General features: G+C 36.7%; 5 protein-coding genes across 5 annotated transcripts in view; 3 read left to right on the top strand and 2 right to left on the bottom strand.

The window, feature by feature from the left end:
• The window catches only part of LOC129277307 (protein cab-1-like), a 48,975-nt gene extending 43,079 nt beyond the window's left edge, over positions 1-5,896 (top strand). The window contains exon 9 of the mRNA XM_064109997.1: positions 465-5,896. Within this exon, the coding sequence (XP_063966067.1) occupies positions 465-554 (90 nt within the window). The 3' untranslated portion in view covers positions 555-5,896. The remainder of the gene's footprint in view (positions 1-464) is intronic.
• A 10,074-nt stretch (positions 5,897-15,970) lies between these two features.
• On the bottom strand, positions 15,971-31,311 carry LOC129277321 (uncharacterized). Its single transcript, XM_054913516.2, has 4 exons — positions 30,988-31,311; positions 20,674-23,285; positions 20,214-20,354; positions 15,971-19,765 (listed from the first exon to the last, which is right to left on the bottom strand). Exons 1-4 carry the CDS (start codon positions 31,064-31,066, stop codon positions 19,586-19,588), a joined length of 3,012 nt encoding a protein of 1,003 aa, XP_054769491.2. The 5' UTR covers positions 31,067-31,311; the 3' UTR covers positions 15,971-19,585.
• Positions 31,312-53,824: 22,513 nt separating this feature from the next.
• LOC129277304 (allograft inflammatory factor 1-like) lies at positions 53,825-67,793 on the top strand. Its single transcript, XM_064109996.1, has 6 exons — positions 53,825-54,136; positions 58,129-58,254; positions 62,106-62,172; positions 62,844-62,885; positions 64,155-64,317; positions 66,085-67,793. Exons 1-6 carry the CDS (start codon positions 53,825-53,827, stop codon positions 66,167-66,169), a joined length of 795 nt encoding a protein of 264 aa, XP_063966066.1. The 3' UTR covers positions 66,170-67,793.
• A 13,601-nt stretch (positions 67,794-81,394) lies between these two features.
• LOC129278372 (serum paraoxonase/arylesterase 1-like) lies at positions 81,395-87,717 on the bottom strand. Its single transcript, XM_054914561.2, has 8 exons — positions 87,458-87,717; positions 86,709-86,779; positions 86,373-86,428; positions 85,326-85,494; positions 84,219-84,342; positions 82,791-82,991; positions 82,388-82,472; positions 81,395-81,955 (listed from the first exon to the last, which is right to left on the bottom strand). Exons 1-8 carry the CDS (start codon positions 87,520-87,522, stop codon positions 81,650-81,652), a joined length of 1,077 nt encoding a protein of 358 aa, XP_054770536.2. The 5' UTR covers positions 87,523-87,717; the 3' UTR covers positions 81,395-81,649.
• A 3,407-nt stretch (positions 87,718-91,124) lies between these two features.
• On the top strand, positions 91,125-138,309 carry LOC129277784 (uncharacterized). Its single transcript, XM_064110702.1, has 33 exons — positions 91,125-91,254; positions 93,744-93,956; positions 97,043-97,093; positions 97,556-97,629; positions 100,150-100,271; positions 101,172-101,284; positions 101,680-101,892; positions 103,772-103,813; positions 104,555-104,616; positions 105,310-105,431; positions 106,916-107,028; positions 110,992-111,204; positions 111,760-111,792; positions 112,761-112,813; positions 115,327-115,451; positions 116,146-116,252; positions 121,801-122,013; positions 123,344-123,382; positions 123,797-123,864; positions 124,354-124,475; positions 125,645-125,769; positions 126,358-126,570; positions 127,325-127,357; positions 127,696-127,754; positions 128,275-128,417; positions 129,512-129,630; positions 130,033-130,242; positions 131,748-131,780; positions 132,787-132,882; positions 134,921-134,986; positions 135,891-135,989; positions 136,572-136,601; positions 137,200-138,309. Exons 1-33 carry the CDS (start codon positions 91,164-91,166, stop codon positions 137,415-137,417), a joined length of 3,633 nt encoding a protein of 1,210 aa, XP_063966772.1. The 5' UTR covers positions 91,125-91,163; the 3' UTR covers positions 137,418-138,309.
• The last annotated feature ends 1,968 nt before the right edge of the window (positions 138,310-140,277 follow it).

The raw sequence follows: 140,277 nt of genomic DNA, 5'->3' as shown, positions 1-140,277 counted from the left end.
TAACCCTTTGACTCCTGAATTCTGTAATACCCATAGGATTTGTACAGAATGGCTCGGTTCCAGTTGGCATTGTGTTAACCCTTTGAATAAAATCCTGAATGATTGTACAGGAACTTTGGGTTAACCCTTTGACTATTGAATTCTGTAATACCCATAGGCTCTGTACAGTAACTGGCTGGTTCCAGTGGGTAATGGTTAAGCTATTGACTACTGAATCATGTAATCCCCGTAGGCTTTACAGAAACCACCCGGTTCCAGTAGGCAATGGGTTAATTTGTTTGAATACTCAATTTGGTAATACCCATAGGCTCTGTACAGGAAATGCCTGGTTCCAGTGAGCAATGGGTTAACCTTTTGACTACTGAAATCTGTAATACCCATAGGCTTTGTACAGGGATCACCCAGTTCAAATAGGCAATGAGTTAACTCGACATTCTCCGATTCTTTTTTTCTTCTCTTCCAAGACCGGTGAGATGCAGGTGAAGAATCCTCTGTTTGCGGAAGACGCTTACCCAAAGCAAGGAGGAGACGCTGACGGAGAGGAGAAGCAGTAATGATCGCATTGCTGAGGAACTTCAGGACCCTAATGATTGCGACCGATGTCAGATCAATCTCAACTATGGCAAGCCAGCCAGCCAATCGTCGGCAGCAGATCTCTCATGTTAGAACGTGTACACACCCATCCTTGCATCATCCGATTGTGTGTAATGTGGACAGCTCATTCACCTTTGAGATGATAAATCATGGCTTCTTTGGCCTTCCGTGCTTGAGATTGAATTGAATCAATCGCAACTCATTTTGAAAGAGGGTCTTTATACATCATTGCAGTGGCATAGCTAGGCAATAGAATCACGGAGGGATTGGGGTGGGTGGCCGAGGGGAAGGGGGGGGGGGTAAACTTGAGGGATGGAGTGGTTGGTGTTCAAGACATAAAAGAAAAATTCTTCCTGTTCCTCAGAATCAACTTGTAAAGAACTGAGGTTCCTCTGTCAATTTAAGGTTTCAATTGTTTTTAAAAATGGACGGAAAATCAAGCAAGATACCAAACACTTGTATTCACTCCACAGTGTATGCAAGGTGCTGATTTTCATAAAGACGTCATTCAGTCTTAATTTGACAATGTAAACAATCATGATTGTTTGGGGTCTTGAGGTGACTATCGTCTGCCCTTGGACTATACAAATAAAAAAGGAAATATTAATTATTTTCTTTTGTAGTCAGATGAGCTATGGTAAGGTACCTTATCAAATGTCAAAGCCGCATCTTTCCCCGCAAGCGGCTTTTCACTGGAAATCATCACAGTCACCACAGACAAAACAATGAGGACTGGGGGAAAGCTGCAATGGAAAGACACATAGGATCTTTTAAGCAGGATTCCTGCTTAAAGATGCTGCACAGACTTCTGACAATTCGCCTAACTGGATAACAAAATCTCTTCTTAGCCTGCGATGTATTTTTGAATTATGGTTTTATTTTCATTTTGTTTTAAGGGACTGTTTTGGGCTCTTGATGTAATTATGCTGTGTAGTGTTTTTCCTCCCAATTTGTTCTGCTATGCCACTGCAAGTTTCTGCATTTGTATTCAAGTTCCGAGTTACTGTTGTGGAATCTCTGGGTTATGTGCAATTTTGTTTCCAATTCCATGCTCTGCGTTGAGCTGGGCTAAGAAAATATCACCAGAATTTTTTTGTTTTATTTCATAATTATTTCCCTTTTTTGTGCAAGTACGAAGGAGATACGTCATACATTTAAGTGATTTATACTTACAGATAGAATATATACACTGGAATTTGGTGAAGTCTAATTGTTTAAAGAATTTAAATTTGGTCCATATCTATTGGGATCCTATTATACCGATATTGATTTGGAATAATCATTAACATTTAATTTAACCTTTTATTCACTTATGATGCTTAGCTAAAACGGTTGTGTGTTCTGCATCAAAAATTGTGATTATAAAATATATGAGGATTATTATTTTTTAACAGTGCATAGCAAGCTGACTATTTTCATGTTTTGGTATCATCATGAAAGAAGTCATATATATATATCTATATATCCTTAGATATGTAGATGCCGATGATTGTGCAAAGTGCTCAATGCTATATGTATGTATATATATATATATATATATGATACTCAAATAAAGAAAAAAAGGTTCAATCTAACATCCAGAAAAGAAACCATAAAAAAGCCCATTAAGTTTGATTACATAGCATTGAGAAAGGACCAATTTTTTAATGATGAATGCCCAATATTGCTCATTAGTACATAGATGGGGTTCTTATCAATTCACAAACTCGTTGAAATTTCCATGTTTAAAGTTACAGAATATTGTGCTTATTTTGTTCAAATTCATGAAAAAGACCCATTTGGGATCCATAAATGAATATACAAAGATTTTTTTTTATATTCTTTTAGTGATATCAGGGAAATCAGTTGAGCAAGCTGATAATATTTTGTGATTGTTCACTTTTTATGTTAAGAATTCACAATTGCTTGAAAAGACTGAATTTCTTAAATTACACTTTGTGCAGTTGATATATTCCCCAAAATAGAAGGGGAGGCAGAAGCGACATTCTCGTGCCGATATTTGTTTTTTTTCTTTGATGTTATTAAGACGTACTTGGATGTAGCAAAGTCATAATTTTCTGCACAGCTAGCTTGCATTAGATGGAGTCTTCAAAATGCAAATACCAAAAGAAGTAGGGCTTTGGAATGCTGCTGCATCTACATGCATAGGCTACGATTTCAGATTTGTGATTTTTGTTTTATCATGTCTTAGCCGCCTGTATACGTGCAATGTATAAGTTCAGTGTTTATGAGTATTTATTTATGTAGAATTCTACAAACAGTGGTTTAATGCTTGTGTTGTATCGTTCATTTTATTTTAGTATGTTCTGTTTTGAACTTCACAAAGCATGCATCTTAAATAGAGTTAGTGCGAAGTTGCATACTTAGATTGACCTGTGTTATGATTACGCACAGTCCATCATTAAGCGTTCTGAAGACAATTATTACATACCAAGACACTATTTTCTCTGCAGTAGCAGTGCATCATATTCAATGAGCAAAACGTGTAATACTGGTTGAACAATTTTGTTTTATTTGTGAAGTTTCTTCGTATTATGTTATGTTCTCTCTTATATCCTAATTAGAAAATGTGAGGTAGGCTATTTATGATACTCGACATTAACCCTTTCACATCTAAATTATGACATTAACATTGGCTTTGTGTAGTGAACACCCAACATTAGTAGTCAAAGGGTTAAGCCATTTTTTAGTTGCCAATTGAAGATTGGAGGCAAGACACAACAATACGACTCAGAACGGCCTTTATTTCGATGACTTGAAACTGTTATAAATGTAAGAAAGGCATTATGTTAATATGATTCATCTCATATCATATGGCAATGAGCTTTATTCATTTGAATTAGTGAATTTAGTGGTGGCATTACATTATATGTATCACTAAATGTTTAGGTTAGGGTATCAAAAGAAGGTCAGTTAACATGTCAGTATTCCATTAACTGATTCATAACCCTATTTCAAGTATTTTCTTCACATTATGTACTTATGAAACACATGAAAATCACTGTAAATCAATGCAAGTTACATCACTTATATTTGAAGCAAGTAATTCCTGTATGAGGCAGTGCATTAAGCAGCAGGATGTGCTTGTTATCCCTTAATTGTACTTAATTGTAGTTCTTATCATTAGTTACCACTACTATTCTGTATTTGAGGAAGATGTAAAGAGAAAAAAAAATGTTGTAAATAAGAAATATTTTGATTAGTGTAGGAAATTTCTTATTTTATTCCTTGTATTTTTTTTATTCCTCTCTCTTTTCCTTTCACTCTCTAACCTCTATCTCCCCTCTCTCTCTCTTCCCCACTCTCCCTTCCCCACTCTCCCTTTCTCTGTCCCCCTCCCCCGTCTCTCTCTCACACACAAACTCTCAATCCATCTTATTATCTTCTCTTCCCCCTCTCTCTCTTCATCTTATTCTCTTTCCCCCTTACTCTCTCACACACATACACTACAACCCCCCTCACGCACACACACACTCTCTTTCTCGCTCTCTCCATCTTATTCTTTACTCTTTACTTCTTCTCCTCCTCTCTTTAGCGTACTTCAATCAACAGATACTCCGATATTACATTAAAAATAAAACAAATGTTCTAGATTCTCGATTTCAGTCTTCGGAACTAAATGTCAAACCGTTTTTTAGCTTTCCGTGATGGAGCTGAAAATATCAGAAGGACCCCTTCAAGATCTGATCTTGAGAAATATCACGTTCTCTCTCCTCTTTGAACTCTGTTGAGCTCGACACCTCCCTTTAACAGATGAGGAAATGTACACCGAGTGATATTTTCGGGCAGTAGGTTATTGTGAATCTCGATACTTGCGTTTAGCAAATGCTGCGTATGAGCGTTCGGAATGAAAAATAGTGTGCTCAGAACTACCCTTCTTGCTGCTGAGATTTGCACATAAATTCTTTATTCTTTTATCTATATCATGATGTGCGAAGATTTGCAGTGTTGAGACAAACAGAAATATATATATAATCAGTGTAACGAGACGGCCATGATTCCATTGTATTCGAACCTGATAAGTTATGAATAATCTCTGTATCTGTTTAATAAAAAAATGTCTCTATTCATCCTTACACCTCTTTACTTTCCTTCCTTAAACTTATTTCTGTATACATATATATATATATCATTGTGAATGTGAATAAATTATGGAGTGATTGTCTATAGTACTAAGATACACATGACAAAATATGATCTTGTAAATATGAAATTGAGATAAGTTATATACAGTTTAGATGCAAATACATTCTAATAGGTGGATGTCTAATCGAGATAAAGATTATTACGGGAATATCATTTTTTTAAATAGATTTTATTTATATTAATAGACGGAGTATATATATGTATATCAATACTAATATTATATATATATAAAACTTCCGAATCTTGATAATGAAATAAGTATTACAAATGCTCCTTATTTTAATTTACAATATATGTGTATCATTCATATTTAATTATAGTGATACGATATGAATTATATTGATGACACATTACCAGTCTCCCTCGATACTTACATTTAATTAATTAACCATATTGTTATAAACAAAAGGTTTACAGTCGTTCCATTAATTTATTTTGTTTTTATTCTTGTTTGTATAAAGTATGGTTATGGAGGACCGTGTACCACATTTTGTATATTGAACAGAATTAATACTCTCAATGACAAAATTTTATATTCTTCATGTATTATGCTAATTTTCTGCATTCACATTTCAGATGTGGAAAGTACAGACGCTAATCACAAGTGAAGATACGGGTTTCCATTTTTGCACGATAATTTTAACAAAGAGCGATTGTCGTTATTATCAAATGCAACATGTGAGCATTCTTTTTTTAATTTATTCATTTTGTTGTGCTTTTTAGCTTCATTCTTTATTGAAGAGACCAAAGTACTTTGTTTTCATGATTCATGTTGAGCTTCAGATACTGTTCTACTCTATCCATGTTCGATCCATTTTTTATTCAGACATGCCCAGTATAAAGTGCTGTAAATTAATATCCTAAAGAGCTTCAAAATATATTTAGAATATGTTGCGGATATGGGAATATATTATACTTATTCTCATCAATATGTGAATATGTGACACCAATGATCGTTGGCTATTTATTTATTAGATTTCAAACATCATTTTGACTTCTGATTCTCCAAGTTTTATTTGTTTTAATTGAACTGTGATACACTTGTGAATAATTTCCAATATATTTGCAGAGTATTTTTGTGAGTAATCAATTTGCATCCACCCTAGTATGTTTTCAAATGCGTGTCAGAATTAAACATAATGATGGTAGTGTACAATTTGTACTTCTTTTGGTGTTTTTCTTTGGATAAGTAGTCCTGTTTACATTTTTTTTTTTCATTGAGCATCAGTCGGTCAATTGTTTTTGTCTTGCCTGCACAGCAGAGTGAGACTATAGGCGCCACTTTTCCGACAGCAACGGCGGCATCAACATCGCATCTTAACCTAAGGTTAAGTTTTTGAAATGACATCATAACTTAAAAAGTATATGAACCTAGTTTTATGAAACTTGGACATAAGGGTAATCAAGTATTACTGAACATCCTGCCTTGGTTTCAGGTCACATGATCAAGGTCATTTGGGGGTATATGTTGAATTGGCATCATAACTAAGACAGTTTATGGATCTTATGGATCTAGTTCATGAAACATAGACATAAGTGTAATCAAGTATAAATGATTGTTTTGCACACATCTTAGATCACATGATTATGGTCAATGAACATAGTATTTTATTATCATATGAATGTTTTCTTTTGTGAATAATAATTCAATAGCTGTTTTCAAAGTCAGCACTGCTGCTATATCGAATCGTGTAATGCAGGCGACACTGCCAGAGGCGTTCCACTTGTTGAGTTATCAATTCTATTTTTTTTTTATTATCTATTGGTTGATTAATCAACTGAATAGTTGACTGGTTTTGCCTTGTTCACACTGTCATGTGATCAATTACGAATGCCACGATTGGCCTCCCGTAACGGATCGCAAGAATTTTTGATTTATTCAAATTTTGTATGTGATCAGTACAATAAGCCAGTTCACGGTTAGCTCATGATCAACTTTTCTCAAATGACCTTTGTGATTTTTCATTCGGATAAGCACTATCATTTTCAAATGTAGATGTTGCGTAAGCTTTACCGGTAGAGTATTCAAATTCTAAGAACAAAAGGCATTGTATAGACCAGGTGACTAGAATAGTACATCAGGGATAAAGTTTGGAAATCTGTTTTATTGTCTGCCTTTGGCACATTTGATTATTGTTTAGGCTACTGTCAAATACCAGTGATTATGAAGGCTCTATTACTCTTCAGCTTGGATGTGATAAAATGAATATTTTGAAAACAATATATGAATAATCATCAAATCACAAATGCCTATGTCAGTGAATTTGAAAGCCACCTTCATGGTTTATCTCAAATTACCTTTTTCTGCTCGTGCGCAGTTTACAACCGTGAACAGGCTTATTGCCACGACTGATCTGATACGATCACTACGATGATTACACGATTAAGATCACTGTTTTAGTCGGTGCGCGAATTGTGAAAGCGGGAACGAGGTATTAGGTGAATGAGTGATTGGTTGATTGCTTAATTGGTTGAGAGATTGTTTGGATTGATAGATCTATTGATTGTTTCATTGATTAGTCTAATGATTGATTGATTGATTTATCTGTTGATTGAAACAAAAAATGTTCACAATGATATGCCGCAATAAAATGAACAAACACACGCAAAACTAAAGTAAACAGTGATTTTTTATTTCTCGAGATTGACATTTTGCTATACATTTGATGACATCATAGCTAATACTTATTTGTTTAATAATCAACTTATATACAGAACTAACATGGTGATACCTTATGTGATTGTTCACCGTGCTTTGTGTACTACTAGCACAAATGAATATATTCCACATACTGATATATTGGCTATATGATATGCAATATCATGATATAGTCCTATACATTTAACTTGCAGTTTCGCTCATTGATAAACAAGGCCTCGTACATCAAAGATTTGCAAGTTTTGAATGGTGATTCTGATTGATTTATAGTGGGAAAGAAGAACACACTGCTCAAACACCGATGTTGATTTAACACCAGCCTGGTATCTATATCGGTCCACACCAGAGAGGTGTTGAAACAACACCGGTTTGGTATTAGGCCAACACCAATTTGGCATTTAAGCAACACCAAATAGTGTAAAACCAATATCGGTTTGATTCTGGTGTTTCAACACCTCTCTGGTCTGGACCGATATAGATACCAGGCTGGTGTTAAATCAACAGCGGTGTTTTTCAGTGCACACATGAACATTGTGAACGTTGTCTAAGTGTAGTGGAATAAATGTAAGTTAATTCTCTTACGTGCGATCATTGTAGCAAACGGACCTGAGAATAATATTCTTGGGGAAAATTTGACAATTTGATTTAAAAAAAAACGTAAACGGCCTTTTTTCTTTTTTTCTTTTATCAATCAGCTAATAAGTAATCACTTTTTTTTTATTTAAATAATAAGACTAGTCATGATTTCCTCAACCAGGGGCGGATCCAGTTTCGCCAATATAGGAGGGGCCCCAATTTTTTTTTCACCCATATTTTCCCCGATCTGCCACTCAAATATTATTTTTGTTTGTTTCTTAGAAGGAGTAGTCCTAACAATCACTTCTTAGCTTTATTCTTTTTAAACAACATAAATATGTAATTATCTCATAAGCCCTATATTTATATATTGCGATCGAGTGCGAAGCGCGAGATTTTTTTTTTTGGGGGGGGAGGGGGGAATTTCATGCATTTTGTCCTGATAATTGAATATTCTGGGCAATGTTTGTGATCCTGAACAAGATGCGTATGTAACCACACTGCGAACGCGAAGCGCTAGGAGATATTTTTTATATACATTCTCGAAAAGGGAACTGTTAAGGACTGTTTGCAATTAGTCATGAAGACGATAATTATTTCAACGTTTAAACAATGCGAGCACAAAATCGCAAGCTAATTTTTTTTTACATTCCGACCTAAAATTAATGACGTTCTAAGCACTTATTTTTTCAAAAATTAATCATGAACGGGATTGGTATAGAATATTAAACAATTGACGCGAGAGCGGAAAAAATTGAGATTTCACACCTAAAAACTGGACACTCTATTTATGTTTTGTAAATCATGAAAAGGATTGGAAATTAGGTATCTCCCTACATTAATGCGAGCGAGAAGCGCGAGCAGAATATTTTTATTTTCTGATCTGAAACTTGATAATTTAAGCACGTTTTGAATAAAAAAAAGGTCTGTATCTGAATAAACATGCGTGTGCGTTTTTAGATTTAGACCTAGAATCCGGACATTCTGAATAAGTTTTAATCATTTCATTTCATTTAATATTTTCCGTTTCACAATGTTGTTCATGATATAATAAACATAACATAGCAAAGTAAAGAATATTACAAGACATAATATCATATATAACATAATTAGGCATATAGTTTGATGAACACAATTAGAAATATCAAGCTGCCTCAGATGATTTTTTTTTCATTTTAGAGTAAAACGGGGGAGGGGGCTTGCCGAAAAGAAGCTAAACTTGTATGAAAGGTAGGCCCCTAAACTTAGTTCAAGTACCTGATTTACACACACACACATACAAAAATAGGTTCATAATGTTAATAGTAATAATTATCTATGTACACTTTGCAAAACTATCATTAACTGAAAAGCGTTAAAAAATAGAATCAGGAAAATCAATAATGCAAGGGCGAAGCGCGAGCTGAATATATTTTAGTATTCCGATCTGGAAAAGGGTCAACTAAAAAATAAGCACTATTTCAAGCACTGTGGATGTAAATAAAGTGGATGTGGGTCGCACTTGATAAATGATGCAAGCAGAAGCACGAGCTAATATTTTCCCCCTTTATTTTGACCTTGGGCGGGGACATTCTAAAGGACATTTTGCCATCATGTGAAAATAATGATTATCTTCCTATTCCTCTTACTAAGCGCAAGATGAAACTTGTCGATGTTCCATTCTGAAAAGTGTACAATTTAGTTTTTAGGAATTCATGAAAATTGTATTATCTTATTTATGAATTTAATAAGCCTATAATGAGAGAGAGAAATCTGTTGATATTAAGGCCTGAACACTGGACTTTGTAAGCACTTTTGTAGGCATTTGGCATATTTTTAACAATGCGAACGCGAAGGCGCGAGCGAAAATTTATTATTTTCCAACTCTTCTTTGAAATCAACAAGGAAATCGCAATGTTTGCGCGTCAACATTGAAATCTTAACCTAAGTATAAGGTTTTTGTAATGACATAACATAGAAAGAATATGGGCCTAGCTCATGAGACTTGGATATAAGGGTTATCAACTATTACTTAACATCATGCCTGAGTTTCAGATCACATGACGAAAGTCAAAGGTCATTTAGGGTCAATGAACTTACACCATGTTGCGGGAATCAACATCGAAATCTTAACCTAAGGTTAAGTTTTTGAAATATCATCATAACTTAGAAAGTATAAAGACCTAGTTCATGAAACTTGGGCCTCATTACTGAACATCCTGCCCGAGTTTCGGGGCACTTTACCAAGGTCAAATGTCATTTACGGTCAATGAACTTTGGCCATATTCGTGGTATTTGATGAATTACCATCGTAACTTTGAAAGTTTATGGATCTAGTTCATAAACTTGGACATAAGAGTAAACAAGTATCACTGAACATACTGTCACATGACCAAGGTCAAAGGTCATTTAAGGTAAATGAATTTTGACCATTTGGGGGATAATTGTTGAATTTCCATCGTAACTATGAAAGTTTATGTATATAGTTCATGAAATGTGGACTTAGGTGTGATCAAGTATCACTGATCATCTTGCACAAGTCTGAAGTCACATGGTCAAATGTCATTTAGGGTCAATGAACGTAGTATGATATTATTACATGAATGGTGTTTTTGTGAATAATTATTTCATAGTCGTTTTCAAAGTCAGCAATGCTGCTTTCGCGTTATGCAGGCGAGACTGCCAGTGGCGCTCCACTCGTTTTAATAATCTCAAAGGTCGTGAATATATTCCCTACATCCGAAACAAAATTGTTTTCATCATATCATGATGTCAATGATATTAGTATTGATATCCGCTGGCTAATAAAAAAACACCTTCTATGATAATAATTAGCGAAATCAGATGTCGTTTTGTATAGTTTACAAGCTTAATGTGGTATTACCGAGAGTGCTCTCTTGAAGGAGGGGGGGGGGGGTGTCGGGGTGCAATATACGAACACTATAATCTTTCATTGACTGTGTGTTACAAATATGTAGTCTTACAACATATCTTTTGAGATAACTATTAGTAATACAGAGAGTAAATGAGCCTATTTCTATTTTGCTACTTGGTAACAATGGTTACGATGTGGTGTATTGAATAGTTAATTAGTGTGTTATCATTGAAGTGGGAATAGAATTTTAGGCTAAATAATTCTTTGTATATGTTTATCTAATATGTATACATTTTAACGCTAAAGAGACTGGGCTATTTTAACACCCCTGAATACGGGGGGGGGGGGGCGAATCAGCCGCCCTCCCCTTATGATCACGGCCGTCGATCGCGTGATCGCGACGAAAATTGGCACGTGCATTGCCCTTGTAATGGTATAATCTACAAAATTGTACCATCAACTTCTTCGAAAATCTCATTTCTAATTAATTCTGCTAATGTATACGTAAAATCAAAAGTTTGCTTTAATTAACTTAGTGAGGCCCCTATTTTTGGTTCACAGACTCTTTATAGGAATCTCAAATTCACGTTAAAAGATATCAATATCATAATTATTTTTGTACGTATTTTTATTGTTTTTTTTTAAATTTCTTATGTATTTCTTTGCTTATTTACTTTTTTTTGACGGCTGATTTATCGCGAGAAATGTCGAGACAATTAAATTAGGGTCAAGACTAGTTATTTATAACACACAGAGCAAAATGCCACGGCACACCTCACGACTGGTCCACGATCCGGTTTTGGAACAAATCGCACTTTTCTCGATATTCTGAAAAAATGAATGAAAATGTATTTTTATTTGAGGTTCAAATGAAAAATACTAATATAACAATTTTGGATTATTGCAAGCCTTTATTTTGGAGTAAAAGCCAAATTAGTTTCAAATCGTAGCTCATCATTCGATTTCGATGACGTCACTATACGACTAGATATTAAATTTGCCGCCTAATCAGGATGATAGCATAGTTACGAATTTGAACATGGGTATTCGTACGATGATTTAGAACATGATACCCAGTTCCCACTGTCACGATTCGCGCCACGATTTAAACATCGTACTTAATCGTGGAGTAATCGTAGTGACCTTATCAGATCGTATCAGATCAGTCGTGGTAATGAATTCATTATTCGCTTTATTTGGTTTCAGTTTTTACACATACCTAGTTCCCACTGTCACGATCCGCACCACGAGTAAAAGAGCATTTTTAATCGTGGAGTAATCGTAGTGACCTTATCAGATCGTATCAGATCAGTCGTGGTAATGAATTCATTATTCGCTGTATTTGGTTTCAGTTTTTACACATACCTAGTTCCCACTGTCACGATCCGCACCACGAGTAAAAGAGCATTTTTAATCGTGGAGTAATCGTAGTGACCTTATCAGATAGTATCAGATCACTCGTGGTAATCATGTTGATCGTATAACTTTTTGAATGGTTCAACAAATTTCGCGATCACTTACGAAAGGCCAATCATGGCTTTTGATCGTAATGGATCGCAGGGGTTTACACACTTTTGGACCGTCTCCCACGAGCCCACAACCACCCCCTCGCCATGTAAATGGTTTCGTACTTGGCTCTCTCAATTATTAAAGGTCAAGTCCTCCCCAGAAAAATAATGATTCGAATAAATAGAGAAAAATCAAACTAGCAAAACGCTAAAATTTTCATCAAAATCAGATGTAAAAAAGAAAGTTTTGCTTATTTTTCAAAAAAGAGTTATATGCACATCTCAGTGACATGCAAATGAGACGATCGATGATGTCTATCACTCACTATTTCTTTAGTTTTTTTTAATTGTTTGAATTATACCATATATCACTTTTTACATGCAGATTTGACTTTAAGGACCAACTTGACTGAACTATATAGTATTAAAACAATGCTAATTCCACATCTTCAGGGAGGAATGAATCTTTGTTTCACTTAACAATGAGGAGGAAATTAGAATATTTCATATGATAAAATACAAAATAAATAGTGAGTGGATGACGTCATCAGTCTCCCATTTATATACCGACGTGCACATAATTGTTTTGTGAAATTAAGCGAAACTTTAAAATGTCATAACTTTCTTATTTTACAACATATTTTGATGAAATTTTCATTGCTATGCTTGTTGGATTTTTCTCTTTTTATTCAAATCAACTTTTTGTTGGGGTTGACTTGTCCTTTAAACTTGAAGAAACAAATCCAGCGAAAAAAATAGCTTTCGGTACTCATCCCACATGGTGAAAGAAATTAGAAGGAGATGCGATTTTACTATTAATCTCTGGCGCAAACTGCTGGGAGGACAAAATATCGCACTTGCCCAGTTTTAGTGTTATGCTTGTTGGATTTTCTTTTTATTCAAATCAACTTATGGTTGGGGTGGACTTGTCCTTGTGGTATGTGCAGCACACCATAAAAGATTCTTCTACTCAGATTTAAAAAAATACATGTACCTTAACGGATGGGCGCTTAATAGAATTTCTTTTCAAAAGTAACTCGATACTTTACCAGAATTACCAGAATTTCAACATTACCAGAATTTTCTACTAAAGACTGACAACAGGCTCATGAAAATGAAAAGTGATCCAAAAATGACTACATACGAATATATTGTAAGATAGTATGTCTTGATTAATCAGATACGAGTCGTGAGATATTCACTTTCTAACCGTGATTCAATGAATTTCAGTCTCTTGCTGCAATGAATGCAATACGCAGGGGCGGATCCAGCCTTCGCCAATAGGGGGGGGGGGCGGAATTTTTTTCAGCCATATTTTCCCCGATCGGCCGCTCGAAGATTTTTTTTTCTTTGAAGGGGGTAGTCCTATAAGTAACTTCTAAGCTTTATTCTATAAATTAACATAAATATATAATATCATAATTCTTATTTTATAATGCGAGCGCGAAGCGCGAGCAAATTTCTTTTTTTGAAATTCTATGTATTTTTCCTAAAATTTGAACATTCTGGGTACAGTTTTTATCCTGAAAAAGATGTGCCTGCAACTGAATAATTACTAAACGCGAAGCGCGAGCAAAATTTTTTGATACGTTTTGAACTGATCGAAAAGGTAGGCCTACCTATTAAAGACTGCTTGCAGTTAGCCATGAAGACGTAACATATTTCAACAATGAAATAATGCGAGTGCGAAGCGCGAGCTGAAAATTTTGACATTTCTACATAAAGAATGGACAATTCTAATCAATTTTTGTAATCATGAACAGGATAGCTATATAACTAAACAATTGATGCGAGCGCGAAGAAATTCGAGGTTTAGACCTAGAACGGGACACTCTATTCATGTTTTGTAAATCATGAAAAGGATGAGTAAGAGGGGATCTCCCTACATTAATAATGCGAGCGCAAAGCGCGAGCAGAAAATGTTTGTATACGTTTTGAACTGATCGAAAGTGCCTTTTAAGGACTGCTTGCACTTAGCCATAAAAACGTTACATATTCAACAATGAAATAATGCGAGCGCGAAGCGCGAGCTGAAAATTTTTGACATTTCTACATAAAGAATGGAAAATTTAATCAATTTTTGTAATCGTGAACAGGATATAGCTATATAACTAAACAATTGATGCGAGCGCAAAGCGCGAGCGGAAAAAATCGAGAGTTAGACCGAGAACAGGACACTCTATTCATGTTTTGTAAATCATGAAAATGAGGAGAAAGAGGGGATCTTCCTACATTCATAATTCGAGCACAAAGGGCGAGCAGAAAATTTTTGATATTGTGATCTGAAACTGATGGATAACTGAATGAACATGCGCGCGCGTTTTATATTTAGACCTAGAATCTAGGCATTATAAATACATCTTTTATCATAAAAATAAAAGCGAGCGCGAAGCGCGAGCTTAAAACATTTAATATTCCGATCTGAAAAAGGGGTCAATTTCTGCTTTATATTTCAAGCACTTTGTGGGAAAATTGTAAGGTGGATATAAATTGCATTTAATAAAAAGCTGATATTTTTCATTATTATTACTTTGAGACATAGGACCGGGACATCCTTAGGACATGTTATCATATGAATATGATGACTATCTTCCTATACCTCTTGCTAAGCGCGAGATTAAATAAAAGGGACAATTTAATTATTAAATTGATATTTTATCTATTAATGCATAATGAGGGCGCGGAATCTGATAATATTATGGACTGAACACTGTACATTTCAAGCACTTTTATTATGAATAGGATGCATCAGTAATCAGTTGATATATTTTCAACCATTAATGCGAGCGCAAATCGCGAGCCGGAATTTTTGATAAACTGTCATGAAAAGGGGATTTTAAGTAGTTTGTTATATAATCAATATAATAATATGGTTTTTCAAACTACTTAACTTCATACCGTCCCATCAATCAAACGGTTCCCTATTGTCTAGTTATCTTTGCAAGGCTGGATGGAGTCCGCCCTTTCTTGTGTATATTGATTAATTATATTTCAGATATATATATTCTGTATTTTGTATAATTTTGTATACTGTTTTGTTAAATTTATATGTGAATCTTTTTACTTTGTACAGACATTTACAATTCAGCCATTGGCTGCCAAGAATGTTTTGATGCCTAATAAAGACCATTATTATTATATTGAGACATACATAACCCGCCAATCAAAATGCAAGCATGGCAGCGCTAGCTGATACGTTTTGACAATCAGACCTGAAAAGGGATATTTTGAAAACTCTTATGGAATACATGAAAATAATAGGTACCTGATAAATGAAAATTCGCGAGCGCGCAGCGCGAGCAGAAAATGTTACTATTCAGACCATAAAATTACACAGTACTTTTAAAAATCAATTTGTAAATCACACAAAATAATTATAGTTCGATTTCTGAGGAGAAATATGTTTTGTATATTGACTTCCAAACTTGATATTTAAGCTCCATGTTGAACAAGATATGTGAATCACTTAACAGGCAATGCGAGCGCGAAGCGCGAGCGAAAATTTTAAATAGTGACATGGCAGATTTTTTTCCCCAAGTCTTCCTCTCATCTTATCTATTCACTCGTCTTCCTCCTCTCCTTTCTTTTCCTTCCTTTTTTCTTTATTTCTTCCCTTTTTTTCTTCTTTTTTTGCTCCGCCAATAGGGGGGGGGGGGGGGGGCGGCCGGGCCCCTCGGCCCCCCTGGATCAGCCTATGCAGTACGTGTCTCTCTATGTAAATCTATTTATAGATGATTGTGATGTATCTCAGTTTTCCCATTGAAGGCAAATGTATTTTTAAAATTCATGACAGTGTTTTTCCGGGTGTTGTATCGATAAAATAATAATTATGTTTCTGTTTATGGTAACTCCCGTAGGAACTCGGCAGGACAGCATTTTGCTGGTAAGCGCAAAGCTGGCACATAACCAATGTTTCGGATGATGCTCAGATCCAACTGGCAAACATTGAATTGGAGAAGGAAAAAAATCAAAGAAAACATTGAATAGGAGAAAATCAAAGAAAACATGGAGAAAGTGAACCTTGAAAGGAAAGAATCTGAGAAAATATTGAAATGGAGAAAATGAGATTGGAGTACCAGTTAAAGTTGAAAGAAATGGAGTAAGCTCATGCAAATACTAATACTATCTCCGCTAAAGATAAATCTCCCCAAGGCTTTGATGTGGCGAAAAACATTCGCCGTGTGCCAAAATTTGATGAAGAGGGAGTTGATACATATTTTGTGTCATTTAACAAAGTGGCCAAGAGACTGAATTGGCCTGAGGAATACTGGACTCTTCTCCCCCAAAGTGTTTTTGTTGGAAAGGCTGCAAAAGTCTATCCTTCGCTCTCTGAAATGCAATCATGTGACTATGCTACAGTGAAAGAAACAATTCTCAATGCATATGAGTTGATACCAGAAGCGTACAGACATAGATTTAGGAACATGCAAAGACAATCAGGCCAGACGTATGTTATATTGGCTAAGGAATAAGAAATGATGTTCGATAAGTGGTACAGATTGCTAAAAGTTGGCAAAGATTTTGTTCACCTTAGGGAAGTTGTCCTCCTAGAAGAATTCAAAAAGAGTCTTCCTCTTGGCATTAAATCTCACTTAGATGACCATAGAGTTACTGAAGTCAGTAAAGCAGCCATAGTAGCTGATGAATTTGAGGTCACACATAAAGGTAGTGGAGACAGGCCTCCTTTAAAGAATTATTGGAAGAAGAAAGGTAAAGGGTCATTTGAATCCCACAATAAACATGGTGAGGGAAAATATGCTAGCCAGGACAAAGACACTAACAAGAATCAGGCTAGTGGGGGCACAGAATCAACCAAAAGGTCTGAGAGTCGTAGTTCCAAAATTTGTACGCATTGTCACAAATCGGGACATTTGAAAGAATCATGTTATAGATAAGAAAGACATGGGTTTTGCCAAGCCAACAAGTGTTCCCTCGATGGAATTTGTCCCATCAGAGCCTATTCAAGATTTTGAGTTTTTCTCTCGTATTTTGCTGGTAGAGTCAAACAGGTTGATAAAAGCTTTAGAAGCTTTTTGTATGATGGTGAAGTATCCCCTTGTTCTGCTGGTGCTGCTGGTATGTCAGTGGTGATCCTAAGGGATACAGGGGCTGCACAGTCCCTGATGGTGCCAGGGGATTTGGCTCTTCCTCCGGAGAGTTCAGAGAATGCCAAAGTCTTAATTCAAGGTATTGGCCAAAATTTCATGTCGGTTCTTTTGCATAAGGTCGACTTAAGGTGCGACCTAGTTAGTGGTCCTGTGACTGTTGGTGTCGTTCCGGAATTACCCATGGAAGGGTTGATTTATTTTTAGGTAACGACTTGGCTGGATATAGAGTTGTTGCATCTCTAGTGGTTTCGGAGAAGCCGGTTGAGGTAGCTGAAACTGAATTGTAGCAGGAAGATTTTCCAGGGATTTTTCCGGATTGTGTTGTTACTAGGTTTTAGACTCGAAGAGCTGAAAAGGATGATGCAGATTCTGCTGATATAGAGGAGATTACTGATGTCTGGTTTGCTAAAAAGTTTTTCAAGGATTTGAATGGGGATAATGTTGAAGGCTCTGTTGCTAACAGTGATAATTTGTTTAGTAAACCCAGAATTGAAAAGCTTGTCACAGAAATCATGTTCTGAGGCTTGTTACAACCGATATTGTCGCACCAACGCATAATGTCGCACAACGCATAGTGTCGCAGATTGCGACATTATGCCAGGAGCGTCCGACGCATAATGTCGCAGTCAACGCATAATGTCGTAGTTTTTCTAACGCATAACGTCACATGTCGCAACGCATAATGTCGTAGCAAATTTCTAACGCATAACGTCACATGTCGCAACGCATAATGTTACAGCGGTATTTTCTTCAGGACTCGAGTTCATACAGATAAGATATAAAATATGCTTTCACTAAGTATTTTGAGACACGAGAAAGAGAATTAAGTGATTTGGAAATCAGGATTACTCTTTGTATAAGCTGGTAGTTTCTTCATCATATCTGATCAGAACTCAGAGTTTCACACCAGACTTTATGTCAGAGCATAGTTTATTTCCAACTGGAATACAACATTCTGTGTAATTATTTGCACGCCATCAATGAATTGTTTGCAGTTACTTTGAGAGAGGAATTATCAGTTCTCATCGAGATCATCAACCTGTTTTAATGAACGTTTTCCAACCCATGTATTGCTGAAATTGACTGTTAATCATCATCAACATCGTCTACACAGACATTTCAACTCGTTACAGTGACTCTTATGATTCATCGTTTTCAACATCAATTTCATCATTGCCAGCATTGTGGACATTAATTAAGGAGCATTTGCCAGCCAACTTGGATATATATATCATTTGCAATATACATTTGTGGACTAATCAGAACTGACACTTCAAGAGATTTAAGATTATTATTTTTGTTTTGTTTAGTGTATGATTGATCTATTTCCTGTAATAAAATAAAGGAAATCAAATTTAAAACTAAAATTTCATTGTTATTTGTTGCAGTATCGTAACAGTAGTTACAGAGGCGGTAAACTACGACTTATTCTCGAGTCTTTGAGACAAATGATAGCTGAGAGATGGGTCTATAGTTGATTAGACAATCAGGATCAAGGGTGCTCTTCTTTAGGATTGGAGAAACAGGTGCAACCCTAAAGCACTCTGTAACTGTAGCTGATGACAAGGATGAATATTGATTAAAGTCAATTCTACGTAGATACTGGATCGAGAGCACAATATTTGCTTTGTGATGATTAGATGATCTTTACTATTTCGGCACTTGACGCTAGCTGAAATTCTGTCCATTGATGCCCAGGAGCTGTTTCAGATATCCTTGTTGAGGAAGCCAGTCCAATTATTGGTTTGCTTATTCTGTGATTTTTTAGTCACGAAAACTTTTCGATATCTGTTACATCCGAGGGTAATGCAGTGGATTTCGATTTGCCAAGAAGATTATCTACAAGTCGAAAAAATTGCCTCTGATCACCATTGCAATAGTCAACCTTTTCTTGATGTAATATTTCTTGGCATAAGACATTATTTTTCTGAGAAGATTACGCTCATTGATGAAACTTTGCCGATCAGTTGATTGTCGATACTTCCTCCAGCGTCTTTCAGCCCTCCTACTGCATTGTTTCTGTTGTCGTATGTCTGAAGTATACTAACGCATTTGCTCGCGGTCAACAATTTTAAATGTCTTAAATGGATCATGAACATCTATTATGTCCTTCATTGCAGACAGGAGATGTGTGCTGTGTTCAGATTTCACTATTCAGGATTGTTTTTTGCTTGCCACTTGTTTTCTGCTCCCCACTGGTGGCACTGCTAACCCTGCATTCTGACGCAGCCTTCTCAAGATTTACGCTTTTCCTTTCTTTGGCACCTTCTACGTCCGTACGGCTGCAGCATTTTATTTTTGCTCGCCACAGTTTCCAAACCTGGTTTGGAGAACAAAAACAAAACGGTCATTTTTTGTAAGTTTACTTTAAACAAAAATTATGAGTTTTAATTGTATCAGTAGGTGGAAGTGTAAGGCTTGTGCTCTTTCTATGTAAGGGTCAACTTTGATGTTAATATTTTGTTAGATTAATCTTGTTAATCTTAATGGCTCTCATGTTTTGGTATAAAATCCCCTTAAAAAGTGCATGTCATTTTTCAAGTTCATTACTTCATTATATTAAGACATATGTCCTAGGAATGTCATGGTCTGCATCAACTGATTGCAAAGTGGTGACTTCCTGAACGTCCGTTGGTCTGGATGGTATTGAACAAAACATATTCTATTGGATGTATTTTACAGAATATTAACTTTGACTAGGTGCCCTTAGCCAACTGGTTTTGTGATAAGTCGTGGAACTTTTTAGAGGAAACAGAATATCCACCTACATTGCCGTTTCCCATGATGGAGACTGAGACACCAAGGCCAGAGAAAGAGTTGACAACGTTGAAAATATACCAGGTAATCGGGGTGTCAGTGAGAGCAGCAACCAGTCCGAGTGTCCACGTTATTCCCAACGTAAAAGAAAGCTGCAATACCATAAAAAAAAAATCACATGATAATGATTACTCATGTTGCAGTCGGATTATAATTATATTTGGTTACAGATTGACCACAGAATTTTGAGTCGGCCCACATTGTGTGTTTATAACAGCCGTACAAGGTGGTGGTTCATAAAGATGGAAACCGTCTTATTGAAATTTGAAACACAAATATTAATCAGTACTTTTGTTTGTTGAAGAGCATTCTTGATGCTTTCAGATAGATCCTTTGAACTATTCACTTTTAAAACATTTGTTCAAATATTTGCTACATTATTTCTACTTTGAATAAAAATCTGTAAGTTACCTTTACAGCTAGCCATGAGAGTGCCCTTGTCTGGATGTTGATGGCTGATTCGGCGACGTTGTCCATTTCGTTCTTCGTCTTACTGATACTGACCATAATCACAATAAAGAGCGCCGTGTTGACCACCATGAAGAATGTGAAGGGTGTTAGAAAGAGATATATGATGGGTTGACCGGGTAAGAGCCAACAGGTGCCGGTGATGCTGTAGATATTTCGCCCTATCAGGAAATGGACCAGGAGACCTATCGTGACAATGACTGCCGGGGACAACCACGCGTACATGGAATAGAAAATGAACTGAACATTGCCTTTGATCCTGAAGACCATTCTTTTAGAGTTGACTCGGAATGTCCGGGTGAGGTCTACGGCCAGAACGTTCGCCCAAAAGAACACACTTAACCACGCGTAGTGAAGGGATACACCAAATAATAGGCAAAGCCATTCAGAGGATGTCGGGAAACTTACCAAAAGAAGAATGTTCGCAAGCAAAAGCGAAACACTCAAACAGGATATGATTTTACCAGGTAGATTTCGAAGTTTCGCAAAGGTACACACAGTGACCAAGGTCGCTAGAAGAGAGATGATGGATATGGCATTACCAATAAGAGTCAAGTATGTCTGACTGTCGAGGGAGTAGTCTTTTATTTGGTTGCCCGTAGTTGTTTCATTATCAAATATAGACTTACAAACCCGAACAAATCTATTCCCGTCTAATGAGAATGCATCAGGCGAAATGACTATGCCACTCGCTTTATGCAGAAGACTTCCGTTGACTGAGTTTTCCCAGTCAAACTCCGAGGAATTAAAGGTTATCTGCTTGCAGAGTAATGGGCTGTTGCAACATTGAAAATCGAATCGGGACCACTCCTTGTCGTTCTGACTGAAGATGGTTAGTTTCCTCGGTATAAACTGGTCGAACATGTTTACGTTTAGGAACAATTCATCGTATTGATCATCCATATAGTAGGTGGTGTCTTTTGCCCATAACACCATAAGGAACAGATCCCCATGAGACTCCTTGCAGGCATCGGAATAGATGTCCAAGGAATCATAGGTTTGCCATTCGATAGAGAGTACCGACATGGTCAGTTCGCTGTCGTAAACCAGAAGACGCATCGCCCTTCGGATCGCAGAAGGCATACTAGTATAGTCCGATGTGTCGTCGGTCGGTTGAAGCTCGAAGGCAACATCGTAGATCTGATGGCTCGAGTTTCTTGTTGATGAAGATACCGATTTCAAACTTTGTATCTCAACATTCAGTTTTTCGCTTGACAGGGTAACACGAAACGTTACCATTATAAGGTTCAACGCTGACTGGTGATCTGAAACAGCACGGACTTTGAGTAACGCTGATCTTGATCTGTTTTTGATGGATTGTTGCGACCATTTCTGTTTCCAGAAGGAGTTATTCGTTGAGCACTGTTCAAAGCTACTACTTTTATTAACATCATTTACACAAACCCCGTCGATGACCAAGGAGTTGCCAGGACAGTGAATTATCCTACATTCTCTGAGAAATGGATCGAACCACTCATTGGTGCCACAAAACAACGAATTATGGGTCGTCGACAATTCCTGGCCTTTGTTATTCAACAAGGCACCATCTTTGGCAGAAAACATGAAAAGCAGCGGGAGAGACAGTGGTCTGATGTTGTAATCTGGTATTGCATTTTCGAAGGAACAGGTTATGTTGATCGATTTTCCAAGGAATTCATCTCCACAGTACGCAGAGTGGACATTCTTGTACCAATTTCCGTTAACAAGTATAGGGTATGTATACGTGTCGCATAACTGATGGCAAGTGCTCTGTGTTGATCCTCCATGTTGCATGCATTCGTTGTCGAACTGCATGCAAGATCGAGGTAGTTGCGTACCTGGAGCCAAGGTTGGGACGATATCGTACTCACAGAGTTTCATCAGTACATCTATTGTATTCAACAAATCCCCTCGATGCAAATGCGCATCACCTATATCGGTCTCACAGTCGAAAGCTATGTTCCACAGGTAGATGTCTTTGTACTGTTTTCCACTGCAGAAGGCGCAGTAGATGTTCCGGTAATGCGTATCATTGGTCACTGCCACAGGCAGTGACGATAAGAAGTCCCAATCCTCCGTCATCTTGCACATCTCCTCCAGCTGGCTGCCAATGTAAGACGGATCCGTGCATCTTTTCTCCAATCTGAAGTATCTGTTAAACCCCACGTGAACACAAGCTTTCGCCTCGGACCTATGGGATCTCCTAAGAGCCATGTCAAAATCTGGATAGTACGACCCGATAACGCTCGGTGGGACCATGAAATCATCAGTCAAAAACTCGTCATCAGGTAATCGAGTCTGATCACCTTCCTCGTCGTGACTCACCGATGAGAATTGCCAGGGGTCAGGTACAGGAGGAATTGGCGGTACCCACCTCGCTCTATGGTGATGATTCGGTGGAAGGAAGCAGAAGTGTTCGTAATCGAGACAACAATCGCCTAAACTAAGACACTCCGAGTCACACTGACAACATCTTGAGTATGGGATCGACGGACCGCAACGATCCTTGCATGAAAACTCAACTCTTGATTCATTCACGCACATGCTGAACAGCTCTTCAAGACCCAAATTGCCATCTAGATGTAAAAAAAAATTAGACAAAATGTAATCGTATTATTAAGATTCAAACTTACATTTTCGTACTATCTTGGAAAATAATTCCATGCTGAATTAAAAAAAAAATTTTTTTGATAAAGATATATATACAGGTTAAACAAACATGAGAACGCTGCCTAATGCATTACCAGGGGGAATTCTCAGTTGTTTTCCACCAGTCACTGGGAGTTTCGGCACGTTAGAGACAATACTCCCTCTTGGTGGTGGGCCAGCAGTGCATAGCACCACCTTCCCTACTGGTAACAGAAAATAAGGAAAGAAAAGAAAAGAAAGGAAGAAAGAAATAAACGACAATAATAAGTTGCTTAATTGCTGGCCACCCTCTTCCTTTGGACATACTTGCTCCAAATCCAAGCAGAACCCTTCTCTGCTGCCTCAGAAGCAGCCCTACAAGCATGCTTATTTTCTCTATTTGAGAAACCCAACTCCCGAAACCACCTAGGCAATGATTTTGCTATGAACCCACGACAACCAACCTCAAAGGAGAAGCAAAACACCTTCCAGCCCTTGCTTGTACACTCTGCCACAAGTTCAGAATATCTTGTGAGCTTGCGCTCAAAGGCATAGTCAAAAGTATCCTCCCAAGGGACGGTCAACTCTCCTAGAACTATTACCTTTGCAGAGTCAGTCCAAAAACAATATCGGGTGGAGATTTGTAAACATCACATACTGTGGGAAACTCCCTTTTCCGTCCAGGTCGACTCTCACCTGCCAATCACGAGCTCAGGACAAGATACTGGGCCTCGTAGACCTTGCCCTTGATCTTGGCCTAGCCCCCTCCTTCACAAAATCAATATGGGGCATACCCCATTTGCAACACCCTTCCCAGAATTATGAGATATCACCCTTTTTGTAACCGCCTCTTCAACAACCTTCAAAACCTGGTTATGCCTCCAAGTATACATCCCACAACACAGGCTAAGTATATGCTGGAGGGTACCTCTCCCTCCACAAGCAATACACTTATCAGGCTCGTTATACCACTTGCTGAGGTTAACAGGCGTAGGCAAGAGATCGTAGGTCGAGCGAACAACGAAGGAGATTCGAAGTGGCTCCATCTGCCATAGTACAGACCATGTCAACATTTTGGTTTCCGCCCCCTCCCACTTCGTCCACGAGCCTTGCTGGGCCTGGCCAACCGCTGTGGCCCATCTCTCCTCCTCCTCAACCTCTCTGATCTCCTGCACGATGAGGTCGCGCCGCTCCCGGGCTGAAGCTGCTGACAACCTCTTGGTAGAAGTCCAGCCCAGGTCCAAACGACCGGTTTGGGCAGCACCAACCATCTCCTTGTGTCTCGACTCAGCCTCTTCCACTGCCTCCCCGATTTCACATCAGGCTGGTAATCTCTAATGACAGGATCGCTAGAATCACGAAGCATCATAAAATATCTTGCTTTCGACACCTTGACTTCTTCAACTAATGACTTGACGGGGATGTTCAGCTTTGACTCACTACTATGGAGAGCAACGTTGGTCAGAGAATTTGGAACACCCAGCCACCTCTTAACATAGACATTGATCTCACGCTCCATGGCTTCGACATACGACAATCCTATCTCATAGACAGTTAATGGCCACATGATGCGTGGCATCAGCCCAAACTGAAGGCAGCACAGTTTAAGTTTGCCTGGGAAGCCACATTTATCAATTGACTCCAGACCTTTCCTGATCTGTTCCTCAGTGTCCTTAATTCTTCCTACATCTTTCAGGTCTTCGGTATACCAACGGCCTAAACTCTTAACCGGCTCCTCCTGGATAGATGGGATCTCTTCCCACACAACAGGAAGTGAAAGTCACTTAGCCTACCTCGTTTCAACACAAGGCTCCTCGACTTCCTCGTCTTGAATTTCATCCTTCCCCAATCCATTAACTCCTCGAGCCTAGCCATAATTTCCTTAGTAGCCTTCGTACTTGGACAGAGAATAGTAAGATCGTCCATAAACGCACGAATTAGAGGTAGTTCCTCTGCACCAGGGAAAGTCACACCACATCCGAATCCTCCAGCAGATCTAGCAAGGACATCCATGACAAGCACAAACAAAATGGGAGAAATCGCACATCCTATTGGAATACCAACTTCCAGACTCTGCCAGTCTGTGGTATACTGCTGAGTAGAGAACCTCATCTTAAAACCTTGGAAATACTGCATCACATACCTGGTTACCCGAGGGGGAATCCACAAGAAATCCATCGCAAACTCTATCAATGCATGCGGAACTGAGCCATACGCGTTGGCAAGATCAAGCCACACAACTGCAAGGTTCCGTCGCAGTTTCTTTGACTGCTGTATGGTCTGCCATATCATACTGGTGTGCTCCAGGCACCCATGGAAACATGAGATACCGGCCTTCTGCACAGAGGTATTAACTAGACCATGATCAACGACAAGGGAAGAAATCCTCCTCGCCAAAATACCAAACAGGACCTTCCCTTCAACTTTAAGCAAGGAGATAGGCCGAAACTGACCCAGTGAAGTGAATCCGGGACAACACCTTGCCTCCAAACTACCTTGAGAAGACGCCACAAGAACTTCCTCAATCTCCCACACTTCTTATACACATTGTAAGGGACACCATTAGGCCCTGGTGCCGAACCTGTCCTTGTCTTCTCCACACAGAAACATTGGGCGAATTCCTTGGTCTAAGACGTTTCTTATAGGCATCAAGATCAACCTGTGGCTCATCATTCTCCTCCCCCCTCTCGGAAAACCTTGAGGGTGTGTTTCGTTCTGTGTTTCTGTAGCAATTTGATACGGGTGCCCAAGAAAAAAAGCCGGTACCCTGAGTAGCTAACCCAAGGCACCTCCAATGTCAGTCTTTCCTGACAGTCCACCAGCCTATTCCTGGTTGCCAGCCAGACTTTCCTGGCAGTCACTGGTACCCAGAAAAACAAGTTAACAATCATGAGAACGCTGCCTCATGCATTACCAGGGGGAATCCTCAGTTGTTTTCCACCAGTCACTGGGAGTTTCGGCCCGTTAGAAACAATACTCCCTCTTGGTGGTGGGCCAGCAGTGCATAGCACCACCTTCCCCACTGGTAACAGAAAAAAGGAAAGAAAAGAAAAGAAAGGAAGAAAGAAATAAACGACAAGAATAAGTTGCTTAATTGCTGGTCACCCTCTTCCTTTGGACATACTTGGTCCAAATCCAAGCAGAACCCTTCTTTGCTGCCTCAGAAGCAGCCCTACAAGCATGCTTGTTCATTCTATTTGAGAGACCCAACTCCCATGTATATAGCTATGCAGTTTATATCAATTAAAATTTATTTTGAATAATACTTGAAATTCAAAATCGAATTTCAAGTATTATTACAACATGGGAATAATTTGTTTCACATTATGCTATTATTTTAATTTGTAAACAAATTGTCGGCATCACTCCTACGTGTTTAGGATCGCATGCTCGATCTGTGATGGAAAACTCGAGCATGCGATCTTAAACACATAGGAGTGATGCCGAAAATTTGTTTACAAATTATAATTTCCTCCTATTTAAGCCTATTTATTTACATTATGTTATTGATTATATAATTATCAAAGAAAAGTACGCTTGGGTTAGCACTGACCAATCTTGAAAAGCTCTCAAAAACGGTTTGTCCAAAGATTCTCACTTAAATGTTGTGTAAATGAAGTAAGCGATAAAACGAACTCGCCGTACATTTCTAATGATTTCTTTGCATTACTGGTTCATGGTACTGATATATGTAAGTAGAATTGTAAGAGCAATTACATTCATTTATTTAGTTATTTCCTCTTTAAGGATATTCATAGCATATAATGATTAAGAATATACCAGAATGTCTCAGTAAAGCTTTGTTAGGCATGCCTACACCTATTTAAAGGCTGAGTAATTTTTGTTATTTCTGAATAGAGATTGCTACACAATAGACTCCTAGTGGCAGTGAAAAGAACAATAGGATTAGCTATGTTGTTTACATTGTTAATTTCACTGAGGTCATTCAAAAGTCTTCTAAAATTAGACTGCTCTAGAAATTGGCAGAATGTTCTTTTTGTAGACAATACTAGAAGCTCTCAGAATAGTGAATAATTTGTATATAAGCTGGCAGTTTCTTCAAGGTCATCATCACATCAGATCAGAACTCAGAGTTTCACATCAGACTTTATGTCAGAGCATAGTTTATTTCCAACTGGAATACAACATTTATCTTCTGTGGAATTATTTGCACGCCATCAATGGACTGTTTGCAGTTACTTTGAGAGGAGAATTCTCAGTTCTCATCGAGATTATCAACCTGTTTTAATGAACGCTTTTTAACCCATGGATTGCTGAAATTGACTGTCATGAACTTCGTCTTTACGGACATTTAAACTCGTTACAGTGACACTCTTTTTTCATCGTGTTTCAACATCAATTTCATCATCGCCAGCATTGTGGACATTAATTTAAGGAACCTTTGCCAGCCAACCTGGATATTTATATCATTTGGAATATAATCAGAACTGACACTTCAAGAGATGTAAGATCATTGTTTGCTTTTTTTTGCTTAGTGATCTATTTCCTGTAATAAAAGAAAAGGAAATCAAATTTAAAACTAAATTTTCATTGTTATTTGTTGCAGTATCGTAACAGTACATTGAAACTTTATAAAAACAACTTTGTTATCGAAATAACTACAGGTTTCTTAAACCCTAGGTGAGCACAACTTTAAATTGTTTGTGTCAGCGGGATTTGAGGAGTGAGGGCAGTGAACATAACAATTATAAACAAAAGTTGATTTCAGACATCTCTAGCATTTTCCTTTAAACTGTTTTTTTTTTTCGTCATTTGATAAGGAGTTTACATTTCTGCATTTCACAAATTTCCAAGCACGACTTAAAGACCCAGACCACAGCTAAACTTGGAATTGACAAATAAGCTCCATAGTTTTTTGCATTTTCAGCGCCTGACAGCTAATTATTTTGCATAATACAGTTCCAAATGTCACGTTTCGCGTCCATGGCGTCAGATTGAAACCAATGTCTTAATCACACTATCGCAGAGGATAAATCGCCAATTCGTCTACTGCCAAGTACGTTCTATCGGAGAGAAAATGGTCTATTTTCATTTAGTCTAATGCCATTCCGTCCATCAACATTTCGTCTAGCAACCACGTGGTCAAATAACCATTTGGTCTAATCATCACTTCATCTAATCACCATTTCGTCTAAGACCATTTCGTCTCATAACCAGTTGGTCTAATATCCATTTCATTTTCTTTCACTTTGCACAATTAACACTTAGTTTAATTATGCTACATGGTATATGGACTAAATGGCTATTGGACCAGCTGGTCATTAGACAAAATGGTGAGTGGACGAATTGGCAGTTAGACCATGTGGATAGTGGACGAACTGATGGTAGACCAAATGATAGTAGACGAGTTGGCAATTGGACGAATTGGCATTAGACGAATTGGAAATAAATCTCGCAGGGTATCGTACTGATTAATTTAGATCGTGTCAGATCAGTCGTTGCAATCGTATTGAACCTATACAAAATGGACTGTTCAAGATTTTTTCGCGATCAGGTGTGAAAGTCCAATCGTGATGTTCGTAGCTGATTGATTGCACAACAGTGGAATGAGGTATTAAAAAACACAAATTAACGGCCGGTTCCGACAATTTGCTTTATCGAGCTTCTCAAAGGCCTGAATTGCGTTACGTACGGGGTTACGTAGCACTGTCTCAGGAGGGTTGCGAGTCCATAGATTTCTAATATAGAAAAGACGGATTATTTTTTGGATTTCCAGATCATATATTTCAATTTCTTTTTCAAATTGTTTTGGAAAATTGCACTGACAGTATTCAGTGCTCAAATGGATGGAAACCGTCAACTCTTCACTAGTTTTGTGTGATTTCTTTAATTGGTTCTTTTTTGGCCTGAATTGCTGTAACAGGAAAAGTTGCAAATAATCTGAATGCAGTAGAATTGGAAAGCTGTGTCACATAAGCGGGCCAGCAAAAAGTAGTCGAAAACTATAGATTTCATCCATTCAAGCTTGCAGGGAAAAATATTTATATCTCTATATGAAATGACGAATAATAAAATGCGAAATCTGAAAAGCAGAAAAAAATAATTCAGTTTTTCTATGTACAGTACAAACCTACGGAATCTCAACGCTTTTAACACAACATGACGTCATGGGCTTGAGACCGGAGAAAAGCACAAGAATGCCTATTATCGAAGCTCGATAAATGGAAAGAATTGTTTTGCAAGGAGAAAAAATTGAGAAAAAAATCAACACAATCTTCTTTAGCTAAAATAATGTGCGCTTAATTTCATCCATATAACTAGCTCACATTTGAGCCCCAGTGGTTTTTTTTTCACAAACTACACATTACATTGCAGAGATTTGAAATATATCCAGATGTACTGTAATTAGGGACCAATCGAATTCTGAATCTCATTTGAATCCTAGAAATCTAATTTAAATCTCGAGAGATTTGAATTCAAATAATATGAGATTTAAAAACGAATCTGTAGGAATCAAAATAAGTCCAGAATTTGATTGGCCCCCTAACCACAGTCCATCGGGATTGATTTATAATCCCTGCAATTTTAGATTTTATTAAAAAATTAGTGGTGCTCACCCAAGCCGAAATTGTTGCCGAATGTCATGTTGTCATTTGCTAAATCAAATCTACACCAATGTGAGAAATCGGGATATTACAAATATTTTCATTATAAAGGATATGTTCTAATATAAGTTTGACCGTTTAATACGAAGTGTATTTAGATCTTTATTCTGCAGAGATGGACGTAAACAGGGAGATAAAATTATAAACTTATCATATTTCCGACATTATTGACATGGTTCGAGGATAAAGCAGATTGAGATATTACGGGTAAACATTGAAGAATTGCAATATTTGATTTCTCACAGGAAAAGCGCGCTCGCAAACTTTTAATGGTGGTGGTGATGATGATGATGGTGATGATGATGATGGTGATGATGGTGATGATGATGGTGATGATGATGATGATGGTGATGATGATGATGATGGTGATGATGATGATGATGATGATGGTGATGATGATGAGGAGGAGGAGGACGAGGATGATGATCGAGAAGATTAACAGAGAAGGAGGAGGAGGAGGAAAAAAAGGACAAAGAAGAAACAGAATTACATGCTAAATGATGAAGATGATTATGATGATGATAATGACAAAATGATAATATGATGGTGATGATGATCGTCGTGCACTGTAAAAACTGTGGTGTTAAAACTGACACCAGTTGGTGTTAATAGAGGACCACACCCCGAGGTGTTAACATTACACCCTAGAGATTGAACATAACACCAAAGAGTGTAAATGTAAAAACCAAAGGTGTTGTAATAACACCTATAGGTGTTAAACTGACACCATCAATTTAACACTGGAGTAAAATAACTGGTGTGGTCCTCTATGTACACCGGTTAACACCACAGTTTTTGCTGTGTGGTGATAGTGAAAATAATAAAGATAAAATAACATTTAATGTTAATTTTTTTGTATCATTTTCATTAGAATTTATCAAAATATCTTAAATAAAAGAACATTCAATCATAATGAGGGACATAATCACAAAACAGCTCTCTCACTCTTCTACACCCTTTTACAGACAGAAAACCAATACAGCATAATAATATCCCAAGAGCAGAAAAGATGAAAGTATCATACCTGGTACATCACAGTTGACTTGAAGGCTTGATGATAAGAAAGCTAAAATAACCAACAATAGATGTGGAGTCTCCATCATGATCTAAAAAAGTCACCATGAAAAATGAAGGAATATTTTCAGAAGAGAGCTCACTTAAATATTATATCAATCATTATGCAGATAATCATGTGAAGGAGATTGGAAATAGCTTTGTAGTAAACATCTCTGATGGCCCTTGTTCGCTATTTTTGCCTGTTCTCATTCAGCATCAAGAGCTACGTAGGGCCTAAAGCAAAGTATATATTTTACATCTGCGAGTCATCAAACATCATGTGCACCAACTCACGGCATAAGATCCTTTTTAACTTATAAGGATTCGTATTTTAATTCAAGCCACGCCCCTTTTAATACAACTTGTTTCGGGGCGACTTCGTAGAAAGACAGTGTGCGCATGCGCCAAGTCAAGTGGATGTCACTTGACGAGAAGAGAGTGGATAATTTCTGTTTTGTTGTAATTATTTGCAACAACGAATTTGATTGGTACACAAAGACACTGCAGCTGACCAATCGCTGGACATAAGGGTGAATCTGTGCACAGTAACACCGGTCACCTTTAAGATTGATCGATTGATTATACACAATAATCAGTGCAATCAATCCAGGGGCGGATCCAAGATTTTCCAAAGGGGGGGGGGCACATTTTTCGGAGGAAAATAAGTTTTGAACAAAGAAGGTAATGATATTTTGTCCCCTTCAACCCAAAAAAGTCATCACTTTCAAAAAGGGGGGAGGGGCACACTTCTGTTTCGATGGCATTTTTACATTACAAATTTTAATTTTGATTCACAAAGGGGGGGGGGCACGGGCCGTAGAAATCAGTCCCAATCCATGATCAATCGGTAAACTTTGTGTAACAGGGCCCTAACGTTAAGAAGTACAAGTTTTTAGGCCTAGATGATTAATCTGTGGGGGTGGTAATAATGAAGACTTCTGAAACGCAAAAAGCTTTACCCTCTGGCATTGATTATAATAGTATACATCCAATTTGCAAGGTGATTTTCTCGAAAACCCCCTTTTTTAATATGCATAGGCCTACTTCTTCAAAACTTGCCAATTTTTCCTTCATACATATACAATGGAATTTAATCTAAATTAGTCTGCCACAAATTGACTTTGTATATCCAAGACATCCCCGCTGTAAAGTATCTCACACTGTGTTCACAGTGTTTAACACCTGCACTGTAAAAAAATATTGGGTAAAATTTTAACCAGCACGAGGGTAATTATGTGTCCAACCAATTTTGGGCAGTATTTTACCCAATGCGGGAAGCGTATTGTCCAGTAAGGTCTAAAATAAGCAGCTATTACTTTAGAATGGGCAAAATTTTCATCACACTGGATATTAAAAAATGCCCAAAAGAAATGCCCAATGTTGGTTGGACACACAATTACCCCCCATGGAGCATTTTTACCCAATATTTTTTAGAGTGTGCACTCTAAAATAAAAGTTAACCCAATATTGGGTAAAATGGGAACATGCATGTTTGTTGGGTGCCAAATATTTTGTAAATTTTACGCAATGTTGCGTTGAAATTTACCCTTCAAACATGCATTTTGCCCAATATTGAGGAAAAAGAAAATAAAAATCGTTTAACCCAGCAATATTGGGTAAATGTTTACTCTCTGTTTTTAGAGTGTGGTGAGATCATATTGATACTGTCAAAATGCTCAAATTAAACACACTGTGTTTTCCATATTTGCATTATACACTCGGTGAAAACACTGTGAACACTTAAACTGTGGAGCTGTACACAATGACAAACAGTGTGTATCGCATCTACATATATAGTCTACAATGTGAACAGGCTGTGAACACACTGTGTAACACTTAAAGCAGTATAATATTCTCGGATTTCTTCATTGATCATTGATCGTTATGATACAAAAATTGTATTGGTCTTCTAAAATGCTTAGGCTGAAGAACTCTGAAATACTATATTAGACATGGAGGGCCGACAGATTTTCAATATTTATATTTTTTTCGTCGAAACGAAATCATTGTTTACATAATTTTCATTCATTTTTTTCTCAAACCAATCTTATTTCTCCTCCGTTTGGTTTCGTTGAGGTATGCAGATACATTACAAGTTAACGTCAATGTTGACTTGTATTTTTTGTCTCAAGTAATATTAGGCCATTTTGCCAAGATTGAAATGAGAAGATATGTAAGTTTTATGCCTGGTTATAGATACGTAAATCTTCAGAAAAATAAATGTGTTCACTTTTCGGCGCTGTAGGCCTATACTAATTTTAAGTTGTGCATTATGGAACCTTTGCTGAGAAAGCAAAAACAATTTCACTAAGCTTCTCGTAATGTTAGGCATGAAAGTTTCGTTCGCCTAGTACGTTTGTGCGCAACTTTATACGAACAGCTTCGTGAAACTGTCCCCAGGAATGATGCCAATTAAGCAAATGAAAGAACACCGAAACCATGGTAACGAGGGTCGATGCCATGCTTAAGGGAACTAATTAAATTTTGAATTGATTTTGCGGGGTATCAGCATCGCTGCGCTGCCAATTAATCCAAACATATTTTATTTTAATTTCTTTTGTATTTCATTAAAGGAGATAGGAAATCGTTATCATCAATGTTTTAATGTGTTGTGCCAGGGGCATACAAGTGAGGTTTGGCGACCCCCCCCCCCAAAAAAAAAATAATAATAATAAATAAAAATGAAATAAAAATTACCTGACCATGAAAACAACAGAAAGACGGGGAGAAAAGGAATGGATAGTGAAACGGGAAGCGTGAAATATGGTGTTTTTTTATTGAATATTATGTCAAAGTCGATATTAGAATTTTATTTCAAAAAGGCCCCCAATATCCCCAACATACGCCAGGCGGTCTGATCAGGGAGTTGGGAGTATATATACTCCCTGATCTGATGTCCAAGTGACTTTTTATTCATGCAAGAGTCTGCATAGTGTGATTAGCTCCGATCTTTTGTTGAGAGTGTGTTTCTTCATGAAAATTGCTCCTCAAGGCAAAGGTTACAGATTCCGCTCTTCCGTTTCGCTACTTTTTTTTTACTACTTCGTAGTCGGTGTTTTTACCTTTTAATTTCTAGATTAATTTAAAAAGTCCCGTTTCGTTCTTGTATCTCTCGTGGTTGAAGGACACGGGTCGTGTGGTCCAGTGGTTAGAGCAGTGGACTCATAATCGCAAGAACGTGAGTTCGAATCCCTACTCCGCCTTTGTCTCCACTTTGATTAAACGGCCCGAGAGTAATATATGTCGTTTATAATGTCAGTCATTATGACTGATCAACCTAGGCGTAAAATATTTCCTATATGGGTAGTTGGTTTTATACCAGCATGGCGTTTACCAGCAAAAAGTTGTCCTGCCGAGCTCCCACGGCAGTTACCATAAAACAGAAACAGATTTCTTCTGTTCGGCGTATCTGTCTTAAAAATCTCCCACCGGTTGTTCCGTAATATTCTTTGCGGCCTAATCGTGACGTCACAGAAGCTTTGTCACACTTTTACTTTCAGGAGGCAGTTTGTCTGCAATAACAGTTAGATCTTTGCGATCCCCGCGATGGGGATCGGATATGCTAGATGATGGCAGTAGGAGTGAAAAACCTTTACAAAACTTGCATTTAGCACTTTAAAACGCGACCCAGCACTTAATGTTGCTGGATTCAGCTTTATACAAGGTTTGATACAATATCGAAAAACGTTTTTACTAGGTCCCACTGGTCGATGGACACAGAACGTTTTCATGAAAGGACCCAGTGGACGATCAAATTATCGGGGGTGGTTCCATCTGTTTTCATCCGCTCCAGAAAAGGACAAAATTATCAAAAATTTTGAGAAAACATAACAGAAAATAACCGACGTTGGTAGTATTTAGCGGGGATGTAAAGGCCTGGTCCCACTGACGGACGCAAAACGTATTCATAACGGATACAGCGGACAAGGAAAATTCCGGGGTGGTTCCATCCGTTTTCATCCGCTCCAGACAATGGACAAAATGGGCGAACAAGGAAATCACAGTGGACGGATGGTCGATGGATATAGAGCGTAAGAAACACGTAAGCAAAGAGTACGCAACGGATACATAACGTTTTCGAACGGATGGCAAGATTCTTTTCAGTATTACATCCTCTATGCATCCGTAAGTGCAGTGGGACCAAGCCTTAAACGGATGTTCATCGGAAGCCTAGCGGATGAAAGGGGTTAGAAGTGGATGGAAGCTCCGAAGGGGTCAATACTTTATATACCATGCAGATGCATACGCTTATATCCTTTCCATTTCCGCGCTACTAACGATGTATAGACGTTCCATGTACGTATACCTCATATTTTCTCCCTCTTCCCGTTGTTCCGCTGCAGTGGACAGTGCACTGGGTCACGTTATGGGGGCACCAGCAAACATTTTGAGTCACTTAATTCGCGCGCTCAATTGCCAAGTATACTAACTTAATAGAGACATGTTAAGGACTGTGCCATTAAACGAATATGTATTTCACTGACCAAAAAGGGACATTATAAGCAAATTTTTGTAATCATGATACGTACCTGTCTCTAAACAAACAATCCGAGCGCGAAGCGCGAGCTGAAATTTGTGTATATATTGACCCCAAACAGTTACATTTTAAGGATTATTTTTTAGGAATTACTGAAGAGCATACATATCTCACCGTAGTCATCTAATGTGAGCACCAAGCGCTTGCATGCGGATTTTGTTTGAATTACACCTAAACACATGAAGCACTTTTTGTAGTCATTGTATTTATGAACATGATACGTATCTTACTAATCAAATATTGCGAGTGCGAAGCGCGAGCTGAGAATTTTGAAATTCCGACCTGAAGGGGACATTCTAAGGCCTGTTTGTAGGAACTCACAAAGACCATACGTATTTCACTAACCAAGTGATGCGAGCGCGAAGCGCGAGCTGAACTTTCTTGATATTCAGTCCAGAATAGTGAACATTTTAAGGACTATTTTTAGGAAATCATGAAGAGCAGACATATCTCACCAATCCACTAAATGCGAATGTAAGCACGCACTGGAAGTGTTTTATATCCAGACCTTAAAAGGGGGCAAATACTCTAAATAGTCACGAAAAAGAAACATTATGTCACCACATAAAACAATAACTCGAAGTGCGAGGAAATATATTTGGTGTATATTGACTTGAAAACGGGACGTTTTAGCACAACATAAATATATATCCCATTAAACAGACAATGCGATCACCATGAATATGATGAACACATAGGCCCTAATCAAATTATGTTTCACAAATTTATGAAAAAAATATTTCTTATGTAATATAATATATGTAACATGACATATATAAAGTCTACAAATAAGCATTTTTATGAGTGCAATGGACATAATTCTTCATGAGGTGAAAGATCATTCATTTCATCTTTCACCGTACGTAACGCGTATGCGATGAGTAACGGATGCATATACTCCATATAGCGTTTTCCAACGGATGGCAACCATAGACTTATATAAACCTAATCTTGATGGCAACATATTTACGCTTTGCATCCGCTTTGCATCCGTAAGGGCATGTGGGACCAAACCTTTCAAGTGTTGATTTAACATTAAATCTTTTTAGAGTGAATGTTGTATTATATTATTTCGTGTTGCATAAATATCCTCTAGTGTAAGAGGGAACACCTTTTGACGAGCTCCTGACTTTCAACATTTTAACATAATAATGACCCCTCTACCAATGTGTTTTTTATGCGGATATTGTATATTTTTTAAGATTCGATAGAAAAAAACATCATGATAGGGCCTATGCGCGGAAGATTTTTGAAAAAAAAAATCAATGTAAACACGTGGCGAGTACCTGACATAAAAGACCCCCCCCCCGGTATGAAACCACTTCTTAAGCATTGAAAGAGACGAATATTTCAGGGTACAACATTTCTATGTCTTTCTCATAAGTAAATAAACAAATTCAAAAGAAAATCGCTTGGAGGATTCCATAACAAATCCCGACACTATAATAACATTACCGGGAGAGGGCGTTAATCTGTCCTCGGAGGAGCTCTCCTGGGTCCCGTCTTAAGCCCCTTTCACAATTGACGTACGACCATTTGCGACCTTTTGGTCGTGCGACAGGCTGCGCAACAGGCATCAATCGCTAGTCATCTCATAAGGTCGCACAGAGGCTTTCACAGTTGCAACAGCTGTCGTACAACAAAAACAAGGCAGTAAACCCCGTTGCACGAGTAAGTCGCATATGCTCTTATTGTGCTCGTGCGACCACGTGCGAGTGTTGCACGAGGGATTGCGAGTGGAACGGTCGCATACATGCGAATGAAACGGTAGTGCAATGATGTAAGCCGTGACCAGTCACGACCACCTCGAGTTCGTGCGACCGTCTACAACGACTGCGAGTGCTCGCAAGGCACCAAGAGATCGATCGTGCAACAGCAAAAAAAAAAACTGTTGCAGGCGGTCGTAAACTGGTCGGAAGTCAATTGTGAAAGGGGCTGAACGGTCGCATACATGCGAATGCAACGGTAGTGGAATGTTGTAAGCCGTAATTTCGATCGGTCTTGCAACAGTCTTATATTATCGCACCCAGTCGCAAGACTGGTCTCTGTAGGTCTCCAGCACATGTGCAAGTGTTGTACGACCTCCAGTCGACTAAATGCGACTATACCGAGTGGTGCTCTCGCACCAAGTCGTACAACGTTGAACAACACTCACACGATGATCGCCCGACCGATGGTACGACCTGTTGCGAGTGAATCAATAGTATTTGATCGCGTTTGGATTTTGAACATGTTCAAAGTTCAGATGCGACCAGTCACGACCACCTCGAGTTCGTGCGACCGTCTACAACGACTGCGAGTGCTCGCAAGACACCAAGGGATCGATCGTGCAACAACAATAAAAAACTGTTGCAGATGGTCGTAAACAGGTCGTACGTCAATTGTGAAAGGGGCTTAACAAAGACTTGCGATTGATCCGATCAATCGCAACTATGGAAAGCCAGCAACGTCAACATGTAAATACGTTATTGTTCAAAATATTTCTAGAAATGACTTATATTCATACATTTACTGTTTCCTTGACAATTCAGTGTGCTCCTTTTAGTTTTCAAAGGACATTTGAGGAAATTTTCAAAAGAAAAAATTATGACATTGATGGATTTCCATATACTTGAGATTGATCGGATCAATCGCAACTCTTTTTAAGACGGGGCCCTGATATGGTCCTCCGGTTCAACTTTCGATTGATAAAAAAGGATGTGACGGAGAAATATTTAAATGTTAGATTTTTTGAATAATAGTCCAATATCGTAAATATCATTGAACCTCTAACAAAGCTTTAAAAAGTCTTCATTGAAAATTATTCCACTGTAGTGACGGTAAAAAATAGTTCGAAACAGAATATTAAAAGAGTTTGTTTAGATAGTTGAGAAATTAAATGTGCCAACTGCTACTGGTGAAAAGAAAAAGGTGCTAAGTAATGAATAATAAAAATAAGATCACAGTATTCTTTCAGTACACCTTTCTCCAAGCAATATTAATATACATGCCTATCGTTTATGATAAAGACATGGGATTAGCTAATATTGAATAGGCCAATTTATTGTACGACTAGAAAATAATGCTGCTAATAAACCTCTTTTTATCCCAACTGCACGTACAGAACTATAAAAAACTATCTTTTTGTTATCAGGGCACACTGATTTTTAACAACCTTCCAATTCATGCCCAAACTTGCCTTTTATTTCAATCTTTCAAAAGACAATGCAAACAACTTAGCCTCACATTAAGACCTTTTAAATAAGAAATGTTATATTATATATATATATATATATATATATATATATATATATATAATATAACATTTCTTATTTATTTATATATTCTTATTATATATATATATATATATATATATATATATATATATATATATATATATATATATATATATATATATATACATACATATACATATATATAAACATACATATACATACATATATATATACATACATATATATATATATATATATATGTATGTATATGTATGTTTATATATATGTATATGTATGTATATATATATATATATATATATATATATATAAATAAGAATATATAAATAAATAAGAAATGTTATATTATATATATATATATATATATATATATATATATATATATATATATATATAAACATATATATATATATATATATATATATACATATATATATATATATATATATATATATATATATATATATATATATATATATATATATATATATATGTGTGTATATATATAATTTAACCCCAAAAATAATGATATAGATTTAAAATATTATCAGTCTGTAAAAATCATTACAAGAAATATCGAGTGTGTTACGTTAAAAGAAAATAAAAGGAGATCGAAATGGGAATAAACTGACCATCTGATCAATAAAAGTGACCACACAATGAATTTCCGGATTCCAAAAAGAACCACTTTAGAAAGTAGCTTTATCCTCGATAAAAAAAGAATGCATTGCTACTTGCTAGAGAAAGTAAAACTACTTATCTTTCAAGAAATTCGTCAGATAAAACTCTGTATTCGAAGAGGAAAATGTAAATTTGTACTTAACACAGGTTGATTTCACACAATATATCAGAGGGGGAAAAAACACACACCTGATTTTGCTTTGAATGTCTTTGTTTCCACTTCAACTGTACATTATAACAACAAATCACAGAGTAATGCGTTATCGAAGCAGAGTATATATAGGTTCATGCACAATATATATATTTAATTTTCAAAACAATAATATTCAGCGATTCAGCAAATCTTTGCATCTTTAGGCCTATAAAGTACCCTTTACGTTTCCTAAATGTTTCTAAAAGATCACTTACAAGGTCAACAGTTTGCAATCTTTGTTTTGTTACCCCTACCCTCTTTAATCCTCCTCAAAGGGGGGGGGGGGGGCGGGCTGTATACCTATCAATAATTCTTTGAGTATCGTTTTCGAAACTGAACTTGTACAAGGAAGATGTGTATATATCTGCTGGAGAATCGAAGACGACGAAGAGGACAATATTGGACCTTGACCAAGATTAATATTTACAATGAGGGACTAAATGTTCAGACTACGTTTTTCTTTGCTTGAACCGCTTTATGAAGTGGGAACCAAATCGTTAATATACAATTTTCAAGAATACGGAAACGAAAGGAATATTCCCCCAGCGATCTTACTTCCGTGTTGCCCTCGCTGAGCAGACGATACGCAGCATGTTGTTAAACTATCGATAGCTGGATGTCGAGACAAGGATTTATACACACAAATCACACACACTGGATGTAAATGAATGCTTTCGAGCATATCAGGGTCATCATCGTATTCAGTTACACATCCAAGCGGGATAGGAATATCGCAAAGTGGTCGTGGTGAGGAAAGAGAGTCAAAATAAGGAACGAATGTCGCCGAAATAGCGCATTGTAATTACATGTACACATCCAGTGTATAACTTAAGTGGTGGAAAAAAGTGTGTGCGCTCGTCACGCCTAAGGATAGAAGATCGCACGTGTTGGTGTATTTGGGTCCATTTGGGTATCAACAAAAGAAGGGGAAAACCGGAATTTGGGTTGAGTATTATAATCATCTCGATAAAAAGCGGTCATTTTGAGGATCAGCTTTGAGGAACAAGGAAGCACATCAACATGCCTCGTACAACTTTTGATCGTTCAAACGTGCAAGGTGAGTGAAATACTGAATTATTTTATACTATTGTTCCCGAATCATATTGCACGCTTTGTGATGACTTCTTCTATTCGAAACAGATAGGAACAAGTGGATAATGACATCTGCAGTCGAATGCGTGGATGTCTACAGGCGTGCACTCAAGGTCAGCAATTCTGATGTGATGTGAATACCATGGACCTACTTTTTACTCCTGATTTTTTTTTTGGTTCTGTGTACCTCATTTAAGTGTATCACATTATAAGGCAGGTGGTATAGGCCCGAGCAATGCTAAAGCCTGGCCTGGCTAAAGACTCTCTATCCATGCTACATTATTTACCATGCTAGCCCCCCCCCCCCCTGACGGGGAAAAAAAATCATGTTTGCGGGATTCTATTCTGAGGGTCACATTGGGTCGTTTCTCTTAGATCATGGCCCTGCATGGGAAACAGGGGTGCTGGGTTACACTAAACAGCACCCCTGGAAAATCAGATTGGTATGCTAAAATTAGAAATTACCTTCATCTTGGAGCGAAACCTTTTTTAATTGTTTATTCTTTTTTATATTTAATTTTCTTTTTTTCCTCCAATACCAGCCACCCCCCCCCCCCCTCCTAAAAAACTATCATTTGTACTTAATGGAAGATTTTTTATTAAACCTCATAAAAGATGGTAGAATAGAGGAGAACTATAGGCTTCCATTAGTCCATGATTATCACATACTCCGGAGATTACCATTTTGTTCTTACTTTAGAACTTCATGATAGTCAAGTATGGCCTATGGTACCCAGTTTAATTCTTTCTATCGTAATGTATCTCATATCCTTGCTTAATAAGTTTACTGAACAGTGTTTACAGCATAGACATCAAGAGGTTCACTTCTTGTACCTACACAGAGCAGTAATATGAGCCCAGTCGCCGTACAACATAGGCCTATAAATATATATATTCACTCAAGATATACCCGCATATCTCATTGTCTGGAGTCACAAGTCACGATCTTTGACACGACACGTATCTCGATATAGCTCGGTTCGTACTTGAGGCATACTATGTACCCACCCCGAGATGTTATTGTATCAACATATCACAATCATTATCTTATGATAAGAATCGGTGAATAAACAACGACCAAAATAGCAACTGATGACAGGGGACGCTTCGAATTGTTTTTTTTTTTTACTTGTACGGAACACATGACCCCCACCCCACTTCATCATCCACCCCTCCCCCGGAGCCCAACCCCCAAGGGTTGTACAATGTAGTAGCATAATAGGACTTGGGTGTATGATGTGAGATCATGCGATTATCATGATCGTTGTCATTTCAGACGATTATAACGTGCATGGGACAATAATCAGTAAATTGGTTTGTGAAATCCCACAGCATGGGATATATTGCACAGCCGCGGATCTAGGATCTTTGACATGTTAAAGGGGTCGCTTTTCGTTCCAAAATTTTGTATCCGCGCCTGTTGCATCATTATGTGAGGTCAGGAACCACCATTATTTACTAGTTTAAAATCATCAATGACACATGGTTTTACCCATTGGATAATTTTGTATGAATAAAAATATGCAATTCAGGGCCTAATCGCAAGAGTATCGGCCTTCACCAGAAGAATATGGATAATTGCTGCCCACACCTTTTCCTCCGTAATATTTCAAGCAAATTAATAATTTGAAATCCGTTATATGTATCGATGTAATCGTTGTATTGTAATCGCACATTGCCTTTGGAAATATCCCATATACATTAAACAGGAAACTGCTTCTCATACTTTCTTCTCTTGCGACAGTCACTGCTCTTTTTTGTTTCCTTGTAATATGTGGCATCATGAACGCAAGATCTGTATAGATACAGTACGAATTCGTAGGTTTATTTCAGAACAATAAACCATATCGATTTCTGCTCAGAATTTCGTCCTCTAAACCTGTGAATAATAGTGATAGAAAAACAAGGACGAGCGTTGGACAATATATTATATTTAGTAGGCCTATTGGATCGTGGTTTAATCAATGCAGTTTCGAAACCAAAAACCTTTCAACCTGATAGAAATACATGATGTAGGTGATAATAAAATATGAATGCTAACGAATATACACTAGGTCGTTATATCTACACTATGTGGTGTTTTTATATAACTTATCCTCTTATTTCCTTAAAGGTTTGGGTTGAAACTCTGAGCTACGTTTTCTTTTCTCAACCTGTTCTTTTTTCATCCATGTTAAAAATATTAACTCCAACTTGAATCAAACTTTAATATTTTTAAATAAGACATTTGTATGCTAGCCTATTCCTTTAACTTACTTTTTCGAAACGAAAATACTTGGCCATAAATTCTGGTTAGATTAATTACATAAATTTGTGTAATGTTTACTAATCAGTCGTATAAGGTAATTTATCACCGAAACTATCTCTTCATTTTATGTATGACGCAAGTTTGATTAAAAATAATAAATGATTAGTTGTTTTGCATTATGGGAGTGTGATCTATTACTGATAATCATACTCATTGTAGGCTAATATAATTTTTGCTATTACCTTATAGAACATGAAAAAAAATTCACCAATTGTATAATAAAAGAGTGTACACCCATCGTCTCAGACACCATGAGACCAAATTTATGAGCGAGGGCACCTGTAGCTATGTGACACTATTGGTTACATAATACGGAAAAGTATTCAGAAAACTTTCGATCATGTTTCATATCTAATTAATGAATTTTGTAATTATTATGATGCTATTATAAAGGCCAAATTATATCTGGTTTACATTTCATTCAATAAAATACAGCTTGTTACACTCTAAATTGTAGGGATGTAAAAGCAATCGAAGTAGAGTGTAATTGAGGACCAATCGAATTCTTGAGTTTGTAGTTTTAAACCTCGAGGGATTTAAATTCAAATCATTTGAGCTTGAAATAAAGCTGTAGGATTCAAACTAAATCCAGAATTCGACTGGTCCCTAAGTACAGTCCAGGTGGATTTATTTTAAATCCCTGCAATTTGGAGTGTAAGGCAACAAAAATGGTACTGTACTTCGTGCATTTTAGCATAATGAATTGAATGTTAGATTTACTAAATTGTTTATTTTCAAACAAGCATTAGGCCCACTGAGAATTATTGCAGCCAATATGTTTGATTACACCAGGAAGTTACCACCTAGGTCCATTATTACAACAAATTTACGAGATAACATATTACAAAACAGATTGATATGAATTCTCCAAACATGAATAACATTAAAAATTGTATAATTACTTATTGCAAACATGGAGAAAATATATTCAACCGGAAATTATCATATACCAAAAAATACATCAGTATCATTAGTACTATATTGCATTTTCATGGTGATTTGTCTGGTTTGAGATACATCATTATGGTCAGCTTCGATGCTATTGAAGCGGAATTAACCGGATTTCCAGTGCAATATTTTTTTCCAGACGACCATGTAAGAATATGCATATCTCATAACTCATAAATTGCTAGGTTAATATCATTAGATATTCGCACGAAAATCGCGACAATAATGAGTACTGTACGCCTATAGCGCGATGTTGATATCAGACCTCAGACGTGATATTTTACATGGTCAATATTTTAGACAAATATAACAATTTTGTTATCGTTTTCAACACGTTTTACCAATCTTACAAAAATCTACTATGACTGTAGTCTTGCATGGTTTTTATTCCATGCCCCGATGTACAGGGAAACCTGTTTTGATCAATATGAATGAAATTCTTCACATGTGTTAACGATTTATTTTAGTGAATATTGTTATTCAAGCGTGTAACTATAAAAGCTTGATTTACAATAGGATTTGGGGGAAATATTTCTCAACAAAAATTGTGATGGAGATTAATTATTTGGGGGAGTTCCCAAACACTTGATAAGTGAGCTACCTGTTCTCGACACGGCACAATGACCCTTTTCATCAAACTGGAAAGGGAAGCAGTGAGAAAAAAATGAACTGTTTGTATATGTTCCATTCTATTATTATAAAACCCCACGTAATTCCCCGTTTCCACTATTCAAAATACAAGTAGTTTTCTCGGCCACTGGAAAAGCATGGAGGTAAAAAAAGGGAAGCACGACCGGGAAAATATGATGGTTTTCTCTTTTATCTATTCTGACAAAAATCCCCAAAGCCTTCCCCTTTCTACTCTGCCATCAGAATAATCTAAAATAACCTAAAATTTGAAAATTACGCAATACGCATGCAGTTCTGTGGACTTTGTTACCTTGTCCTATTGTCATGCCTGTTCATGGGATAATGTTCGAATAGTAGGGAAGGATATTTGCTCCGGCGACAATTGCTCCTGGCTTTATTTCATCTGTGATATAGGGTTAGGGTTGGAGTAGGGTTTTATGTTATAGGTTTTTGGGTAAGGTTAATGATAGGGTTTACTGAAGTTGGTCATTCCATTATAGTGTGTGGAATGTACAGCGGGGCAAATGACATGGAACCGAAGAAACAGTGCCAAATTTGAGGGTTTTTTTTTTTTACTTTGTATTAAATTTTACAAGACGATTGGCGAAAACGTAAAATTTATGTCGGGCCCTGATTGAAACTTTGATCAACAAGTGGGTCTTCACACAAGACTAGCACAAAAACAACTTGCTGTTTCAATTTTGCCTTCAATACACAAGACACGGTAGGCTGCGTATTCAGACCACTCAAGTCAGTGTGTGCACAGCAGACAACGCATGCGCGATGTTCACAGTCAAATACGGGGGGGGGGTGTAGAAAGTTCAAATTTAAATGAGAATTGAGTGACATAAACCTACAACCATTGATTGCCATCAAATAAAAGAAAACTGTTCTGGGTGATTGATAATATCTAACAATATCAATGATGAATGATCATCAATTCAAGTAAATGAACATGTATGAGCTATGACCCCTTTATTTCTTTTGAGCGGGGTATCAACCATTCCATTTACCTCAACCCTTCCCCTTTACCTCAACTCTTTCCCTTTCTTCTCCTTTATAGGTCTTCTTCTTCCTCGGCCCTTATTAAAATCCTCTAGGACCGCCCGACCCTCCCCCTTCTTTCTTATTTTTGTTTGATAGAAATGATTATGATTAGGGCCAGGAGGCAAATTAATTAATACGATTAAAACACGAGTATCTAATAGCCTACAACTCGACCTCGTCCTACCTCAATGGCTTCACCCGCCCTATCTGCGTCATCTGTATTGGATTTGAAGTTCTCTCTCGCAAAAAAATTAAAAAATAAGACACGTGAAAAAAAAACCCGTGATCAAGAAAACATTTACGATTAAAGAAGTTCATATAAGCCATACAATCGGAAGAGCCGTGGTGTAGTGGTTCTGACTCTCGCCTTTTAAACAGACGGTCGTGTGTTCGAATCCTACCGCGGTCTAGCGTCCTTTGGCAAGGCGTTAGTCCACAATTTGCCACTCTCGACCCAGGTGCTAAATGGGTACCCGGTATGATGCGAAAGATATTTTATGTTTGAATTTGCCAGCGCCATAATGAGGCTGCAAGGAATGCTCCCCAGCAGGGAGTGGAAATCGTGCAATTTTAGTGCGGGATTGAAATGAATCCAATGACTGGGGTAATAATATGCTGTAAAGCACTTTAATTCTGGGAAAAGCGATATATAAAAATTTGCTATTATTATTATTAATTCCATTGTCCACAACTTGATGTTCTGTTGGTATATTAAACAACAACCGGACTTCTTCCAGAAATCTAGGGTTATTGTTCTATATTCTATCAAATGGGTCCTCTTCTCATTGTTCACTTCTCTTTCTAATTCAAGACCTTCCGTAGGATATGAGCTGTTCCAAGCAAGCTTGCCTTCTGTATCGTTTCAAAGGACACCTCGACTCCTAGAACAGCCAGAAAGCTTCTGTGTCTTGTTGTCACTGTTCCTAGGGCTCCGATGACTATTGGTACCACCTTCGTCTTCACATTCCATATCCTTCTCAGCTCCAATGCCAGATCGTTATACTTCTGCATCTTTTCCTCCTCTTTACGCCAAGCTCTGCAGTCTCATGGAATCGCAATATCTATGATGAGACATTCCTTATCCTTCTTCTTTAAGAGAACGATGTCTGGTCGTCTAGCTTCAATGACCTTGTCTGTCTGGATATTAAAATCCCATAAGAGTTTTACATCGTCGTTCTCTACTACAGGCTCTGTCCGATGGTCGTACCATTTTTCTGCATGGGGTAAATGGTACTTCTTGGACAGACCCCAATGAACTGCAGCTGCTACTCTGTCGTGCCTTCCTTTGTACTCAGTCTGTGCCATTTTGCTACATTCACTCACCAGATGAGACACCGTTTCGTCTTTGTCATGACACATTCTACATGAGGGAGATATATGCTCCTTTTCAACTATGGCTCTTCGGTAATGTGTTCTAATTGCTTGGTCCTGAGCAGCAACTAGCATACTTTCCGTCTCCTTCTTTAAACTTCCTCGTTTCAGCCACTGCCAACTCTCTGGTCCAGCAAACTCCTCTGTCTGTCTTAAATGCTGTCCGTGCATCACCTTCTCCTTCCATCCTTCCAGTCTCATTTTCATTTGATCAGCCTTCAGCTGTTTCGCTGTCATATCCTTTCCTTTCCTCATCGAGTCTTTGACTGCCGTCATGATAGTATCCATCTGGCCTTCAATATAGCAGTATAGGCTTTGTTCCTCATATCTTACAGTCTCCTCTATTCCAGCCAGACCACGTCCTCCTTTCTCTCTTGGCACATAAAGTCTATCTACATCAGACTTTGGGTGAAACATCCCATGCATAGTTAGCAACTTCCTTGTCTTTCTGTCCAAGTGTTCGAGTTCAAGCTTGTTTCATTCAGCTATGCCAGCAGCATATCTCACTAGGGCTACTGCCCAGGTGTTAACAGCCTTCACCATGTTTCCAGCATTTAGTTTGGATTTTGGATATACTCTGCCTCAATCTTCTTCTTCATTTCTTGATGTTTCAACTGATCTGCCTCTAGTATAGCTACCACCGTCTCCGATTGATCTGATCTCTTCTCCGTTCGGCATTTGGAAGCTGTTGTCATTGGCTGGCGTACCTCTCTTGAGAGTAATCATTGCACATTTATCCAACCCAAACTGCATACCGATGTCTTCGCTGAAGATCCGCACAGTGTTGATGAGAGAGTCCAAAAGTCACTTTGTGTCTTACCAAATAGCTTCAAATCGTCCATGTATAATAGATGGTTGATTTTTGCCTTGCTCTTGAACTCATATCCTAGCCTGGATCTTCTGAGCACCTTAGTTAATGGTGTCATTGCCATCACAAACAGCAATGGAGATAGACTATCTCCCTGAAAGATTCCTGTCTTGATACCAACCTCTCCAAGCACTTCACCATTACTTTCCAACTTAGTTCTCCATCTCGCCATACTTGTAATGAGGAACCTTCTGATATTGTCTGCTACCCCTAACATTTCCATATTATTATTATCATTATCATTATTATTATTATCAATTATTATTCCTCTAAACAGGATCGAGTCCGTATTTTTCTTGAATAACTTTGCTCTAACAAAAAGCACCAAGTAATTTCAAGTGCAGGTAGGAACTTTACACTACTAATGTCCGAGAGTCTTTCTTATCAATCTGGTTGTACCCAAGATAGCTGCCTTCTGAATGTCGTACATCCGAAGGTGAGGAGAGATCTTGGTTATGCAGGCTTCCATTCCCTTCTTCACCATTCCTGAGTGACCAATGATGACTGGTGTGACCTCTGCCTTCACGTTTCACATCTTCTCGATCTCAATCCTTATGTTTTGATACTTGAGCCGTTTGTCTCTTTTAATTATTATTATTATCATTATTATTATCATTATTATTCTCATTATCATTATTTTTATTATTATCACCTAATGCCTCTCTCTCTCTTTCTTTCTCATTCCCCTCTTTTTGTCTATTTTTTATATCAATTTCCCTCTTTTTCCCCTTTCTCCCTTTCTTTGCTTCCCTCTCCCCTTTCTCCCTTTCTTTGTTTCCCTCTCCCCCTTTCTCCCGTCTCTCCAATACACTCTCCCTCTCTCTCTTCTGTTTCTATGGAAACTATAAAACCTTAACCCTTTTCGTATATCCACACTGAAAATAGCCCCCCCCCCCCAAAAAAAAAAAAAAAAAAAATAGAAGAAGAGCAAACCACGACGTGGATAACAATAAGATATCTTCTTATAAATGCATTAGCCCTGTATGGTGATGACACACCATTCCTTGTGTATGAAGCGATCATGAGTCACAATAATCATCATATACATCGCATATTTTCTTCTAACCATCTGTTTGTTTCCAGATGACCACGTTGATCTTGAGTGCGTTTCACAACAGGACATGGTTTCACCGACCCCAAAAGTGCGATCTCTCTGACTGTACATGCAGTCTCCTGTTAACTAAGACATGCATTTATCAATTCAGAATAAATTATAAGAATAAATGCAGTTCATAGTTATTTAATGATTTCTTCTCTTTTTTTTTGGGGGGGGGGGTGGTAGATATTCATACTATATTCCAAAGACGAACGATTTTATTTCTTCAGAGAATGGTCTTTACTCGTTTGATCTATATCAGTATTTTCTTCCCCGCGTTAGATCCATATCTACAACGATGACACTCAAATTGAAAAATATGAAGAAATAAGATGCCTAGTAATTAGATTGTAGATTTAGGTTTTATACATGTCCGTGCCACAATAACAAAATGAAGGCCTACACAAACAAAACATGACAAAATTAAGTCAAATATATTACAAAACAGTATCAGACATAATAGAATGAAAATATAGTTATATATCTTTTGGAAAGGAAGAGAATTTAATATCAATATTAAGATATCGATATTAAGACCATATTCTTTTTTTGAGTGGGATCCTCCATTTTCAAAGATTATATATCATATATTCCTTTGTCTGTATTTTTTATGATAAATGTCTGTTTTAAGTCGATTTAAAGAATTTTGGTATTAATGACATTGACTTGTCATGATTCTATTTGCTTGGTTTATGTTTCGTTGAAAATGAAATTAATGAAAATGAAAAGGAACTGAAAATCCGACACAGTTTCCAAATGAAGCACTCCGCGAAAGACTAAATCTTTTTGTTGGTTGTTACTCTTAAAAGGCAAGGGAGGATATAGATTTTGTTGCCTAAACGCTTCATCTTTTCCAATATCTAACATCACCACCTATGTGTGCAACCCAAGAGATATTAAATTCATATCAATGCAATATATTACAGTTTCACTTCGCTCTCAGTTTCCCATGGGTAAACCGATGTGTCAGATGTATTTTGGCGGGAAATGTTTTCACAGGGTGGCGTTGCGCGTGCTGAGAGCTCCATTGATATATCAATTAGATTTAATTTTCAAAAAGTGGTTCAATTATTATTGTTTTCATAATAGTTTTTTATTCTCTTTAATTCTTATTAATTGTCTTTATTTTTCAATAAGTATTCTCTTTTTTTTAATAATAACAATATGCAACATTTATATTGCCCTATAATAATAAAAAATGCAACATTTATATTGCCCTATAATAATACAATATTGTTAAGAGCTGTATACGATTACCCTGGCTTAAGCATTTGATCGGGTGTTCGAGCTTTCATCAAATGTTTTCCTATTGGGTAACCATTTAATATACTTGGATGGAGAGTGGCAAATGTATATAAACGCCTTGCCAAAGGACACGAGTGCTGCGGTGGGATTCGGAACCCGGATCTCGTGGTTCGAAGTCCGAAGACTTATCCACTGAGCCACAACACCTATGTAATTGTTAATATAACTTTCTCCTAATTGTCCTTCTTTCAACTCCTTTCTTCACCTCTCTGTCTTAAAATTAATCCTTCTTTTTCGCCCCCTCCTTTTGTTTGTTTTCCATCAGATTAGAAACTGAAGCTGTTTTGGAAAATAATATTTTGTAATGATCTTTTTTTTTATTGAAAATCACAGAAAAGAAGACATGCAACATAACATTAATGACAAATTGCAGAACAGAGACTAAAAGCACATAGGCTATACCGTCATGTTTTGTGACCCTCTATTACGAGTACTATTGATGGAACTAAAAATAACCGAATTTTCTTTACCTCACACTTATACACACTGAACATTAATGTAAAAGATACTTCGTGTGAAATGTAGATGTGACATTTTGATACCCCACGGTTCCCAACAGAAGTGTAGTTTCACACACCTCCCCCTTCTACTGCAGAGATCAGGCCAGATTGGAGGGGCACTTGTTTGGGAGATGCATTGCTAGTATTGTATGGAGTATTGTATAGAATGGAGGAGAGGGGGAGGGGGGGGGGCAAATTTGGTATGTTAACTTCGCGTACCAGTGGAGAGAGAGGGGTATACGTATAAACAAAAATATGAAAAGATTGTCATTGTTAATGACCCAGTAAGGAGGAGAAGAGGCAGATATATATATACAAAAGATTGTACTCTTTTTAGTACAAGTTGTAGCAATATAGTAACATTGTTAAGTGGTGATGGTTGTAGTAGTAGTTTTAGTAGTATGATACAGTAGTATAGTAGTTGTTGTAGCAGTATTAGTAGCATTACTATTTTAAGTGGTAGAATTAGAAATAGAAGTTGTAGTAGTGGTAGTAGTAGTATAAGTAGTAGTAGTAGTAGTAATAGTTATAGTAGTAGTCGAAGTAGTAGTAGTAGTTGTAATAGTGGACGAAGGTGCAGTAGTAGTAGTAATAGTAGTAGTAGTAGTAGTAGTAGTAGTAGTAGTAGTAGTAGTAGTAGTAGTAGTAGTAGTAGTAGTAGTAGTGGCGGTGGTGGTAGAAGTTGTAGTAATAGTATAGAAGTAGTAGTATTGGTAGTAGTGTAGGATAGTAGCTCTTTCTTTTTTTTACTGTGAGTTTAGTCTCTTACCCGAATAAACTGTATACAAGTTATAATTTGGGATATACATACTTGATGAGCGTGCTTGTATCTCACTTTTCTTTGGCTGTAATAACTGATATTCAGCCAAAGAAAAGTGAAATAAAACACCCCCTTCATAGACATTGAATTACAAAGTAATTAAATGGGACAGACGTTGTGAAACATTATATTTCAAAATAAACCTATTTATGTTTTCTTCTCACTCTTTTCCTCGTTCTCTTTTTACTATACTCTTGCTATTGATAAGGTACCGGTATGGAACTCAAGTCAGAAGTACATAACTAGATATACTACTATTACTTTTAATTCTACTACTACTACCACTACTACTATTACTACTACTATTACTACTACTACTACTACTATTACTACTACTATTACTACTTCTACTACTACTACTACTACTACTACTACTTCTACTACTTCTACTACTTCTACTTCTACTACTTCTACTACTACTACTACTACTACTACTACTACTACTACTACTACTACTACTACTACTACATTCCATCGCTTGTTTTTCTTTTTCTACTTCTTTTACTAGTAGGCCTATATTTTTACTACCATAGGCCTACTACCACTGTCATTCATTTAACTTCCCTAACCATATACTCATAAATGTATCATATAACTAAGTATTTCCCATGTGTACTAATCGATAGCATGCCTGCATTGTAATTCCCCCTTGTAACACCTGGTTGAAGAGTCTATTACAATGTAGATGGATTCTACGTTGGCGCCATTTTCACACCCGATCCATCATGAAGGACAGTGTTATTATTGAACCCAACGGTGGACGTGAGAAACTACTATCCCATCTCAACAAAGGGCAATATATAAAACTATTTCATCTAAGTGGCACATAGGAATCAGTTGGTCGTGGATGTGGGTAACTGATGAGTTCCATATTTTCGAGAATCACGTGATCGTGATAGTAAGGATGAAAATAAGAGGATTTTATTATGATACACACTTAAAATGTTGGGCAACATACTGTCCACTGTGTTGGGTAATGTATGTTGGTAAAATATACATACTGTATATATTCTGGGCAATTATTATCCAATTGAGCAAATTTATTGCCTAATTATTAGTTTTTATTACCAAATTTGGGCAAATTTTAGCCAATAGTTGCGTGGACAGTAGGTCCTATGTTGCCCAGGGTTGGTTAAAAGTTTGACACTTTTGCCCAACTATTTTAAGAGTGTAATAATTGCGATTAACACAATATTCTGAAGTGATAAATTCACTTTGAGTTTAAGATATCTTGTTACTAAATAAATGAAAATGAATATATAAACAAATGGAAAGTGAGGCGTAATTGATTTATTGTGGACGGGGTTAAGGAATGGAGGAATAAATATAAAATGAGTGATGAGAGGGATGGGGGAGACATATAAATAGAGAGGTAGTGTTGGGGTATGTGGGACGGGATAGAGAATGTATAAGCAGTAAGGTGTGACCATGGAGGTACCTCCATGGTGTGACATTATTGGCCTCGTTGGCAAGAAGACATGATAATACAGATCACTTTGGCTCTCGTTTGAACCTCCAGATAAAGATATAAATCATTTTATATTTACCTGTAATGAAAACCGTCACTCGACCCTCACCTTCCGGCGTTTGATATGAGAAGTTATAAGGTCTGAAGATCTCACGGGCAATGTTCGTTTTGCTTTGATATCCAGGTACTCACTTTCGGTTTATTTTCATTTGGTCCAATGCCAATTCGTCCAATTGTCTACTGTCATTTGGTTTACCATCAGTTCGTCCAATATCCACATGGTCTAATTGCCATTTCGTCCACTCACTATTTCGTCTAATAACCAGTTGGTCCAATAGCAATTTAGTCCATATACCATTTGGTCCAATTAGACTAAGTGTTAATTGGGCAAAATGAATGAAAATTAAACGAATATTAGACCAACTGGTTATGAGACGTAATGGTCATAGACGAACTGGTGATTAGACGAAGTGATAATTGGATCAAATGGTTAATTGGACCAAATGGTTTTTAAACGAAATGTTAATGGACGGAATGGCATTAGACTAAATGAATTTGACCATGTGGTGAGTGGACGAGTTGGCAGTAGACGAATTGGCAATTTACCCTCACTGTCTTGCTACCTACATGTAAATAATATCGTATGGGCACATTTTTTTTATTGGCGTATTTGTGGGTTTAGTCACTGTTTTGGGGAACAACATTTAAATGAGAAATAGGGAAGGAAGAGTAGAAGTAGGAGAAGAAGAAGAAGGAGAAGAAGAACAAGGAGAAGAAGAAGAGGAAGGAGGAGGAGGAGGAGAAGAAGGAGAAGAAGAAGAAGGAGGAGAAGAAGAAGAAGGAGGAGGAGAAGGAGAAGGAGGAGCAGGAGACCAAGAAGAAGAAGGAGGAGGAGGAGGAGAACAAGGAGGAGAACAAGAAGAAGAAGAAGAAGGGAAAAAAAGAAGAAGAGGGAGAAGGAGAAGAGGAAGAAGGTGGAGGAGGGGGTTGAATGCAGACCACAGAGGAGGAGGAGGGGAAGTAGAAAAAGAGGAAATTATATGATATTATAAGAGAATCGTGTATATCTCTTTTTTTATTTAAATTTATATATCGTGATCCTATGCAGTGTACCGTCAGCTTATAAGTCATTTTCTTTAGTCATCCAATCACATTAATGATAGTCGGACTCGGTTATAATATTATATTCACATACCTTTGGATTATTCTCACATTTCACATTGTGAATATTCATAAAATAAATTAAAATGCTATGATTTTGCGATTTTATTTCGATAAAATTGCATTGTTCATGCTCTTGTTGACTTAATAATCACCCAATGATAATCACTTAAGCCTGTATTCCTAACTGGTTTAATTTAAACTCTGGTCTGAAGTTGTGGTGTAGCTATGGAAAGCCAATTGTTACACAAATCACTAACTGTAAAGGTTCGATTTATCAACTCATCTGTCACCCTGATATGTCATAGCTCTCTGGGAATAATAACTGGATTTGTTTTCCTTGCCATTATTGCATGATAAAATAGCGCTGTGAACATTAGAAACGTACGATGTTAACACAATTTTGGCATGTTTGGCTTTCCATAATTCTAGCACAGAGTTCGACCGTGGCCTATAAATTGAAACCGGATTTCAGAATACGACCCTATACATGTATACCTCGGAAAGAACAGCTACAAGGAACCATGGAGGTATCCCACAATGAAGTCCCCTTGCGTTAATGGAGGAACTTAGTTCAGGAAATCTTATTGCTGTAATCCGAGTATTGTCTTGCTTATCTTGGTATGATAATGCAGTATATATCTACCCAGTGTTATACAAGGAAACGATACGATAATCTATTATTGCATTCCCGGAGAATGTCGATTACTGATAACTTGGTTTCGAATGTGCTCAGGACCAAATGTCAATTGGTATAATGTTTCATTTTCATTTCAATTTTGGTTTCTATGTTTAGCGTGGTGAATCACATTTGAAGCCATGGAAAAGAGTACTCTGGGTTTTATTCAAGATCACCTGCTAAAGCTGTGTTATTGATTATTTGAAAAAAGTATTTCTTCCTCTCCTGTACCTCGATTCCCGGTCAACAAGATCATATTTTAAATTTTCAAATAAATGTTTTGTCATTAGAATAGGTAGACGTCAATTCCCATAACCCAGTTTCACATATTCCTTTCTCGATAATGATCAGCATCGACCGGGCATGGTGGCCCAGTGGTAGAGCGTCCGCCTCATGAACGGGAGGTCGTGGGTTCGACCCTCGTCCGAGTCATACCAAAGACGTGTAACAATGGGACCTTCTGCCTTCTCTCTATATAGGCGCTCAGCATTTAGATTGGAGAAGGGTAATAATAACATGTTATGTTATGCAGGGTCCGCTTGTCGAGCAGTTTGCTAAGTGAAGTGGCTACCCTGGGTAAATTATCGAGGGATGATTTGATACAATGACGTACAGATGGGGTGCCTTGGGGGCATCGGCCGCAAAAATTTTCACGACTGAACAAAATAAGAAAATGAAAGAAAAGGAGTGAAGTAGGGTATCATTTGCTGAATGTTATGTCAAAATCCATCACGGAATCATATTTTTTTATGAAAAGGTCAAAAGTTTTGCTAGGTCGCAGCTGTTTATAAATTTTGCCCAACTTCGCCATGTCTGCCCCCTATTATTATTATTTTTTTTTTGGGGGGGGGGGCTCATAATACGCCACATATTCGATATCCAAGTTAGATCAATTTTATTACTTTCTCTTTCTATTCAGTTTCAGAAACAAGTGCATGAATAATACCATTTGATATAGCGTTCGACAACTGAACTGGATATAACATGTACAGTAGGCCTATTATGAACATCCGTATGTTTTCACCTCCGGAATCATAACGGGCGGTTTCTTTATGTTGGGACAATTTCATATTTCATTTATCCTTCCTCATATCATGTAAACGTGACATCAACAACACGTGTGAATAATATTACAGATATTACACATCAACATTCAGGTTTTAGATCATTGTAATGTTAGCTTATGTTGCAAATAGCTATCATAAACCGAGAGAACGGAAATTAGAAACAAATCCATGTGTAGGCATGACTATGGAAAAAAATTGCAAAGACATAATCAATATGTAGATCAGGCATGTTCACCCCTTCATTTTAGTCATGACTACCACCACCACATTATCTATCAGTGAAAGTGCTACATTTTCCTGTTTTTTCCTTGGCACATCCGCTGTCCCGGATTTCCCTCTCGGGGAATATAATCGAATAAGATCTCAGACTGTTCGACAAAAATTTAAAGAGAGTGTTCAAGTTTGTTTTTACTTGAGTTCTATATATTTCATTTTGCTCTGAATAATTTCATCAATAGATAAAGAGATGAAGAATAAAATGAAACAGGGGCGGAACCAGGATTATCCACAAAAAAGGGGGGGGGGGCATTTTGACAGGATAATTTTGACAGGATGGGGATAGGGGAGGGGGAGGTCTTCACTACCAAAGTGAGGTCATTTAGTTCCGTATGCATGACATATTATTTCCCTAGAAATATTTTCGGTGCCTCTGAAGGGGGGGGGGCGTGGACGGGATGTGACCCGACCTGGATCCGCTACTGAAATGAATCAAAGTGAAAACGGAACAAATAAGTATACAACATCATTATTGGCGGATATAGGGGGAAACAGCGACCTGGGCAAGTGCGACATTTTGTCCCTCCCAGCAGTTTGCGCCAGAGATTAATAGTAAAATCGCATCTCCTTCTAATTTCTTTCACCATGTGGGATGAGTACCGAAAGCATTTTTTTTTCGCTGAATTTGTTTTTTCAAGTTTAAAGGACAAGTCCACCCCAACAAAAAGTTGATTTGAATAAAAGAGAAAAATCCAACAAGCATAACAATGAAAATTTCATCAAAATCGGATGTAAAATAAGAAAGTTATGACATTTTTAAGTTTCGCTTATTTTCACAAAACAGTTATATGCACTTTCTGGTCGGTATGCAAATGAGGAGACTGATGACGTCATTCACTCACTATTTCTTTTGTATTTTGTTATATGAAATATGAAACATTCTAATTTTCTCCTCATTGTCAAGGGAAACAACGATTAATTCCTCCCTGAACATGTGGATTTAGCATTGTTTAATACTATATGGTTCAGTCAAGCTGGTCCTTATTGTCGAATATGTAAAAAATGAAATATTGTATAATTCAAACAATAAAAAAAAATAGTGAGTGATGGACATCATCGACTGACCCATTTGCATGTCACTGAGTTGTGCATATTACTGTTTTGTGAAAAATAAGCGAACTTCAAAATGCCATAACTTTATTATTTTTACATCCGATTTTGATGAAATTTTCAGCGTTATGTTTGTTTGATTTTTCTATATTTATTCAAAACAACATTTTTCTTGAGTGGACTTGACCTTTAAAGATAAATACCGATGAGTTAGTACAGAATCCAATCAAAGGACCACTCAGATGTCTGTACGTATGAATATACGTAAAGAAAATGGAAAATATATGAAGTAATACCTTTAAAAAAACCTTAAAAAACTCGTTTGTCATATTAAGAGCATGTTGTTGCAATTTTGCTCTCTTTGTCTCGGAATATGGAGTCATTTATTGCACTGTTTGTCTGGTTTTCTTTCCCTTTTCCTTTCAAGGCCTTTATCAATTTCAAGCTATTTTGTCGATATATGTATATATATATATTTATGCGATATGTTTTATTAATTAAAAAAGATTATCAGGTATAATTATATTTCAATTACAATGTTAGAGTGTCCAGTATATATATGCATATGTTATTAATTAGGTCATTTATATATTGTTACGTTATGCTGAGAAAATATTATTGCACTTGTATATACTTTTGTTATTGGAATGTGGAAATAAATAAATCAAATCAAATTTATACTGTCCATCCATGAGCGAAACGAGCCACGTGGATAATAATAGGATTGGTTAATAAACATGATTCAACATTACTGATTAATAGACACATGTATAAATAAGCAAGGTGTAAGTCTATATAAATACACATTTAATCACAATTTTGTTTTCTATCTTCTCAATTTAGGTGGCAAGGACTGGGGAAAGGCGAAAGAACGACAAGAAGGACTTTTAGATTCAGAAATCGAGGTGAGGATGAACCCGACGGTCTCAATAACGTATATAGAAATGTATTGTCAAGTACCCTTCCAGACAAAGCACAACGAAGAGGCCTTTGTCCAGGGGCGGATCCAGCCTTCGCCAATAGGGGGGGGGGGGGCGGTAAGTTTTTTCAGCCATATTTTCCCCGATCGGCCGCTCGAAGTTGATTTTTGTCTCACCTGCAAAGCAGAGTGAGACTATAGGCGCTGCTTTTCCGACGGCGGCGGCGGCGTCAACACCAAATCTTAACCGAAGGTTAAGTTTTTTAAATGACAGCATAACTTAGAAAATATATGGACCTATAGTTGATGAAACTTGGACATAAGGTTGATCAAGTATTACTGAACATTCTGCCGGAGTTTCAAGTCACATGACCAAGGTCAAAGGTCATTTAGGGTCAAGGAACTTTGGCCAAGTTGGGGGTATCTGTTGAATTACCATCATAACTTTGGAAGTTTATGGATCTGATCCATGAAATTTGGCCATAAGAGTAATCAAGTATCACTTCACATCCTGTGCGAGTTTCAGGTCACATGACTAAGATCAAAGGTCATTTAAGGTCAAGGAACATTGGCCATGTTGGGGGTATTTGTTGAATAACCATCATAACTCTGTAAGTGTATGGATCTATATAGTTCATAAAACATAGACATAAGAGTAATCAAATATCACTGAACATCCCATGCGAGTTTCAGGTCACATGACCAAAGTCAAATGTCATTTTGGAGGTTATTAATAGATTGCTGTAATAACTTTCAAGTTTCAAAGTTTATAGATATAGTTTATAAAATATGGATATAGGGGTAATAAAGTATTACTGACAAGTCTTAGGTCGCATGATCAAGGTCAAGTGTCTTTTATTGTCAATGAACATAGTATTGTATCATCATATGAATGTTTTTTTTGTGAATAATTATTTTATAGTAGTTTTTCAAAGCCAGCACTGCTGCTATATTGAATCGCGCGATGCAGGTGAGACTGCCAGACAGAGGCGCTCCACTTGTTGTTTGTTTCTTTGAAGGGGTAGTCCTAATAGTCACTTCTTTGCTTTATTATTATAAATTAACATAAGTATATGATATAGGCTAATCTCAAGGGCCGTCTGCACCAGCCCGAGTTTTCAAATTAGCGATCTGAACAATCTCGAGATTATTTTTGATGGAGACGCAATTATCGCGCTAGCTCGTAGGATTAATCTCGAGATTGCAATCCCAAGTCAACTTGGGATTATTTGCAAAATAGTGCGCTATTTTACCAATTATCCCGCTAATTCGCAGGTGCAGACGCACTCGGGATTATTTATTCACGGCGTCAGACCATAATGCATCGATGCCTCGCTCGAGCAAGAATCGCTCTTCTTGCGGTAGTGGAGACGGGGTTTCTTGAATCTCGAGATTAATCGCGAAGAGGGCCGATCGGGCTAAAATCTCGAGATTGAGCTAACTCGGGCTGGTGCAGCACCGCCTTCATACGCCTTATTTAAATCGTGCGAGCGCGAAGGGCGAGCTAATTTTTTTTTATGTAGGCTCTATTTTGTTCTAAAAATTGAACATTCTGGGCAGTGGCGTAACAGGCGGGGGGGGGCAGGGGGGCAAGCTGCCCCCCCCCCCTGGCGGAGTTCACCGGGAAAATATTTAAAAAAACGGGAAAAATAAAAAAAGGGAGAAAGAAAGAAAGGGGAAACGAAAGATAAAAGAGGAAAGGGGGAAAGGAAAGGGAAAGGGAAAAGAAAACAAAGAAAAAAAACATAAAAAGGGAAAACGGAAAGAAAACGGGAAAAGGAAGGAAAGAAGAACATGTGAGAAAGAACAATTCGCCCCGATATACAAATACATTAGCATGATTAGTAAGACAGGGAAATAAATTAAAGATGACAAAAAGGCAAACAAAAGCGGGAAAAAGAAGTTAGAATGGAATGAGCCAAAATCTAAATTGGAAAATAAAGAAAAGGGACAAGATAACACAACCGGGCTGCATGCCGAGTATTGAAGATAACGAGCGGGAAGAAAGATGGATGGTATATAGCATTATGTCGTATGAAAGTCTATCATAAACTTGCTAAATCTCCAAAGGCTCTGTCCAAGAGTCAAGACCCCGTGCAGTGGGGACTCTTTATCTGTAACCTTTAAAGGGCTCTATAAGGGGCCCCTATATGGACCCTTCCTGCATTAAGCTTTGCGTTGGAGCAGTAGCGTAAGGGGGGGTCCACAGACAAGGGGAAATGCAAGAAAATAAAGGAGGCAGCGAAATATATATGACATGAAATTTGCATTGATGTAAAAATCTGCCACATAATTAGAATTTCATTTCAAAGGCCATTTTTCTTTCTGGCTCCCTTCGCTCGCTGATGACTTCTTACAAATTTTCCTACATTTGCTATGGTGTGCCCCCTCAAAATATTTGGATGATAACGGTACACAACTGCGTTGAATTTATGTGTTGTGTGAAAGCTATATAAATATACGTGCAATTTGATTAAAATTAGTGACAATCTGTAAGGTTTAAAATGGCTTTGATATCAAGAGGTTCCGGGGCTCCGCCCCGGACCCCACCCATAAAGCACTGTTGTATGGATGAGTTTGGACTATGGCCCTCATAAGTTCTACAACCAAACAAAAAAGGAGGAAGGAAAAAAAAAGAAAAAGTGATTTTTGTTTATCTCGCTCGCTGCTTCTTGCCACAAGCGCCATACTGGGCCCCTCGAGCATATAGAGCTTCGCCCTGATGCGCACAATCATAACAAAAATCCTGTTCACCGTGGCGTACAAAAAAAAGAGAGAGAAAAGGAAAGAGAGAAGGGTGAAATATGATATCTTTTTAACATTATGTCAAAATATATCACAAAATTGGATTTTTGCAATAAAATTCGCTCGCTCGCATTTATATACATTTTTTTGCCCAATACACCATATCGCCCCCTCAATTTTGTTTTCCTTATGACGCCATTGCCTGTTCCATGATATGACCGGGGGAGCGTTTCATCAACATTTTTGTCTGACAAGTTGTCAGATCTGACACCTTTCCTTGATTCTGATTGGCTGGGAGGCACTGTTACTATGGTAATTGTCGGATAAAACAAGACTTGTCGGATAAAACGACTGACAAGTCCTTTCATGAAACACTCCCCGGGAAATTTTTGGCTCTGGCCACCGACCCCTGTTATGCCCCTGATTCTGGGCAATGTTTTTTATCCTGAATTAGAAGCGCGAGCAAAAATTTTCAGTATACGTTTTGATCTGATAAAAAAGGGACTTGTTAAGGACTGCTTGCAGTTAGCCATGAAGACGTTACATATTTTAACAATCAAATAAAACTCGTCACCACGGACAAAAAAAAAGAACAGTGACTTTCAATATTGTGTGTGTCATTTTGCAACTTTAGAATTTTGACCTTGCCCCACATTTCAAGGCACTTTACCTCCATGTGAACCATAATCATATCATGTAGGGTATTATATTAAAGAGAATTAAATTATATATTCATTGGTATCAATCACACATTGATATTCACTAAAACCGAGGAGGGATTATCGATCAAAGTTAGATTTCCAAACTTTTTTTGAGGAGTTTATATGGTGGAAAGTAGCAGTTACACCAGGGAAGCCGATTCCAAACGGAGGAAAGTTATTACTTATTTTCAATGGCATGCAGTATCGATAGTTTGGAATCGGTTTCGTTGATATTACTGTCACTAAAAAAAAATCTTGTTACAGAAGGTTTTTTATTTGTATATGTTTATAATGAACATAGGAAAGTGACGATGTACATGGCATGTTATACTTGATGCCCTAACGTTGACTGCAATGGCTGAATATTTTTTTTATTGTTTTTTGTGTGTAGGCTATAATACAAGAAAATGATTACAAGGATGTCGAAGACCTAGAAGAGAAGTTACAATCGTTTAAAGGTAAAGTTATTGATTGAATGATTGATTTTTTTTAAAGCTGAACACGAAAGATTAAAGCATTGTTGCTCCGTTGTATCACGGAATAGGTGATAATGGTAAAAGTGGTATTAAACATGTAAGGAGAAGAAGAAGAAGAAAAAAAAAGAGGAGAATGAAGAGGAGCATAAAGAGAGGAAGGATAATAAGGAATAATAGCAGAATAAGGAATGGGAGCAAATATGAAGAGAAGTAAGATATAGTGATGATGATGGTGATGATGATGATGATAATGATGATGAGGATGAGGATGATGATGATGACGATGATGATGATGATGATGGTGGTGGTGGTGTTGATGTTAGTGGTGATGATGGTGGTGGTGGTGGTGGTAGCGGTGGTGGTGGTGGTGGTGGTGATGATGATGATGATGATGATGGTGATGATGATAATGGTGAGGATGATGGTGATGATGATGGTGATGACGATGGTATTGGTGGTGGTGATGATGATGATGGTGATGATGATGTTAGTATAGTGGTGAGGAAAGGGAGGTGATCATGATCATGAATGTAATCATGAATACTGAAAAGTCGAATTATAATTTCATCATTATTGATACCACTTATATTTTATGAACAATTATATAAACAAAATGTATTTTCATAATATCTAACTTATCATTTTATTTTCAGGAAAATTTATATTATACGATCTCGATTGCAACGGAGAACTCGGTAAGTATAATTTATTTCTATAACCCGCCCCCCCCCCCCCGCCCAGTACTGTAACCCAGGTCTGTTTATGTAGAGCATTTAGTTTCAATTGAGAACAACAAAATTTATTAACAAGAAATTTGTCAATGTAGGGGGTATTGCAAGAAAATGTTTTCAATCAATTGCATATTTACAAGTGATAATTCAAGTTAAATCAAAGCAAATTAGTTTTTTTTTTAATGCCTTTAGGGGAATACAAAGTACATTTACAGTCCACTTAGATATAATGATTGTATGTTAGAAGTATTGCTAAAGTTAGTAACGCTTACAGAATACTGGCCAATGTTTTATGTAATTTAGGAGCACACTTTACCACGACAAATGTATTTAGCTTATGAATAAATGATAAATTGATAATTCTGATGTGGATTTAAAAGTCATGAAGGCCTACAGATAAAGGCCTCCAGCGATTAGCATTATCATCGCTCCGTAACGACTTGCTCGAAGCTCGTCTAATGCCAATTCGTCCAATTGCCAACTCGTCTACTATCATTTGGTCTACCATCAGTTCGTCCACTCACCACATAATCTGCTTTCATTTAGTCTAATGCCATTCCATCTAATAGCCAGTTGGTCCAATAGCCATGTAGTTCACATATACCATGTGGTCTAATTAAACTAAAGTGCTAATTGAACAAAATGAATAAAAGAAATGGGTATTAGACCAATTGGTTATTAGACGAAATGGTAATAGACGAACAGACGAAGTGATGATTGGACCAAATGGTTGTAAGACGAAATGTTGATGGACGGAATGGCATTAGACTTAAAGAAGGTAGACCATGTGGTGAGTGGACGAGTTGGCAGTGGACGAATTGGCAATTTATCGCTCTTTACAATAAATGAATTTCAACAGGAAAGTTATTTTTTCTCTCCCAATGCGCCTATGAGGGAACGAAAGAGTTTCGGTTTGGCGAGCCTTTCCTGTCTGTCAAAGCGCTTTTCGCTGGACCATAGGGGGCGACATGGTGTGACCGACCTATTATTACACTTATTACTTTTTTTCCCATTATATCTGACAGTTACCATAGTAAGTTACTATGGTAACTGTCAGATAAAATTATTAACTTCTCAGCCAATCAAAACCAAGGAAAGTTGTCGGACAACAAAAGATTATTGATGAAACTCTCTCCAGACCTTATTTTTTGGTCACCAATCGAGCACTTTACCCCCCCAAAAAAACATGAACAATAATCTATTATATCTCCTTTGTTGGTTTTATTTTCATAGATGATAATGATGTGTCGCATATGATGGAGAAATTAGGGCAGCCCAAGAACCAAATCGAGATCAGGAAGATGATCAAAGAAATCGACCTCAACAATAGTGGGACCATCAACTTCCGGGAGTTCGTTACAATGATGCTAGGTAAAAAGAGCAGCATCATGAGAGTGTAAGTGAACCCCTGATTTTTCGATTCATCACCCTCTCATTCTATCACCGATGATTTAAGTCATCTTTCACATCCCTCTTTGAACGGACAGGACGTGGTAACCTGTAAGATGTAATAATATTACTGTCAGCGTTGACTAAATTCAAGATGGTTGATTGACCTAGAATCACTGGCCTATCACTGCTGGCTGTCACTATAGCAACTGTCAGAGGATGACTATTTTTGGTGCATCAATTGTTTAGCAACAGACCTATCCCGTTCATGATTACAAAAAAATATTTCACGTTAGAATGTCCATTTTTCAGATAGGAATATAAAATATTTTCAGCTCGCGCTTCGCGCTCGCATTGTTTGATTGTCGAGGTGGGTTTTGCCTTCACTAGTCAATGCAAACAGTCCTTAACAGCCCCGTCTCAGGCTAGTATATATAAAATTTCAGCTCGCGCTTTGTGCTCGCATTATTTTTTAAAAGTTAGATACACATCTTTTTCATGATCACAAACATTGCTCAAAATGTTGAAATTTCAGGACAAAATACATGAAATTTCTAAAACTTGTGCTCGCGCTTAGCGCTCGCATTACTTAATGAGCTACAGTTATCTTGTTTATAAGAATGTAGCTAAGAAGTAACTGTTACTTAAAACCTCAGTATTTAGTTAGGACTACCCCTTCAAAGAAACCAACAAAAACCAACTGTTAGCAGCCGATCGGTGAAAATGTGGCTGAGAATATCCCCCCTTCCTCCTATTGTCGAAGCAGGATCCGCCCCGATTTTCATTTCTTTCTTTTCCCCCCTTTTTTCTTGGTGGTTAAAAGTTTGGAGGGGTCCTTGGGCCTAAGCCCCCGCCCCGTACGCCAGTTCCCTCTTCATTTCCATCTGTGTTCATTTCTCTCCATTTCCCCTTACCTCTTGCCTATTCCCAAGGAATACTTGGGAGAACCACGCATGTCATCATCGCTGTCATTTCTGCGATTAGTCATCCGCCAATCTGGTTACCATGGCGATGAAAGCAACGCACATGTAGAGTATGATCTCGAATTAGTCACCCGTCTTGTGTTTCCTGCCTGTCCAGTGCTGTGACGAGGTCCCCGCGCAGAACGGGAACGTGGAAGTTCCTTTTTTGCGGGAAACCCCGGCGTTTCTCCTCCACTACCTACTTCTATGGCCTTGCTTGCATAACAATGTGATCATCAGCTTAAGAATGAATCCCTTGAAACCAGTTGAAAACAACAAAAAGGAGACAGATAAAAGAAACTGCTTGATGGCAGATTGAGAAAAATTGAATGAATAATACGTTATGAGCATTTGGATATTGCTGAGATCACTAATGCTGTGTAGAAACGGTCCCTGGTTATACATCTTAACAGTTATTATGAATTAGTAGGCTTGAAGAAAATTAAACCACGCGTACCATTGAACATTTCATCAAAACTGGGTGTGAACTGAAAAATTTCAGAGACATTTATCTTAAACATACTATTACATTTGGATTCAAATCTGTGTTCATGATATTAACAAATGATTTTTTATTGAATAATGACAATACTGAAAAAATGCTCAACGAGTCCAATCATGCATTTTATTAGGAAATATTAAACCATAATATGTTTGTATGATTATTGTAATCACCTCCGTCATCTTTATACGCATAACTTTTTAAATGTCGTCATTTTCTTATTTTACATCCGATATCGACGAAATTTGAACATTTTGCTTATTCGTTTTTTTAATAATAATGTTTTTTTTCCCTTCCGTTTCTTCCTCAGGATTCTAATGTTTGAAGAAAAGAACAAGCCCAAGGAGAAACCAACAGGCCTACCTCCCAAGAAATCCTTCGCAGATCTTCCGTGAAACTCACCCCAAACCAACAAAATATGCAATTCATTTTGGTTATATTTTATTTAATATTCGAAATCGTTGGCTGTATCGCTTCTGTACAAATCTCGGGATGTATATAGGGGCATGTTGAATTTTGGATACAGCGAAATGGAATACTGTGTTTTATGTTTATTGTTCCGGTCAAATGGCCAAATTTTTACCTTAAAAGTAAATCAGTGTGAATTGATAACATACTAAAACCAAATAATCAACTCCTTTTGAAGTTTTTAGAAAACAGCTTTTATAGTACATTGCATATTTTAGTAAACTGTTATTTTATTTACTTTATAGTACTTAGTTAATTTTAATGGCAATCCTTCACGATAGATTTTTATCACCATTACTTATTTATCATTTAAATTACAAAAAGTCCCTAAATTATGATAAAATTATCTTTCTATATTAATTTCACATCGATTTGGTAAGACAATTTTATCAATTGATTAATTTACCATCTGATCTACTTTCATATCACAGGGTCAGAGAAGTAATTTTTTTTTCATAATGAAGATCATCAGTTGAATATATTTATGAACAAAGTTATAATATATGTATAGATGATTCGTGCTTGAATAGCTTGTTAAATAGTCGCTTGTACGTACTGTATACATTATGCATATATTTGCCTGATTTATGTGTACAATTGGCATTCATGAATGAAGTATGTTTTTTAACAGCGAAAAAATGGGTCAATTCGATAATACCTTGGTTTTTAACAAACCGAATATTAATGTGTTCTCCTTGGGTACAACGTAAAAATGAGGCTCATTTTAACCGTATATTTCATGGCGTTTGTGATCTTATTTAATAATTGTTGTCATTTGAAATAATGAGGTTTACTTTTTGAAGACTTAGATTATGATGAAATAACGTTTTAGAAAATGTAATACAGTGGCCGTGGAACGAAGGGGGGGGGGGGGGTTCGACCCCCGCTATTTTCAGTAACGTTGTACCAAAACATGTAAATGACCATCAAATTTGATTTTATTCATGTTCAGCCCACGCTTCAAAAGTCGTTCCGCGGCCTCTGCAATACTGTACGCGCAAACAAGTGGTTTTGACTCTCATTTCAATCAGAAAGTTACGAGTTCGAAGCCAATGCTAAAGCTGAAAATTGATTTCCGTTGTGCTGCATTCCACCTACATTCCTACATACAAATGGTATCAATTTCTTGTTTTGTTTACATTGTATGGGGTCAATGTGTGCACAAGAAGACGAAACATCGGTCGTCAAAGACATAATGCCCACATTCCATCCCCACCCCCCCCCCCTCCGTCGTATGTCCGTTGAAAACCAGGAAGGTGAGATATATACATTTTCTTCATTCTATTCAACAACCCCACCCTACCATTTTCATTCGTTTATTCTGCAAAAGATGTTTGCGTGAATTATGTCCTCCTTGTTCTGATTACCTGTAAATTGTATTTTTCGTCTCATGTTGTATAGCAATAAGACTGGGTATATCAACTTCAGTATTTTGATTAGATATCATGCCTATTCGTTTTTATGCTCGGTCTGTGAGACTCACAGTTGTAATCATATTCACCTTTATCATGGGGTATGTGAAAAATAGATAATCATTGTATTTGTTAACAATATTGTTTTATTTCAATTGTTTGGTGTTTATTGCTCTAGGTGTTCTGTTCGTGTAAAAATGATGCTTGGCTGTGGTGATGGTAACGCACGGAAGCTTGAAAGTGCAGTCTACTTGACGAGTGAGCGAGATATGTTATTTTCCCCAGGTCATAGTAAAAGTCTTATGTCGACTTATCAACTTTGCCGTGGTCGACATGGTGCCAATTATGTTGCCATAACGATTAATAAGAACTTACATGTCGCCATGACAACATAATATATCTTGGCAAGTCGACTTCTTAAAAAGTTATGTATGGCTATGTCGACACAATTTCTTTTAAGTCGACAACTTGATATTTTATGTTGCCTTGTCAGCATAGGCATATTACTTCTTTAAGAAGTCGACTTGGAAAGATATCCAATGATTCCATAATGACAAGTATCTTTGAAGATATTGACATGGCTACATAGGACCGTATGTCTCCATATCAACTTCTATAGGTAATTAATTAGTCGAAGAGATTAGGTTATTAGTCGACTTGACAATATTAACTATCTGACCTTCTTGTCGAGTACATGTAGATGGCACACTGGTGTAATACTTAGCGGTATCAACATGTTGATTTACAGTATTGCAATGAATGTGATGCCTGAGGAAGTATAATTTATGCTTTGGGAGTATTGATGACTAATATTATGAGGGTAAGAAAAGGCGCCGAGGAGGGTTAAAGAGAAAAACGTTTAAAATGAGACGAAGAAGAAGGAGAAGAAAATTAAATAAGAGATGACGACACGATGAGGATCAGGATGAGCATAAAGATGATGATAATGATGATGACGATTAATGATGACGGCGATGGTGATGATTATGATGATGATGATAATGACGATGATGACGGCGATGGTGATAATTATGATCATGTTGATGATGATGACGATTAATGATGATGGCGATGGTGATGATGACGACGATTAATGATGACGGCGATGGTGATGATGATCATGGGCGTCAATCCAAACTTGAGCATGGGGGGACACAATAGCAACATGCAAGCATGTCACTTTTATAGGTATACTTTCCAGATCCATTACACTTTCGTCATACTCCACCGCTACATGTACCGTATGTCACAGGGGCGGATCCAGCCTTCGCCAATAGGGGGGCCCGGAATTTTTTTTCACCCACATTTTCCCCGATCGGCCGCTTGAAGTTAATTTTTGTTTGTTTCTTTGAAGGGGTAATATATCTATGTATATAATATCATACGCCTTATTTAAAAAGTGCGAGCATTTTGTTTATTTTATGTATTTTGTTTTAAAATTCAAACATTTTGGGCAATGTTTATGATCCTAAACGAGATGTGTATCTAACTAAATAATTGCTGCGAGCGCGAAGCGCGAGCAGAAATTTTTAATATACGTTTTCATCTGATAAAAAAGGATCTGTTACCGGCAGCTTGTTAGCCATGAAGACGTTACATAATTATTTCAACTATCAAATAATGCGAAGTGCGAGCTGAAAATTTTGACATTTTTACCTGAAGAATGAAAAAGGTTAAGTATATAGCTAAATAATTAATGCGAGCGCGAAGCGCGAGCTGAAAAATTCGAGATTCAAACCTAAAAGTTGGACACTCTATTCATATTTTGTAAATCATGGACATGATGAGTAATTGGAAATCGGCTTCATACATTAATAATGCGAGCGCAAAGCGCGAGCACAAATTGTTTTATTTATTTTTGATATACGCTTTGATCTGATCTGTTAACGGCTGCGTGTTAGCCATGATGACGTTACATATTTTAACTACCAAATAGAGCGCGAAGCGCAAGCTGGAAATTTTGAAATTTCTACCTCCAGAATGGAAATTCTAAGCACTTTTTGTAATCGTGAAAAGGACAAGTATATAACTAAACAATTGATATTCTGGACACTCTATTCATGATTTGTAAATCATAAAAATGAGTAATTGGAAATTTTCCTACATTAATAATGCGAGCGCAAAGCGCGAGCAGACAATTTTTATATTGTGATCTGAAACTGGATAATGATTTAAATAGAGAACAAGCTGTGTATCTAAATAAACGCGTGTTTCAGATTTCGACCTAGAACATGTAGAATTAGGGTTATTTAAATACATTTCTTATCATGAAAATCAATAAAGCGAGCGCAAAGCGCGAGCTAAAAATATATGATATTCCGCTCTGAAAAGGGTCAATTTAAGCTCTGTTTTTCAAGCACTTTGTGGGAAAATTGTGAGGTGGATATGGATCACAGTTAAAAAGAGCTGATAAGTTTCATTATTATTACTTTGAGTTTTGACATAGGACCGGGACATTATGTCATCATATGAAAATGACGACTATCTTCCTATTTCTCTTCCTAAGCATGAGAGCGCGAAATCTCTTAATATTATGACCTGAAAACTGGACATTTAAAGCATTTTTGTAATTATGAATAAGATGCATGAGTTGATATATTTCAACAATCACTGCGAGCGGAAATCGCGAGCCGAAATTTCTGATAAACTGCATGTGATCAAATGGGGATTTTAAGTAGTTTGTTTTAGAATTAATATTGAGATAAACATAACTCACCAATCAAAATGCGAGCATGCAGCGCTAGCTGATACGTTTTCACAATCTGACCTAAATAGGGATATTTTGATAACTTTATGGAATACAGGAAAATAATAGGTACCTGACAAGTCAAATTTTGCGAGCGCGCAGCGCAAGCAGAAAATGTTAATATTCAGACCATAAAACAAACATTTTTACAGAAAATCAAATTTGCAAATAAAAAAAAATAATGAAAGTTAAATTTTCGAGCTGAAATATGTTTTGTATATTGACTTCAAGATTTGATATTTAAGCTCCATATTGAGCAAGATATGTAAATCACCTAAAAGGCGATGCGAGCGCGAAGCGCGAGCAAACATTTTATATCCCGGCATGAAATATTTTTTATTATTACTTTCCAAGTCTTCCCCTTATCTTATTCACTCGTCTTCCTCCCTTTATGTTTACCTTTCTTTTTTTCTCCTCTCTTTTCCCTCTCTTCTTCTCTTTTTTCTTTCCCTTTTCTTTCTTTTTTTTTTGCTCCGCCAATAGGGGGGGGGGGGGGGGGGCGGGCCCCCCTGGATCCGCCTATGCTGTCATGCCGTGCATACCAACATGAAAAAAAACCCACAACGCACGTGCGGGTCTCCATGTGGGTGCTCGCGTGTACCCCGGCGTCGTGCCTACAGGAAAGGCTCATAGACGGCTAGCTGCGCTGCTTTTGAATGCGAATTTACCCACCGTTAATTGCATCGAAAAGTTACATGACAGTTGTTTTTTTCTTTATATTTTATTAAGGGGAATCAACTCTCATTTCCCTGAGAAGGTTAAGGTATGCACATATTCCCCCCTTCTTTTGTGACAAAAACATGGGGGGACATTTGATATTGTCTCCCCCCTGAAAAAATCATGGGGGGACACGTCCCCCCGTCCCCCACCGATTGACGCCCATGATGATGATGGTGATGATGATGATAATGACGATGATGACGGCGATGGTGATGATTATGATCATGTTGATGATGATGACGATTAATGATGATGGCGATGGTGATGATCATGGTGATGATGATGATGATGACGATTAATGATGATGGCGATGGTGGTGATCATGATCATGGTAAAATGTCCGGGGCAGTGCAACAATGGAAGTTCGCGGTAACCTATATGACTTCTCGTGTAATGAAAAAAAAAACAGAAAATGAAGAAATTCAGATAAAAATACGATAAAAAAAAGGTAATTCCAAAAGGTGATGACGTGGTTCTGTCTAGAGTCTTATGTAATCATCTTCTGGCGCCTTTGCCCTCTCAAAATACATTGACACTTCTCTTAATAAAAAAAAGAAATGTTTGAATGAAGGAATTGACTCCAGAGTCTTTTTGTTCGATATACATGATTTTGTTTGTTAACTTTAAAAACTACTGATTACTAGTATTTCACCAAGTCACTTCTGCAGACCTGCGTGCGTAGAGAGATGGCGGTATGACAATTGACGAATTCGATATGATTGCCCCTTTCAAAAACGATTAATTCAAATTCCATATTAAAGGACATAGTTTCCTTCTTTTGCTCTATCATCTGTATCGTATAGATGGTAGAGTAGAAGAAGGAAATAAAGTAATAAAAACAAAAAGGAACGAAGAAAGGGGAAAGGATGAACATTCAAAACGAATGACAGAAAGAAAAAAATAAAAATGTAGAAATGAACTGAAATAAATACAAGTAAAAACCCAAGAAACAAAGAATGGAAGGAGGGAAAAGGAAAACAAATAAAGAAAGAGGGACAGACTAAAAAGCAAAAGAAAGGTCAATAAAAAGTGAGAGTAATGATTAAAAAAAAACTCAAAGACATGAATGAATAAACAAAACGAAGAAAGAAAATTGATGGAGAAAAAAATCAAACAAATAAACAAAGAGGGAGAGACAGAAAGAAACATATGAACGAATTAATTTAGCAGAAAAATTTAACAAAAATGGAAAGAAAAAAATTAACGAACTTAATCATATTAAAACTGAATTTAAAAACATTTCATTTTTTTATATTTTACTCTATAATTATATTAAAAACAAAATTGCCTATCGTTCCAAGATATAACTCTATTTAATACAAACCAACTCAATTTCAGGGTGGAGTTCTCTCTCCCTTGATAAAACTATTGAAATTAATAGATCACACTGCCTCACTTTTCTTTTTTCTTTTTTATAATTTACATCTAAAAGCGAGTTCCCGAAGACCTGCTATTTGAGAAACTGCTTTAACATGAAAAGCAAGTATTTTGCTTTGCGGTTTTGTCTTATATAGTGCTGTCATTCCTTATTTGCTCAGTATACGTGAAGTCCAACAACTCTTTGTTGATATAGTAGCAATAATCCGAGCGAGTTTCTGGGGTCAAACTGAAGCTAAAACCATTTTCCAATCTTCATTTTTATCAAGCATGATTTTTCAAAGAGCTTGCAATTTGATTAATAAGCGACAACAAAGAAGTCATCAATTACCCCAGTTAATAATAGAAGACCCAAATCTTGAGTGATGAACAAGAAAAAAAAAGAGGGTCGAGTTTTAGGAGGAGCGCAATCTAGTTGTCAAATGAAAATAATGATTTTTTTTTTAACAGAAAATCCCGCCGAAATGGACTGGGAATAAAAAAAAAACTCAACGAGGCGTGCAAATTAACAAGCCAAACCGAACCGTATCGAAGGGAAGAGGATTTTGTTATAGAGAATCTTGCGACGAAGAGATACGAAATTGTTTATAGTATAAAGAATTGGGTTTCTTATGAAAACTTCGTGATTAAGTACTTCCCCAGAAGTATTTAAACTATTCTTTCTTTTCAGTTTGTTCTTCTTCTCCTGGGAAAGATAAAACACACATTTAATGGATTCGATGCATCCAGGTCAATTTTAATACATTTTCTCATTGGTAAATCAGGAACAGTATCTTATTGAGATCGCCCCCCCCCTTAAAGTGAGCTTTATTTCAGCTACAGTTTGCAGGTTGTTATTGGTATTATGTCATTTCAATTACATCTGGTTTTTCCGAGTCATCAATTCATCTCTATGACCTCATGAGGCCATTTAACAACTTTTCCTTCCGGGAAATGAATTTCGATTGAAAGAATGTCTGTATCTGGGCTAAATCTCGATGCCAGTTTGTTATTTAAAGTACAATTCGTGAACAAGCTTCAAATACGATTGACTTGATTAATGTAGAGTTTGAATATAATGGTAGACGATGGTTATGGTTGTTAAAAGAATATAAATGCTTACCATGAATCGCGTTCGTTCTGAAAATTCAACTTATTTTAAGCTTCTAAGTACTTGATAATACGACCCCCTCCTGAAACATATCCCCAACATGCCTTTGGAAAATTGTTAACAATTTGCCTCTGAAGGCTCAAAAGGGGAATTGTTCAATTGTTTTATTGGTTCTAATAACTTTACCAAGACAGTCAATGTTGAGTATCTTTCTAAACATACAGAAATATTACAGTTTATGTGCAATAAATCACTCTTATTTTCCATTTTCCTTCAATAAGTTTTTGTTTGTATTTCAGTTATCCATTTGCTCTTTATTTTCGTTTGTGCAGGAGGCCATTCGTGTTGAGTTTGTGGTCACTAGGGTAGCATCAAATATTCAAATTAAAAACGCGTGTCCCGCTAGGTCATGGTCACCTTAATACCGCGTTGGGTCACAAAGCAATGTAGTTTTGATTATAGTTCAATGAAATGGCCGAAATACAATTATTTCTAGAAAATTCTACTCGATAGGGTCCCTTGATAGGGGAGATTGATAAGAATTCTTGGAAAAGAAAGACCTAGGGCAAGAGGCCAAATTATTTTCCCAAAACGTTGACCAATCGACTTTGCGGGATGTGGTTCAATGAACTGAGCTAACTATAGTATACATAATTCTCGTCATTTCTATTCGGTTTAAATCAATGATTCAGATTCTTCAGGTCCGGTTAATAATTCCAAAAAAGGATTTTTTATATCTGTTATGTCGAAGACCAGCTCACTTGGTCATGTTGGTGTTTGCCCTGGAAGGAGATATGTTTGGCTTCAATGATTGAGTCTGATTGAGTGGTTGCTTTGCCAAGGGATAGAAAATTCAAGATCCACAAAAGTTGCCAACGTTTATATCCCTTTGCTGCACGGACAATAGCTTTTTTTTTTATTGGTGGGATAATAGACTTTAACCCGTATGTAGCAGATCACACATAAGTGTTAACCCAAAGAGGAGTTAGGCATTGTGTTTATCGATTGAGCAAATGTGTACTTTAATCGGAAGTTGGAGAAAAGGCAGAGTAGGTGTGGAGTCCAACAAAAGTCAACCGTTCGGAAGTTTCTAGGAGGATGCGTGAGGATTAGATCGAAAACAATCGCAATGCATAACGCAGAGCTGTAGGCTTGTAGACGTCTTCATCGAAACACCTGTATTGTTTTTGTTTCTTCTTCGGAAAGGTCCGAGTCAACTGGCAGACGCATTGCCGGTGCACTTGGTCTCTTTACTTTTGAGACAAACTTATTAGGAATTTGTAGAGATAGGAATAAATCACCAACATGTCTGCCAAGGTAATAGTGATCTGTATGTTGTTGGGTATACTCAGCGAGGTTGGTTCGGTGGCTCACGGACGCCTCAAGAACAAGGGTGTGCAAGCCAGGAGCTGCGTGGTGTCCGACTTCCAAGTTCAAGAAAACTTCAACATCCAGCAGGTAAGAAGCAGATCTGTTTCATTTTTCATATGTCTTACTTTTTAGATATACCTGTATTGTTTGATTGGATTTGCTTATCATTTGGAAGAGTGGTTTAAAATCAGAAGTAGCTAAATTATAGTGGCGTTCTGGGAGGGGGTGCGGTGCCAAGCTAGGGTATCGTGGATGTAGCTGTAACAATTTGTAAAAAGTGAATCCGGGGCTTATGTAACACGCTCCCAGTGTATTCAAAGATCGACCTGGAGGATGCAAAAAGAGAGAGGGAGAGAGAGAGGGGGTGGGGGGTGGGGGAGAAACGAAAAGAGAGAGGGGGCAAGTACGTCATCCAACTTGAAAGAAGCACCATCGTACCTTATATACGATCTTTTGGGCACGAGGCAGTTCTTCATCCTCCTCAAAAGTCCAAAAACGGGCCAGCAGCTCAGTAACTCAGTTGCGTGTATCTAAGAAACAATCACCCGGGGAAGAATGACCTGATTTTCTTGTTTTTAAAGGGTGCAACTTCCACTTGATTCGCCTTTAAAATCAAACAATAACACGACGGAGTGTTCTATAATAATCCACCGATTGTCCAGGGCCATAAAACCAAAGCATGCTGTTAATTGGTTTGACTCATTTGTCAACTCTAAACCGTCCTTGCATCTTTGACGAAAGTTAACATCATTTGTGCTAAAAATTGTTTGTCTCTTTTGAACTGCGAGGTGACCCCTTTCATCTGACATAGATAGTTATTTTTGCAGCATTGTTGTTATAATACAGAACTAGGTTATCATCACAATTGATCAACGATAATGACAGATGAACGTCATTTTGACACGGTCAGTAGTGACTTAATTACAGTGGTGCCCAATGATACAGGTTTAAATTGCGCTGGAAAGAGGGTAAAGTTTATGTCAATCCAAAGACTTTTAATTTTCAAAATTTGAATTCACTGTCAGTTAAAACGAAAAGGAGTCGCAGTGGTGGATCTAGGGGTAGTTTGGGGTTTATCCCCCGGTCCTTGGCATGGTCCTGAGAAGCGGGGGGTGCTGCGTGTATTATCTTTCATAGGCAGCACTCCATGAATTCTGGTATGGTGTTAAAAAATGGAGAAATGTAACCAAAATGACCTATGTTTTTTGTGAAAAGCTTTTTTTTTGTTTTTTTTTGTTTTGTTTGCTTGTCAGCTTTCTCCGGACAGAAATAAGCTCTATTTTGTAGTGAAAACTTTTTTTGCTTGTTAAATTCACATCAACACCCCAGTAAAAAATCGTTCGCAGGGCCCTGGTCCTTGGTTTCCCATGAAAAAAGGAGAGGGTCAAACTCCAACACGAGATTTACGCCAGAGCTTTTACAATCTTCACTGCATATGAACATGATAAACTACAAATATGTTTACAATCTTTACTGTACAACCATGATAACTCACATTATGTTTACAAAGTTCACCGTATAATCATGATAATTTACAATAATTATGTTTACAATCTTTAATGTTCATAACAACTGATTACAAACCATGTGTTCTACAAAGTAGGCTTGAGGAAAGATTCCATAAATAATGTATAAAAAATAAGAATTTATATAGTTAGTTTCCATTTCTATTGATTTTTTAGTGTACTGCCTCGTATGATAATTGTGTTCTAAATCATAAAAAAGGGGCTGTGGAACAGGGGAGGGGGCTGGGTAGTCTTCAGTCCCCATTTTTTTTCAAAAACCGTGTACAAAGACGTAAAAATGACCATCTGATTGTGATTTCTTTTGGGCATAGTCACCCCCCCCCCACGTTCTAAACCGTTCCGCAGCTCCTGTGAAATACAGGACGCGGAACAAAATTGCTGAAAACGGGACTGTCCTTTAAAATCCGGGACGTCTAGTCTCCCTGGTTAGAATGGTCTTTCCTTTGTAAAATGAAATAATTACTGTACTTCGAGAGAGGGCGTAAAACTTGTTAAAAACACAAAAGAATCAGTCAATAAAAAAGTGATATTAACAGTACACTGAGTCTTAATTTTGTATAATTCATTTCACTTGTGCCTTAAACAATATTTTAGTCAGAGCTTAAGACAGACGTCTTCATATATATTTTATTGAAAGAGCTTAAGTCTGACCTCAATAAAGAAAGTAAATTTGCGGATGGGTTTACGGATTGACTGGAATAAACAAAAAAGGGAGTAAATCTCACGAATAACTCGATCAAACATGTCAAATGTAAATACCGACATCGGGTGAATAGACAAAATTCGCACAACAGTGTAGGTTTCAGAGTTTAGGACTGAAAATGTGATCATTAAAAGGGTTCCACGTGATTCAAAATCATTAAAGGTCAAGTCCACCTCAGAAAAATGTTGATTTGAATCAATAGAGAAAAATCAGACAAGCATAATGCTAAACATTTCATCCAAATCGGATGTAAAATAAGAAAGTTATGACATTTTAAAGTTTCGCTTATTTTTCACAAAATAGTTATATGCACAATTTAGACACATGCAAATGAGAGAATCGAGGATGTCCCTCACTCACTATTTCTTTTGTTTTTTATTGTTTGAATCATACAATATTTCAATTTTTACAGATTTGACAATAAAGACCAACTTGACTGAACCATAAAATGTTAAACAATGGTAATTCCACATGTTCAGGGCGAAATAAAACTTTGTTTCACAGGACAATAAGGAGAAAATTAGAATATTTCATATTTCATATAATAAAATACAAAAGAAATAGTGAGTGAGTGTGTGATGTCATCAGTTCCCTCATTTGCATACCGATCAGGATGTGAATATAACTATTTTGTGAAATTAAGCGAAACTTAAAATTGTCATAACTTTCTTATTTTCCATCTGATTGTGATGAAATTTTCAGTGTTGTGCTTGTTGGATTTTTCTCTTTTTATTCAAATCCACTTTTGGTTGGGGTGGACTTGTCCTTTAATCTACAGTCTACAGGGAATGTATTTTTTTAATGGCTCGCTACGACTGATTTTGACAACCATGATGATAATGATGAAAATAAAGGAGGGGAAAATAAGATATCCTTGTGCAATCTTGTTAATAACACTATTTTTTGTAAATACAAATAACCTCTGGGTCCCGTCTTACAAAGAGTTTCGATCGATCCAATCAACGCCAACTACACTGTAAAAAAATATTTGAAATTACTCAATAAAATTGAGGCAAAACAAAAATTGCCTTAAATTTTTCAAGTATTTATAAGTTTGACAGTTTTAAGTAAAACATACTTAATTTTTGTGCATCCATTTTACTCAAGTAAATTAAATTACAACAGCTTTATTCAATTAAGTAAAGCAATCACTGAAATATTAAAATAGCAAATGGGGGAGTAGACTTTCGTGATTTGAAAGTCCGCTCCCCCATCGTCCCACTTTCAGTGGCATCATTTTCATCTTAGACATCTTTTATTTATCCAAATATTAGACTTTATGCATTGTCACTTACCTGTACATGATATGTACTGACATTTATATTTACACGCGACCGGGTCATCCTAACAAATAAAATAGCGAGAATAATATTAACATTTTCCGAAAACCTGAAAAGAAATCTGAAATTTTCTGATGAGTACCTATTAATGTTGCTCTTTCTTTGATTCAACAAAAGAATAAAATATTCTGCACACCCTAATCCAAAACAATTTAAAACACTAATAGATATGACAGTTATTTAAAGATTTTAACATTTACTTGTCGTAATTATTTAAATAAGGCGTTAATTTAAAATATAAAATCGAGAAATAATTACAAATAATAAATTCTACTTATATACTGTACATTAATAAGTGTAAACTACTAATTCAGATAATTTTACAGTGTATATGGAAATCCATCACTGTAATCACTTTTCTCACAGAAAAAATTGCACTGTCCTGTCTTGTGTAAACAAAAAGGATCACACAGAATTTTCAAGAAATCTATGAATGTAAGAATATACAGCATATCTAGAAAACAGGTGGAACTAACATGCTTATTATCATGATTATATGATGACGTTGCTGGCTTTGAATAGTTGTGGTTGATTGGATCAATCATAACTATTTGTAAGATGGGGCCCTGGTGGGTGTTTCATGAAAGTGGTCAGCACTGACTAAATTGCCAGTGCTGACAATTTCAGTGAAATCCTTGGTTTTGATTGGCTGAAAGGCACTGGCCTCTGACTGTTACTATGGTAACTGTCGGAGAAAGACAACTTGTCAGTGCTGACAACTTTCATGAAACGGTCCCCCAGGTTTATCTAAATTGATATATTCAGCCATCAAAAGGTCGATTATTCACACATGCATACGTACACCCACCCACACACACACTTACACACATAAAAAACGTATTACTTTATGAAAAAAAACCTTACTCTGCATTTCAAATTCTATTTTCTTTTTAGTACGTGGGGACGTGGTACACCATCTCGCAAAATGGAGAATCTCCCGAGTCGTTCCATCGCAGATCGCACTACAGCTTACAAGAGAACGGAGCCCTTGCTATGACGACACGAAGAGTTTCACCGTAAGTTATATTGATCTCTTTGCCCCTTTTCAAAGAATCATGGGGGTCACTACACCCCATCCCCCACCCGCCCCCGCCCACCGGCCTGTGATCAAATGGCGTCACAGGTATAGAGCGCTTAAACAGGATTTGTCAGCTTCTATTTGGATGATTTGTTAGGATTTTAAGAAATTTGAGAATTATGACGCAAGTGGAAAAAAATTGGAAGCGTTCGCAGGATCATCCCTGTGATTTCATTAAGGAATGGCGTATGATCATTGCCATTATTTTACTCAGTACAAATATTTTAAATATAAGATGTAGGAAACACTTGAGTTTTCTAAATGACACGTCTGCATTTCAAGCTGTAATTGCTTTTTAAAAATGGGTGATAAAATAATTAGGAACGTTCTGTTTTATTATACGGGCGGGTACCCGGCCATGTGATGGATTGAATTAGCCCCCTCCCCTCCGGATTCGGTAATTTTGGTGCATTTTCATTTGTACTTTTACTGTTGCTTTAGAATAAACGATATAATTATTTCTCTTGTTTGCAAACAGGAGGGATACATAGAAATATACATTTTACCATTCTTGATATGAAGGAAAACTGGGCCAATAAATACAATAAAAGTACTGTTTATCACAACTGTATTAGAAATATACGAGATAAGAAACACAGGAATGCAAAATATGACAAAACACATTCATATAAAAGATCTTTTTATTAAATACCAAGTCCGTCCAATATCATTTCGATTTGAATAGATAGAGAAAAGTCATACAAGCATAACGTTAAATATTTAATCAAACTCGAGAGTAAAATAAGAAAATTACGTAATTCCGAAATTCCCTTTTGATAAATATACCTAATTTGGTACAACACTCATAATAGGACATTTTTTTTTTTGGGGGGGGTGCAGCCACCCCAACCCGGTACACTCACTCATGTTTTTAACTTACCCACATGGCTTAACTTTCTCTGACATAACTTGATATTACAAATTTAAATAAAACAGCAATGCTATAAACAAGACCATCAAATCTAAAGATTACATTTTTAAGAAAAAAAAAGGTACAACTGTGCACAATAATATTACACTGAATAATTATAAATGTAATGTACGGATATAAATAATTCAAATATTAATGATTACGATGTATTTATATTTACGAGTATACGATAAGAGCAATTCTTTCGGATTCCGGAACTGTTTTGTAAGTGAAGGGGTGGGGATGAACAATGATGTGTGGTCCGGTCTCGTACTCGAGACCGGACTCGGACTGACTAGAATCGGACACATGATTGGGCATGAACTTCTATAAAATCAAAGTTTGATGATAATTTTCACGTATTTTTTTGTATATGGTTACTGAAACAATGGGGACTGAAGCCCCCCCCCCCCCGTAAATTTTAATTCAATTATTTGAAAAATAAAACATTAACCAGATCGGTTTCTTGTCAAGCATCCCTGAATCTGGGTCTTTTTTTTTTCCTCTCTTTAATTAGTTACAGAACTTGATACGAAGCTTACGAATTATGACACGCATAATGGAGAATATTATAAAGGAGGGTATAAACTTTGAGCAAGATTGAAAATTGTGACATTTTAGTTGTCAATAAAGTTTTAAGAATAAGCATGCAAACCCTGAAGAAAAGTTAGGTAAGACGTATAACCGATACATGAATACCATAATAATAAGAACAACAACAATATTAATAATAATAATAATAATAATAACAATAATGATAATAATAATAACAATAATAATAATAATAATAATATTAATAATGTCCATTTATAGTGCTGTGCCTTGATATGTGGTAAGATATTATTACCCCGCCATATCGGCGCGAAAGCGTCAATAACCATGAACACTAATGAATTAATTTGAAAGGAAATACATTCCCTTGCTTCATTTTTTATGCAAGCAGAACCATACGAGAAATAGAATAATCGGATTTTGAAATAAATCTGGCCAAAGAAAGGGGTTATTACAAACATTTAAAATGTGAGATCACAGGACGAATTTGGGCTAATCATTATCAAATTGGCCTCTTTAATCTTCATGCTCTCTTTTAGTGTATTGGATGGATAACATTTCGAGAATACTAACATCTGCTCACTAAAGCGTATTAACTTGGCAACGCATCATTCGTTCATGCAATGATCCAATGAGTAGGACGCCTCTATGGTAGACAGCACTGGTTGACATCGTAATATTCCTGCCATCCTCACTGTAAACTTCAGACATTTCATAATCGTTGGATCCAACTCTTATTCGTAGGACCTGAGATGGGACTAGTCCTTCCTTTGTATCCATATATGAAAGAGCCGTGGATAGAACTTTGATGCACCCAGCCCATATATCACCAGATTCGTCCACAAAAATATTGTCGGGTGTCGTTCCGAGATCAATGACGTAAATACCCTGTCATTAAAAAAAAAGTAGGACTTTAGAGTTGTTTCGTTTGATTTCATTTTAAACAATATACATGTAAAATATTTAAAGAAAATTAATCAAAAAATCTTGGAATCTATTAAACATTTTACTCCATTACATACTGCTGATCTGTTCTGTGTAACAACAAAAAAAAAAAAATTGATATGCTATATGCATAAGTAAGTATAGATGAAACTGATCGGCTGCAGATTTACAAGTGATACATATAGCCGGGGGGGGGGGGGGTGAGGATATACCTCCCATCTCCAATCTTCGAATGTGAGCAGTTTTCGTAAATTCCTGAAAGCACATGGGCTATGTCCGTTTACAACATTAATGCTACACATATTCGAAACTACAGATAACTTGACAACCCCCCTACCTTCGAAAAGGGGGCACAGAGGAAAAAAGTCTACATACCTTATTTGGTGTAAGGGAATTGTCGGCCGTGTTTCGTTCGTATACACGGATTTGCCTCGAAAAAAATTGAGAAACGTAGAGATACCTAAATAAAAACGAGATAATTAATCAGTGTTACGAATTCATACAATAAAATAAGTGGGAATAATGACAAAACCATTTGCTTGCTCATTGCATATTCACGAAGATAAATGTAAAATTGTTTCATCGAAATCTTACCAAACTTTTTTAAATGTCCGCACCTTTTTATTCATTGTCCGTTTCGATGAAATTTTCAGTGTTTTGTTTATCTGATTTTACTTTCAAATCGTATTATTTTCAGCCTGAAGAACCCCTTTAAGAAATACGAAAAAGCTGATTAAAAGAAATAAAATAATCAATGTATAAATCAATGATAACTGACCTGCCATCCTTAGAGATATCAATACCGTTTGGACCGTTTAACGATTCCGATACTTGCTTGCAGCCAGTGATGTCACAAAAAAGAATGTATCCCGTTCTCAATAAGAGCATCTCTTCAAGAGACCTCATACGTGGGTTGAGGAAGTAGCCTTCATTGGTAATAAAAAAGGATTCCGGTCCTGTCGCTATTAAGTTTTTCACACTGTAACCAAATAAAAAAGAGGTATTTTTCTCTAGACTGAATAAATATACAAGCTTTATTCCGAGATTTAAAAAAAATCAAACAAGTAAACAGCCTCTGACAGTCTCGCCTGCATTACGCGATTCAATAAAGCAGCAGTGCTGACTTTGAAAACTACTATAAAATAATCATTCACAAAAACATTCATATAATGATAAAATGATACATTCATTGACCCTAAATGACATTTGACTTTGATCATGTGACCTAAGGCTTGTCAGTGTTACTTGATGACTATGACGGGCCGTTCATGCCATAAGCCGTCATTCATTCACTCACTCGAACATACCGAGTGAGTGAATAATTTGTACGTTTTTTACCATCACTCACTCGGGAGGGGAATGATTGTACAGTTTTATCCAATCAGAGAGCTAGAATCGTAATCGAGACCCCTCACTGAAGTAGTAGTACATCCATTCGAGTGGATGTACAACCACTCGACTGAATGTACAATCACTCGAGTGAGTGTACAGCCACTTTTGTGAGGGAGGGGGGAGGTCCTGATAAAGATTCTAGCTCTCTGATTGGATAAAACTGTTCAATCACGCACTCTCCCGAGTGAGTGATGGTAAAAAAAAAACGTGCAAATCATTCACTCACTCGACATGCTCGAGTGAGTGAATGAATGACGGCTTGTGGCATGTACGGCCCGTCATAGATGACCCCCATGGCTGCCCACATTTTCCATAAACTATATCCATAAAAATTCAAAGTTATGATGGCGATTCAACAATTACCCCTCACATGGCCAAAGTTCATTGACCTTAAATGACCTTTGACCGTAGTTTTGTAACCTGAAACTCGCACGGGATTTTAGTGATACTTGATTACTCTTATGTCCAAGTTTCAAGAACTAGGTTCATATACTTTCTACGTTATGATGACATTTCAAAAACGTAACCTTAGGTTAAGATTTTCAAATGTTGACAATGACGATGATGATTATGATGATGATGATGATTGTGGAGACGATAATGATGTTGATAATAATGATAATGATGACGATGCTGCTGCTGCTGATAATGATGACGATGATGATGATTATGGTGATGATGATGATGATGGTGATGATGATGATAATGATGAAAAAGAAGAAGAAGAAGATGATGATGATGATGACGATGATGATGATGACGACAATGATGATGGAGATGATGGTGGTGGTGGTAATCGTCGATTAACCCTTACCTTTTCATTAGAGGATCTCTCTTTGATTTGAGAAATGCTAAAGACATCGTGCTTCGATCAAACTCAAAGATATCCACGACATCAAATCCAACATGGTGGTTTATGACAAAAACAAATGTCTTTTCTGTACATTCAAAATGAAAGAAGAAACAATGGCAAAGATATCGAAGGCATCATTGCCCAAATTCATGGCGCAATGTTATTTCGATTGCCCGGGATGGGGCAACACCCCTGCAGTTTATATATCAAAGGTAATATACAGTTAAGCGACCCATATCTCTCATTTTGACACTGTTTAACTACATACTAGGCTTATATTCCCTTCCCCTTTAAAACTATTTTCTTTCCCCTCACTTTTCAAAACTTGCAACTCATAGGGACTGTTTCATTCTTGCTCTCAGTTCTACCCGTAGCACTGCTTCTAGCCAAAACAATACTATCATTTTTTTTAATCATTATTTTTTTAATGAAAATTGAATACTTGGCGATGTACTAATCTTAATTGGCGAGGGCGGCACCAGTGCAGTTTGATGATGGGGGGGGGGGGCGCAAGCCGACCAATAAGTGACATCATTTTTGTATTCAATTGAATAACGGGGTGTTGAATAGTTCCTTGAAAAAGATCTCCCTTTAATATACTCTTTTGTCTACTTTGCATTTCCTGGCCCCTACTTTATAAATCACGAAAGGCACCCCCATTCATTCATTGGCCATATACTTAGGTGACATACGATGATCAGGGCAGAGTTTCATAAAGCTTTATGTCTGTCGTGACCGTATACAAGACGTTGTAATTGTAGGACTCCGTATATTGTTTATAGGATAATGATACTGACAATAATAAGAATATTAATAATAGCAATGATGATGATAATAATACTATCAAATTATAATAATAATAATAATATCATGATAATAATAATAATGATAATAATAATAATAAGGGTATTTGTACAGTGCATATATCCACCTTGAGATGCTCAAAGTGCTCCTATATGAGTTCGTATCAAGCTTTATCATTTTTATTAAGATTATTAGTTCAGAACACTTTCAGAACATAATTCACGCATAATTCGTAGAAAGTAAATTTAGAAATGCGATTCTTACCTGTGTCTTTATCTTCGAATGCTGCAATGCCATGTGGATGAAGCGTGTTGATGACGTAATCACCCTTGATCTTCAACTCGATGGCTCCATTTTCATGATTGTTGACGTCATAACCAAATAGATGACCTCTTGGTGCTCCTTCGACACGGTCTTTGAATGGCAAATAGCCCTAAGAACGGGAATAGAAACGGAAAGGATCATGGGTCATTCTTAGGAAATGTCCACTGATTGGACCTTTTTTGCCAATATATTGCTGCTCCGTTTTATTGCACTATGCGAATCTTTCTTCAAAGCTTTGCAACAAGTTCAGTTGAAGGGTGCAAAATTACAACGCATCACTATAGACATTAATCCTATCAATATATTGAATTGGGTTTGCCACGCGAATAAGATCTAAATGGTATACATGATCGCGACATTCTTGCAAGGAACAGCTATGATACAAAACATGGTAAAATTAGTCTGGTTTTATAAGTTTTTATTCTAGAAATGGGGGGGGGGGGATCCCCAAATATTCATGACTAACAGGGGCGGATTTACCCCCATGAATACGCTACTGACGACTTAAAAAAAGAGAAAGAAATGGAAAGGAAGTAGGGGGTTAAATGTGGTATTATAGTTGCTGAATATTACCCCAAAAATCATTGCAAAATTAGATTTTCAATTAAAAAAGATTTTAAAGAAAAAAAATCGCTCATTCAAAACTATTGTGCCCCCTTAACAGCCTATGGCTCATCACGTCACTAGTTTTGGGAGGGGCATTTTTTAAGTGTTTATATAACCTTAGAAAGTTATATTTTCTTTTCCTATCATTTCTTTTCCTTTTCTTTTCTTTCCTTTTCTTTTATTTTCTTTTCTTATTTCTTTTTTCTTTTCTTTTTTTCTTTCCTTTCTTTTCTTTTCTGTTTTTTTTTCTTTCCCTTCCCTTCCCTTCATTTCCCGTCCTTTCCTTTCTCTTCTCTTCTCTTCGTATGTTCTTTTTGTATTACTTTCTATTGCAAATTATCCCTGTTACAATATTATCATGAAATCATAATTATGATCTACCTCTGATACAATCACAATGCCATCTGATAAAAGCTCCAAATCCTCCGAGCCATGTTCTAAAAAAACGAATGAAAATGTAAAATTACAAATTATCATAAAAGTACTTTAACGGCCGACCCAGTAGAACTATTTATCATCACATTTAACATTGGCTGTTCTTGGTAATATAAAAAAATTATCGGAACCTTTGAAAGAAGTGATTGTAAACCGGCTTCCAAGTACGGTATTCTATTTCATTTTGATTAGACATGTGTAAACATGGTCAAGCATGTAAACATGTAATCACTAATTATAGTCTGACATTACACGTATCAGCAACATTAAAACAAAACTTACCTATTCCACGAACAAACTGGCAGTCACCTGGTTTGACATTGTAAATTGTTTTCTCTAAACCCAGAATCTTTCTGGAAGAAGAAGTTAGAATTTGTATTTTAAAAAAAGAGAGAAAAATATGGGTGAGACATTTTCATAATTCAACGATTGGTGACAAAATATAGAGACAATGAAAATACTTTTTTAAGGAATTATTTAAAGCCCAACCTCTACACCTCGGATTCACTGAAGATAGCCAGTGTCTGTATAGGGCATAGAAAATATGATTCTCATCTTTTGAGTACCAGCAGCTATAATACGATCAGTTATGCGAATGAAATAATATCTACGTGTACTGTGACAATCGTTATTTCGAAGGTTGTTATGTATGTCTTTCTTTAACAACAAATCAATACATAGCTGTATATATTATCCACATAACATGCAACATTAAAATAACATTACACCAATATAATGAAATGTTCTATGCAATGAATGACAAGAGATTGTTTAAAAAAATTTTAAAGTAGTAGTAGTAGTAGAAGTAGTAGTAGTAGTAGTAGTAGTAGTAGTAGTAGTAGTATAGTAGAAGCAACCATATCCTGATTAATATTAGTTGTGATATTGATGGCAATATAAACATGCATGAAAAATTGCATTATACAAAGCGTATAGCATAAAAGGTCCTTTCATCATACATTTTAAAGCGTGGACTCGTTTTCGTGCTCTGTGAAATATTACTTCTAATACGTATCACTACAAAAACTCACATGATAGCAATCAAATGACTGACCACAGCCGCAAAAAGCACCACAAGAACCAGACGCTTCCACATTTTCAAATTTCAATTTTTCTCTTCTAGCAGCTCGAAGTGAAGATCGGGGAAAAGAGCTCAAATTCACAATCACTGCGAGGGTTCACAGTGACAGACTATTATAATTTATGATAGTCATGACCATGGACCAATGACACAGACAACTCGACTTTATCACTGGAAAGTTGCAGGTCAAATTTTAAAACACATTCGTGTGTGCACTCGGAAGTAAACGTATATTTGTTGACCTGAATGAATAGAGAAAATCGAGCAAGCATGAAAATAAATATTTCGTCAAAATAAAAGGTTAAGGCCATTTCGGCTATGGTTACAAAAAGGTTCGTTCGAACGTTGTGTTCGTTGTAAATCTGGTCCAAGCAGGCGGGGGGGGGGGGGGGGCTGATAGCATTATATAAGAATGAAAATTCAAAGTTTCGAGAGGGGGCACCCCTATACACCAAGCGCTGTGTATAGTCTACGGGATACATTTAGGTGTAAGCAATACTAACATCTTTCTCTTTTGGTGATGACAGTTCAGGCCTATCATAATGAGATGATTTTTTTTAATAAGATTCCACTATCATTTGAAACACTCACCAAATTGTTATTAATGCGGTTTAAGTCTCCAGTAAAAAAAAAAATGAAATTGTAAAGATATGGGAAATGTTGTTGCCCTGCGTGTTTTATTAATGGGGTTTATTTGATCAATGTCTTCAGTAACTCATTTTAAGTAGTAGTAGTAGTAGTAGTATGGGGTAAGCCTATTATATTTATATTCAATTCAATTCTTTAAATTCTTTATTCCATTTCCATTCAAAACATAAAACAAAGTAATATAAAGTAATACAAATCAAGTACAATTTTACAAATGAGTATTCTTACTTCGTAAAACAAAAAACAGTATAATATTGAGCATAAATGGAAATGAGGGGGGTCCACTAAAAAGCAAAGCTTGTAAAGTGTTGATCCCCTTGGAAATGAAGAAATATACACAATTTTCAATCGCCTTATCCACAAGCATACGAGGATTTGACCCCCCCCCCCCCCATACACACACATTCATGCCAGTTTATTTAAAGGATGTTTTGGTTTATGATATACATATACATACAAGGGCGGATATCTCTCCCTAAAGGTAGGGGGGACCAGGGGCTAGAAAATGTGACAAGCCAAAAAAAAAAAGAGGTTATCACCCAAAAAGTAAGCTCATCTCGTCTAAAATACATGTTTTATTTCGATTTTGAATGATGTATTTCTTTCCATCATAAAAGACTAAAAATAGTTGGGGGACATTTGGTATTGTGTCCCTCTACTATTTTGGGTAGGGGGGCGGGAACGTCCCCCTGTCCCCCTGGGATTTCCGCCCATGTATGCATAGTTATTATCTAAAATTCATATTCATAATTGGGCTCTGAATTACTATACTCTTGCGATGCATGAGCGGTTTTAACATTTGCAATAAAGCCAAACGTAGCAATTCATTTTGTCATGGCCATTTATTCTTGTAAGGTTGAAGTAATTGGAGAAATTTTGCAAGTTTAGAATGAATAAATTCAGCCAATTCAGTCTTCTGAATCCACGCATTAACAAAAGTGTGAACCATTGAAAATATAGGTCTATCGTTTCTGTCTTGAAAATTGTTTGAATTGATGCACATTTCTTGTACAGGTCAACCCCCTCTCCGAAAAGTGGGAATATATCTCCCTCACACCTACCCACCCCCCCCCCCCCCCAAGATTTTCGCCAGTGATTCGTATTCGAGATTGCGCAATGACTAACACGCTTGAGGATATTCTGCCGTCTGGCCGGATGAATATTTTTAAACTGGTAGAGAAAATTAAAAAAAAAGAAAAAGAAAAAAGGAGTAAGGAAAGGAGGGGCCTAAGTACGGGGGAGTTTTGTCAAAGCCAGAAAATGCATCAAATAGATTTTAAAGAATAAAAATAAAGAAGTTACTTCGGAATGATTTAATCCAGGGGAGCCGTTTCATCAGCATTTTTGTCCGACAAGTTGTCAGATCTGACAAATTTCCTTGATTTTTATTGGCTGAGAGGCAGTTTTTACCATAGAAACTGTCGGATAAAACAGGGCTTGTCGGAAAAAACGTCCGACAAGTCCTTTTATGAAACGCTTCCCTGAAAATGGATTTACAGTACATGTACATGGAACTTGTTTCCACAGAAATAAAACTTTTGACCAATCACAAAACATTTTAACCTTACATGCACGTCACATGATCGATAGCACAATCGTCTCTTTCGCTGCGGTTATCGACGAATTTAACTTTTGAATTTGAGGTAATGTTTCCAGTTTCCACAGAACAGTGCCACAGAACCGTTTGCTTTCCAAACGATTCTGCAATTTTGAAGGATGTATGATTTTCTATTATTTCACAATTTTTCTATTTTTATTGTAATGCTAAAATTGGGTGACCAACGGCCGGATTGGTGGAAATTATATTAGACTCTCTAGTATTAGTCCCACTTATTGGTTATTTTGTGCTGTGTTGAGAGCTAGAGTCTGGCGCAGTCTGGACTTTGCACTTTTCACGACACGGCGAGCGCTCTTGCCGCTGCGCTGCCGGTGAAGCGAGCTGGAATCGACTGCATTGTGGGAAAGTGTTCCTGTGAAACAACTCATATATGATAAAGCTAGATAATGGACTAGAGTGTCTCCAGTCATAATAGAGTCCTAGTTTCACTGCTCTGTAAAATTTAAATGTAGAATCATAACTTTAAAATGTTAATTGTTATTGTTAAAGTTAAACTTGGCCAAAATCGTGTCGAGAACCACTCATTCAATGAACAATCGATTTGTAATTGTATGCGAGCACTTGTGACTTTGTGTACAAAGTGAATGGAGGAGGAAATAGGGAACCGTGCACTGTGCGTGTGACTGAATAGCGCTGATGTGCGAAGTGAACAGTGTTTCCCAATGATGTCACGATAATGTCTTAATGACTTAGTCTTAGCCTAACTTGTGGTCACGTCCAGGGGCCCATTTAATAAAGAGTTAAAACTTGTATAGTATCCTTGATTTTGATTGACTGCTGAGCCCTGTTGCCATAATGGCAAAGTTACAAGTTTATACAACAGTTGTACTCTTTATGGGCCTTATCGTGAAACTTGTCACCTCTCTTCTTGTTTGTGTCGTTGTGTGTGCGCTCCTTGTGTACAAAGTCGATGGGAGTGGAAAGATGTCACCAGCGCTGACGAAATCAACGGCAGTGAATGGACTGGTGACTTATTTCACGATAATGCCTCTTTATGAAACGGGGCCCCAGATCTAACAGTCATGCAGTCACAATGCTATTGAAGTGGTTTATTCCCAATCCTAGCTTGAACGTAAGACTTATTATTCTGCTGGACAAGTGATACACTAGTGCCATGACCTTTAGCTTCGGTCTTGAGGCATTCATACTCATTACCAAATCCCTCTGAGAGGACTTTAAATTGTTGGTCATGTGGTCACTTACTTGCAACCATTCATGCCTAATAAAGATAAACCCTAATCAAGTAAAAACAAATATCAAAGAATAAATCAACACCACCCAACTAATTCTGGTCCTAACCCCTTTAATACGTAAGAAGTCATAATATCTTGCAATTACCGTATTATCTTCTCAATGATTTATACATAGGCAAAATGGCTGTGCGAGTGGAATGGAGTTTCAGGCAGATGCCCATACCCCAGAAGGTTCAACGACGCCCGCTAAGCTCCTCCTTCAGCCAAGGGGAGTGCCCATGCATGCAGGTGAGAATGCATACATATTTCCATGTGGTTTTATTCAGCCTCCCCCCCAATCTGTGCTTGTTCAATATGAAAGGAGTACATGTAACTCCTATTTAAGATAATAAACTGGGGCATTTTCCAATCTGAGAGGGGCACATGACATTCATACTTTTTATGAAATATGGGACCTGTACAGGGGCCGCGGAACGTTTTTTTAAAGTGGGGGGGGGGGCTGACTATGCAGAAAATCACAATCCTATGGTAATTTTTACGTTTTTGTACAAAAAAGTGGGGGGGAGGGGGGGCTGAAGCCCCGCTTCCGCGGCCCCTGCTGTAGATGGCAAGAAAAGTTTTAAACCAATGGAGTAAGATCGTGTTTACAGTGCAAAGGGCTGAGTACCGCAATTCAGGCTATCCTCAGCGTGTCTCTGCATCCTTTGGGGTCGCTGTAGTCCTCTGAACATCGGCATAAAACAGTCGGGGCTCTACAATGTAATCCATAAATTTGTTAACTTTGTACTGTTAAAAGGTATGATACTGAAACGTCATTTCTAGGTTTTGTTATTGATAACAGTTTTAAAGGACAAGTCCAACACAGCATAAAGTTTATTTGAATGAGAGGATTCAAATCCAATAAGCACAGCACTGAAAGTTTCATTAAAAATGGATGTAAAAAAAAGTTGTGAAGTTTCAAAGTTTTTCTTAATTTCACAGTTATATGCACATCCTGGTCAATGTGCCAATGAAGGAAACCAATGAATATCATTATAATAAACAAAGTTTGATTCCTGATTGAATATTTTGGATTACCATGTTTGATTATGCATGTTATTGTAAATGATTGAGTTGCTTCCTTGTCAAATCAGAAAATAGTAATTATCCAATGAATAAAATTTTAAGTAATAAAAAAAAGAAAGAAATAGTGAGTGACATCATCAACTCTCTCATTTGCATATGACTGTGTTCTTGTAACTCTTTCGTGCATGATAAGCTAAACTTTTTTACATCCGAATTTAATGAAATTTTCAGCAGTATATTTATTTGAATTTTGTTCTTGTTGATTCAAATCCACTTCTTGTTGGGGTGGACTTAATACCCTTTAATGAAACACTGTACTTGCCGCCCAGGAACCTGTTGAGTTATTCTTGTTATACATCATTTATTGTCTTGTGTATGTACATGTGTTTTCTTAAGATTTAGTGCAATATCCTCCCAAAGTTTTTAGTATTGTCTAAATCTATGCAGGAAAGCCAAGTTAATGATTCCAGGAAGTATGGGCTTTTCCCCCACAACATTATTTTGGCAAAATGTCAAGGAATCCTGGAGAAGATATTGGTTCGATTTTAACCTTTGTGAACTGAATTAGTAATCAGGATTTCCCTATGTTCTCTCTCACTCTCTGTCAGAGTTAATATGATTATTTGTCAACTGTATGTGTTATTTTCATGCAAGGTATATTGGGAGTCTTATATTTAAAGGGATGCTCAAGGCTGAAGATATTTATACCTAAATAAGTAGAGTAAAATTCACAGAGCAAAATGCTTAAATTTGATCAAAATCGGATAAGAAATGAAGAAGTTATTGAATGTTAAAGATTTGCATTATTCTGGTGAAACAGTTCTAGGCATGCGTCTTCATGAATATTCATTAGGTGGGCTGATGATGTCACATCCCCACTTTCCTTTTTCTTATGTTATTGTAAACATGAAATCATAATTGTTTCATTTTTTTCATACATGTGTAACTGATGTGTCTCCATTATGATGAAATAAGTTGCAGCAAGAAATAACTAATGCACTTAATCACTTGTCAATCCAACTGTTTTGGTCCGTGGTAGAAATTTTTTGAATAAATCTAATTTCATGTAATAAAATACAAAAGAACAACAAGTGGGGATGTGACATCATCCCACCCACCTAATGAATATTCATAAAGACATGCCTAGAACTGTTTCACCTTAATAAAATGCAAATCTTTAAAATTCAATAACTTTGTTATTTGTTATCCGATTTTGATCAAATTTTCAGCATTTTGCTCTGTGAATTTTACTCTAGATATAAACATCTTCAGCCTGGAGCATCCTTTTAAGGCATTTATTACTACCAAATTCCCAGTGAGTTGATTGGAACTGACTTCTTCTGGTAAACAAAATCTTAAACATATTTCTGTCATATAGACATATACTTCATCTATACAGTGTTCACTCCTATATTGAATAAGTCTTCACTGGTTGCCCCTGAAGGTATCAATGCAGTCTTGAAAATCCAGACACCACCTCTAGGGGCAACATGTACCTGTATTAGTGTGCTTTTTGACAGACATCCATTTAATGTTTTCATTGTAAAAGTTTGAACCCCTGTTGAATGTATGGGTTTCTCTTTCTCTCTCCTTTCTCTCTCTTTCTCTCTCTCTCTAATGCTGACGTGCCTTGAGCGAGCATCTTAACTTTTATTTTAAAAGTGCGCTATTCATGTCTTATGTATTATTTTTATTATTGAAAACCTTTACAGAGGACTACTGGGTGATATACACAGACTACGTAGACCATGCCTTGGTGTACAGCTGTTCCCAGAAGAACGAAGATGGGACTTGTCCAGAGGACAGAGCTCGTGTTTGGTTCCTTGGACGATCAGGGACACTGTCAGTACAGGCAAGGCATCACATGGAATCCTTGCTACTAGGCCTCTGTGTGGATGTCGGCAGGATGCAGGATATCCCTACAGGTTAGTGCAGTCCCAGTGATGCCCTGTTTCACAAAGCTTGTAAACAAGCTTCTGTTATGAGCTACTGAAATGGTGCAATATGATTGGCTGACAGCAAATTTGTTGTATGTTTTTTATATGTGCTATTGCTAACCAGTTTTCTGAAACGGCCAAGAATCCTCTGCCTCTCTCAAACCTGGGCCCCGTTGCTGGCAAGATACTGTTATATGAACTTGCCATCCAATGGTAACTACCATGGCAACAATGCTAATCAGCCAATCAGAATCAAGGTTTCAGGGAAGTTACCATTGGATGGCAAAGTTATGCAACTGGCCCCTGGTGAGGTAACAGAGCCATCACTGCTAAGAATTGAAAAAGTGCTCACCAGCTTGCGTTTAATTAAACTAGGCCTGTATCAGGAGATTTTCAGATAATTCATGATTTTCCAGAAATGGGCATATTTTTTATGGTGATCATGATTTGACAAATTGAAGCATTATAATCATAAGGCCATTGTACTGATTATTTTTTGTAGAGAATCCATGAAGATAAAAGAATTATTGATGTTTGTTATTTCCAAAGAAGTCATCACTGGCTATTATGTTTTAAACATGACATGAAATAAACTTGATGCTGTTCTGCCGAGTTCCTATGGGAGTTACCATACACAGAAACAGAATACATGTAAACAGAAATATATAGAATACCGGTATGTATGTCAAAACTCAGGGGTTAAGATATACATTCCTAATGCTGTTTTAAGTAAACAGCTTCCAGTGTACTTGTTTATGACACATAATCAGTAATGCACTTTTATCTATGTCTTTGGAATACACATACTTGATATAAAATATTGCCATTTTATTTATGATATTTGATTACGCCATGTGATTGTCATATAGGGGAATGTTGGGTTATTCCACTCACCAAATTTGATCATATTTTGATTTGTTTACACAAGGGAAATAAATAGCTACAGTATGTATGCCATAGTACTGGTTGTTTCTTACAAATCCCTCAGTTTATGCCTCCGCCCACTTTAGGCTTTGTCTATTGGGGTCGTCTGACTGTCTATTTTCATTCAAGATCGTGTTATGTTCTCAGATTTTATCCAAGTATAGGAGTAAAGATGATTTTAATCTGGTTTTGGGGCCTTAATGTCAAGTGTTGGTGAGGTCACCTGAAAATATCACTTTTCTCATAAATAAAGAAGCGATTAAACAACCAAGTGGCTCATGTCAATATTTGACAATTTTAGAAGTTAGGTGTAAAAATTGTGCTAGTTTTTTTACAAGTTTTTAATTTTGTTTTTTAATGACACACCACCTCAATAAGTGGTCAACATAGAGTGATTATCATTGTGAATGAAGGAGGCATAAATACGTCCTATGCAAAAAAAAATGCTAGCATTATAATCTTTGCACAACGTTACATTGAAAAAAAATTCAGGCACACAAAAATTCATGAAATATTATATCGGTTGTATTCTGTGTAACAATACACAAGAAATATTCCTTATATAATATTTTACTTACTTTGATCAGATCATGTTTACATCTTAGAGTTCAATGTTCAAAGATCGTTTGCTCACAAATAGTTTATTCTCTCATGACATGAACTGTAAGCAAGTTGACATACATTTTTTTTGAAGAAATGCTGCTAATTGTCAATGTCCTCTCTTTAATAACGGTATCATAATGAGAACAACAAAGACATGAAGTACCTTTTAATGGGATAGTAAGATTGTTCAGTGACATTTGCTCTGCTCGGAATTCCACACACTAATCGAATGACGAACTTTAACCCTTGATTTAACACTGTACCCTATCCTAACCCTTACCCTTGACCTAAATTAAAACCCTATTGCAACCCTAAGCCTAAACCCTTCATCTTTTTTAAAATAAAGATGAGAGCAATTGTCGCAGGAGCAAATGTCATGTTTAACTGGAAAATATGCTGTTGTATTTTAATTTGTCAAGTTGCCTTTTTAACCTTGTCCTCTTGACTTATCAATTTTTGTAAGTCAACATGACAGCATAATCTTGTCCAATCCAGGGGCCTGTTTCACAAATGGTCAACAATTGTTTGTACGGTAACCATGGAGATATCAATTTGCCTCTATACTGTAACTTTGCCATTATGCACAAAATTTACCCACTTTGTGCTGCACTCAACCCATGTGAGGCAAATGGGTACCCGGTAGGATTTATTTCTTGAATGCTTTAGCGCCTATATGGTGGCTCAGCTCAGCTATATACAGCCGGGGTAATAATATGATACCAAGTATCAATCGCAGTAGAATACATGTATATGCAATTATAGTAGCTTCGCTATATAAATGGACCATATTATTATTAGGGCAATTCCATAAAATAATCAACCTTTTTTTACGTCAGACCCCCATTTTTCTCAAGTTTTACTTCACTTCATAAATTGACCAAGTCATGGTCATTTGATAGCATTATAGACTATCGAAAGAATAAGAAATCAGAGACAGAAAATTTCATGAAGGTCCCACATATAGGGGGTCGGACGTACATAGTTTATGGAACTGTCCATTATTATTATAACTTGCATAGTAACACGGCTCAGCAGCCAATCACAACCAAGGTTACCACGGTAGTTGCCATAAAAGTAAAGTTTAGTTGTAACTCTTTGATGAAACGGGCCCAGCTCTAAAAAGTTTACATGACATCCTGGTGACTTTTCAAGATACTTTATGTTGCCATATCAACTTACAATGTTCCTATGCCGACATGATAAGGCTGTATAGTATCCGAGACATGGTAAAATACCATTCCATCTTGCCAGGTAGAATCAAATTTGAAAGATACAAATACATTTCATCTGCGCAAGTAGGAATGGTGTAGAAAAACAAGGTTGGCAGAAAACATTTTAACATTGTAACATTTAATAAAATAGATTCTGTTGTTGAATTGTGCCTTACACTGTATTCATGCGGAATTGTTTATATATTCATTGTTCCCAAAGTAATGAAGTACAACATTGCCTTGTGTTTGTGTTTCTTGCAACGGGTTAAATTCACAGCCATTTAAATCTATGAAAAATAATCTTATTAACGTATCTTGTATTTTTGTGCCTCATAGAATGTGATGCGGAACTAGGAGTAGCAGCGTCAGTCGAGTCTATGCCACATGGTGAGATCTACATGTGTGTTATCAAACTAATATTTTTACAATACTTGACTCGATAGTCTCGTTTTGTTGTTGAACAAATAATATTAATGATGATGACGATGACAGTGATGGTAATGATAATGATGGTGTGCAGAAACTACATTTTCATTCTTAACTTCAAAATACAACATATTTAATGGTTTAGTAGTTTAACTGCATTTCTCATTCAAACTTATTGAATACAATAAAGTCTTGTTAGCATTGCACTAAATTTTGACACATTCATCAACGGCGTGTGTGTGTTTATATTTCTGTGTGTGTGAAGTCAGTTAAGTTAGCCTTCCTTAGTGTTCCAATTCACATCAAACATAAACATGAAAATAATTCAAATCCGCAATCATATCCATTACAGGGTAGGGGGTGAGTTCAAGCTTTAAAAATCAAGTAACTTTATTTTGGTGCTTTTCCTTTTTTTTATCTCAGCTCATGGAGGAATGGCACCAACTTCATGTTTAGTGAGTGAGATCCAGACTTTGGAAAACTTCAATAAAAATCAGGTAAACTTTTACTCTTTTTCTTTCTTTGTAAATTGTAGAATAATTGTTGCTTGTTTGTATCTTTGTTATATAAGGGAATGTGCAAGGCTTTTGCCTATTATCTTTGTAATAAATAATATTTTTGTAAACGTTTTATTAAATCCTATCTGGCTGCTGGCATATACTGCATATTATATTCACATTTAGAGTGTACGATGGCACTATTCGTTGCCGTAATGGAAAAGTTGCAATGGTTGTAACTCTTTATAATGCATTGGGCACCAGGGATCCGTTTCATAAAATAATTTGCAATAACATTTCAAAAGCTACTGAAATCCGTCAATATGATTGGCTGATAGTAAATTTGTTATAGAAACAGTTGATTTGTCTAAAACAAGACTTACCAGGGATAAATTCTGAATGCCGAAAATATCTATCAGGTCAGGGAATAATTTTGTTTTACAAATTTTGAATAGCATTTTGGTCATAAGAGAGAAGCTCTCAACTGAGAAATGTACACTCCTATGTAAAAATATGCTATACAAAATGCATGGCAGTCTTTCAAAAATGTGGAGCAAATTGTGATACGATACCAGGAAAATTATTCCCTGCAGATATTATAAGGCCTGAACAAGTTCTCGTAATTAAACTAGCACTTTATTGATCGAGGCGGTCTGAAAACACCCCTCCCCCGATATTTAGTCTTTCTACCTCGTTAATGCACAAATATCCGTCTACTGAAATATCAAGAAAAGGGTACCGTGCAAACCTGTGTAAATATTAAACTGATTAAATAGATGCAAAGGCTAATCTGGTCAAGGTTGGCCATTGAATGGGCAAACAATGTACTCATGTACTCGAGGCTATCATGAATGAACATTCTTTTTCAGCATTCGTGATTTGCGTTGTTTGGTTTGGTGAAGATTAAGATCATGAGATAAATGTCATGGGTGTTGTGTTTGTCTATAGAACAATTCAACTACGGTTCAGCCCTGTTTCATAAAGCTTGGGTACACCGACAAATTTCTGCTACAAATTTTATATTGACCAGTGAATTCAGTAGCTTATAGCATTAGATTTATAACATGTTGATAACAACTACTATTCATTTGCTTTATAACAGTTGTAGTATATTAAATGTGTTGATAAGGAATAAAGAGGGTCTGGGAGGAAATTATGGTACCCAAAATGACATTGATGCAAGTATTTCTCAAGGAACGCAACCCTAAAGGAAAATCGTCACATTTATCTTATTTAGGGCCCCATGGACTTATATGTTTGCTTTATATCTATCATTAGTGGGGGAAAGATTGGATCAGAATGTCTATATTAAAATGAAACTTTTAGGTGCATGTGATTATACAGTGATTTTACAAATCTCAGTATATTCAATCGACAGCTCACATATGCACTTGCAAATCTACAATATATTCATAGTTACATTATATCTGTACACACAAGGTTACTTGGGCATTTGTTCCTGGTATGCAAATACAGACTTATTATTATATACAGAATGTGCATATTATTGTGCGGCTTTGTGCCACTGTACAGTGCGCTCATTGTGTGTGATGTCGTACACCTTAAATAATAATAATGATAATAATATACAACACATGTTTGGCACTTAATACAATGTTTCTATGCGCTGCGTACTTTTACCGTGGCTATAGCATGGCTACTCTGATCAGATGCTCGAGCATACATGTATATTCAAGGGATTTCTTTGTACCGGTAGGCGGGTACCCTTTAACTTCACCTGGATGAAGAGTGGCAAATGTAGATAAATGTTTTGACAAAGGTTGTCAGTGCTGCAGTTAGATTCGAACCCATAAATAGTAGGTACCATTCACACAGATCATGATATCAGGGCTCCATTTTAGCAAGAGTTGTGATTGATATGATCAGTCACATCTATGGATGGCCAGCAGCGTCAACCTTTAAAACACATCTCTGTTCAAAATATTTTCTAGATATGATGTATATTCATACATTTATCGTTCCCCTTAAGATTCAATGTGATTCTCTTTGTTTACTAAAGGAGATTGCACAACTTTCCTATAAAAAATTATGGTAAGGATGGATTTCCATACAGTTGAGATTGATTGGATCACCGTAACTCTTTGTAAGACGGGCCCAGCTAGGTTTCCATTTTACCAAGAGTTGAGATTGATCTGATCAATCACAATTATGGAAAGCTTGCAACTCCTTTACATCTCTTCAAAGTCTCTCTAGATACAATGTATACTAGTACATGTACATGCAATCATTGAATGACAAATTGGTGCGCACTCATCTTTTTTTCTAAAGGGAAGTTGTGTACATTTTCTATATAAAGAACAATGATATTAATTGGTGGCTTTCCATACTTGAGACTGCTTGGATCAGTCACAACTATTTGTATCAAAGATATGGCCCATACGTTACCCTACTATATAAAGTCACTCACTTGCATTTATAGGCAAACCCCCAGAAAGGATAGTATAAGTCACACGATAAATGATTTAATTTTTTTTAATAATTATGATTATTTCATTGCAGTACACTGGGACATGGTATGTGATATCACACCTTCAAGGTAGCATCTATCCGTACCACAGGATCTCACATTATACCCTTGATGAAGAGAACTCGTTCAGAATGCTCACCCACAGAATAACAAGGTGAGATCATGCCAAGATAGTTTTGATAATGATAATTCAATTGAATCAATTCAATTTTAATATACGATGAACTTTTGTTTACTTTGTATAGTAGCAAATAACAGAGAAACACATTCATAAGAAACCACACGTATGTATCAATCATTCAAGATAGTACTTCCAAGAAAATCCTTATCTAGTTTTGTAAGTAAACAGGGAAAATTACACGAGGGCTGGGGCAATTTAGCGTCTGACATGCTCAAAGCCCTGGAAACTATAAAAAGCATAAATCCCCACTCATCGCAGTGTTAAAGCTTATCCAATGTTCCATATTTAGGGAGTAAGTTTAAAAAGTAGTAGCCCCCCCCCCCAAAAAAAAAAAAAGCAAAATAAAATAATGATAATAATTTTTTACTTGTAAATAATGAACCCAAATCAATAATTATTTGCTACCAGTTGCACCTGAACACTGTAAGCATATGATGAGTGGGGCAAGGTACTGTGTGTTAGCAATCACTTGCCCCTCCAATAAGTTGTTTTATCTGGGAAGCATTTCATGAAATGACTTGTCAGATGATGTCAGATGCTTTTATCTGACAAAGCCTGTTGTATTCGACAGTTATGTATAGAAACATTCAGACACCTTTTTCTCAGTGACTCAAAATCAAGGAAAGTTGTCTGATCTAACATCTCTTCAGAGGAAAATATGGTTGATGAAATACCCTCCAGAGCATTCCTGGGGCCCATAACACAAAGATTAGCAATGATCGTAGAACATATTTCTGCGATTGATTCCATTGACTACAATGTACAATCAATCATAAAAATCAAGCGTACGATTAATCGCTAACCTTTGTGTTGCGGGACCCTGGAGTGCACCACCTGCTGTTACTCAAGTTCATGTTAATTTTCATTTCTCAGTGCTGGAGAATGTTCTGCTGCCTGGAAGTTTCAAGGTCAAGCCTACAATCCCGATACATCGGATGTTACTTCTAAGATGGTCCTCAAGCCATTTGGCATGCCCGTTTATGGTGGTATGTATTTTTTTTAAACCAAATTTAGGTCTCTTTCCTCCTGCAACAATTGCTCCTCTTGAAAATGCACTCATTAAGGCAGGGATAAACAACCACAGATCTCTGATTTTTCGGGAAATTACTTGATGATATTTTTTTATTTTGACAAAATTGAACCAATTAAACCATGTCTAATTGAAGACTATCCAGGTGGGTACAATGTTATGGCAAGCCATTTGTCGCTATCCTGTTGCTATAACATTTGCATTTTAGTCATACATATTAATGGGAAGATGCCTCGATTTGTTGTCTGAAACTTGTCAGAACATAAATTTCAAATATTGAACATAAATTTGGCATAGAATCAATATTTTAATTGCAATTGAAATGATCTAATTTTTTGTTCCCATTTGAAGAGGACTACTGGGTAATCTACACGGACTACACAGACCACGCCCTGATCTACAGCTGCCGGGAGACCAACGAGGATGGGACGTGCTCGGAGGACGCCTCTCACGCCTGGATGATGAGCCGTAACCCGACCTTGACCCCTGCCGCAAGGTCACACATGGAGATGCTGCTGACGGAGATGTGTGTAGATGTTAGCCGTCTTATTGACACTCCTCATGGTGAGTGAAGTTGCATATTACGACCCTTTAGTAAGGTGAACTGACCAACACAGTATCTGACAGTGCATCAAAAATAGCGAGTCTTGAAATAATAATACAGGATTTATATAGCGCATGTATCTACCTTGTTAAGTGCTCAAGGCGCTCCTATATTACCCCGGCCAAGCTAGTTTACTGATTCTGGTGCTCACAGCTTTTTGAGGAATCGCTTCCTGCCGGTACCCATTTACTTCACCTGGGTTGAGTGCAGCACAATGTGGATAAATTTCTTGCTGAAGGAAACCGTGCCCTGGCTGGGAATCGAACCCACGTCCCTCAAATTGAAATTGAGATAAAGATTAATGATACAGTCCATAACTGTACTAGTCTGTCAAATTGTATAGAGAAGCTGAAAACCGAAACTGCTTTGAGAGGAAGGGGACTTGTTTTGCCACTTAAATAAATAAATTGAAAATGGAATCTGACGTTTGAGGTTCTTCCAAGCATTAAGTGTGCATGCAGGTGAAATCTGTTTAAAGGAGAAATATATTGAAAATCGTAAAAATGGGGAATCATTTATCAAATCAAAGGAGAAAATAAGGAGAACACGATGGTGTACATCATTTATCATGGAGACCGATGGAACTCAGTTAATTGATAGTTTAAAGTTCTCTCTCTGAATGCTTCAAACACGCAGAATTACGTCCGCGAAATTGGGGATTTTTTATGACGTCACTTTCTGTACGAGAGGCGTGATTGGCTCTCCACGTGAAGCTCCACTTGCATGCAAAACCTGTTGCGAGGGTACGTTTTCTCCACATTTTCTACCAACTCATGCAGCTGCTAAGTGCTAGCTACACCGCGCAGGCCAAATTGAATTCACGAAAATGAATTACCACACTGTCCAGACAAAGTCTCTTACTTCTGTGACTATGAAAAAGGAAAATAATGATAAAACTGTACTACCAAATAAGTGAATGTAATCCGAACCTGAAGGCAAATCAACGCAACGAATAGCAGCAGACGATATGCACCGACGATAAACTTCATGTGGCTGGGATAGATTGTCACTCGTTCTGTTAGATGTAATTTTTATCTCCTTAATTTGACAAAATTACGATTGGTAGCGAATCGGCATGTGATCGTGTTGCAAGTTGAATTGTCCGACTCATCATCATCGGCGTAATTCCCCCAATTTACCTCCAACTACGTCACTTTGTTGTTCATTTCATCATCATTCTCTTCATCTTCAAAATCGTCAATTTGAAAATCCAAATCTAGATAAAATTCTGGGTTTTCTTTCATTTCGTGATCGAAGTATTCAGTGACAGTGTGGAGATAACGTACCCTCGCAATAGGTTTTGCATGCAAGTGGAGCTTCACGTGGGAGAGCCAATCACGCCTCTCGTACAGAAAGTGACGTCATCAAATTCAAGTCAATTCAGAGACCGATGCGAGGCATATTTCGGAGAGGCATTTTAGCGTTTTTTAATCTGCGATTTTCACCTTATGTATTATTTTCATTATTTTTGAATGACCCACTGATAATCCCCACATCATTACCTTTCCATTGACATATAATAAGACCATATTCATAATCAATATATTTCTCCTTTAACAGTCAGTAGTCTGCTGAAAAAAATCTTATAGAAAAAAGCTTGTATCTCATTTTAGGCCCAGTGTCACTGCTTCATATTTGACATGGTAAATAAAAGAAAAGTTTGTAAACTTTCCAAGAAGTCTATTTAAAAATTATTCATTATGTAATCCCAAAGACCTAATTAACCTAATCTCAATCAAATTTACCTAGCACATTATGGTGGACTTTGAGCTCGGTGCTCACAGATGATGCCTTTAATGTACTGAATGTTTTTTGTCTTTTCCTTTTTGTTAACCTCAGAATGCGATGAACTTCTTGGACCCGACACCCTCATTGATCAAGGTTTGATTTTCATGTTTTATTTGTTATCATGGTAAAGATGAGTAACAAATGTAATTTATGAATATTTTAATTAACTGGAATGAGTAAATAATATGATGCCCTCCGAGTTGCTTTGGTTGTATGATTTGCACCACCAAGTCTGCATCTCCAAATCGACTTCATTCAAATTATCCTAGAAGGGGTCATCAAATTAGCTTCAATTTTGTCACAATTAAAGAAATCCGAAAAGTAAGAATTTAAACTATCAAAATGGGCATTTGGGTTTGTCTGGTATATCCATTTTTTATAGTCCATAGAAAGACTTAGGAGGTGTTGCAAGAAAATATTTGCAATCAATCGCAAATATTCTGTTGCAATTTTACAATTGATTGATCACTTTTAACTATAGCAAATCGGATTACACTCATTTTTTCATGGAGCAGATTAGCAATCAATCGCAAATTTCAATTAATTGCACGGCATATGCTTGATTTTGGGAACGAAAATAGACTTGCAATTGATCGCAAGTTTCTTGCAACGCCCCATTAGACTCTTTCAGGAAATGCTAAAAACTGAAAGTCAGCCATTCTGACTAAAACAACTTTGAATGTCCTCCTACTGAACATCAATACAGTGTGACATTTTAAAAATAGTTTGCCATGCCTGGTCACATAATATATGGAAGTATGATTTTCCGTTACAATCAATCGATAAAAAAGAATATTTTAATGTTTAAATCATTCTGTTTATTTTCGTTGATAGGCCCCGCCAATGAATGTGTGGTGCACAGCTTTGAGACTATGCCAAACTTTGACAAGGATCGAGTAAGTTTCTGTTCTTTTATACCCTAATAAATGGTTAAGGGTGGAGCGAGCCGACCAAGCACCGTGTGTAGTCTCTCTTCTTAAAACCTTCTGAGATAACTAATAGTAATACAGGGGATAAATTTAGCCTTTAATTTTATTTGCTAGGAAGAGTACCTATTTCATTACTTCGTAAAATAATAAGTATGAATACCCTGGTAAGATATGAGTAGTTCAGGGTATGAGGTGGGGCTAATATCATTGTTATTTTTCAATATTTGGTATGTTAAAAAAGCCCATTATGTTAAAATGGTATATTTAAGTTTAGGCTACTTATCTCCATCCACTCTTCTTTCTTTTGTATACATGTCTCTCTGTTTCCCCTCTCTATAATTATCATACATTGATATACATTTTTTTTACTATCTGTATATTGAAATTTTACTCTGTAAAAATTCATGTAATTCAGCCTTTGGCTGTAAAGGGAATTTTGTTATAATCTATCTACATGTATCTATCTATCTGTCTGTCTGTCTATCTATCTTTCTATCTAATAAGGCTGCTTTAGATGCTTTAGATATTAACTTTGTATAACTCCTAAAAATATCCCAACAGTGTCAAGCAAGTCATGTCAGTTGGCCCAGTTCGCAATTAAAGACTCGATTGCTCAATGTTTTCTGTAAAAAATGGATGTATATATGTTTTCTTTTGCAGTACCAAGGAACCTGGTATGTCATCTCCCATCTTGAAGAAAGCGTGTACCCTTACCAGAGAATCTCAAACTACACACTGGAGGTAGATGGCTCCTTTACCATGGCAACAGAACGTATAACATCGTGAGTGAGGATTTTAAAGGGAAGTTCACCCTGACAAAAAGTTTATTGTATAAAATTAAAAAGCAGAAAAAATAACGAAAAATATTGCTGAAGGTTTGAGAAAAATCCATCAAAGAATAAAAAAGTTACTAGAATTTTAATTATTTGATTTGTGACGTCATATGCGAGCAGCTTTCCTACATATCGTATGGTAAAAAATCAATGAAATGTCATTCTCTCAGAAAATTGAAAATGGCTTTTACTGTACCTTCAGTATATCAATAGACAAATCATTTCATACCTGTTCCTATAGAGAAAGCAAATATAAGTCACCATGAACCATTAAAAGATTGAAATTTATACATGTTATATTACATAACATACAGGGCAGCTGCTGGTATATGACGTCACAAATCCAAAACTTGAAATTCTAATAACCTTAATCTTTAATGGATTTTCCTCAAACCTTTCTGCAGGGTGTACTTCCCCTCTAAAAATTGCATTTTAGAATAATTTGTATGAGCATATTTCCAAAGTATAAATGATAGTTTTTAAAGCTGTGAATTTTGTGATATATATTGCTTTGAAATTATGTTTATTATAGTCCCACTAATATGTGAGAAATCAGTGCTGTGGGTTACGGTAGTATGGCCCAATACATGTATGTCATCATTGGACCAATTCATGGTGTATATGTGTATCTTTTTATTTGCTTATTGATAATACTGATTCAGAGATCTCAAATTACTTCAGAAAATACTTTTTTTCACCACAGCATTTTTTTTAATTCTTATTTTCTTTATTTACAAAGATAGGGAACTGAATACATTCAGAACACTATTCTCATGTTAGTATCTACTGGTCCATGGGGAGGGGGGCAGTGAGTAGTGATACGCCTGTATGTATTGCCTTTGAAAGATACTTGATAGTAGATATCAATAGTCTAAGAATTCTTTTTTTTCAAACCAATGCAATATAAAATAACTCCAACCGTAATATAGGGCTGCCTGGTATATTCAAGTAGAAACATACATTGATTTTTTTTCATTGGATTGTGTGTAATTGAGAAAGATCTCCCTCTTTCCTCAGTAAATTCTCTCTGGAAGGTGATTATTAAATTTGGCAGCTTTAGTAATATGATTTCAATTCCTTCAGACAAGGCTGAGCATGTGACAGTGCAATGCGTTTTGAAGCAATGGCATCCCAACCTGCCGAGTCAACGTAGTCATCTAAAAAGACCAAAGGCATAGTAGCTCAGTGGTAGCTAGAGTGCCTTGTGAAATTGAGGTCAGCGGTTCAAACTCTGTTCAAAGCATACCGAAGGCTCTATATCAATAGGAATTTCTGTTTTTATCGCTTGGTGCTCAGCATTTGGATAAGAGAAGAATAATAACAACATGGTGTAATGCAGAGCTTGCGGGTAGAGCAGTTTCATAACTGAAGTGCCTACGCTGGGTAAATAATCATTATCATTCAAGAAAGTTTTGTTTTTGTACTTCCCTTAGACAAGGAGCATGTGACAGTGCAATGCGGTTTGAAGCAATGGCTTCCCAGCCTGCCGAATCAACATCATCATCTAAACTGACTCTGAGACCAAGAGGCATGGACGTAGAAGGAGGTAGGGTGTCGGAAAATCTTTCTTTATCTAAAAAGTAGTCACTAGGGTTGATCGTTGAAACTGCACACTTATTTAGTTTGAACCGTACACGCTGATAAAAGAAAAGTGAAGAAAATAGAATGACGTAAGCTGTGCAAATGATAACCATGTCTGATGGGAAGCTAGGATATTAGGATGAGGTCATAAGCTTGTAAATTGTTAGACATCTATGGGGGTGTTGCAAGAAAATATTTGCGATCAATTGCAAATATTATGTTCCTATTTTACAACTGATAGATCAACGTTAGAAAATAAGATAAATTTTCTTGTTTCAAGGAGCAGATTAGCAATCAATCACTTATTTGCAATTAACTTCAAGACGTATGATTGATTTAGGGACCAAATATAGACTTGCGATTGATCGCAAGTTTCTTGCAACACCCCAATATGGCTGAGGTCTGTTCCTCTTGGAAGTACCGTTATGTTATTGTTGCAGTTGCTGTATGATCTTGTTGTTATCGTCATCATAATCACCAGCGGCATCATAATTTTATAATAATAATAATAATAATTAACATCATTTATATAGCGCTTATCACAAAGAATGTCTCTAAGCGCTCAAGGAAAATACATAGGAAGACAAGAAATTTCAGCTAAAATCAAATTATACATGTTAACAGTTGAAAGTAAGACAGTTGAAGCCGCATATGCTAAGGACGATCTATTTAACGAAAAGATGAGTTTTTAACATAGATTTGAATTTGTCAGTTGAGTCTGCTTGTTTTATGCTCTGAGGAAGGTTGTTCCAAAGTTGAGGGGATGCTGAACAAAAAGATCCGGAACCATAAGACTGGGTGTTGATAGCAGGAACTTTTAAGAGTGATTTTTTGCATGAGCGTAATTTGCGGGAGGGTGAGTATTCTGATATTAATTGTTGAAGATAGACTGGAGCTGATTTTATCAAAAATTGGAAAGTAAGCAAGAGGATCTTAAAATCAATTCATTCACGAACCCTTAGCATATGAAGCTCCCTTAGCAGTGGAGTGACAGACTCGCGTGAACGACGTTTAGCAATAAGCCTAGCTGCTGAATTTTGTATTCTCTGCAGTTTGATAATCTGTGTATCAGGTAGACCATACAGAAGACTGTTGCAAAAGTCAATGCGAGACATGACCAGTGCCTGAACAAGCCTCTGGGTGGTCTTTTTTGTAAGAAATTGACGGATGCTACCGATTTTATGCAATGCAAACGAGGCAGATCTGCATACGTTGTTCACATGGGTCTTTAGAGACATATTATTATCAAACATGACCCCTAGGTTTCTAGCAGCCGCAGAGCATTCTATATCAGTACCATCAAAAGAAATATCGCCAATCAGACTACAAGTCCTATGCCTACTCACAAAGTGTAAACATTCTGTTTTACGTTCATTTAACTTTAATCCATTCTGTATGGACCAATTCTTAATGTCTGTAAAACATGCACTGAGTCTTTGTAGCGCCACATTATGGTCCTCCTTCTTCAACACTAGGTAAATTTGAGTGTCATCTGCATAAGTCATACATGATATTCCATGGTGTTTGATGACATCCTCTAATGGAGATGAGAAGAGTGTAAATGCTATCGGACCGATGACGGACCCTTGAGGTACTCCGAAGTTAGAGAAGCTGACAATCGATTCAGAGCCATTAACAAAAACAGACTGGGTTCTATTAGCGAGGTAAGAACGAAACCATTCCAGAGCTGAGTTGTCAAGTCCAAATCTTTCATGTAAACGACTAAGAAGGGCATCATGACTCACCGTGTCAAAGGCTGCAGAATAGTCCAACAGCAACAGAATCGCTTCATCGCCTTTATCGAGGGAAAGAAGGATATTGTTCGAAACTCTAAGCAAGGCAGTTTCACAACTATGATGCGGTCGGTATCCTGACTGCTTCTCAGAATATAGATTATGCTCAGACAAATACTCCTGGAGTTGTTTTAACACAAGTCTCTCTACAGTCTTTCCCAGGAACTGAAGATTGGAGACAGTCTGTAGCTCTTTAGATCATCAGAACTCAGTTTTGTGGACTTCAAGAGTGGAGTTACATGAGCATGCTTGAGTGAATCAGAAAAATGACCATTGATGAGGGAAGCATTCACAATAGCTGTTATAACAGGAGTTAACTCATTAATGCAGTTCTTAAGTAGCCAAGTAGGTATTGGGTCGAGTCGAGTGGAAGTTGAACGAGATTCTTTGATAACTCTGTGAACTTGGCCCTGTGTTTCAGGAGAAAAAGCATTAAACCGATGATGGGTGCTTCGAAAATTGACGTGGTCGAGATTGCTTGATGGTAGACTCTCAAGGGACCGTACAAGGACATCAATCTTCGCGCTGAAGAAATTTGAAAAACGATCAGCAAGAGATCGATGTGGGTCATCATCTGATGGTAGGACGTTCCTTGCTGAGGTAGAAGACAAACGATCAACTCTTTGAAAAAGCTGATGAGCATCACAGTCGTCAAGGTGTTCAGAGTAATACTCTGTTTTAGCCTCGGCAAGTTGGTTGCTATAGAGACGACATTCATCCTTCAGGATCTGGCGGTCGATTTCTGCTTTGGAGTGACGATATCTTCTCTCTAGTCGTCTAACCCTCTGCTTACTTTTCCGAAGATCGTCAGTGAACCAACGTGAGTGAGGCCTTGCAGTTACACATCTAGTAATCAGAGGAGCATGCTTATCAAGTAGAGCTTGTAGTACCATGTTATACTGAACAACCTGCTGTTCAAGGTCATAAGCAGGTGATCTGTAAAGTTCAGATTCTAGAATGTCCTCACGGAAAGCTTGGATGTCAATGTCTTTCAGTTTGCGAAAGCTGATCTCAATTTTGATTGAATCCGGCTTCTTGACGTTAAGTTGGCAGCTGACAGATGAGTGGTCAGAAGGAAGAAAGTTTGATGATGACACATTAGAAATTACATCATCAGATGCTCTTGTAAGAATCAAGTCCAAAGTATGACCCTTCCGATGGGTAGGAAAGTCAATGTGCTGGATCAAGTTGGCAGATGAAATCAGGTCCAGAAACAAAACTGCCTCTTGATCTCTATCATCGTTGACATGAAAATTAAAGTCGCCGCAGATCACAAGATGGTTGGGTTCAGAAGCCAGTCCTTCAAGAAAGGTAGCAAATTCATCAAGAAAGATGGAAGATGTTGATCGTCGATCTATAGTTCTCTGTGGTCTGTAGATCACCACCAGGCGAAGAGGCTTTTGATGTTCAGCTGAAATGAGAACATTGAGATATTCAAACGCTTCAAGAGTGCCAAAGTCTTTTCCAAGAATGGTGAAATTTCGATGAAGGCATACACCGACACCACCACCCGATCTCTTTATTCTTGGTGAGCTAATGAACTGGTGAGATGGGAGGTCGTTGGAGAAATCAGATAAGACCCAGCCGTCACGTTCATCACCTGTCAGCCATGTTTCAGTAAGTGCCAGGATATCCACATGTTGTGACATTACTAAGTCAGTCACCATGTGCATTTTCTTCTTAAGAGATCTCGCATTCCAAAGCACCATATGACAATGTCCAGAGCCCAGAGATGGAACAGAATGATCTTGGGAGGAATTGGAAGCCTTGTTGAAGGTTTCAGCATGCCTTCGTATGCGTCTGCCTCCTTTGTAGCCCCTGTGCCTAGGGCGTCTACTCGAGATCCCAAGTGTTGTGATTGCTTTCCAAGTACATGGGTCAATTCGATGCATGCAGCGTAGATCCAACAGTTCAGCTCTACTATACACAACTCTGCGGGTGGTATTACTATTATGTATTACACTCCGTGTAGAAGATGAAGAAGAAACTCCATTATCCTCAGCATTTTCACCAGGGCCAGGATTGGGATGTACATCACCAGCTTTTGTCAACTCAGTGCAAAATGTGCAGGTTGAATTGCTGTAGTATAAAATCCTCTTCCCTGTATCAATGTTATGATTTCTTCGTCATTTCAGAGGATTACTGGATAGTATACACAGACTACACCCACTACGCCCTCGTCTACAGCTGCGGAACCAAGAACCTTGACGGAACCTGCCAGGAGGATGCTGCAAAGGTATGGCTTCTCAGCCGTCATCCCAAGATGTCTGACTTTGCCCGTAGCTATCTGGTGTCCAGGATGCGAGACCTCTGCATGGATCCCCGGAACCTTGTGGATACCCCATCAGGTACAGGAGAATTCAACTTTTTTTTAATTCATTTGGGCAATTCACACTCTTAAATACCAGATAAGGGATTTGAACTGGATATGGGAGAATAAAACGTAATACATGTACACGCACCTACCTATGAATGATTCAATGCGGGTCTTGTCATATCAACAGCTGTGTATGGGACCTACTGTATATGATTATGAGGCAAAGTAAAATGACAGAAGTGCATATCTGTCCATGTTCTTACAATGCTTTGGGGTGTGTAAATGTCAGAATGCAAGTTGGTTAGAAGAAAATATTGATGTTGATGTATGTTAATTACATTTGGAATTATATGTAATTCATGCGACTTTTTGTAGTAGTTATCATTGAGTTTTGATTCCCCCTTTCTCCTCATAATTATTGTTAAAAAAAAAAACCAAAGAAACAAACAATACTTGCGTCCGGATAATATAGAGGTCCGGATAAGGGGAGGCCGGATAAGAGGGGGGTTGGACTGTAGTCGATAATTCATCTTCTATTGTCCCTATTACATTAACGCTATTTCTTTTGTTCTTATATTTTCCTCAGAATGTGATGAAGCTTTAGGAGTCGCAAGAGCAGGTAATTACATTTTTTTATCACAATCATTGATTCATCTGTTTCTGTAATCAGTGAGTTAGTTTTTTTTTTTGGGGGGGTGTTTCATAAAGATTTTAGTTGTCTAAAAATTGCACTTAAATTCCCATTTGCTTTGCGTGGTCAGGCCATGCTTGAGAGGGCACGCACCACTGTTTAATCAATAGGGGTTATGCGTTAGATATACCTTGTGCACGTTGTCATTTAAGCATGACTTTAGGGCCCGTATTCTAAAGTCAGGTTTAACTTAGACCATGGTCTAACTCTGTGTCAAAATTATGGGAAGCCAAAAGCGTCAAAATTTTTATTAAGTTCTATGTTTCTTATGTTCACTGTGCTCTTTCCTGATTCATCGATGGTGAAGACAATCATCTCTTTAAACTTCCTAGACAATTATGGATGATTTGAGAGCAAAATGAGCTGAAATATGATATTTCTACTGTTAGTGAGTTATGTAACAATTGGCTATCTATACTTAAACCACAGCTTTAAACCTGAGTTTAAGTTAAAACTGACTTCAGAATATGGACCTAAGTCACACACTTTGTGAAACATCCTATAGGTCTACTAATTGGCCAGAACATGAATGCCTCTACTAGTGTACTTTATCTTTCAAGAACACTTTGTAAATACATGAAGCATGTTCTAGGAGATGAATTTTGAATTCTTAGCTTTTCATACTTCACATTGAATACAGGCCTGCCAACTAATCCTTTTTTTGGAAACTTTTAGTATACATTATATCATATAGGGAAAGAAAATTTCTTTTTTTTTGTCTAGATATTACATGTATGTCCAGTTATCTATGGGAAATATGCTGTGACTCCTATTTTTTTAATGAATCACTCCTATTTTGTATGTTTATAGGTTGGTATGCCTGCATTGAATAAAATCAAATACACTATTGATAAGATAGATTCATGTATGTACCCTTTACTTTTTGTTTCTTACAGACAGGTGTTCAGTCGAGAAGTTTTCAGTAATGAGGGAATTTGACATGTCTAGAGTAAGTCAATGCACTGCTGTATATCCTCATTGAAACATACATCTTAAAATTTGATCTGGAACTTCTACACTGCTTTCTTATAAAAATGATTATGATTTTATATTCTGTTAAGTTCAAGAAGGGCTTAAGGCTTTGTTTCTAAGTGCTGCCTCTACTACTATTTCTTCTACTACTATTGCTTCTACTCCTACTACTACTACTACAAATCCTACTACTGCTACTACTACAACTACTTCTACTCCTACTATTACTACTACTACTACTAGTACTACTACTACTACTACTAATACTACTACTACTACTACTACTACTACCACCACTACTACTACTACTACTACCACTGCTACTACTACTACTCCTCCTCCTCCTAGTATTACTACCACTATGTCTACTTCTACTACTACTACTACTACTCCTCCTCCTAGTATTACTACCACTATGTCTACTTCTACTACTACTACTACTACTCCTCCTCCTAGTATTACTACCACTATGTCTACTTCTACTACTACTACTACTACTACTGCTGCTGCTGCTATGTCTAAACTACTACTACTACTGCCACTACAACTACTACTACTACTACTGCTGCTATGTCTAAACTACTACTACTACTCCTCCTCCTAGTATTACTACCACTATGTCTACTTCTACTACTACCACTACTACTACTACTACTACTACTACTCCCGGGGGGGGGGGCCACTTACATTGACGAGTGGATACCATGCGCGACCAAAAAAACACGTAAAAAGGATGTCTTTTTCAAGATAGGGCACGTTACGTACGTAACGTGATAAGGGTCTCAAAAACACAAAAATATTGAAAAAAGGGTATCTATTTCGCTCGGAAAAATAAACGTGTTTAGGGTTAAATATGCGGGGATGATAAAACAAAGTCAAAATGTTTTATAAAGGATGTCCTTTTTGCCCCAACACTACGTGTTTAGAGTCCGATTTGCGCGAGGTGTGGAAGGTGGGGCCGTACTAAACCAAAATAATGGTGTCTAAAGGTAAAACCGACGGACGCGTGACATAACAAAATACCTCTGTACTTGTTTAGGGGTTCATTTCAGGGAATACTTGCTAAGAGTATCGTTTTGTTTCCAATACTTGTTATGGGGTGCATTTTCAGAATATAGAAAAATACATTGCTGTACTTGTTTAGGGGCTCAGTTCTGGGAATACTTGCCAATAGTATTTGTTTCCAATACTTGTTAAGGGTAGGGTTTCACACGCCAATACTTGTTAAGGGGTGCATTTTCAGAATATGGAAAATACGTGTTTAGGGTGCTTTTCAAGACCCCGTGGTCGCGCATGGTATCCACTCGTCAATGGAAGTGGCCCCCCCCCCGGGCTACTACTACTACTTCTACTACTTCTACTCCTACTACTACTATTGCTACTACTACTACTTCTAGCTACTACTACTACTACTACTATTACTGCTGATTCTTCTTCTACTCCTACTACTGCTACTATACTATTGCTTCTACTTCAGCTAGCAACACTACTGTTTGTACTACTACTACTAATACCACTGTCATTGCTACTAAGACCACTAATCTCTCTACTGCCTTTAAGCTTGATTGATATTTCTGACTTTTTTGTTATATACTTTTAAGTTAAAAACAATTTTTTCCAATACACAATTATTCCAATCCTAGGCTGGTATTATCACATAAATCTCACTAATATACTTGTTTACGTGTCGCAATCAATCAACTGGTTTTTTTCTCTCAAATGTAGATTATTTTAGGTGTATATGTAATCTTCGAATGTAAATCATATTTTAATGAAAACATTGGAGATTAGTCTTCGGACTACAGCATTATATTGTTTTATATCTAATAAACCAAAATTGAATTGAAATGAATTCTCGTGCAATTTATTAAGTGCTTGTATCCACTTTGCAGAGTTCTCAAGGCGCTAGAGTATCTTCTAGTATAAAAGTACAATAATTCTTACCTTAAGATTCATCCAATATTTTTTAAAGCAGCTTAATATATTTTCTGGATCCTGTGAAAAGACCATAATTTGCCATTTAGAATCCATATGCCATTCCTACATTTAAAAAATATTGCTGAAGGTAATGGTCTAATTTATCATGCCTGCAAGAGTGTGCGTCATTTTTCAGGATGATGTAAAATGCTCAGACACCCAAATTATGATTTATAAATTTTGTGATCACTGGCCTTCCATAGTTACGATTGATTTGAATCCATCACACCATTTATAAGGCAGGCTCTGCTTTTCTTCTCATTTCTAATATGGTAAATGCTGGGATATATAAGTTATATTTGTGATCACTGGCCTTCCATAGTTATGATTGATCTGAATCCATAACACCACTTATAAGGCAGGCTCTGCTTTTCTTCTCATTTCTAATATGGTAAATGCTTGGATATACAAATTATGATTGACAAATTATGTGATCACTGGCCTTCCATAGTTTCCATTAGTCTGAATATATTGCTCCATTCATAAGGCAGGCTCTTTTCTTTTTCTCCTTAGTATACTGGAGCATGGTATATGATCAAATCTTTACGAAACGATGTCCACCCTTACCAACGTATCTCACAATATTCTCTTCATCACGATGGCTCCATTCTCATGACATCAGATGGTATTCAATCGGGGTAAGTGATTGTTAATGTATTTCATTTCTATAAATCTGTTTAGAGTTGGATATTTGATGCTTTGATGCTGTCTTATGAATATGCATCCTGTATATTTTGTTTCTCATGTATGGAAGGCCAGAAGCATAGGCCCATATTTTTGAACTGGGGGTTAATTCAAACTCTGGTATAAAGTTGTTTAACTATGGAAAGCCAATTGTGGGAGGTATCTCTAACAGTAAGTTCAATTTGTCAGCTCATGTGACTTTCAGATCATTAATAACCGACTGGGAATAATTACTGACATAGTTCTCTTCATCATTAAAACATGAGGAAAGAGCCAATTAAAGACAGGAAAAATATAATTTTGTAATGTTGCAATGCTCCCTCGCATAATATTAAAAATATTTTTTAGGGGGTCAAGCTGCTTGGGCAGATAAGGATACCCACAATAGGCCATTTCAATTGTATTGAATAAACCAACATAACAAATTTCTCAAACCCCTAGGAGCCCCCCAAAAACTAAGTCTAGAACCGCACCTGTGACAGATGTAATGATAGTACATTGCAATGATTAATGTATGGAATGCTAAAAGAGTGCACTCCTGTCGTGATTGCCTTCTCACTTGAAATGAAACTTGAAAGACTGTACTGAATAGATTCAGACCAAAGAAATTACTCACTATATCCAAAACCTCTTCTTTTTTAAAATCAGACCAGATCAGTGTGACACCAGCTGGCATTTTGAGGCCAAAGGTACGCTTGGAGACCCACAGGCTGCCAAGCTAACACTCAAACCCATCGGTATCCCTGCACCGGGAGGTAAGCTTCTTGATAATGTGTAATTTCATTAAAGCTACATATATGTTTCCATTGCTGAACTGGACGATCAAGATATTTCAGCCTGTTTGGTGTAACTTGGTCTTGTTGTATTGAACAAGCTGAGGTGCTTTGCCGCCAATCTGCTTGAAGATGTTGTTGACGAAGCTGTTCATTATTGCCATGGCTCGAAGTTTGTAAAGTTAAGTTTAACTTCATATGGATCTTCAAAGTGTAATTATGGTCCAGGATAGGCCCCATAGAAACTTGACCAAACCTTGTTTTTTTATATATACAATATTTTTTGATGGTTTCTTGTCAATTCGAGGGTGCTGATTACGAATCTGGATGATGCCACTCGTGTAACCTTGAGCATTTTCCGCAAATTGGCAAAATCCAATATGGCCGCCAAAATATGCAAATTACCCATGAAAATCATAAAATTGTCCGCACATTGGCTATGAAATCGTGTGGCAGGAGTGAAATACTCTCTCAAAAAATAATTTTTGACAAAATATTTATTTTCCTGATATTCAAAATGGCCGCCATAGGCCATTGTATACTCTATTATGTACAATATGAATAGGAAAAACTAATTTTCACAAAAATGAGCACTAAACTGCAAAAAATCGCGATGTATGAACGAAGTCATATATGCAAATCATCATTACTAACGAGATATATCATTTATTATGTTTTATATGGGAACATTGCTGTATATTTTGATATCTAAACTAGCCCACTGACCCAAACAGTATTATGTACAATGGCAATAGCAGGGGCCAAAATAATGACAAAAAGCACTAAAATGCATATTATTAAGATAAAGAGCCATCATGACGAAAGAGCTCCGTTTGATAACACTATACCCCTCTTCTCCAAGTACGAAAACTGCCCCAGGCATGCAATGTAAGTATCAAAACACCTGTTTCTTGACCTCGGTCCGAAGATAACACAACAGCCCGAGCGCGGTCCGGGAAAACATGTCGCCATATTTTATTCACTTACTTTCCTTATTTCGAGGTTGATTTTCTTTGTTCGAAATTGAAAATGGGCTAGCATTGAATTTCTGAATACAATATGCCTTTGAAAACGTGATTAAATATCGAATACAATCATTTAATTCCGAAGGTCCTTCTACAGGCAGAGAAGACTTACGTAATAGCACAGCTGTTGTTATCATTTCGTCCTTGGCTCAACGCTCATAATCTGGCCTGTGGGGATTACCTGGCCAAGCGGGGTTGATCAGGCGGGTGTTTCATAAAGCTGTTCGTAAGTTAAGAGCGACTGGTGATCATGTCTTGCGGTAAATGGTACAATTGGCGATGATCACCAGTCGTTGTTAAAGTCGCTCTTAACTTACGAACAGCTTTATGAAACGACCCCCAGGGCTTGGAAATGATGTTTTAGATTTTCAAACGCAAAATGGGGTGAAATACCGCAGTTTGCAATCCGAACTGCGGTCCGTTCCCAAACGGGGGTAAGACGTAATGATAGGCCCTATAGTTATCATGTACAATGCGAATGGAGAAACTAATTTTCACACGAGTAAGAAACATAAAATGCATGTAATTGTGATCTACGAGTAAAATATTGTCTGACAACATGTTTTATAGCAAGACATATCATTTCTTTTGTCATGCATGAGATACATGTAAATGCTGTGTTACGAAATTCAAAATGGCCCCTATAGGCCCTAACAGTATTATCTACAATGTGAATGGGGACATATAATTTTGTAAGAATTTGGATTTGCTTGACTATGACATCCCTATAATCCTGTTGTATGAGTAAAATGTTATTTGAAAACATATTTTTTTATAAATAATAGCATTTCTTCTGCCATATAGGTGATAAATACTGTATTTTGACATTCAAAATAACCTCTACAAGCCCTAACTAAATTATGTAACATGCGAATAGGGAAACTAATTTTCACAAGAGTGAGAATCATAAAATGCATATAACTGTGATGTACGAGTAAAAATATTGTCTTAAACATGGTTTCTAACTAAATACATCACATAGTGGTCGTGGAGGTAATAAATGCTGTACTTTGAAATTAAAAAATGGCTGCCATAGGTCCTAAAAGTATTGTGTACATTGTAACATGGGACATAGAATTTTGACAGAATTTGGCTTTGCTTGACTCTAAATATTGCATATGATTGTGAATTGTGATGTAATAGGGTGAAATATTGTCTAAAACCATGGTTTCTAACGAGATATACAGGGTATCATAATGTTGTGTAATTATGGTGATAAATGCTGCATTTTTAAATTGAAAATGGCCACCATAGGCCCTTATCGTATAATATACAATTTGAGTGGAGACAAATAATGTTCACAAAAAGGGCATATGGCAGCCATTTTGAATGTTTAAATACAGTATTTATCACCTAAATTACATAAGATATGAAACATTTTGTTATAAATCATGTTTTCAGACAATATTTCACTCATACATCACCATTTGGCCAAGCAAAGTCAAATTCTGTTGAAATGATTTGTTCCCATTCACATTGTGCATAATATCGTAAGGGCCTGTAGCGGCCATTTTGACTTTCCAATAACAGTATTTATCACCTAACTGGCAGAATAAATGATATATCTTAATAGAAATTATGCTTTCAGACAATATTTTACTCATAGATCACTATTACGTGCATTTATGGTGCTCACTCCTGTGAATATTGGTTTCCCACTTTGCATTGTACATAATACAGTTAAAGGACAAGTCCACCCCAACAAAAACTTGATTTGAATAAAAAGAGAAAAATCCAACAAGCATAACACTGAAAATTTCATCAAAATCGGATGTAAAATAAGAAAGTTATGACATTCTAAAGTTTCACTTCATTTCACAAAACAGTTATATGCACATCTCGGTTGGTATGCAAATGAGGGAACTGATGACATCACTCACTCACTATTTCTTTTGTATTTTATTATATGAAATATTTTGATTTTCTCGTCATTGTCATGTGAAATGAAGTTTCATTCCTCCCTGAACACGTGGAATTCCATTATTTGAACATTTTGTGGTTCAGGCAAGGAGGTCCTAATTGTCAATTTCGTAAAAATTGAAATATTGTATAATTCAAACAATAAAAAACAAAAGAAATAGTGAGTGAGTGACATCATCATCTCTCTCATTTGGATGTAACTGACTCGTTCATATAACTATTTTGTGAAAAATAAGCGAAACTTTGAAATGTTATAACTTTCTTATTTTACGTCCGATTTTGATGAAATTTTCAGCACTGTGCTTGTCTGATTATTCTCTATTGATTCTAATCAATATCTTTCTGAGGTGGACTTGACCTTTAATGTCTATGGCGGCCATTTTGAAAGTCAAAATACAGTATTTAACACAAACTTGAAACCTGAATGATATATTTCATTAGATAATACGTTTTTAGACAGTATCCCATTAATTTATCACATACATATGCATTTTAGAGCTCACTCTTGTGATTTCTTTGCTCCTCTTTCTCATTGTGCATAATACTTTTAGGGCCTTTGGCAGCCATTTTGAATATCAAAATACAACATTCATCACATACATGGCATATTAATAATATATTTCATTAACAATTATGTTTTTAGTCAGTATTCAACTCATTTAATCTTAATAATATGTATTTTAGTTATCACTCTTGTGAATTTTTTGGCCCCCATTGCCATTGTACGCAATACTGTTTGGGCCAGTGGCGGCTATTTTAGATATCAAAATACAGCAATGTTCCCATATGAGATAATAAATTATATATTTTTTGCAGTTTGTGCTCATTTTTGTGAAAATTAGTTTTCCCTATTCATATTGTACACAATAGAGTATACAATATCAGGAAAATAAATATTTTGTCAAAAATTATTTTTTGAGAGAGTATTTCACTCCTGCCACACGATTTCATAGCCAATGTGCGGACAATTTTATGATTTTCATGGGTAATTTGCATATTTTGGCGGCCATATTGGATTTTGCCAATTTGCGGAAAATGCTCAAGGTTACACGAGTGGCATCATTCAGATTCGTAATCAGCACCCTCGAAATGGCAAGAAACCATCAAAAAATATTGTATATATAAAAAAACAAGGTTATGCCTCTTCTATCCTAGACTATTACAGGTGAATCTACTTCTGTCAAATTTCTTGAGATTACAAAAATTTGGAAAACGTAGACAAAATGTGACTTAGAGAAGACTTAAACAGCTTATATGCTTTGTATCATTACGTCAAACCCCCGTTTGGAGAAAGACCGCAGTTCAGATTGCAAACTGCGGTTCTATACCCCATTTTGCGTTTGTAAATCCCAAAATCATTTCCAAGCCCAGGGGGCCGTTTCATAAAGCTGCTCGTAAGTTAAGAGCGACTTTAAGAACGACTGGTGATCCTTTCTCGCGCGCTAGATCTTCGCCAATGGTGTGTACCATTTACCGCAAGACAGGATCACCAGTCGCTTTATATTTACGAACAGCTTTATGAAACACCCGCCTGATCAATCCCGCTAGGCCAGGTAATCCCCGCTGTCTCAATTTTACCTCCACAGGCCAGATTATGAGCGTTGAGCAAAGGACGAAATGATAAACAACAGCTGTGCTATTACGTAAGACTTCTCTGCCTGTAGTAGGACCTTCGGAATGAAATTATTGTATTCGATATTTAATCACGTTTTCAAATGCATATTGTATTCAGAAATCCAATGTTAGTCCATTTTCAAGTTCGAACGAAGAAAATCGACCTCGAAATAAGGAAAGTAAGTGAATTAAAATGACGGCATGCTTTGCTCGGGCTGTTGTGTTATCTTCGGACCAGAAACAGGTGTTTTGATACTTAAATTGCTTGCTTGGGGCAGTTATGGTTTGTCGTACTTGGAGAAGAGAATTGATTGAGGGAATCTGGGGTATAGTGTTTTCAAATGAAAGGTTTTCGTCATGATTCTAGGCCCACGTCTTACAAAGAGTTACGATTGATCCGATCAACTTATACCTATATGGAAATCCATCAATGCCATATATTTTTCTACAGGAAAATGCACAATGCCCTTTTGTAAACAAAGAGGACACTGAACTGTCAAGAATTAAATGAATGTATAAAAATACATCAAATCTGAAAAAATATTTTGAACATACATGCATTCTTAGATTTTGATGTCGCTGGCTTTCCATATAGTGATGGTTGATGGGATCAATCACAACTCTGTGTAATACAGGACCTGGGTGGGTGTTTCATAAAGCTGTTCGTAAGTTAAGAGCGACTTTAAGAACGACTGGTGATCCTTTCTTGTTTATGGTAGATTCATTGGCGATGGTTTAGCGTGTATATAAGAAAGGATCACCAGTCGTTCTTAAAGTCGCTCTTAACTTACGAACAGCTTTATGAAACGGCCCCCTGGTCTGAAAGTTTGAATTAACTTTCGCAAATATTTGACTTTAATATGCAGACTTGATTGTATTATCCTCTCTCCGATGAAGCCATAGTTTTTTTTCTAATCCTCTTTTGTTTATATGTGCTGATAAATTATACCTTGTATCTTTCTGACTTTCAGAGGATTACTGGGTGATCTACACCGATTACACCGACCACGCCCTGGTCTACAGCTGCACCGACAAGAAGCTTGATGAAACCTGTAAAGAGGGCGCTGTCCATGCTTACGTCCTGAGTCGTAATACCACGCTGTCCGACCAAGCAATGAGACATGTTAATATGCTTCTTGAGGCAGTGTGTGTTGATCCACATGCTATGATCCCCACGCCCTCAGGTCAGTTCTCAGTCTTGATTTAAGGTGGTGTTTCGTAAAAGCTGTTTGTAGTTTATGAATGACTTTACGAACGACTGGTGATCCTTACTTGTGGTAAACGATATACACCAACCCTCTGTTGGTGTTGTTTTACTTCCATAAGAAAGGGTCACCAGTCATTCTTAAAGCAGCTTGTAAGTTAAGAACAGCTTTATGAAACAGAGTTATGAATGACTTTACGAACGACTGGTGTTCCTTTCTTGTGGTAAACGATATACACCAGCTTTCTGTTGGTGTTGTTTTACTTCCAAAAGAAAGGGTCACCAGTCATTCTAAAAGCCGCTCATAAGTTAAGAACAGCTTTAAGAAACAGCCACCTGGATTGATAAATCAGGGCGACTCAGAAAGTTAATGATTATTCAATATTTTTTGACGAACCCTCCCCCCCAAAAGAAAGAGACAATATTTGTCTTTACAAAAATCTTGCATGCATAAAACAAAATAGAAGGTCAGTAACTACAAAAGGGGACACATCTTGTAAAAATCGAGTGATAATGTAACCATTTTGGCAAATGGGAAGGACACATGTGCCCTTCGAACACATTGTTATACATGTACCTTGTGTGTATTAATGCACATGCACAATGCTGACATGCCAACCGTTCCCTTTTTAGAGTAGTTGACCCTCTTTTTTGCTATGAATACACTGATACTTTTTTTGTATGATTTGTTACTTTATTTTAAACTTCCAATCATGGAGTATGTATTATATACAGCGCGTGACACTACCGATGGTCCCAGACTGGTAAAAATCATTGTCGGGCCAGTAACTTGTTGCATAAAAAGAACAAGTAAATTCTTGCCTACAAGCACATGTTTAAGAGGGTAAATTATCAAGTTTTCAAGTAGAGTCATTTCAGATGTTTTTTCACCGATCTCACTACAACAGGCTGGCGATTGTTACATTGAGACAAGTTTTTAAAAATACTCTTTTATGTCAAAAAATACTTTTTTTTTCCTTCTAAGAATACTTTTTTTTGTAGAAGGTTGGCAGGTCTGACAATGCATCAAAGATAATAAACAAACGAGAGCAAAATTTTTGTCTTGATACATATCATGTTTGAGTGGTTTTTTTTTTTTTTTTTTGTTCAAATTCAAATTTGATATTTTTTGGAAAAAAATGAAATTTTCTTTTGCTATAATATATGTATTCTTTTCAGACTATTGTGAAATATATGTATTTTTATTTCGACAGGTTGGTGTATATCTTTCCTTAAAGAATGCAGACCTGTTTGTGATAAGAGATTGTATTTTAACATATCTGTAATTCTTTTTATTTCTCTCCATGTAGAATGTGATCATGTCCTTGAAATGGGAATCAGAAGACCAGGTATGTTCATCATTCATATACTTCACAAAAGTTTTTACAAGCATTCTTTGACACAAGTAGCACGAACACACCTTTACCACTTAAAAAAAGCACCTCTGAGATGAGATGGAATTTTAGTAACAAGACAAGGTGGAAGGTTTTGACAAATTATTTGGACTTATCAATAAGAAATATTCAAAGTCTTTGGCAAATTTGCTCTCAACCAATCAAATACCAGGATATAGTAGCTAATAACTACACATTGAACTGATGGTTACTTACAAATAAATGCAAACTGGTCTTAGATGGCCCAGTTGTAAAGTGCCCCCAGTTATCAAATTCATCAGCCATTGTGTGTAATTTAGACACCTCTCTAATATCCTGTAAATTTAGAAATTTGACAACATGTTTTTATATTTTTTGTTTGTATTTTAGTGGTGGAATTGGCCAGGTCTTGTGTTGTGGATGAGCTCCCCATTATGGAAGATTTTGATATTGCACGCGTAAGTTTGATTATAATGTTACATTCAGTCATGACTGAATGGATATTGTCATTTGTCATTAAACTTTATATTGATTTATACCCGGAAGTTAAAATAACCACAATTGAACCTCTGAAAATAGAGGAGTTTCTTATTGTGACCAGGGTCTCAGACTTGGTGTCTCAGATTTCAGTGTGAAAATCAATATTTTGTTTTAACTACTGGATATGGCATTACATGATGGCCAGTCCATATCGCAGCTCTAATGAAATAAATGAAATTACAATGTCATGTCAAGCTATCTTTTTGAACAACGCATTATTGCATTATGCCTTTTCCATTCCCCTATACATATAACTTGATTGAGATTTAAGGTTTTGTCAACCCCATAATTTGTATTTTTAGATGATTTTGATATCTATATCAACTGAATGAATACATGTGCTCATAAATTTTTGTGATATCATTAGTACAAAGAGCAACATATTTATGTTCTCATTCTTTTTGCAGTATGCAGGTGCTTGGTACACAGTGTCCCAGATTCAACCATTTGAGTATCCGTTCCACAGAGTTTCAAACTATGTTCTCCAAGATAATGGGAGACTTCTGATGTCTACGGATCAGTTCTTCAGGTCGGTTTCTTCCCTATGTGAGATTATGATGATGGTGATGATAATGGAAGAATTGGCGTTGGGGTGGTGGTGATGGTGATGATGGATGATGCTGATGATGATGATGATGATGATTATGGTGGTGGTAATGATGATGATGATGATGATGATGATGATGAAGATGATGATGAAGATGATGATGATGATGATGATGACGGTGATGGTGGTGATGTTGTTAATGATGATGATGATGAGATGGTGATGATAATGATGATGATGGTGATGAATGATGATGATGAATGATGATGATGAATGATGATGAAGATGATGATGATGATGATGATGATGATGATGATGGTGATGGTGTTGGTGATGATGATGGTGATGGTGATAATGATGATGATAATGGTGATGGTGATAATGATGATCATGATGATGATCATGATGGTGGTGATGATGATAGTGATGATGATGACGACAATGGTGATGGTGATGATGGCGATGATGATGATGGTGGCAATGATGATGATGGTGGCAATGATGATGATGATGGTGATGGTGATGATGATGGCGATGATGATGATGATGACGACGATGGTGATGATGATAATGATGATGATGACGACAATGGTGATGGTGATGATGGCGATGATGATGATGGTGGCAATGATGATGATGGTGGCAATGATGATGATGATGGTGATGGTGATGATGATGGCGATGATGATGATGATGACGACGATGGTGATGATGGTGATGATGATGGATGATGGTGGTGGTCGTGGTCGTGATAGCAATGATAATGTTTATTATGGTTTATAGTTGTGATAATGACAATCATAATGATGATAATGCTGATGATGGCAATGATATGTTTAATAATAATGATTATAATATAACTACTAATTTGAACATATATATTGTACACAATTTAATCTCTAATAGCACTTTCGGGCTAATCAGAAAATGGCTGTGTAAGTGATAGTAATGTTAATATACAAAATAGAACATATAGGACACTATATACAGACATTTCAAGTTCAGTTTATTCAAAATTTATTTCAAGTATATAGTCTGACATATAAATACGAAAGAAGATGAATAATACAAAAAAAAATTCTCAAACAGTTCTTGAATAATCATGAAAAGCAATTCAATCTCTATTTTCTGTGTATCGTTCTTGTTTGTAGACCCGGAAACTGTTCGACCATGCATTTTGATGCCCACGCCTTCCATCTAGATCGAGAGGAAGGCGATTCCAACCCAATCAATGGAAAACTATTTCTTCAACCGCTTGATAGTAGGGTCCCTCCAGGTAGGTCTATTTGAATGGGATTTGCATCTGATTTTTAATTTATTCATTGAATTTCTTGGGATACGTTTTAATCTGATTTCTAATTTATTCATGGAATTGAAATTGAAATAGATAAATACATAATAACAGGCTTAATATTGTTTCATCAGCGAGCTGTTGAAATCTCACATCTGAAAATTAAAATAAACAAATTAAGGACAGCCCAAATAGGGCTGTATTTTAGAGTTATGAAAATGGTGGAAACCGTGTATTATCTAAATAAAGTTTCCTAATCCTTGTAGATAACTTTTTCTAGGCATATTATTATCACTCAATATCTCATAAATGAAAGTAAATGTCTCAGCTGTCCTCAAACTATGATAGATTTGATGTCCGAAGTTTTGACATCCCACCGATGATATTAGTAATATGATATAGGGGCGTTATGTACATGTATGTATATTTATTCAAAACCAGCCGGAAATACAATTACATCTATTATTGACATTATTACACATTATTGCCAAATAAATGTTTGTGTTTTTGTTATTTTATTGTCTTTATTATTATCATCATCATCATCACTATCACCATCATCCTTGATGTCAGGCAACTACTGGGTAGCTTACACCGACTACACCGACCACGCCCTGGTGTACAGCTGCATCCGGAAGAACGTGAGCGGAGAGTGCATGAAGGGATACTCCATGGCCTGGTTCATGTCGAGGAATCCCGGGCTGAGCGAGGGCGCTATCACTCACATGAAACATATCCTTGGTCAGCTTTGCGTTGACCAGTCCAGATTGAGAGACGTCATCACAGGTGAATGCTTGTCCGTCAAATAAATTTTAAGGAAAACAGAGTTAAAGAAATAATCATTGACATAAACTTTTCATTCAAGATTGAGTCATTGGTTTATGTGAATGAGAGATGTATCAATAGTTTACATCAATAATAGGAATAACAATAGTAGGGCCCGCTGGGAGAACAGTTTTTGGAACTGAAGTGGTTACACTGTATAAATATACAGTTATTATTATTATTGTTATCAATGATTCAATTTTTATTGATTTATGCATACTTATTTGATTAATTATGCGATTAATTATGCATCAAAGTTTACATGTATATGAATTACTTAGAATATTCATTTATTACTGATGAAATTGAAAAGTGATTTAATTGTCTCTGTGTCATTGAAGGTAGAAGATGAATCATTACATTAATTGAATAAAACTCTTACTACAGTATTACAAAACACAACTAGGCTTTGTTTGCTGATTTTTTAGACCACATGAGTTATGTTGGTTTTCCATATTTATTTCATACAATTTTACTTTGCAAAAACCTGTAATTATATTATCTCTGTTTAGTTCAAAGATTATACATGTGTATTTTTACATTTGATGATAACAAATGAAAATGCTATAAAAATTAAATTAAATTGAATATTATTAAAAAGCTAACTGGGATAGTATGTATGAAACAAACAGTTACTTAATTATCATCTTTAGGCATGTGAGAAATGGTTGAAAAGCCAGTTTAATTTTGTTTCTCTCTAAATTGTTGTTTCCAGCATGCGATGCAGCAATTGGTATAAGTTCAGAAGGTAAGCTTCTACATATTTAAAATTTTACTTATGTATTGATATTGATAATGATAATACTGATGATGATCATCATGATAATGATCAATATTGATAATGATGGAATAAATGATAATGAAAAATTAAGAAGGAAAGAATTCAAATGCCCTGATAAAAAATGAATTGAGATTTGGCTCCAAAGAAATGAGTTGAAAAGTAGAACTTCAACAGTAAAAACAAAAATTCATTCACTTTGCTTTATTCTCATTTATTTATATTTCTAGAATAAGATTTTGTATATTTCATTGTGCTAGTTTTATTATTTCGAAAGTTGTTTTATGTTTAATTTTGATGTTTTGCAGCAAGAAGTCCATGCGATATTTCAACATTTCAAGTGAAAGAAAATTTTGTCATCGATAAGGTATGAGAGAAAAGTGTCATGTACATTGTATTGAGTCGTTCATATTACTCATGTTTTCACTTGATCACTGAACTGCCATGCAGATGTTGGCACCAGCAGTAACATAATTGTGTGTTCTTTTCGGTGTTCATATATGTGTGACATCATTCAAGTATTTTTGTCTCTGACTCATTATATGTCTCGTGTCTCTGTCTTTCTTTTTCTCTGTTTATATTCTATGTCCTGCTCTTTTCTCTCTTCCTATGAATTATTTTCTCCTCTATATCTATGTCTTTTTGTATATAATTTTTCTGCCTGTGAGTTGCTTTCTCTCTCTCTCTTCTCCTGCTCTCATACCCCTCCCCCTCTCCCATCTTCCCTCTCACCCCCTCCCCTCTCTCCCCACCCCTCCCCTACCTCTCTCTTATTCTCCCCCATCTCTCTTTCTCCCATCCTTAAACCTACAGCGGTACGTATCTACAACTTCAATATCACTACCCCTCTATACCAAATCTAAATCTCTCTTCTTCTTGTTCCTCAGTTTATGGGAGACTGGTATGAATTAAGCCACATCCGTGGTGAGAATCGATTCATGGTAGTCCCGGACAATGAAAGGATGTCTATTACAGCGCCCTCTGGTGACAATGATGGTCACATTGCAATAACCATGAAGAACATTAGATTGTGAGTCATAGGCCTAATACTGGTATTTGTATTATGAATATGTGACCAGCCACCCTGAAACCAACATTAAGTCACCAAAAATTAATTTTGAGATTTACATCGAGCTTGAAAAGACATATTTTAGGCTTTGAAATGATATATAACTTATCAAAATTGATCAAAAACAACCGTCACAAGTACTTGATGGAATGCAGAAGAAATTCGGCGAGAGCTTCAAAAAGGAAGGAGAAAACAAGGTTTGAAGTTCGGCGTTCACTAAAGCATGAGATGTGCTCACTGCGCAATTATTTTATTTAAACTTCCAAGAAAATCACAAAAATTGATTATCAAAGAAATTCTTGTAACTTTATGTTTATTCAACTTTACAATTTCAAATTTTTACAACATAAAGAAGAATTACTCTTTCTTATAAGCTTATTTTCAAAATTTTGCTTTTTGAATACCAAATTACCAATTTGGCTATTTACAGAGTACCTTCTCTGGCAACGTATTGCTGGTTTGGGGTGGCTGTCATATGTATGTTTTTCATATTTTCCTTATCATTACAAAGTGTTTGATCTCTTATAACTTGCCCAAAATGTTTGAAATCTGTATTGACAGAATTAACTTAAAATGAAATTTAAATAACCATAACTTCCTGCTTCCAGTGAATATATTTTTGCATATTGAACTTTATATCCTCTCATTTCAAAATGACAGCATTTCTGTGTGATACAAGTAATCATACATTTACTTCAGATTTATTTTATTCATAATAAACATCTTTATCTCAAATAAAATTTCCTAATTATGCAGAGATGATTGGCAATTTTGATTGGTACCAGGGGTGTGAGAGTTCAGATTTTTATCTGATTTCAGATTTTTTCCGTTTTGATTTTCAGCTTATTTTTGGCTTTCCTCTGTACAAAAAGTATGCGAGCTCTTTCTATTTCAGACTTTTTCTACAAGTTTCAGCTTTTTTCAGATCTTTTTATTTGTGACCACTCACACCCCTGATTGGTACCAATCACATTTTTTTTTTATTTGAACTTCATCATTTATCAGTTTTCTTGAGCATATTTTATTCTATCCCCCTCCCCAATTATTGCACATAGGGATGGAGAATGCTTAGAAAATGATATGCCAGGCATGGGATGGCTTGGCCGTGAAGAGCCTGCTAAGATTGTTGTATCATTTCCTCTTATACCAGAAGGTTATCAAGTACCACAAGTGGGTAAGTACGAGTTAGAATGCTAGCGTTGGGAATAAAGATTTTAAACAATATTGGACCAATGACAGCACCTTGTGGACTACCCTCCCCCAGGACTATTGGCCTGATGGAAACATTTCTCAACCTACTATGCTAAAGACTGTTCATAGAATTAAAATTTGAACAATATCAGACCAATGTCACTGCCTTGTGGAACACCCCTATGGTAGGAACGAGAGGAAAACTATCAACTAATTATAAGCGCATTGAGAAAATGCAAAATACATTTTTACATTTAGAGGAGATGTCTATCTGTAAATACATGAACCAAGTGAAACACTGGGTGACAGATATTCCCTATTAATAATGCGGATACTATGCATGAGTTAATATTTCACTCCTTTTATCCATTATCACATCATACAGTAAACTACTGGGTGCTGGATACAGACTATGACAACTACGCTATCATGTACACCTGTCATCGGATCAAGAGGGACGGCACCTGTGACCCGTTGGCTATGGGTCTCTGGATCCTGGGTAGAGAGAGGCAAATCCAGCCAAGATTCTGGGCAACCGTCCAGAGGGTCATCGAGGAAGCTTGCATTGACCAGGCCACAGTGCAGGCTAACCCAGGTCAGAGGACTTATTGTGTCTTATGATTATTTATGATAGGGGTTCAACTATGTAGCCAATAGTGAGTGTCATGTTCATGCTTTAATTCTACTTAACATTCCAGTAGGCATTTCTGGGCACAGCGCTGGACAGTTAGGGTGCAGCACTGCACTCCGGTCGGTCATGCACGCGTCACACTGGCTATGCTTGTCATCATAAATACAGAGAAGCCAGGGGAGCGTTAATTTCTTGAAAGGACTTGTCGCACGTTTTATCCGACAGTTACTGTGGTTATGGTGCCTCTCGGCCAATCATGATCAATGAAAGTTTTCAGACCTGACAACTTGTCGGACAAAAATGTTGATGAAACGCACCCCAGTTTTTAGGTTTTTTCCTGATTCAATTCCCTGACATCTTCCCATTCCAGGTCTTTTCATGCTCTATATTGTATAGCACGTTGAGGGCTTCAATGTGTTCTTACTGCTTTTCGTGCCCAGTCACAAAAATTGACTGGCATCCCTGTGAGAAGCAAATGTTGTCTATTTATCTGCCTGATTTGCCAAAGCAAATTCGTTGGTGCTGACCCGTTTTATAATAGAAATAAAGCATATGGGCTATTCCTCGGTTACTCACGTTACATTTGGAGACACATTGACTCATACTGGAGCTGTAACTCCATTATTATTGATAGGAACTAAACATCTCTTTATCACAACATAGTACGCAGTCTTGACTATCCTTTGTATAAAAACAAAACTTTCATTATGCTCCTGGCAAATCTTTGAAATGTGTCGGTTACTCATGTTACATGATTTGGACATGCATAAAATGAAAAGTGGACATAAGTGAAAAGTGTCCTCATGCAAGGCTTTTTATGAAAGTTGATTATATCCATTTCAAAGAAGTATATTAGGGAGACAAATTTGTATATAATTAAAAAAATAAAGAACACATAGTTTTCCTAGGGGTGCAGATAAAGTGGTTACTCATGTTACGGTTCAGATGGGCTATATGTACAAAGACACATTGAGCTCATGTCCACCAACCTATGGAATTGCCCATATGGCTTTCAATCTGTGATGTTGGTGGCAATGCAGGACTGTTCATAAAAACCCAAGGAAACACTTTTTTAAGAGTGTGCCGCATGGCCACTATTAAATTACTCGCAAATGTGCAGAATTTGTATAAAAGCCTGTTCTACATTAATTGAGATCAACCACTATCACCTGTAGCCCTCTAAAATATCTATGCCTATGTTATGAATATACACGTAGGGATCCCTTTCCATAGATATAAGCTGATAAATTGAATTTTTTTCATACAGAAATATAAACAAGAATGATTATGAATATATCCACTGAGTTTGTCATAGACTAAAACAAGGTTAAATTTCATCAGGAATTTTAAGAGGGGATTATGAGGTAACATTGGAAGGGGCAAACCCTCAGAAGGTACATGTATGACAAGACATGGTATGAATAACCATTACTTCACTTTTTATCCTTTCTCTTTTTTCATCATTACAGCTTCTTGTCCCCAGGAATCTAATGCTGACCCAGGTAATTGGAAAATATTTTATATACAGCTACAGCTTTTTTTCATGTCCCCCATCAGGTCACAAATATTTTGTTCAGAATTTCTGAATATAGCAAATTATGATAAACATGAGATTGCCGAATCCATAGGAATTGATGACAAAGATATACATTAGAATTGTTTTCTTATTTCAAATTTGCACAAATTCATAATCAAAATCAAAATCTTAATTTAAAAAGTAACAGATTTGACAAGTTCAATTAATAACAGTGATAAGTTATGATGTTGCACATCTAAATTCCTGAATGAAACAAGAATTGTTTGAAAATAAGCAAGGAAATGGGAAACATGCACATTTTGTGAAAATGCCCATATTTACATAAGTTTATTAAATGCATAAATTGAGAATAGAAAGAGAGTGTAAATATGACATCACATTCCTGTAGATTGTACACATGATAGAATATGTGCATACAAAGATTGGCCTGTTAGATTCAGATGAAAACGGTATAGATCTATGTGGCACATGGTTACGTGGTCTAAGACGCCCGACTACACACATGAAGTTCCAGGCTTCAACCCCAGCCACAGCACCTATGCCCTTGAGCAAGGCAACTTGTCAAAAGTCTATGCTGCGCATTTTAGCAGGAATCCCATAATGAAGGCACTATATACATCTATTAATTGCAGCTTTCCTGCCTTCCTTTCATTTTGACTATGATTGAATCTGGGGATTGGCAGTAGAAAGCTGCTTGAGGGATTCCTGCAGAAAAGACACACTCTTTTTACAAGATGCCTAGTCATGTTAAATCAACATTATTCTTTAATCGATCATACAATGAAAAATAAAATGAAAACTTTGTAGGCATTGTTGGTACAAATGAGTACTTTTTTTTTTACTCTCTAACTGGTACTGCATGGGTGGGGCTGAATCAGACCATCCAAGTTTTTTTTATGCATCAAAACAATTCATTGATATTTTCGTAGTGGTAGTAAAGATCTGTGTCTCTTCCTTATTTTTCTATTCAGCACCAGTCGACAATGTGGTTTGTGAGGACATAGGATTTGGATGCTGTCTCTTGTCTGCGGAGGCCTCTGTCGATGCCGACTACTCAAACTGTCCTCGTGAGTAATCACCTGACCCCATCAATCATCACTTGCATTTGATTTTCATTATTTGTTCCAGGAGCCCGTTTTGTATTGGACTCAGTTGCGGATCAAGGGGGCACAGCCCGCCCGTGCCCCCCTCCCCCCTTTTTGAGAGCCATAGTAAAAATTTGTAATGTAAATATACCATTTTTACCCAAATGTGCTCCCCCCCTTTGAAAGTGAGGAACCTTTTTTTTGGTCAAATTTCTATCGGAAAATTGTGCCCCTCCCCCCTTTGGAAAATCCTGGATCCGCCCCTGATAGGACTTAATATGACTTTGATAACTTTTCCATCATGACGACTACCTTTGTAATAGGGTTCAACAGCCAATCAGAATCAAGATTTCCATGGTAATTGCAATAATGGCAAAAATACCATAATCATAATCTTGAGGCAAACAGTCACTTGATACATATGGCAGAGTAGAAAATAGTGTATTGGCAATTGGCCAACAAAGACCTAATTTTTTTTTAAATCCCTTCTTCTGGGTTGCTTTTCATAAAGCTGTTTGATACATTTCTAGTATTCAATCAGTTTCTCAATCATTTTTATTCTCATTTATAGGTAAAATTGAAATGGAATGCTTTAGATTAAATTAAAAATTCTTGTTATCAAACAGCTAAATGCAAAGTTTGCCATTTTACAAAAATATTTATTAGAATTATAGAAAGTTGATTCCCATGATACAAAAAAAAACTTATAAATGCAAATCTCATTTTACATTGAAAATAGTCTTTCTCTGTAGCTCCTTTGAAAAAACACACTACTAAGTTCTCCTTGACATTGAAATTCAGAGGTTGATGAGAAGCCATAAATCATTCATTTATGAACTAACCAACACCATTCATGCATGATACATGATAAATCATAAATGTTCACAGCATAAACTTTTTAGGTGTAATAATCGACGAAAGACTAAACTGGACAGAACATGTTAATAATATCCATGGGAAAATAAGTATGTACATAGGTATTATGCGCAAAATTCGCCATTTTATACCTTTGAAAACCCTATTCATGTTATACAATGCCTTCATATTGCCGTATTTAAATTATTGTGGAATAGTTTGGTCAGGCACTAATTCAAAAAACATTAATCGGTTATTTTGTTTTGCAAAAGAAAGCAATTCGGCTTTGCACAAACTCGCACTACCTTGCTCACACTACTTCTCTTTTCAAAAACTTAAATACATTAAAGCTCTCTGATTTGATTAACTTGAAATTGGCAATCTTTATGTTTTCTCATTTTAACGGCTCATTACCTCCTATTTTAGATGATTTATTTTCTAATAGTAAATTCAAGCACTCATTTTATACACGTAATAAGAATAACGCTATCTTGCCACATTGTCGTATAAATCTCACTCAGCGTAACTCCATCATCTTTAAATGTACTAAATTATGGAATGCTCTTACATCTGAAATAAAAAATATACATTCACAATATGCTTTTAAATCTAAATATAGAAAAGTTGTTTTATCTGCATATTGATTCTACAAAACCTACACAAACATTTTTTTAATTATTTTTTTTTAAAGTTTTTTTTTGTGTGTGTCTGTTGTTTGTAGTCTGGTTGTAATTGACGTATTGTAGATTTGATTGTTCTTTCAAGTTCTTGATTTACCATGTCATAATGTATATTTTGTATGAAAGGGGATCACTGTTTAGCAAGCCATAGGCTTTTGTTGTGATTCCCATACACATTTTATTGTATATATCTGCTTTGCATTTTATGAATTATTAATAAATTGAATTGAATTGAATTATCTACGTGTATGTGATCAGGGAGCAGATCCAGAATTTTCCAGAGGGGGGGGGGGCATTTTTTGTTCAGAAAAATCATTACAAGCCAAAAAAAAATCTTTTGCATATGTCTGCCAACTTTCTACTACCAAATTGTTTTTATCACTCTCAAGGGGGGGGGGCACAGGCCAGATGTGCCCCCCCCCCTGGATCCACCTCTATATGTTGATCCATTGAATATCTGCATTATGTTCTTGTACTAAATACAGGTGTAGCACCCCCTGTTGCTGGTCAGATGATCCCTGAAGCACCTGTTAGCATTGTTGAAGGCCAAGGTAGGACAGTATTCCTCAGCCCTTTTTCATAAGGACTTGTTACTCTCAGCCCATCAGAATGAAGGATTTCAGTAGCTTTTATTGTAAATTTGTTATTTAAAAGGTTTTGTGAAATGGGTCCCTTGGCCCTGTAAGATAAAAGATACAATCGGTGGTACAATTAATCATAATTATATTCCATGGCATATTATGTTCAACCATTTACATTCAGTTGTAAATATTGATTATATTTCTTGTTGTGACACCACTGATGCATTGAGGTTTGATTGCTGTTTTTTTTTTCAAAATGGTTATTATAGATGTTTTGAATGTATGAACATTCCATTAAGCATAACAGTAAATGTAAGTTTAATGCAAATCATGTACCAAAAAAAATTATGATCAACTTGGGTATATTGACCATTTGCATCTCTTCCAGTGGTATCTATATGTCATTGTGAATCTCTTCTGCCTTCAATTTAGTCACCGACTAGATTGGTCTATATTTAATTAAGATTTAAAGAAAGCACTTTGTAATGTGCATGGATGTAGTTCAGGCTGACCACTAGAGGCAGGGTCATCCAGGACTGGAACAATCTCCCTCCCCTCGGCAGTATATGCACCATCCCTCATGAGTTTCAAAACAGAATTACAGTCATTTTGGAGTTACTAAGGGCAAATATAGCCCCCCCACCATTACCGCACTACGATCTACTTTGGTATTCTACCAAGATGGAATGTGCGGCTCTTCAGTAGGTTCAGTAAGTTAGCTTGCCTTGGGCCGAGTCACAGGAAAAGTCTGTTGAAGGATTCCAGCAGCGGACTCTTGAATCGAAAGAACCAGCTTCAACTGCATCCCTTATAAGTGATATGATGTAATGAGAGATAACTGATCACATTCAATTCTCTTCTGTCTGCCTTCTAGCTGTCTGTGATTTGCGCTTGAATTGCAAGATGTTCTGCCGCTTTGGATTCAAGAGAGACAGCGACACCTGTGAGATATGTGCATGTGCCGAAGCACCAAGTAAGAGTTTGATTATCATACATTATATGTTCACGTATGATGTAACACCTGTAACATCATTAGTGTGTTCAGAGTAGTTCCATAAAGTAATTACTGCACTAGCGTCCTTTGGCAAGGCGTTTATCTACATTTGCCACTCTCGACCCAGGTGTAGTAAATGGGTACTATACCCTACCTTAAACCTAACATAAAACCCTATTGCAACCCTAACCCTACATCTTGGAAGAAATGAAGCCCCGAGCAATTGTCGCTGGAGCAAATGTCGTGTCACCCTGCTCAAGCCAAGATAATTTGAAAGCATCACAGCGTTTCATATCAACTAGAAAACAGATACAAATGATTTCAAGATGGTTCCACATATATGGTATCAGAGTAACCTTTGATTGGCAAAATATGTGTGTAGATTTCATCTTTGGTTCTAATTCCTTGTGACTACATTACATTGTTTTTGTATCCAAAAAAACGTGAACTAATGTGTATGAATCATTAGGTAGTCATCATTTGTTGGGGTTTATGAATAGAGATAAATAATAAAAAACTGATATGCTAATACATTTTGTTTTTATATTTTGTTCCATTCAGTTCTTACACCGGATCAGCCTCATCACAGAGGTAAGTTGCTCAATACTAACTTCATTCTACTTCTACATTTTCAATTATAAGTATACATTTCTAAATAATTAAGCTAAATCACACAATTTTTTATGAGACTGATGTCAATTTACAGCTTACCCGCTCACAATAGTAGTCTCCTGTTTATAGGTAACATTTTTTATATAAAAGAAAAGTTTTTGTTCACATCGTATTTTGTATTTTATTCATTTTATGACTGAATTGTTTTTATTATTTTGTATAATGTGTAAACATGTTTTATAGTATGTATGTATTATTTTGAATGCTGAAATAAAAGTAAACAAAACAAACAATATTCTGCTGTCAAGATTTAAAAACATCTCTTAAATTTGACTATTTTCCTTCTCTTGGTAGCTATTCTGTGGTTCTCTTATATTCATTGATATTATATCGCTGTATCACAGAGTTAAGCAATTGATTATACAGAAATTTTAGTTATTTGATTGAGCATAGCAATCGATGCAATCAATCTTAAAAATCAACCTGTGATCAATTACTAAGCTTTGTGTTATGGAACCCTAGGCTCCTAAAAGTTTTGTATCAGAAGCGTCTTTACAAATGAATTCTTGAATCGTAGGGAGAGCCTGTCAGAGACGCTATGACATCGTCATGGCCAAGTTGAAGAACAACCCCCCTCGTAACGGTTTCTACGTCCCTCAGTGCGACGAAGACGGCAATTACCACAAACTCCAGTGCCTCTACCCACAGGAACGATGCTGGTGCGCCAATACCGAAACTGGGCAACGTGTCGGCAAGGCCCGGAACAATGGAGACACGCCCTTCTGCGCTCCTTGAGAGAATGCAATATGCAAGGTGCGATGGAAAGCTATCGAATTGTATGAAGAGATATGAAATGTTTGAAATGTTGCACAAAATTTTATTTTCTGATGATTGGGGGCATTTTTTAATACTGCACTGTTGGGTGATTGCAGCTTTTTTTTCCTGTACAGAGAAGCCCCTCCTTGCTTGCAATTCTATGTGGACGTGATTGCTCAATAATTTGTGTTTATTTTTGAAAGAATGGAAGATATTAGTCATTGACCATATAAATCTGGTATTGACAAACGGGTACAGTTTTAATGGTTTAGGAGCAGATTGGGATCATTACACTGGGCTTGGTTTGGATAATATCCTAATTGTTTTACAGTCCTTTAAGCTTTCTTTCATGTAAATTAGCTGACATTAAACAAATCTTTATGTACATACACCAAGACAAGACATGTCATTGTATTAAGAGTTTTACCAGTATGTTGTCGGCATTTGAAATTTTATGAATCTAATGTCATTAAAATTTGCTATTTTTGTATTGCATGAATGGATGTGAATTGATACAAATAAATATGTTGTAAATTGTTTTAAATTTCTTGATGAATTTGTAAATTTCAGTTTTGAAACAACTTGCACTTAACAATGAGTACTGTGTCCAACCTTTTCTCTGTCTGTCTCCCCCCCCCTCTCTCTCTCTCTCTCCCTCTCGTTGTATCTCTGCCATATTATCATATAGGGGTAAATATATTACCAGTATAACACATACAAATACATATTTTTTCAGTGTAGCTGTCTTCAACAACTCGTCAGTTAAATATGTTAGCTGATACTATTCTCACTACTAGTATTTGAAGAAAACTGCCATGAGTTTTGTGATATTCCTTTAAAAAAACATACAAATAAATTGTGTGATTCAATATATCATAGAGAGCCTGTATCCTTATGTTCTCATAGAGATTGTTTTGATATAGTGGGGTCGTTTCATAAAGCTGTTTTAAAATATATATGATTTTATGCATGACTGGTGATCCTTTTTTGTGCTAAAAGATCTATCCCTTTGTATTGTAACTTATCATGTAGCACATAAGATCATGTTCCAGTTATGCGTAAGTCATCTGTAACTTTACAAAGAGCTTTGTGAAACACATTCCCGATGTAATTGAGATGATTGTGATTAGAATGATTATGCTGATAAGGAAGATGATGATGAGGATGATGATTGTGATGATGATGGTGATGATGGTGATGATGATGATGATGGTGATGATGATGGTGATGGTGATGGTGATGGTGATCGATGATGGTGGTGGTGGTGATGGTGATGATGATGATGATGATGATGGTGATGATGATGATGATGGTGGTGGTGATGATGATGATGATGGTGATGGTGATGATGATGATGGTGATGGTGATGGTGATGGTGATGGTGATGGTGATGATGATGGTGATGATGATGGTGATGATGGTGATGGTGATGATGATGATGGTGATGGTGATGATGATGATGATGGTGATGGTGATGATGATGATGGTGATGGTGATGATGATGTTGATGGTGGTGGTGGTGGAGGTGGTAGTGATGATCATGTTAAGAGTGATGATGATGGGAAATGTCACAGTGGAATTGGAAATGCATTTACTATATGTGTATCCCTCAAAGTAAGTACCGACAATGACAGATAGAATAGAGAACTTGCTTTTTGTGCCATATTGGTGGTAAATGATGGTGAAATGAGATTACTGTTAGATAATGAGGATTAATTTTCCAGTGTGAAAAGGGTTTGGGCTGTTAGCCCTAAAAGACTAGGCTACTTCAACACCTAAGAAGAATGGGGAGGGGGGTGGGCGTTGATTCGGCTCCCCCCTTATGATCTCAGCCGTCGATCACGTGGTCGTGGCATAATAATAATACATGAGATTTGTATAGCGCACTTTCCATCTTGATTAGATGCTCAAGGCGCTTCAGGACAGAACAACAAAAGCTATTTACTTATGATGCATGTCTGAACAATAAGTCAATGTCTATTAAAAAAAAACACTCTTAAACAAGTATGTTTTCAGGTTGCCCTTGAAGGTGGTCACTGAACTCTCTAATCTCCAAGTTGTATGATCGAATTAGAAAAATCCCATTTATGATAAATTATGCTAATTTAAGTGTAAAATAAAAAGTTTGCTTTAATTAACTAAATAATGCCCCTAAAATGCTTATTTTTTTGTTCGCAGGCTCTTTATGAGATTCTAATCAAATTTACTATAAAAAAAATATCAATTATTTTCTTATGTATTTTATTTCTTAATTTGTTATGTATTTTTTGTTTTTCGACATTTTGTTTATTGTTTTTCGATGGAAATCGTCTGGGACTTTATTCTGACCATAATAAACAAATCAATGTTGCGGAATTTCGGAACCGTTCTCCAGGGTCTCAATTTTTGTCTGAAAGGTTGCGCTAGATTTGAAAAGTAAAAAGTCAGGCTTAAACTTTATGTCGTCACAATGTTTGTCATTAAGTATTTTGCTTAAATTTGGCTTGCTAAAGTAAAATAGTGAGTCGAGATGTGATCTGAATACGAGTTTAAGCATTTTGATTAGCCATGTAAAATGCTAATTAGAATCAATAATAATAATAATATAGGGTATTTATATTGCGCACATATCCACCTTGTTAGGTGCTCAAGGCGCTCCTATTTTACCCGGCTAAGCTAGGCGTTCATAGCGCACACAGCTTTTTAAGGAATTACTTCCTATACCGGTAATACTTGCAATTGAATACCGGCCCTGCATGGTCTACAGTTTGTCTCATGGAAGAGGTTATTGAAATGTAGGCCTATCGTTGGAGAATGAGGTGTAAATTTCTAGTGTGAAAGATGTCTTGTCTAGATAGAG

This window comes from Lytechinus pictus, chromosome 15 (assembly GCF_037042905.1).
Source record: "Lytechinus pictus isolate F3 Inbred chromosome 15, Lp3.0, whole genome shotgun sequence".
Classification (NCBI taxonomy): Eukaryota; Metazoa; Echinodermata; class Echinoidea; order Temnopleuroida; family Toxopneustidae; genus Lytechinus; species Lytechinus pictus.
This window is presented reverse-complemented; position numbering and strand designations above follow the sequence as displayed.

Bases quoted from the DNA above. Each gene is read 5' to 3' on its own strand.
- LOC129277321 (XM_054913516.2), bottom strand. From the start codon at position 31,066: ATGATGGAGACTCCACATCTATTGTTGGTTATTTTAGCTTTCTTATCA. The intron at 23,286-30,987 runs GTATGATACTTT...TTTTACATCTAG, and splicing joins AGTCAACTGTGATGTACCAG to ATGGCAATTTGGGTCTTGAA. The intron at 19,766-20,213 runs GTAGGTGGATAT...TCTCCAAACCAG, and splicing joins CCATCATGGGAAACGGCAAT to GTTTGGAAACTGTGGCGAGC.
- LOC129277304 (XM_064109996.1), top strand. From the start codon at position 53,825: ATGAGAAATAGGGAAGGAAGAGTAGAAGTAGGAGAAGAAGAAGAAGGA. The intron at 58,255-62,105 runs GTGAGGATGAAC...TTTTGTGTGTAG, and splicing joins TTTTAGATTCAGAAATCGAG to GCTATAATACAAGAAAATGA. The intron at 62,886-64,154 runs GTAAGTATAATT...TTATTTTCATAG, and splicing joins CGATTGCAACGGAGAACTCG to ATGATAATGATGTGTCGCAT.
- LOC129278372 (XM_054914561.2), bottom strand. From the start codon at position 87,522: ATGTGGAAGCGTCTGGTTCTTGTGGTGCTTTTTGCGGCTGTGGTCAGT. The intron at 85,495-86,372 runs GTAGATCATAAT...TCCCGTTCTTAG, and splicing joins GCATTGTGATTGTATCAGAG to GGCTATTTGCCATTCAAAGA. The intron at 84,343-85,325 runs GTAAGAATCGCA...TTGAATGTACAG, and splicing joins ATTCGAAGATAAAGACACAG to AAAAGACATTTGTTTTTGTC.
- LOC129277784 (XM_064110702.1), top strand. From the start codon at position 91,164: ATGGAGTTTCAGGCAGATGCCCATACCCCAGAAGGTTCAACGACGCCC. The intron at 100,272-101,171 runs GTGAGATCATGC...TTCATTTCTCAG, and splicing joins CTCACCCACAGAATAACAAG to TGCTGGAGAATGTTCTGCTG. The intron at 125,770-126,357 runs GTAGGTCTATTT...CCTTGATGTCAG, and splicing joins TGATAGTAGGGTCCCTCCAG to GCAACTACTGGGTAGCTTAC.